General features: G+C 42.5%; 1 long non-coding RNA gene across 1 annotated transcript; it reads right to left on the minus strand.

The window, feature by feature from the left end:
* Nucleotides 1-9,688: 9,688 nt before the first annotated feature.
* LOC142364167 (uncharacterized) lies at nt 9,689-66,427 on the minus strand. The gene is made up of 5 exons (XR_012766218.1): nt 66,344-66,427; nt 64,793-64,898; nt 63,949-64,034; nt 28,387-28,447; nt 9,689-10,411 (listed from the first exon to the last, which is right to left on the minus strand). It is a non-coding gene; the product is annotated as an uncharacterized LOC142364167 (long non-coding RNA).
* Between the last annotated feature and the right edge of the window lie 77,752 nt (nt 66,428-144,179).

Below are 144,179 nucleotides of genomic sequence, written 5' to 3' on the forward strand. Positions count from 1 at the left end.
CCTGGGCTTTTGAACACAATCCTTAAAAAAAATAAAAAAAAAATTAACCTGACATCCCAGGAATAGTTTTCCCTATGGTTTTGGCTCTCCAGGCTGTCACAAAGCAGCAGCTTTATCTACAATGTAGAAGTATTTTGGTTTTACCCCCCTCCCAGGAATATTCAACTAAGCTTCCCTGCCCATATCTAGGCACTTTTTAATTGATGTGTACTTATGTGGTATTGAATTGCATACTGCTCCTCCACCACAGAATTACATGCTTTTAACCTCAGCCAAGAAGTTCGAAAGTTCCAGTAGGCCAATTTATCAGCCAGCAAAAGTATACTGAAAGTACCCAAACCAAACTGGTCATAATCTCTGAAGTTACACATTATTGAGGGGCATTCTGGCTACAACATGCACCTCAGACTGAAACTCCTGAGGAAAATACATCACTCAGCTTGTCGATACAACTTTTTTTCCTCCCTACCAGGTCAGATAATCTAACAGATGTGTTCTGTGCCTAACAGGAGAGCAAGACATGCCATGGTACTTCACAGTTAAGAGGCAATTAGAGGTTTCTTACTAAAATATAATGCCACCTTCTCTACTCATTTTTCTACTATATGATCCACATATCTTTTTCAGAGGAATTTTCACTATATAACAGTGCTACTAAAATACATCATTTCCAAGAAAGAGACATCTAGCTAGGATAACAGTCATAAGAGGTTTCTTTTGTGGCGTAAGAAACAAGTGGTACATTTCGGTTTTTATTACACAAAGGTATCTCCTACAGTAACCTTGCTGCTATTACTAATGCAACTACTAGAAGATAAGACATCACCTTTCACATCCAGAAGTGAACCATTCCTCCCCATCATTCTGCTGACCAAAAATGGCTGCACAAAACCAGGAAGGCAGTTGCAACTTCGAGCATCATCCTGACATCAGTGTACTTTCACTAAGGCTGCGTATGGATTTCAGAGTCCCAGAGGCTCCTTGTTCCTACAGATGTAAACCAGTTGGGAGAAAGCACTTTGGTTCTCTGAATGTAAAGAGAGATTTTTGCGTTCTCCAGCTGCTGTAATACAGAAGGTCTCAGTGAGACCTGTTTGATATCCCTCAATGAACGGTTTCTAAGCAGTTCCAGAGAGGCAGGCGATCGCCCAGCTAAAGCAGCACTACTATTAAGATTCAAGCTCACACTACACCTATTTGACCACAGGTAGCATTTTTATGTTCTACACATGAAGATGGAAAGCTTGGGTATCATCTGTCATTTCAACCTCTCAGAAATCCGGGCATCACAAACTAGAGCTAGATTCCCAGAGCTTACAACAGTGGAGGAGACAGGACAACTTGTAGCAGTTTCTTAAAACAAAAAGACAAAAATCACAGACAGCTTCCACCACAAGATTGCCTACGCTAGGCAGCAGACCAGCAGCAGAGTGGAAACAGACCAGTCACTTGACTTCCAGTTCCTCACCCCAGCCACAGGGCACATCCTCTTGTCTACTTGCACTAACAGTCACTCCCGAGTGTTAACAACGACTCTGCGCTGCATCACAGTTTGGCTGGCACCTACTAACCGAAGGTCAAAAACCTTCTAAGGACACTCAGAAACCAGAAGAAAGACTCCTTTACTCAAGGATCAGGGCAGTTCCCCGATAAAGCAGTTGAATACTTTCATAGCCCATGCTGCAGTTTTTCCTCTGAGAGCATCAGCATTTCTAACACCTTGCTCTCTCCTTACACCCTACTCAGGCTCTCCCTATCACAACTGCAAATACTATTATGCAACTTACATGAGCGCTACATTTCCTATAGTTTCCGGAAGAAAGAATAAACATTGGATTTCATCCTCATTCCACAGCTGCTTGTGGGGAAGGAGGCCTCCCGTCCGCTCCTTCCTCCCCTGAGGAATTTCAGCAGCGGGGCAGAGCTCTCTCCTAGCCCGGGCTCCAGCTCCGCTGCAGCAGCATGGCCACTTCAGCTGCCGCCCATCAAACCCCACCAGGCACCTCACCCGCGTATTATTTCTTACAACAAAATACCTGCCCATTTCAGGAGCTGGTGATCCCAAAGGCTGGATTTGCTATCATTAGAGGTAAGCTGGAAGCGTCAATTACTGATAATAACCTCAAATTTTTTCATTCACTAAGCACTACGTCAAGTGCAGACTTCATTTTTGAGGCTCATTAGTAACCACAGTGCAAATTGGTTACTACTAGCACGCATACTCAAAGCACAAACAGTACCCAGCAGAACACTATTACTCTCATTTACTTATTGAAAAGTCAGTGCTTTATCAAGCACCTCAAGCTTTTGAGGAGACATATTCAACTGATTTAGAAAATTACACACTGATAAGTGATCACTGGTACTTCAAGTGTAGCCATTAATGATGAGTATTTACATATTAGACCCCTCAGTAATTCATTCAGAAGCTTACCTAAGGCCACAGGTTTCAAGAGTTAAACATTTGTTGACACTACATGAGAATCTCCCCCCAGTGCAAAGGTTGTATATCTTACTAACTAGTGAATTCAGTCAGAAATATTCCAACTTGCAAGATTTGCCTGAATGCTTAATCTTCCCATGTGTTACCTAATTTAAGGAAATACCTCAAAAAAAGACCAAATTCTAAATTCTTTTAGTTTCTTTAGATTCCTCCTGAAACAATCAGGCTGGTTAAGCACTCCATCTCCTCATATTCCTGAATCTTTCACCCCTTTTTCTTTTTTGCCAATTTGCTAGCACAAAAACTTTCCCTTTGTGCTTGCAGGTGGATACTGACAAATATCTCTTGGTTTTATACAAAACCAGGAATGTTATCATATGCTCATAAGCACTTGATCATATCCCATTCAAAGCATTAAAATCCCACTGCGGAGCACACCTCTGAATGCTGAACCTCCCTTATCACAACATCACACCTTTTAACTAAGTATGAAATTTAAGGTGAGACTGCATACAAACATCATAAGATATTATATACAAACATTATAAAAGGATAAGTCTGTTTTAAATATTATCAGTGGTGTTATTCAGCATTTTGTTTAACTTCTGCCCCCCCAACACAAATTAAAGAGACAAAGCAAAACAGGCCCCTCAAAACCACAACTACTCCAAGTATTTTCAGTGAAGATAGAGACATTTGCTAATCGAAACTATTTCATGTTTATTGCCCAACCCCACACTTGTTAGGCAAGAGCAGCAAAAGCTTAGCAAAATACAAATATTTAATTATTCACAAGTCATCCAGACCTGTGACATTTTCCTTAAGGTGTGAACAGCTGGCTGCAAAATTTAGACCAGATGTTGCACTTAAAATGAGCACTGATTTATAAACACAGTTTCACCATGACCGAGACAGCTACAAAACTGCACAGCACTACACACCTAGTTGTAGTAGATATTACTGATGGTGAAGAAAAGTGAAAAATCTGCTTCATAATCATCTTGAACCAGATAAATCTCATCATGTAGTAACTACAGAGCATAACTTTTCAATAGCACAAGCCAACGGGCAAGAAGGAACCCAAAAGTCTGCAGAAAGATACTCTCACATGCATTAGTGTAGTTACTGTAAAGATGTGGTTTAGAATGACCAACAGAAGGCCACCCTAATTCTTTTCAAGCTGTTGAATTTAACTTTGCATTACGTGGAGAGTAACTCCAACCTGCAGATTCCCTGGAAGAGCTGCATCACTGTCTGGTGCTAAAACCAAACATGTATTGTTGTAACTAATAAGCATTCACACATGCATAAATAAAGGGTTTTTTTTTTTCACCCCTCCATCACCTACAAAGATCTTTGGAGACACCAAGAAATGATCAACATGGATGCAAGCACTAACAAGAGTTTGGCAAGGTGGGATGCCATGCAAAAAAAATATTTTAAGTTATGCACATATGACACTGAGGTAAAAGCACGGCTTCTAGGCATGATCAGTAAGATAACAGCAAAAACCTGCAACAGAACTACTCTGGCCTAGAACACTTTTTTATTTCTTGAGTGAACATTAGAGCACACTGTGGCTGATCTGTTCTAACAAAGAAACAGGGCACATTTTAGGAGTAGGTAGGAAGCTGCAGGGGTATACAAGAAGTAGGTGAGTATTTCCACTTCAGAAAAATACTGACTGCTCAGTGTTTCTAGGCAATGATTCTGTCAGATCATCAAGTTTCCCTGGTTCAATACCCCATTTTGTAATGTATAGTATGAGCTGTGCCAACGTAGTATCCTGTTTTAAAAGAACAGCTACAGCTTCCTCCCTAAACTTAGATGCATGTTATCCAGCTGTTGTACACTCTAGTCAAATAGGAAAATTTTCACTTTTAGAAAGAAACTAGACTCTCTAGAACCAGAATAATTTCTAGGAGACTACAGGCAGTGCTCTCCCATGAGCCATGCCCAGTCCCACCTTTCCCAAGCTCTACTTAGGCAACAAGATAATCTGATTCTTCGAGACAGTGAGGGGCATGTAACAGTGGACAAGCGTATCAGCTCAGAAAGGAGGTATAAACTGTTGTTCTTGGGCAAACAGTTGCAGTTTGGACTTATCACTAGGAGCAGTCAGGTTAGGCAGTATCTTTATTGCTCAGACGGCAAGCTTTCCTGCATGGAATTGCACAATATGCCCGTGTCGGATATCTTTCAGAACACGTCAGAAATACAGCCACCAGGATTTGCTTAAAAACAGTTAGCCTAACCTTTTGGGGGCAGGATGATGGTCCAGAGAACCTCTTACATGCCACACACATCTTTCATTTTCACACCACCTGTTTGCAGGTCATCACTCCCATCATCAGCTTCAAAGCCATGCAGCAACTCTGCAAGGTTTCTTCAGTCAATTCATTCTTAAGCTTTGCTTCATCCACCTGAGCCATAAAGGCAGATTTTCTGTCCCCTTGACTGTTGAGCTTCTAAGATACTGCTATTTGTACCAGTAAATCATTTATTTAAGTCTTTACTGCTCACCGTCTTCTACGAGCAATAGAAGATATTCACAGAAATGAGCCGATGATGATGTTTTGGCATTATGAACTGAAGCCACTATAATGACATTTATCATCTGTGCAGGGGAAAAGTATTTAGACATATACTCTACCTCAGTCCACCCATCCAGTAGCTCAGCTTTGTTTTTTGGTGGTGAGAATTTTCAGCAAGATATTTAAAGTGATATTAACAGCCTATCACAAGCCTATACACGTGCCATGTCTCTTACGCGTGTATTCTGAGAGGTGTTTCCTCTTTCTCACAAATCCCAAAGTAACATCAGTTCAACTTTTCAACTCTTGCTGTGATAATTCGTAAGAACAAATCAAGTCAGACATAATAGCCTGATCACTCCCTCAGGAAAACTACTTCAGTCATGTTGCACTGCATTTCTAACAGGTATAGGTGCAGAAAAATTATCTGCAGTACTAAAATTAGACAGGTGAACAAAATGTTTCTGCATCTATATAGAATGCCTTCCACATATCCAGTTTTCAAACCTCAGCATAGGAAGAACATAAAGGGGGAAAAAAAATGTCTTACTGCTCAAAGAACTGCAGTCAATGTAAGTAAGCTAAGAGGCAACTCCTCCTTCCCTTTATTATATGGTAAATGGCACATACCTTCAGAGATTGCAAACAAGTATCCTTGCCTGTTAAAGGCTTTCCCCCAGTTAAGGCTATCAAAAGGTAACAGCTAACCCAAAACACAGTTCCTGGGTGAGGAAAAGGGTGATGTTCTAAGGTGCAGTAAACCGTAGTACTACCAAAAGCAATCCCCCACTGCCACATTTTTGGGGGGGCAGAGGGGAATCTATTGAGACATTGAAATGACCTGGATAACCCAGGCAGCTCAAGATCCTACGGGGTGGGGGGGCACACACCATGCCTTGGAAGCTTCCATAGGTCACTGCAGGTAGCAGAATGATTTCTGATCTCCCTCACTCAAAAACCCATCTGGTTGGGAACAGCTATCTGTATCCAAGAGGTGGGCGTGGGTATGCGCAAAACGGGAGAAGCGTGACATGCACCAGCACATCATCTAAGAATATCAGAATTAATAAGGAGTCCAGATTTTGCTGTGATCTGACAATTCTGGGTAATGCTATTCAGCCCTGTTGTGTCACACAGGCAAGCATCTCCACATGTGCGTCTTGCCATCCACAATCAAAATATTTTACAGAAGCCATCCACCACTGAAGTGCCACTGAACAACCGAATAAACCAGGGACAGAAGTGAGCCAGCCACACAACCCTTTCAGCATCTCAGATGCCAGCTGACACAGACTACAACTGTCACCGTAAAAAAAAAAAAAAAAAAGCTAGTTTCATGCATTTGTCATGTCTGCCCTTCTCTACATCAGTCATCGAGCACCACCACTTGCAGTAATTAATAAAAACAGTCATGATGATACATAGCAAAATTTACTTGTGGCAGTTTTAGTTTCAGACTTTTCCCCCTCCCAGCATTTTGTAGTTCCAAGTGCTTTCTTTTTAGAACAAATATTTTCATTACATATGCTTACAAAAGTCAGACAGCAAAAACCTACTAACAGAATGAGTGTCAAATGTGGTTTTGCGTGAGATCATATACTACGAAACGTAAGGGGTTTTTTAATGAATAAACTGGAACAGTCAACAGTATGACACAAACCAAAATACAAGTAACAGACATGATCTAAACGGAATTAGACTAGAACGTGTTTGTTTAATTCCCGAAATCTCAGTTTATGCTTAAATCAGTCAGCCTGCACCTCATACAAGTATTTCAAAACAGGTGAGTGAAACCAAGTGCAAGGTGGCTGATCATTTTACTAACAGACAACAAATCGGCCGCAGTTACATTTTTTAAAGCTTTGACTATTTAAGCAGAGTATTACATGCTCTTTATTTTCGGGAGAGCAGGGGGAAGGGAGCAGGGGGACCTCTGTCAAGAATGCTAACCTTATGAATTCCTCCTCTGGAATTTTAATTGGTAAATCTATAAGTAAAAACGTACCCAGCTGCAGGGAGCTGCTCCCCAGCCCCACCGCAACCACAGAGCCTCAGAGCCCTCTGCTCAAGCCCGAAGACAGAGCCTTTTCCTAAGCCGGTGCCCAGCCACACCTGAGCTGAGGAGGAGACTCCGGCAGCAGAAGCTGGGTCACGCTCGTCCCCATTTGCAAAGGCATAGTGCTGCTAGAAGACACGCTTATCTCGCAATCTGTTCTTTTTATTGCTTCTCTTATTAGACATTTCCTAGTCGTTTTTGCCATAAATTTAGCTACACAACAACCTTGAGCTCTATTTTTATACACGGCATTGTTCAAAGAGCTTCCGAAAATTGTATTAGGAAAGAGAGAAAGGCCTTTGAACAATTAAGGCCAGCTTCACAACAGAAATGCAGTCTCAACACTAGCTCATTTCTTTTTTTCCTTTTTGGAAAAATCCTCATATGGGGAACTGAGACAGATGAAAACAAGAGACGTAAAAATAAGAAAACCGGTATTTTATGCATCAGAACCACCCGAGAAGAGCACACTCTGGATGTCACCTCTTAACCTATAACCAAAGTGCTTTCTAAACGCATCTGGAAGAAGTTATAGCTCAAAAAGAAAGTAAAAATACAGCTTACAAAGATCACAGGAGATTGAAACGTTAAGTTGCCATTTCCAGGTACCCTACCCGCTCCTCACTGACCAACACGCACGACCTACGCCACGCTACGGGCGCTGCTGTTTCCCACCCGACTCGCGGGCAGCTTTCACCGCAACAACCGGAGTACCACGCGCGAATATAACCGAAAGAAACATTTTTATACGTGCTCACAGGGTAACTCGGTTGGCTGAGAGCTTCTAGGATCGCACCGTATTCAGGAGCCCCGTAAAAACCAACGCTCTGAGCGTCGCTGTGTGTCTGCCTCGAGGAGAGAAACGTCTCTGAGCTACATCACGGGTTTTTTTTTTCCTAAATCTTTAAGTGGAAATGAAGCAGCAGGCACGCGGGAGCTGTACCCGCTGCCAGCACGCAGGCACCGCCCGGACACGGTTTAAAGCCGCCTCACGGGGAAAACCAACGGCCACGCGGGCCCCGGCCCCCCGCACGCTGCGACCCGCGCCCGCACCCCCCGGGCAAGCGGGCACGGAGGGGTTCGCGGCCGCACGGCAGCCGGCGCCGCTTTAACCCCGGCGGCGGTCCGAGAAACGCCCCAGAAACTTCCCCCGCCGCGAAGAAGGGAGGGGAGAGCGGCGAGACCCCCGGCGCTCGCCGGCCCGCCCAGGTGCGCTCGCTTCCCCGCCGCGCTACCAAGCCCGGTCCCGCCACCCTCGGCCGCCCCAGCGCGGGCCGGGCGATGCCCCCCGGAGCCGCCGCTCCTCACTCACCCGAGCCGCGCCGGGCCGATCCCCGCGGCCCCGGGATCCCGGCGGCGGCAGGCCGCGGGCCGGCGGCCGGGCCGGGAGCGGAATGGGGCTGCGCGCCCGCCGCCGCCGCGCGCCGCTCTTATAGCGACCCGCCAATTAAGGGCGGCCAATGGGCGGGCGGCAGCCACGTGACGGGGCAGTTCCAATTACCGCGGAGAAATTTTTCTGAATTAGCGGGGTTACACAAAGGACACTCATTGAGGGGGAAGGAAGGAGGGAAGAAAGGGCAGCGAGCGGGAACGCCCAGCCGGAGCCCGCCGGTGACCGAGCCGCAGGAAACTCCCTCGCCCCGCGCCGGCACCGCGGCGGGGGGAAGGCCCGGGCCCACGCCGCGACCCCCACGGCCGGCTCGGGGGGGAGAGGGGGGGGACCCATCGCCCCCCGCCCCGCCAAGCCTCGCCTGTTGAATGTATACATACATCTCTGAATATACATATACACGCATCTATACTCCAGCGTAAGCCGGAGGCGGCGTGGCGAGCATGTCCAGCTCCACACCGCAACGCCCCGCACAGCCGAGGCCGGTGGCGACCGGCGCGCTGCCACCGCTCCGAAACGACTTCTGCGGGCAGGGGGATCGCACGAGTCCACGGAGAAGGGGAACCGTCGCGCGGCGTGGAACGGTCAGCGAGTACCGGCTCTCGGTGCCAGGCGAGGCTCCCGCCAGAAAAACGCGCCCGTGCCAACTCACGCCTGGCCTTTTCGTGCCGAGGAGAGACGAACGGTCCGTAAGCAGCAGGCTCTCGCTTCCAAGCGATACTGAAAGCCCCACCTGCCCACAGACCCTCCAGGAACACAGGCCCACCGCCTCCAGGTGCCTGCCTGAGCCGCGCGCCATCTCCATCTTGCTACCCCAAGGAAACACGCGTGGCCGCGACCGTCGCGCCGGCACAGCAAACGCCGTGTGAGGCACAGCCGGCACCACGGCGAGGCCTCCTGCCGCTGACAGCTCTTGCCAGTCCCAATTTATGGGCAGGAAACGTATGCCAGGACAAACCAGTGGAGATGACTCAATTCGCCTCTCCCCCACCCTCCTGCTCCACGGAACAACAGCCCTCTTCAGCGACGGGGAGCGGGACCTCTTGGAGGAATGACTCAAAGCTGCTCTCAGGGGCGGGGGGGGGGGGGGGAAACACCCAACAGAACAGAAAACACCCGGTCCCCCCGCCCCCCCTGCTCACATTATATCAATTAAACGCACAACAACTGTCTTGAGGTAACAAACGCAGTAAGGACAGAGAGCGCTGGCTTTACCACAAGATAAGTTTACTGAGGTCAAACCCAAGGGAAAACTAATCTAACCACATTTTCAAATTGTTTGGAATATTCCATAGCCCAGTAAAACCATAAAATGACAAAAACATCCTATCCTAGAATAGCATGAGGGTAACATAAAATGTTATGTTTAATTAAAGGCAGATGACCTAATAAAAATTTCACACTCGCACCGTGCACATATAAAAGTCGGTATCAGTTTTTCATCTATTACATTTTTTTTAAAGAAAATTATCATATTTTTTAACCTTCAGGTGGTATTTTTTTATCTTTGATTAAAGTGATTTGATTAGAAAAAAGGTATCACAATACTTCAAAATTTTAGTCTTTACCCTGTCACGAGCATTAAGCTGGTAAGTGATTTTAAGTAACAGACAGTCAGATTAACTTCTGAAGAGTTACATCTTCCATCTTCTTGAGGGGCAGTGAATAAAACTCTCACAAAACGGCCATGGTTTTTCTGTCAACACAAAAAATCAGAGACGAACTGCCCACTCTTACGGCAAGTTTAATGTTAGATAATAGAATTGAAGAGGACACCTAGGACAACAGGTGTACCTGAAGAAATTAGGGATGGGAAAGCAAACCAGCCAACACCTCTCTGATGATTTTTTGAACATGACGCTATCTCCACCTTGAAAAAAGCTGCAGCTTCTCCTTAGCGCCTGCAATCGGAAGGTTGTTCCAGAAGTCGCTTCTGATGGCTTGGATCTTTTTTTCAAAATTTCCATCTTAAGCTTCTTCAGGGCCAGCTGTTGGCACATCAAATGATCAGCATTGTCTTCCCTTTGCTAACACAGTTCTTTTCCTTTTCCTGTGCTATACCACAAATGCCCCTAGTCTTCCATTCTGCAGCTTGTTGGTAGACAGCAGTCATATCTGCTTTCGACTCTGATGAGATATTTAAAGCCTACTGATTTTATCACGCTTCATCTCCGAGTTCTTCCCAAAGCATTTGTTATGAGGTTCTTCATGAAAATAATTTAGATTAAAACAATCACATTATTTTACTGTTCTTTTTGAATGGAAACCATGACTCAGATGAGCCAAACACAAAACATTCCACCAAAGTATTCTATGTATAGCATTTGTGTGAATTCGTGTGGCTGAAGCCAGCCAAATAACATAAGTACTCCATAATGGAAAAGCTGATTAACCATCTTAAGTACCTCAAAAGTACATTTTAAGGTAAATCCTCATAATATCCCCATGAAATGGCAAACTTTAGCCTCCTTTAGAAAATGAGAAAAGAGAGGCCAGGAACACTTAAAATGACTTGAGCAATATCACAGAAGTTTCCATCAGGAACTGAGTTGCATCTCAGGAGCTTTTGGCTCCCTGTCCCACACTGCATCTCCTGGAGCACGCCGTGCATCTCATTCCAACCCAGTGCCGAGCTGGATCATCTGCAGCCACCTTCTACGTGGCTAAACTGTAACATTCAAAGATGATAGCAGCTGGTGCCTCATGGGGTAAGACGTGCTTTCATTGTTGCCTCACTGTTGAGAAAGACTTTTTTGGTAAAGTCAGTGTATTTTATGGTGATAGCGTTTTAGTTTTTGTTAGAGGGATTAGGGTCAGAGGCCGAGCCTTTTGTCCTACTGCATGCAGAAAAGGAAAGCAGAAAGGTGCATCACCGAACTGCTGGCAGTGACGGCCTAATTTCAGCACCTTGGCTACGCAAACACAACTGAAGTTCAGCTGGACTCTGTCTGTCGTACTTTCTGGGAGAGGGGTAATTCTTTTTAACACAGAAACCAAATCAGAGCAGGAAGGGAGAGACCGAGGAGCACGAGAGGGAAGGCACTGTTCTCTTCCCCCTGCTCCGTGCACCCTCACAGACAAAAGCGCCCACCTATTCTCCTACGTTTTTCTCTGTTGACTATTTCCTCAGGAGACCTGTTTTTCTTTATTGTTCCTGCAGAGCCTGTTTCCTGCCGTGCTCAGCAATTCTCCTCTCCCAACCGGGACATTTCCCTGTTTTTCCCTTTTGACTTTCTCACCTTTGTGTCTTGGTCCAAAAGCGAGGAGCAAATTGCCCGATTCCTTTTAAGATTCTCGTCACTGGTGTCGGACGCAGCAGCCATCCAGCACAGGCAACTGAGCCTGATCCAGCCAAGGTTTCAGAGCCCCAGGAAGGGAGTGAGCTCCACAGTAAAATGACACCACCCTTAATGCTAATTGCAGGGAAGGCCCTCCTCTGCCGGAGGGGAAGAGCCCAGCCCACAGGGAAGCACCCAGCATCACTGGGACGTGTGAACTAGATACACCATCACAGACCACGGACATGTGTGTGTGTATACCCACAGTTACCTACACAGAGGATGTTAGGGAGAGCAGGAAGAAATGAATTTTCTCTTTTCTCCCCTACAGATGCCCTTTTCCTTCCTTGGGACGTCTCATGCCTTTACTGAGAAAGTAAAGCTTGTAAGCACAGACCTAATGAAACATGCATCATTTAACTTGAAAGTTAGTAAGTTAATCTCTTCTGGGTAAACAAGTGATCTAGGCTCTGAGAAAAGTTGTTTTTTTTTTTTTTTAAAAAAGATCCCCTTTGATTTCTACCCTTAAGGTATCACCTATTTGTCTCTAAGTAAGAGTGAAAGGGCTGCATTAGTGTGCTTGGTTAAAAATACACCTTCCCACCAACTTATGCAAGTTGTGGTACCTACTGTGACTGATTCATTCCATCAGCGTGCATGAAGTCCTCTGTGCTCAGTGTTATATACATAAACACACATGTCAGCTTTCAGAGGCACTGAGCTGCTTCTAACTTCCACTGGGACCTTGGACTGCATCACCTCTACATACCAGATCTCCGTAAACATCTCTTTTTCATGTATAAAACATCTTCTAGTGTCTGATCACAGAACTTGAGCTGTGTTCAGCCTTCAGCTCTTAGGAACCACGGTTCGTCAGACACAATGGTGAGCTGAACCGTAACATTCGTACTTCCAGACATAGGTGAGGACAGAAGATTGCCATCACCCATACAAAGAGTTATCCAACAAAAGCTGCAGCAAACAGGACATGCTGCTATACATCTGCGTAATGAAAGCAGTGCAGCTTTTACCTCTTCTTGGGGAAAAGCTTATTAAGGTCTAAAAATGAGATCATTATGACTAATGATGCAAAAGACAAAAATAATATTAAGATAAGCTTTTCTAGTACTCCATTTCAACCAGAATCCCTATATACGGTTTCCTCAGAAGTCTTTTTTTTTGGAAGGACAGACTCACAAATACGAGAACTTGAGCAATTTTAGCATCGCTTGCCGTACCTTTGCTAAACTGCTAAAAGCAAGCACGTCTCGAGACCAATGCAGTACTGATGTCTGTTAAAGTCGCATGAAAAACAGAGTGCTGCTGCTGCCTCCATGCCACTTGTGAAAAGGAAGTCTTATTAGACTCGTATCAACATAAGTAATACGGCAGCTTGAAGAAGGATTTTATTCGCTCTGTTTTTAAAGAGCTACTCAACTTTTTCAGACTACAGTGACATAAATATATAGTGGGTGAGGGTGGGGGTGGTTTGGGTGGGAGAAGAGGAGGATGGAGGAGGACAGGGTTTTATGCCAAGAGCTGAATCATAACCATGTGAGTAATTTTGCTTTTTTTTTTCTTCTTAAGGGAATGAATCAAATTAAATTTGTTTTGCTGTGGGTGAAGGAAGAGAGAATATAATAGCATGAATCAGAGCTATCATCAAATATGTGGCACAGACTAAAAATTAATTACAATTACTGCCTTCTCCAAAAAACTTTCTGCCATAAGATGCAGCAATTTTTTTAATCAATATAATCCATTTTAAAAATTCTCAGGAATTAGAACCTTTCAATTACTCTCCTCTTCCTTTTAATTTTTTCCTATTGTAATAGGAAAATATTAGCATCTTTAAACAAAACCTTTCTTAATCCATTCGATGCCCTTTTGCTCCAGTGGCAAAAGAACTGCTGCTAATAATGAAAAGCAGGTATTAGACTACATGTAATCTCATCCGTCAGGGTAAGCTTGAGGATGAAAGTCCATGGAGTACACGCTTTACCACTTTAGCACAGATGCTTTATTAGGCATTCTAACAAAGAAAATTTATTTAATGAAAAATGCAAACAGAAGAATACCCAATATCCCTTTGTCTTTTCCTGTAAGAGCGAGATAGTCACTCTTAGTTAGACAACGGATTTTCTGCACTTTGCAACAGCCATCTAAGTGGCGACAGTGGGAAAACCACACGGGGCTCAGAACACAAAACCTCTTTCCAAAGAGGTCAACACAGAAACTTGGAAACAAAACAATGCATTAATAATTATTAGCTAGATAGATAACCAAGGACGTATGTTTTTCGTACTAGGTAAGAAACCATCGATTTTGATAACTAAAAAGGTAGAGAGTCTTTGCCTCCAAGTTCCTAGTGTGAAGAAAACGGTATTTAATTCACTGTCTAAAAAACAATAAAGCTGGGGCAAGACATCATTTGGAATCAATTCCTTCCCCTAAACAACTCCAGATCTTTCCCATAGTAACTCTCTTGCACGTGCCCAGCAAAAATCTCTGTAGAAAGGACTGGTATACAGCGTGTTCGAGAAGTCAGCTGAACCACGAGCCTTAAAGATGCGATTCCCAGACAGACAGAAAACTTCTGCGGAGACCTCCACAGTGCTGTGACTTTCCAGGGGCGTACATAGAGGAAGGAAGAAAATGGAAGATCTCTTGGGTAACCTAGGCCAAGCCCTAAGAGGAACAACGCGTGCGTGCGTGGGTTTTACAATCCCCATTCAAACCGGCCTGTGAACAGGAAGCCAACACCCGCTCTGGAGCAAGGTCCTACCCTCACCCTGCTCTCACACCAGCCACAGGTCACCAGCTCCAGCAGCAGCAGTGGCTGGGGTCCCTGCCTGCTGCCAGCTGCCTCCCCCCCACTGATGCTTATGCCAACCTATGCAAGCCAGCTTCACTGCTCTTGACATCTCCTGGCGATCTTCAGGAATGATCCATCTGTCACTCAAAAACCAAAACCAAATGGGTGCTTTAAAGACCTTGCGCCCAGACGGTCTGCCCGCTGGTGGTCAAAAGGTTTCAGGAACAATGGCACGTGAGAATTCCCTTGACTCTCCCGCTGGAAGGCCCCCTTTGACCATGGCAAACACGAAGTTTGCTGGCCAGACAACTTCACTGCTACCTTGCAGAAGCTGTCCCTCCCTTTTTTTCAATATCACTCAGTACCTGGTCTCATCCAAGCCTCAGTCAGTCACCAGGCTGTAGGAAAGCCCAGCCAACTTATCAATGTTTGGTGAGAGGCAGATTCGAACACGTCTCACATGGATTATCACAGCCTTAAAAGCATCTCACAGTCGTACTTCACGAGCAGGACATATGCAAGAGGGAACAAAATAACTCAGAAGACCGCTTTGCAATAAAACACCCAGAAGTCAAGAGCATCCACCGGAATCACTCTGTAAAACACAGCAATAGAAACTCTCCAACAAACTTTCAGAGTCCCTCAAAATACAGCAATAGAAACTCTCCTGCAAAGAAATCAGTGTCACTCCGTAGCCACCAGTATTTTGAGACTGCTTACTGGTATGGTAATATAATGTGCACATACAAAAATTTTTCTTGATATTCACAATCTCAAAGAAGGTAAACTTTCCCCAACACAAAAATCACTGGTATTCCCTAACTATGGCTTTTACTTGCAATGAAGAATAAGTTCCAAGTAGCAACAAAATGCAAACTGTCAGAAATGAGCCAGAGGAGATGCTGAATATCTCTTCTTCAAAGACACAGCAGCATCTTTACATTACCTTTACGTTATCTGTGCCTCATCAGTGGTCATCATTATTTGTAACACAACAACACACATTACCACAGGTGGGTTTCTTTTGTATTTCTGGTTCATTTATTTCTCAGCTACAGTGCATAAACCAAACTCCCCAAATGCTCCCGCTCCTTATTTTGGCTTACAACGACAGAGCTTAGCAGGACTGCTAACTTTCCTCCAGAAGATACACGCCGCTTGGTAAAGTTAATTCCCAGCTTTCCATAGCAAACAGCTGCCTTTTCTTGCAGGTGTTAGACAGATAGCTTCAGAAAGAAAAAGAACACTTTTCTTTGGAAAAAAAATCGCTTTATATCAGTATAGCTCAGAGCAGTAACATTCCCAGTCACTAAGCAGAAAGCTCTCACACCTCAGTCCCAGATACTAATCATGTTTTAAAAAATATTATCATTATATATAACATTTTTTTGTATATTTTAGCTATGAAGCTTTAAACTGGTTGCTAGAAAGTATCATTGCTACCTGCTCTTCTCAACTGTCAGTCAAATTCGAAAGGTAGCCTGCTATCTAGCCACTACGGCTACAAAAACAGATTAAGAGTAGAGAGTAAATTTTTTCCAAGTACAGAAAAAAATATGCACTTGGCAAATCATTGGGGATTTATCTAAACACCACAGATTTTGGTAAAAAACTCCTGTAAACTCCATGGCTTTAAATTAGTACATACATTACTAATACTTCTTTACTTCAGTGGCTTGAGAGAGATTTCTGAAAGTACTTACGGAAAACTGACATTCTGTTTTGCTTTCAACGAAGTCACGTATCCTGTACATTTCTAGAACTGCTGAAACAGTTCAGGAAAAACTGATGCGAAATTCCATGTGAAAATGCCAATACTTGCAAACACAATCTGAGATCAAAACTGAAGCACACATATTTCTCTACGATTGTATCTTTTGTTTCTCCAGTTCTACGAAGCAAAACTATAGGCAGGCTGCGGGTGCGTGTGGATGACTGTGAGGAAATTGCAGCTGTATTCAAGAACATAATACACCACTAAACTCGTAATAAAATATGGACGTTTTTTCCTTCAAAACTCATAGGCACAGTGCAGCCTTGGGTAGGCACTATTGGTTGCCCTCCACTGCAATTTTTTTATTCCCGCCCTGTTAATTTTAAAAGGCAGTCCAGGACTACGATTTTCCGTGAGTTCAGAATGGATGCACATGTGACTACTTAAATTAGACTGCGAGTCCTGAAACCTCTTACTGAAAACTGTTTTAAGACATGTTCCAGGAGAGGTCTCAATACGGAAGGGAGGCAATTCTGATCTTGCACCTTACACACCGCTAACAGGAGGCATCTGCTTTGCATGGAGTAGTGAAGCCATTGCAGGCTAATTCATACGCGTAGAATGGCTTCTGCACCCCAGAATTACGTCCAGAGGAGGGTTATGAAGCTAATAAACACAAAATTAATTTCACACCTCCTAAATTACGAGGCAAGTCCTGCCAGCGCTAGACTGTAAGCTTCTTGGGGCTGAGATGGTCTTGTCTGGCTCTCTTGTAGAGCATTAATCATGCTGTGGGTGCTTACGGCTAATAAGCTGCATGTAGATCTATTCTGATGTGGTTTTTTGCCACTTCAGACTAGCAAAGAGTCACACACACAGGCGTACTCTCACCTCTCTACCTAACGATACACTAATGTGCCTAACTGAAAAAAACAAGTCCTGATAGGAACAGAAAAACTTTGTTTTTGTTTATGCCACCCAGACAGTCTGTGGCTATACATTGCAAATAGTTGGCAAAACCTAAACCGCAAGTATGCAGCAGCACTGTGAGTAATAAAGATAATGTTGTATTTTGTTTATGAAGAGCCCTAACCAACACACTAAAGCAAGTGTGCTGAAACCAAACAATACTCAAATCTTTAGAAAAACTTCAGAGGATCCAAATCATGTAATTTAATCACCCTGTTCTTCAACAATTTAAACATCACTTAAAATTTACAAGCAGTGATTCCATGTAAGTTCTGTAAGCTGAAAAATGGGTTGTGGCCAGTTGTCCTTGTCTATCCCAACCATTAACATTCAAACAAATCAAGCTCTATTACTGAGGGAGGGGAAAAAAAAACCCAAAAAACACCACCTTACAAAATTCCCTCGCCCGAAAGGTTGAGAAATGTTATATTGCTCGTCCAGCATGGAATTCCTCCGTATATGGGGTCATGTGAAATGTACAGGTATCTCACAGTTACTTCACTGTGACTTTGACAACACACCAGTACTTTTACATGCAGTGCATGGATAAGAAATGTATTTTATACTTCCCATGAAAACTAGAATTCAGAAAAATTTCCCACTGAAAATAAAAAAGAATAATAAGAAGGGGACAGATGGGGAGGTAAGACTTCTTCCTAAAAGATAAATTTCCAGTTTAGCTCATTATTGGATGCTATATCAAAATGTTACTATTGACAAGCATGTTGTTTTTATTTAGGACAATTTAAACAAATTTTATTTCCAGATCTACACAGTGTTCTTGCTTGCCAAAAGCTGGTGAGCAAGAGCTTCATGTCCCATCAAAAAGAACAGCAGGCTTCCTGTCTTTCTCTTCATCCATCCATCTCCTTACTGCACCCGATAATTCAGGAGCCCCTCTGAGAACAGGGGCGTAATCAAGTCTCAGGGAGCAGCGCTTTCGCCACTCAGCTGACAGGGAATTCAGAAGGGAATCCCTTTCCTGCATGCAGAATTTGCAGGATTATAGCTCCCCCGAAGTAATACACCAGTTCACTTGTCCAACAGCACATGTTGGACTGCGAGCAGATTGCATTAGAGAGTAACTGCGGGGTGGCGGAGCGTTGCTGGCTACGACCAGTTAACTAACAGCAGTCGCATCCTGCTAAGCAGGGCTGCGTTTTCACTACCCTGTTAACATGCTCCCAGCGACTCTGTCAAGGCTGAATTCCTTGACCATACACAATCGGAGCCATTTTGAGAGTGCCCCAACTGGAAGACAGATGGGAAGTCAAGGATTCAACTGGTTCCTCCCCCCAGGGCGCACCAGCGGCAGCCTGGACAGCTGTGCATCACAGACTGTCGCTGAAAAATGTGGACCAAAACTGCCAACACATACCTCACAGGGCAGTGAAGCAGAGCCTGGTCTGTAACACCGCTCTCTGCAACCCCTATGTGTCACATGAGTCTTCAAAAGAGCCAGCGTAATAATAATCCCTGCAAGAAGTTGCCCAACAAAATGTGGGGAGCCTGGCTCGGAGAGCTCCCAACCAGACTTCACCTAGAAGAGCGAGATGCGCAGCCTTAATCCAAGCTACAGCCAGCCTCCTCCAGCACAGAGCTGACGTGTTTAGCTTCCCAGTCCATGGTCCTTAGCTTCTACGAGCAGCTCCGACCCCTCTGCAGATGCTGCCAACTAAGAATTGAAACCAAGGTTGCCAAGTGAGCCAGACTTGCTCAGCAATCAGGGGCTTAAGCAGGGACAACACTGACCTACTGTTACGTGCCTGAACAGCCAGCTGTAGGTACATCTCCCCATTTTATACCTCGACTGCTGTGGCCAAAAATCTGCTCTGGTAGAATCAATTAGCTACCAAAAAATGACCAGAAATGACATCTTGAAGAGCTACTCCGCACACATGCAGAAAAGCCCAACAGAAATCTCCACTTCCAAACAACAAGTGCTTCAGCATTACTGAATCTTGTGCTCTAAGCCAGATATCTTGTCCTAAGGAAAACCTTCTGGAGATCTGGCTAGGAAGGGCTTGGAGAAAGAGCAGGGACTGCCTTATCCTCGTGCCATCTGCTCGGCAAATTCCACCGTACGGGAGGCTGGGTTGGCTGGGTCCCTGCCTACTGGTTTCTCAGAGAGAGCCTTGGCAAATATGGCACTGGAAGATAACACCCCTTGACTGATTACCACCCCCATCCCAGGCACAGCAACAACTGTGAAACACTCCTATGGAAATCCTATCAGTCTGTAGCTGGAGAGGAAGGACCAGCACAGGATGCACGTGCATAGAGAAAGCGTGAATGGCACAGAAGCAACAAAAGACAAAAAAGAAAGTTCCAGGAGCAACTAACAGATTTGCAAGGATGACTTCCCTGCTTCCATACTCCTAACTTTTCCTTTCTCTCATGCACTCACCCCCTTTTTAAAGGCAGCCATGCCACAACCGTTACTGCAATTAAATTGACAAACCTGAATAATTCCTTAAGCCACTGGGAACTTTGTACAATGTTGGAAGCGTTTGCCCGGCCGGTACTCCCAGAAGTGCCACCTTGGTAACTTCTCATCAAAGCTCTTTAAGCTCCCTGTTTACTCAACTGCCTAAAGACCTCATTCACAGACCTCCACTGGGAAAATGCGTGCAAACAGCAACTAAACCCTTCAAAAGCAGACGAAGAGCGAGCAGCATATCTCCTTTCCTCCACGTTAAGGACATCGCCAGTTCTGTTGCCAAGTGCCCCCTGCCCCCAACACCCAAATGACTTTTTCACAAGGGGAATCCTGCAGCTAAATCCCTCCCAAAGCCAGCTCCAGGCATCGCTGCACATGCAGTATCAGCACTTGCGGCTCACCCATGGCGGTGGCCACAAAGGTAATGCTGGCTACAGATTCGAAACCTGAACATAAAGTAAGGTTGCACATTTCGGGAGACCAAGAGCTCTGCTTCCACTGTCCTGCCCAGCAGCAGTCCTCCGGTGACACAGACGCAGCGAAGTTTGGCAAGAGTATATGTAACCCACGCCCAGGCATCTTCTGATTCCCTGCAAGCTCCGATTGTCCTGCATTTAAGTCCAGGACAGCTAACCACTTACACGCCCCCGCAAAGAAATGTTCTCGGAAGCAGGATAGATTAAAAATACACTGTAACAAAATAAGTCTGCTCAGTCAAGTCCAAAAGATGAGTGGTGCTGGTACGTTAAAGTATTCCTGTTCACACAATAGCTTAAAAATACCTGATGTATTGGTATTTTGCACTATTGTGTATAGAGCCAATGCCAATCACTCTTACCTCTCAGATGCTGAATGGACTGCACAATACTGTTCTCAGAGAAATACCACTTCATTTTTAGATTTTTATGGGTTTTTTTAACCTTATTCAAAGTATGAACCATCAGGCTATTTCCCATCTTAATAAATGATGTAAAACCCCCAGACATATGGTAGCATTTGTATACTTCCAGGCAAGCCCGTGATAACTTTCAAATGTTACTTCCCCTCCTCCTCCACTACATGAAACAAATATACTGGAGCCCATTTAAATCTTAGTGACAAACACATTTAACAGAGACTAATTTCAGTTAAAGTTTCCAAATGTCAGATGTACATGTTTAATAATTATACTAAAAAATAAAGAGCAGATGAATTCTCACTCTCATCATTGGTTGATAAAGTGCCTGTATTTTTCCAATCAGGACTAAACGATTTTATGAGACAACGCTCGTGCTTAAATTAGCAAAGAAGAAACAAATGTCAGCTCATACCTATAGCAACATACGACAAGTATCATTCATAGTAACTCAACAGCTACAAGATCAGAGGACTGCTGCTGCCTCACTCCGCTTGCTAAGTATCAATCCACAACTGCTTCACTTTTCTAGTTTTAAGATCCGTAGCAGTGCTCAATTCCTGAATAGGGTAATGGTTACAAAATGGTTGAAGACTAAGGGTAAGATTTTTCAGAAGCAGGAAGCCGACAAATCCCAAAATGAAGGTATGGCATCACACATGTTGAAGCACTTAATTAGGAGGCAAAGCCATCTCTTAAGACTTTGCCTGTTGTTTTCCTTGCAAAAACAAAGCTGCGCTCCCCCAGCAGCTTTTTGCATTTATCAGATTCTTTCCTATTTTTGAGAAACACGTTCTGTCCTCCCCAGCAGTACATAGCAGAGTCATACTGGAATAGCTCAGGCGTGCTCTCCGGTTGAACGTTACGCTGCCATCCATCCATTATTACTCAAGGCCGGTCACAACGTGCGTTAACATTTATAAAGTTGGAATCCAGTCAGCCTGTCCACCCAGTAGCTGACTAACTGGACATTACTACTTGAAGGATAAATCTAATAAAAAGCAAAACCAAAAATAACCTAAGTACTGCAACCCACTCTGTGCCTGCATTTTCTCAAAACCAAGCATTACTAATACTGAATAAAGTGACAAGTATTTCGTCTATAAAGCAGTAACTCCACGTAACGTTCACCTGTAACAGCATCTCGGCTTTCTGCAGAACAAAAAGAGCGAAGAGCAGGCTATTAATATTACTTTGCTCCTTCACAACTGAAAGAACTTTAAGCGGGCAAATGCTTTCTACTAGTTGGAGGCGAATTCTTGCTGTTCCCTTAAACCGAAGAAACGCCGCGTGCCTCGGGGGAAGCGGGCACCGGCAGTAACGAGCTGCTCGCCGCTTCCGAGCCAAGGGCTGGCAGACGCCGCCGAGCGCGGAGCTGCCCCTTTAACAGGCGCCGGAGGAGCAGCGGCTGCCGCGCCGCCCCCGCCGCCCGCCCCCCACCGCCGCCCCGCAGCCGCCGCCCGCGCCCCCCGCCCCGCCCGCCGCGAACCGCGGCTGCCCTCCGGCCGCGGCCCGCCCCCGCCGCCGCGCCCCCCCGGCCCGCTGCGCCCCCGGCATCCGGTGACGGGGCCGCCCCGCCCGGGCAGCGCTTCCGGCCCGCCCGGCCCCGGCCCCCGCCCCGCTGGCCGGGGCCGCCTGGAGGTCCCCTTCCCGCGGGCTGGGCGCGGGGCGAGGGTCCGCGTTCGAGCCCCCCCCCCCCAGAACCGACCAGAACCAGCCCAGCCCCGAAGCGCGCAGCAGCCGCCGCCCCCAGCCAGCCGCTTCCCGTGCTGACTCGCTGGGCTGAACTGGTTTTTTTCCAGCCAGACAGCTGGGGTTTTTCTGGGGAGGGGGGATTCCCCCCCCCCATATTCTCAGGAAACATTTACATCAGTGTCTGCAACGCATTTTTCGGAGACCGAGGAGAAGTTCTGAAAAGAGCTTTGTCTTCGAGTAAGGAGAACGCTCAGCTTGAGCACGCAACGCGCGTCGCGTACGGGGCGAGGGTCTGCCCGCCAGCGACCCGCAGCGCAGAGCGCCCGGCGGAAACGCTTTACCTCCGCGGCTCGTTTTCGTTCAAAGGAAGAGGAATGCGAGGAGAAAGGGCAGTCTGGGCTGGGCTAGGGGGAAGGCTCTGTCACTGCGCCTTCGGAGCTCCCACAACAGCACCCAGTAAAGAACTCATCCTGCAGGAGACCTCTCAAATTTAGCGAGCCACTGAAACGAACTTCTTCAATAGTCGGTGGAAAAGCAGACAGTTCTATACATTTTTCATATGGAGTGGTCAGTAAGAGATCCCACGTAGCCACTGCTCAGAGCCAACTGGACAGTTTGAATGTACAGTTGGTACGTATTTCAACTATTAAAATACAATTAAAATAAATAATTTACATTAAAACACAATTAAACCCGTAACTGCCAATTTGCAAGATTGATGGCAACACTTCGGATCTGGCCTCTCCTCATGAGCAAACTTCACGCAGGTTTAGAGAGAACAAGACCGGACACCCCGCTCCGAAGAGCGGAGATCCCTACCCAGCGGCTCTCAAGCAGCGGGCGGCTTCGCTGGGAAAGAGCAATGAATTTCGATCGCGGAGGAAATGTACAGGTTAGAGGATTAAAACTCTTCTATCACTCAGATATTTGATAATTACATAAATGAGGAGAAAGCATTTGGAAAAATGGGTCTTGAGCTTCTATTATTGTGACAGAAGATGTGCAAGAAAACCAGGCCTCTGTATTTTTAAGGGGAAAAAAAAATCCTTAGGAAAACAACATCTTGAGCAGTGGCACTGCACGGTACAGACTATATTAACTTGTCATAATATGTTGCTTCTGTTTGTATGAATTTTGATTGAATCACAAACTAAATACGAGCTTCAGAACGTACAGTAATACCAGAGAGCTTGGAACACGGCCCTTGGGAAAGCACCCCTAATGCGGATTTTCTGATTACTCTTCCTAAGATGTAAAAGCTCGCCAACCTCAGCTGCCAGTCACCATTTTGGGGCTTGCCCATATTCTCCCCTTACAAATGACAAATCATAACACTACTTTTAAAAAAGCGTGCACACAAATAAATTCCTCAGAAAAGGTGATTCACTGTAAAGCTTGCTATGATCTGAATTAATGGGGGGGGGGGGAGGAGGGGAAGCTTATCAAGATCCAGTCTGCTTCATTTAAATTGCAGCATTTTTTCTCTTCATTTCAGTCTTATTTTGCTTTCCGTGAGCAAGTACTGAGCGCTGACTTCGCTGAAGAATTCTGCACGTCATTAGCGTCACTAACTCTTTTCGTACTTCCTCCTCTTCAGTAATTGTATATCATGGGACATTCACGATGCCGGTTATGGCACCTTCTGTGTTCAGGCTCAGAAAAATCCTCCTCACCCGATTCCACGGAGCGCAACCTGCTGCTGCCGGCCAAAGCGGTGCCCGCGGTGGCAGGGCGGGACGACGGCAAACCGCCAGCGACAAGTCCCGTGCAAGCAGCTCCCTGCATCCAGCCCTCGCATTTCACAGAGTATCCACTTCATTCCTAGGAGGCTCCGACAGTACAGAGGCCTTCAACTATCAAATATGGTTTCTCGCTCATTCCTTTCCCGCGGTGAGCTGGATATTCAGTCCATCTAACGGAGGTTTTGAGCGTCTGCTGCAATGACAGCTCTCAACTCAAACATACGCGTGTTCTGGCAGGACTTTCACTCGTGAATAATCATTCATCAGAAGGAGTGATTAAGTGCCAGAGCTCGTGACTATTTTAGAAGCTTACTACCTCTATCAATGCATACAGTCGTAAGAATTTTTTTTTTATTTTCTTCTCAGCTGCTAAGAGGGAAAGCCAAATTGATTTGGGAAATAGCTCAGGTACACTGACGTTAAATACTAAGAGGAAACACTTGATTTAGGACGCTTTAGGTATTTCTAACGTTTTGTTACGGTCCAACAGATTCTGGGGGATTACGAAGAGCACTTCCCAGCTATCCAGCCGTATTAAAAACGACTCTGCTGGCACGCCTTTGCAGCAGGACTAAATGCGGTTTTCTGACAGTCATGTCACATTTCAGTAAACAGAGAGACTTCGGAGACTTCTTAGCAGTCTTCTCTCACTGTTTAGGAAAATTACCGGTTTTCACTGGGGTGGATTTTTTTTATTTTTCTCAGTTTGACCTTGCCCCCAGCCCGTCACCGCTCGCAGCGCACTGTGTCGCGCAGTCCGTGCGTACAGTGCCGGGGAAAGCGAGAACGGAGAGGAACACTGACCTTGCGTCCACCCCTTTGTTCGCTTTCGGGGGGCGGGGAGGCACGAAGCCCAGCATGTGGCTCTCCGGCTGTAAAGCCACCAGCGCAGGGAAGCTGCCTGTGGGGGACGGGGCCGGGGGCGGGGCCTGTGCAGTACTGCCGGCCGCCCGCCAGGTGGCGACAGCCCAGCCCGGCTGCAAGCCCCGGGGTGGGGCGGAGCGTGGGCGGGGCCAGCGCCGCGGGAGCCCCAGGGCCATCAGGGACCGGCGGTAATTGCACCCCTCGGGTCACGGTAATAGCGACGACTTAAAGCAGCCTGGACTATTTTACAATTAAAATGGCGCAATAAACTACCAAATAACACGTCTAAGAGGATCTTAAAGACGCAAGAGCGATTGTGCCTGGCGACAGTAAAATTTCGCGAGGCAATTGGAGTTTTAGCACGCAGCCGAAGCCTGGTGAGATTCACGTGAATAACACCGTCAAGGCCCAAGCTGCTTCATTCCCCAGAAGTGAAAAATCCTATTCCAGGCTTCTGGTGTCTGCACTTGCAAGTCTTCTCATAACGAGGGAAGAGGGGTAAGAAGGGTTTTGAACAACTACACCATCATCCCACTGAGATAAAAGTGGGACATAACACTTAAATAACGACCGGTTTGGTGTCAAATTAAGCCCTGAAATACACATATAGAGATCCTACTAAAATGAGTAACAGCATGGTCTGCCCTTTATCTGGTAATAAAAAAAAAAAAAAAAAGAGTATCTGTGGTCTTCATCCTCCACAGTTAATAAAAACAAACTATGTACAGTAAAACACTTCATTATAATAAATATCTTATTAAATTAATGTGATTCAGCTATTCTTTCTTGAGATTCTTAAACCTATTTTATTTATGAAAGTAAGTTTCTGTATTCAAAGGTGTTAAGAGCTCATGCTCTTGCAAGTTTACTCAGTACATCTGCTGAACTCTTTAATTCTTCCACTGCTCTGAGGAAAATTAAATACTGCAGATGTTATCCTTTTTAATGCCATATACACAGAATCAGTTCCTCATTTGTAGGCAAGTTAATAACTTTTTCCTACTTAGCTTCAAGGCAATCATGATCATTAGACAATGCCAGGGTTAAACAAACATGGCCTAAAGGGATCATAAGTCAGAAGTTACTTGAAAGATATTCTCACATCAGTAAGTGGAAATCTAGGAACTGCCCTTGAAATATTTCAGACAAATCCCTCTCTTCAGATGCAAACATACTAAAAACACCTATGAAAAGGCAGAAATATACCTGAAATTAAAATATTTCCTATCTTTTAGACATATTTGAACTAGACAGCCTACCTTGTCAGGAATTCAAAGACGCTACTGCTCATAGGCAAACAATAAATCAAAGAAACCCCATAGATTAAAAAACAACAACAACAACAAACCCCACTAGATGAACAAAGTGGGGAAAAGAAATCAGTACTCTCTGAAATAGTTTTATATTTACCCGTTCCAGTTTCACACGTCCGATCCCCTCTCACGCCACAGGAGCGCCCGTATGTCAGACTACGAACTGTCTCGTTCACGAGCGTGCACCGACAGCATTTCTGCAGCGCCCAGCCCGGAACAAGCCCACCTGCCAGGAATTCCCCTAAGGACAACTGCAGGAAACGTAAGAAGATTTGCATCCATTCATAAAAGATCACTTTGCTTATGATGAAGCCCATGTGGAACGGCTTACAGGAACTTGGGGTACTTTCAGACTTGATACCTAATTTCTCCAGAGCTCCAAGCCCATGCAAATCCCAATTCTCAGAGAGAAGAGTACACTGACGAGCAAGTGCTTTGTTGCTGGCTCTCGTGGCACGCAGACCAGTCTCTTCAGAGCAATCTTTGCTAACCAGAGTCATTATTGCCTGACACTGTTTCACTTCACTAATCTTTCCTCACCTCATGAAACCTCTCCTCCTCCCATCCCATAAAAAGGGAAAAAAAGTCTTGAAATCCTTCAGTAGAGAACTGTTGCCAAGGTCTATTTGAAACCTAAGAATGCTCTCTGCGCCATGATCTAGTCCAAAAGCCAACTTCACAGCTCTTATCCCTTTCTGTAAATACACTGTTACCACTATCAACCTCTTCGATGCTTCCTATGCTTCTTGCAATTATCCCTCCAATCTGTCACTCAAAGCTGGGTGTTCCCTCAGGTTTGCATGTGATAAAGGTCCACTGAAGTCAACAGAAACAGTTCACTACTCCATTCCAGGGTGTCCTTGCCCCGGATTAAATCCAAGTTCATCTAAGCATCAGCTGTGTTACAAGCCAATACCAACATCCCACAGCCAGCTTGTCACAAGTAGAGACGTTTTTAATTATGAGAAGAGGGAAACATCATGAAATGAAAAGTAATTGGAAAGTCATGCACCTTTATCCCTCCTGTGTACAGCACCAGCATCTTACGAGACACTGCAGATACTGATAAGGAAAAAGTATGTCTCAAATAGTTTTTCTTTAAATACTGCAGAATCTTAGACAGGAGTAAAGTTACCAGTAAAATACAGAAATTCACATGACAGCTTTTCAGAATAAAGTTGTCTTCAACCCTAGACCAGGAGGAGATTTTCAGAGCTGCAGGTGGGAGCTCGGAACACTTGCCTGCCTTTTTCATCTTAAAAACTCTTCAACATGTCTTTAAATACAGGTCATTCAAAATTCCAGAGAGTATCTGAGATCTTTTAGTAAAGAATAGTAATGGTAAGGAAGAACACATCACATAGTTACGTTTAAAGAGAAGGGAGTGTGGCACAATAGCCAGGCATACAACCATCTGAAAACCACTTTTATCCATCACACTCACTAGACATTTTTATTTTGTAATTTTTCACTTACAGTAAGTGCACTTATTACTGGTTTTGTGTTGTTTGCTAAGACATTACACAAAACGAATTAGGGAGTCAGAGCCCTCTGAAGCATCCTCAGCACGTGAGAAGACTCTTTCACCAGGTTCTTAGATACAAACAATGAAAGAAATGATGCAGGAAACCGAGAGTGCTCAAACAATCCTCCTCCCCAGTCACCTCTTCACCCTCTGCTATGTATGTTTTGGGTTCTGGTCAGCAGAGTTGTAAGTGCTTCGGCTTTTGCACACCTCTAGATTTTTAAAGACCTTTTTAACTACCAGCACATACAAAAGCAGCTACTTGAGGCTGAACGGAGTTTTTATCCCGAACTGTTGTACTGGTCCGTTAACTTTTTATGACTCATAGTTTAAGTATTTGGGAATTCCCCTCTAAATATGAGTTTGACACACTTGCATTATGGAAAGTTATTTTATTCAAAAAGTAACAGAATGCAACATTCATGTAATACCCAGGACTATATTTAGCAATGCACAATTGGTCTTTTTTTTTTTTTTTTCCCAATAAAGCTTCTAATTAAAGACAGATTTAAAAAAAAAAAAAAAACAAACAAAAATGCCAGAACAAGACTGAATAGCAAAAGTAGCAGCATTGAAAGAGACAATCACAGTGTTACACCACTGAGCAAGTCAGGAGTATTTTTTTTTTAAAACTATTTAAACAATGTTAGGGCTGTTTACCTCCCACCCCAGGCCCCCCAGTCGCATGTAAGAGTGTACATCTTCTCTCTTACCTGTGTGCTGAAGTCCCTTCTTGGTGGGCTGAGTAGTCATCAGCGATCACCTGACTAAAGCCTGGAAAAAAAAATAAAATAAAATCAGCTGACCACCCTTGCTTTCTGGCTTCCAGCTTAAATACTCCTCTCCACAGCACTCTGTCATGTGAGGCAGGACAGAACCAGCTGTCATTGCTTCAGAAAAAGGGAAACGGGCCCCTCCGTTTCCACCTCCTTCCTTCCTCCTCTCTCACTCTTTCCTATCTGTCCCTGCCTCCCGCCTCCTCCCTTTCTCATTCTTCCACTTTGCTCATTCACTGCCCGCCCGGCCGGGGTCTCCCAGGGGAAGCCGCATTCCACAATGTACAAGCATTTCCCCTGCACCTCGAGGTTTCTCAACAAGCTGCCTACACACTTCTACTGCAGAGAAAAAAAAAAAAAAAAAAAAGGAAAAAAAAAAATAATCGGAGAGAAACAGAGAAAAGGCATCACATTCCACAACCCTCAGTCAGCCCTGGCAGACTACGAGGCATTTTCAGTCACACAGCACAAAACGCATTAGTCAGAGCTGAAAGACCACACACTTTGTACCACTACCATGCTAACAGAGAATAGTCTGAGCAGAGCTACAGGAAAAAGGAAAGGAGGGGTTCCTATCGGTGCTTCCATTTTATGTGGGGTAGCCATCTAAATACATGAAAAATTCACAGGAAAAGGCCCGAAGTTGACATTCCCAGCAGAAACAACGTGAACGCGGGCAGCGGGGAAAGCTCTCCGCTCTCGGAGCGCGACCTTTGCCGAAAGGACTCCCCCTCCAGCAGAATGTGTTATTCCACAGACTGCAAGACATTATCTAAATCAGAACTTCTATCTCCCCGATGGTTTGTTCATAGGAAACACAAGCCTAGAAAAAGTGAAAGTAATACTGCATGATTCAGATTCCCCGAAACCACATATACTTTCAATTCAAACTTCTCTCTTCTTCAATGCTCCTTACAGTTCTGCAGCTATACCCATCTATGGAGTTTTCTCTTCTCTACTTACGCAGTCTCGACCCTCCGTGCACGCGGAGAATCTGATCAGCAAAGAACACGAAGCGAGTTCAGCGTAAAAAACCCTCCGTCCTAATCCAAATGACCTAATCGCTCATCTATCTGCTCATGGCTTCCGTCCCCCACGCGCGCTTATCTATTGCTTGAAGGCGTTTTAGGAGTACATATATGGCTGAGGAGAAAACACCCCTTTTTAAACCACCGCAGAGCGAGCGAGCGTGCACCGTGCCGGAGCACATGCTCCTGTCCACTGAGACCAGTACCACGGAGTCCCCAGCCCTGAATTCCCCGCTCTGCGCGGGGACCGTCCCTAATGCACCCCACTCGGCTCCGGGGCTGAAGTCAGCCTCGGAAAAGGGCAGGGAGGCGGGGGGGAAGCGGGGGGAGAACCCGTAACCGTCTGCACTGGAATTTCTCTTCAGGAAAGTCCATGCTTTAATGAGAGACTGATACTAGATACCACAAAGAAACTCTTATTTCTGTATGCACATGACTCAGATACATTTTCTGTGTGGGTTATGTGGTTATGTTATGTTTCATCTTAAAAAACTATGTCAAAGAGACCTTTAAACATCAGTTTTAAGAAAAACTTGCAGTGCTTATGTACAATGAGCGTTTTTAAACTGTCTTTTTTTGCACAGTGCTATACAGAGCAGAGACACTAATGTCTGTTTTCATTATAGACATAATTTGCATCTAATACTAAGCACAATAATCTGTAAAAATATTTATTTTAAATGATTTCCCTAAATAGTTCCCAGAAAAGTAAACAAACTGAACCCTTCAGCAAAACAGACCCTCTTAGTTATAATATTGTTATTCTTCCCCTTTTCTCATTTTCTTGATTGTGAAAATACATTTACTCACTATGTTACTGACTCAGACGCACTAGTTTATAAAACAAATGGTAGCTGCTGCTGTGCGGTATTTCAGCAGAGGAAGGCTATCCAGAACTGCCTCAGAGCCTGAACACTGTCGCCATTATAACAAAAGCATTAAAATGAATAATTCATGAGCAGAGGGAGTACCCTACCATTAAAAGGCACCGACTATTTCATGAATTGTCCAAAAGCTACCCCTTTTACTGCCCAGTTCCTCTAGCTACTTAATTATTCTTCATTTTTCTAAAACGCCATAGAATGGTAACTAGCAGAAACACATGGACCAGTTTTAGGAGATTTTCCTGAGGAGTAAGAAATGAAAGCTGAAAAGTGAGCCAGAGAGAGAGGAGAAAAAAAAGAAAGTGTTTATGTTTGATGACGGATATATTAAGGAAACAGGACTTCAAACTTCAACAGGCTTTTCCAAATAGCGCTTTCGAATCTTGAAAATGAAGAACATCGCAATCTGTCCTTTGCCTTTATCTGCTACCTTCCTTTTCAGGATCCCAAAGCATCGCGACAATACTCAGGAATTAAAAGGCCTCATTAGCGAGTACTCGCAGAACTTTTCTCCTGTTTATAGGTGCAGAACCTAAAGTCTCGAGAATACTAAATGATTTTCTCCAGATCACACTGGAAGGCTTGGAGATTGAGACAAGAACAGAGCTTCATCCCCAGCTTACCAGTCCCACGCCTGTCAAAAAGACCAACTTTCTCACTTTATGCTAACAAGCATCACTAGGTTCAATAGTCCTGCAAGTTTTAACCTAATAAAATGAACTGGGGTGCAGACGTATTTTCTGCAGGGACAGGGAAACAATGTGATCCGCTAACCCAACTTTATACCAGAATAATTTACAAACTTAGGTTTTGAATAACATTTTTAAAGGAATTCAGGTTAGAATAGCAAAGTACATCTGTTCCTGTTTCACTGCTGCAGGAAAAGCACACACTGTGCCTGGGAAGAGGTTTATTTATAACATACATTTTCAAACTTTTCAAGACATTAAAATTTGGTACACCAACATCAATAAAGTTCTCAGATTTCATTTGAAGCAACATCTAGTTCTTAAAACAGCAAATTCAAGAAATTGTATCCCTAAAGCCCGTTTGCCCACAGGCACAGCATTCTATAACGTTGAGCAAAAGCCATCCTAAATATCTTTACATATGTGGGTCTCTTTCAGGTGTCCTACTGTCTTGCACTATTGGGATGAACTCAAGTGCAATTCTTATCCCAAGGCTCCTGCTGCAACAAGTCCACTGACTATGTGGTAGAAAGCCCATTAATACTGAGATACAAAATTTGTCCCCAAGACAGAACATTATGTGTGGAACCGTAACATTAGGTGTGATTTTGCAAGATCAGATGCCATTACTGGACAACTTACTGATGGTCCTGGGCTTTTTATTTTTAAACTAGTCACCTTGTTTGCAGACTCTTGGTAGCCACTTTTTCGACTGTGACTTTCAAACTTCTAATCCTCAAACGGACATCTTTTTTGATTCCAATAGCATCTATCTGAGAAAGATGTTCTCCCGATCTGGCATTAGAGAGAAGACTTCTGTTCTGCCAGAAATTTGCCCCTCAGTCAATTCAGAGCTGCTCCCACAGCAAGTCCTTACAGGAATAAGGAAATGCTCTTTAGCAACTAGAACAATCTGTACAGTTAAACATATTTTTAGTTTCCAGTCCCAAAGGAACTGTGAGGAGAACTGAACTATAAAACAAATATAAAAAACACCACACTTGCCTGTTAGATATAATTAACATAGCCCAGCTTACAGCAAGCGGGTTTACTGTAACTAATACAATATTTCAGCACAAATGACCATTAATGGTTTAGTAACTTGTAGCAGGAAGAAAGAGGAGGAAAAACTACAAAAAACTTACGAAAACTCTCCCAAAGATGGCATGAGAGTTCATTTTTTAAAAAAAAATTCACCCAAAAAGGCAGTAAAAGAAAACAGAAGTGTTATGAACATTTCAAATTTATCTTCTTCAAAATAGCTGTCTTGAGTCAACATACAGGAAGAATTATCTGCTGATATAAACCAGCATGAGTACATCCACCAAACTAGCAACCTCCACCAGGGAATCCAGGCTACTGACTCACTACCGAAACAGTGGTGTTCTGGAGAACAAATAGCATCAAATAAATTGTTTCAGAGAACACAGTGCCAGGACAGAAAAATTACCATTACTTCTGCCTAGAGATAGGTAACGATATACAGGGAGCAAAAAGGTTTCATGTCCACAAGCAGGACAAAATTTCCAAGTGCAGGGAACTTAATCAGCATTTTGCTACTTAGACAAGCAAGGCAACCTGGTCTGGAAGAGAGAGAAGTAGCACTGTCCCAAAGGAGACTTTGGTACAGTAATAACTATCAGATTGGTACATCGTTCAGTATGCACGACTGTCTCGAAACTACGTTATGGCCCTAAGCAAGAATGAGTGGAACTACATATAGATACACATCAAAGTAGTGGTAAGGTAACAATCAAGTGCAATAGAAAAATGTAAACACATCAGAGGGAAAAGAACTGTCCAACTGTCCAAGAATAATCCATCTGATCACACTATGCCAAAAGTCTGGTCAGACAACATATACAAATTTATATCTAGGAGCTTAGAGATGTTTGGAGAGTTCTGACGCTTGTTTTGCCTCCCATCATAGTTGTTTTCTTAGTGTCTATAAATTGAGCAGACTTACGTTCTACAGAGCAGTGTTCTGCCATCCTAGCTGTTGTTTACTTGTATCGGCAAGCATCAGTCATGCAGACTGTGCAACACAGCACAAATACACGAACCATTCACAGACCTTTCAGTACTACAGAGGAACAGTAGAGCAATTAACTATCGCTTTTAAAAGAAACAATAACTTTTAGACATCAATATAATGTTATAAATTAAAAATAACTTGTAGAAGACAATTTGAGGGCTAAATAAACGTAGCCAGACACAACAGTAGTGAAGGGCAGCAGAATGGTAATTTCTACCTTCTTTATTATTAAAGAAATACAGCTGAGGAGGTGTCTCACCAAAACTATACGATCACAGAGTGGGTGAGGTTTGTCAGGACCTCTGGAGGTCAGCTGATCCAATCCCCCTGCTCAAGCAGGACCACCTAGATAGAGCGCACTGCCCAGGATTAGGTCCAGGCAGCTTTTGAAAACCTCCAAGGATGGAGACTCCACAACCGCTTTCAGCAACCTGTGCCAGTGCTCAGTTACCCTCACAGGGAAAAAGTGATTCCTCATGTTCTGATGGAGCCTCCTGTGTTTCAGTTTGTGTCCGATGCCTCTCGTCCTGTCACTGGGCACCACTGAAAAGAGCCTAGCTCTGTCTTTTTTTGCACTCTCCCTTCAGGTATTTGAACACATTGGTGAGAACCCCCCCTGAGCCTTCTCTTCTCTAGGCTGAACAGACCCAGCTCTCTCAGGGCTTCCTTAGATCAGAGATGCTCCAGTCCCTTCATCATCGTAGTAGACCTTCACTGGACTCTCTCCAGTAGCTCCACATCTCTCTTGTACTGAGGAGCCCAGAACTAGACGCAGCACTCCAGGTGTGGCCTCACCAGTGCCAAATAGAGGAGAAGGATCACCTTCTTCAACCTGATGGCAGCATTCCTAATGCAGCCCAGGATACTGTTAGCCTTTTTCAAGGCAAGGGCATATTGCTGACTCATGTTCAACTTGGTGTCCACCAGGACCCCAGGCCTTTTCTGCCAAGTTACTGCCAGCTGGGCAACTGAAACCCACTCTCAGCACCCAAATGACAATGCAACTCTCGCTCACGCACATAGTTGAAGAAGTTGGGTGAGACGTGTGGGTAAAGTGACACTCAGTCCTCTGGGCTGTTAATCAGTAACAAAACAGTCCAGACAAGGCAGAAGTCGAGAGCAACAGGGGAGAAGAATTAGTCGACTGAAGATTTGTGCTCCAATTTGCAACCAGCTTCCTCCTTTCTGCAATAATCCTTCCCTTCATAAAAGACAACAAAATCTCTTTATTCACACAAGAGTATACATTGTCTGTCCCAAAGCAAGAGCAATTATATTCAGCAATAAACTAGAAACTACTTATAATTCAACGAAAAATAGGGGCAAATCTAGGCCATCTTACCGCTACATAAAAAGGGAAACAAACATGGAGACCTAGTGTCTGTTCTTGCAGCACAAAGAACGCTTCAGATACTGGCAGCAGAAACAAATCATCCAAAACATACCAGGGTCCCGCACCCATGCCTCATATCACCAATGAAATTTCACTGAATGTCACACAAAAATAATTACATAGAGAGTGCTTGGATTTTCCTAGTCTCTTTTCCAGTGTCTTCCATATTTTCAATTCCTGTTTTATACTCCAAAATATTTACAGACCCATGACCTTTGCAATTTAAAAAAAAAAAAAAAGAGGGAAAAGTATCTTCAAATATTTCTTCTTTACTGTGAACACACAACTGAAAAATACAAAACTACAATACAAAAACAATGAAAAGCAGCTCCAGACCAACATGTCTAAGGAAAAGACGAACTTGATCACTTTGCTCAGAGAGGCGCAGGGATATTGCAGCTCCTCAGGGACTAGCAGCCGTGCAGGTATATTGGCGTGTATTCCGTTTCCTCAGCAAGGCCAATCGAGGGATGCTACCACTGATTCCGCTCATTTCTTCTGCAGTGTTATCACGGCATGCTGCAGTTTCAGGCTTTTGGTGTTGTGGTCTCCTGTTTGATCTACAATACTAATTTTGCGATTGTGGCATGAAGGGATATCCTTAAGGCCTCCTTTTGGGGTTTAATGGATGTTACTTGACATGCCTGTCAATAATCTCATTCTGCTGTACGTAAGCACACAAACAGGAAGACAAAAATATCTCTCTCATACCTGGACTGTTCCAATGCAAGTGAATAGTTGTTCCATGTACACAAAAACAGGAAGAATGTTTGTCTTGTATTTGTCTGTAGGAACATCTGCTCAGTATTTTTCAGCATACTAGTATCTTGGCATGAAATCTCAAGCAATGATTATACTCAAAATTAAAAGTCCTGCAGTCATCCCCAGCAGAAAAAAAGGCGGAGGATTTCAGGGGCTCCCAATCTATTGTTCTTGTTCAGTGTTATCTCACCAGGATTATTCAGGGCATCAAAAACTTAACAGCATAAACACAGACTGATGATCAGCAACCAAGCACCCTAGTTCTCTGGACTTGTCAGACCAATCGCTCTTACAGCTGTTCAACGTTATATTTAATAAGCAGCAACATTCTGCACAAGAACTACACTTGCTTTTGCTGGTGCTGTATCAAGAAATCAAAGCATGTTACATAATACCAAAAAAGTTGTCTTTAAAAGTTCTCTGGTCTTTGAGAGACTGCCATTAGTTTTTTACCCCTGAAAAGTTTGAACAGCTTATTTCAAAAACTTATCCTCTACAAATGTGAGGCATCAATTAAAATTTAAATAGCTTGTTCACAGTTTTCGTGGCTGGAAGCCTGACTTTTTCAATAGCATGTCACTAGTTAAATCAAGTCCTGTTTAATTTGAGAATCATAGGAAAGCAAAAGAAAGGGAGGGACCTAGGCAAATGGAATGAAAGCTAGCTTTCAAGCAAGGATGTAGAGGAAGAACAGAACAGGGAGAAGGAATAGGAATTTTCAGTCCTACCAAATGTAAAGTTTGCTTATGGTAGTCTTCCATTGCACCTAACAGTAGGATTGAAACCCATGATTTTCACAGATATTGTCTCAATTACTTTCTAAATCTGTCTTCCATGTTGTTAGCCAGATGGAGGTACGTGCAGACTGGCACAGTGACCAGCTTTTAAGAACTCTTTTTTAATAAGTTATACCAGGTAAACTTTATCACTGAATTAGTACTCCCAGTTACTTAATTTTTTTACAGAATCACTAACAAGGTAAAAAGGCTTACAGGTGTGTAAAATACTAGTACTTCTAAAAATGTATGATGCACAAAAAGCTATCTTGTGTGAAGCTGAGCACTCAAAAGGCAGACGGGGCCAGACTGAAGCACACCTGTGCAACCTGAAGTCAATCTCCCTTTATGTGTGTGCACACCATGATAACAGTCTTCAGTTACTGTTCAAAACCTGGGTTTATTTTCTTGTACAGGTCCATCCCATTCAGCGCACAAGATCATTAGCTGTTTGTTCAAAGAGCAAACCAATATTCTTATTTACTCTGCTATTCACCATATAGCCATAGACTTTCCTGCTGTATGCTATTTAACTTGAGCTTTGAGAGAAAGAGAGTGTGCAAATTTCTTAGTGGGCTTGTCACCACTGTACGTATCCTGTGAAAATGACTTCCATAATATAAGCACCACCTCCCTATGAAAAAAGGAACAAGAAGTATCTTCATTTCACACCTGGACAACTGAAGTGTAAGAGAGTAAGGCTTGAAGTACCACTAACTGTGGTCATCCAATTTAAGCTACCGGAACGGAAATGAGAAGTGGTGCCAGGTGACCTAACAGGCTGAGCTGCAGGCTGCCATAGTGCAGCAGCTGCTTCCAAACCACCTCAGCCATCCCCACAGCAAGGCCCTCCGATGGCTCTTGGCGAGAAGGCAATCATCTCCGACTAAGTTACTGCCAGCCAGGAGTCAGAGACCCTCAAAATGCAGCTAGCACTGACCTCGCTGAAGGAAAAGCCTGCCTAGCACAGCCAACAATCAAAACACAGCAAAAGCAGGGCATAAACAAGCAGGTAAACCAACTTTTCAACACTGGTGAGTACTCAATGGTTGATGTCTCGCAGACCGCTGTGACAGAGGCAGGAACAGAGCCCTGGGGCAGCACTCAAGTGCCCTTACCTGAAGTCATTTGTTCTTTGAAAATTTCCCCTCACTCACCACACAGCTTTCAGGGTCTGTAGCTATCAAATCTGATGCATCCCCAGGCAAATCCACCTGAAGTAGGGAGTGGAGGAGGAAGTCCTTTGGAATAAGCGTTATGCGAATGTGTAATTAGATCCTCTATCATCACTAATCAATCAGAACTACAGTGAGCCAAGATGGCATTGCCAAAATCAACTCCGACTTCAGTTAATTTTTTAGTTCCTGATTTTACTATCTTATTAGTCAACATATTTATATTCAGCACATTTTTAAAGCCCTAGGAAAAAAAATGTAGAACAAATACTTTCATGGGAAAGTAGCCTGACCGCAGTGTGATATGGTTGGATCCACAATACAGACCTCTACCATTTGTACTAACAGAGGGAGTAACCACAGCAGTAAGATGCTCTCTTCCATGTAAGCCACTACTTTGACACTGGGTCAGCTACAAATGACATACAAATAAGAAGAGACAGCAGGCCATGCTCAGAACTCTTTGGCTTTTCACAGCAGATTGCAGTGTACTTGAGTTGCACACAACTTTTACACCCATCTCCTCAGCCTTAATTGTTTTCTGCTTTTACTCTCTTCGTTTTTTCCTTACAAGAGTTGTTCTTCGTTCACTCTTAAGCTTACAAGCACTGGCCCTCATCACAATCATACTCTCCCACTGTCTCCGCTTCTCCCATTCTCTCATCCCAGTCTCTAGTCCATCACGTTTCCAAATCCCAGATCTCATTTTCCTCTTGGGACTTCTTGCTTAAATTCCCTATTTTCCTGCCCAAGTGGCCACCCCTCATCTCCCCAGTGGATTTCAGTTCCCTTACTTCTCTTCCATCTCAGGTCTTTGTCCCAGACTTCTCTTCTGAGGGTCCTTGTCTCAGTGTTGATACACAGATGAACTCCAGCTCCCGTATACTCTGTCCCCATTGGGACCACTCTTTCCCCACTTTGTACTTCATAACCCTTCTTACATGGCTACTGTATACAAGTCAGGATTTTTCTGGTAAATCTATAAGATTATCTTAAAGAGGTTCTTCGATCTTAGTTGTAATAGCCAGAGTCTGCACTACTAGGTACAGCAGGTTATTTCCATGTTTAGGTATACTTATCAAGAGCAAAGTAAACGGGTGATGCCTCACCTCCAAGTTTCACAACCCTATCTCATAGTACGGGCAAAATAGCACTAAAACTATGGAAAACAGCCACAAATAGATGAACATATTTCACCTGACAATTTAAATCCTCCCCCTTCTCACCTTCAAGAAAATGTGCCCAAGACAGTGATGTGACATGGACAATTTATGTGGCGTGGTGGAGGCCATGCTCTAAAGGAGAGCAGGTTCCTGTGAGCAGAGATACTGTCCATCTATGCCTCTTTCCATCCTTTACCCTCCAGCACGATCAATTCTGCTCCATGCCCTCCAGCATGAACAAGGAATGTAACTGGCACGTTAGCCAGGTCCAGTGTAGACCTTCAGTACAGTTATACACCTCAGGAGTTTTGTCTTGTACATCTGGTTCCATCAACCAGACTCAAGTGAACTGCAGTGACGGGCCTTGAAGTGCAGTCAAACAACGCAGCTTTCAGAGGCCTGGCTATTAGAGTGACAGATAGATCTAGTACAGTAGCCATAAAAAAAAAAAAAAAAAAAAAAGAATCCACTTATTAACAGTTTCCCTTTTCCTGGTCCTAGAGCACAGATCTGTCCTGTCTCCCCCACCAGACCACTTGGTCCCCAGCCCACTGTTCCCAGCAGAGTGTTTCTGAAGGGCTGACAGGGCAGGGCGAGCTGGGCATGGTCCAGCCCATGCAGTCTGGATGCTTCACACCATACCTCTGGATAAATATGGCAAGGGGGAGGAAAAGATCTTCCCAAATAACAAAATGGAAACTCTCAGCTGTACAGTGGTCTTCCACACCCTGATCTGCAAGATCAAACCAACAGAGGTGTTTACAACTAAATTCTAGAGAATGTCTGTAAGTGAAAAGGATGTTTCCTAGATTAATTTTACAGTTCAGATTTACAGCACCACTGAAAGCAGGCTTTTATTATTTATTACTATTTTTATTTCATAATTATTTTGTATTATGTGTATCTTTGCAAAATGCGTTTTTTTACATTTTTTAATGTACTGAAAAGCTGACTTAAAAGTTCACATGAATTAAATTATTTGGGTATAATTACACTTTTATTCTTTTTAAAAGAACTCTTAATCCACTTGACAAAAAAAAAAGAAAAAACTTTTTGTTTTAAAAAACAAAGAGACAGAGCCAAAATATGCAAGATATTGTGCTGGCATTCCACTTTTAAAAATTAAAAGCTAAGTATATTTTTCTAACAAAGCTTTCACGAATTATTTGTACTTTAATTAAATCCTTCTTTGCTGGAAACTAACAAAATGCCATTAAGAGCACAAGACAGTTATTATCTTTCACTCTTTTTGCTTTTTGTATAATACAATATTACCTAAGTTTCAGCGATTCTTGCTGCGTTATCCACCTCTCCTTTAAAGAAAATACTCTGTAACCATAGCAATACTTACCCACCCTGGTATTATTTCCCGCTGGCTTGTTCTAGGCTTTTGCACATAGCAACCACAGCAATCCTTGATCCAAACTGTCAACTACTTCTTGGCAACTCTTAGCAAAACTAGCGTATCTGCAAAACTACCAAGTATGCGGCTTTATATTTCCAAAACAAGATTAATTCATATGTGTGAATAAATTGATTATTTAAAATCATAACACTACTGTGTCTGATATTCTAATACCACAAATACTAGATGTTGATATTCTAGACTGTATCTTCCAGCTTTCATCTTCTACAGAGCAATGCATCAATCTCTCCTTAGATAAAAAGCAACAAGCAGCTTTGTAACATCTCGCTCTTATTCACTGAACTCACAACAAAACATTCAGTTCACGCTTCAAACCTACCCCATTTTTAACAGGAGTCATGTAGAAGAAAACCAGCTATACCTTCTACGCCTGACCAGTTGGACTTCAGGTTCACACAGCACCAGTTCTGGCAGGCCTGAGACATACGCTTTAATTTTGACATTTAAGCACTCGCATAGCTCACAGAAGTCAAAGTACACACCGAAGGACTCGATGGCTATGCTACAGAGGGCTGATCTTAGTCATGTGCATAACTTGTTAACGCTACACACGTAAGCAGCCCTGCCAGCGTGACTTACATGTGTAGTTATTTGTAGAAGGATGTGCATCAGAAGTACAGAGAGTCCAGGTCAAACGGCCCCAGATTCCTTATCTCTTTTCACTACTCTTCATCATATAAAGCCATTAAGTTTCCCATGTCTGAGCTGACTATCAACACTCTTCTTGATCACTACTTTAGTGTGGAATCTAAAACTGAAGAGAATCTTTTTTTTCCAAAAAGCACATAACAGAACAAGATCCTAAGAAAACACTTCAAACTAACACAGGTTGATTTTGTTTAATATCTTTTCGATAGTATTTTAACTTGTTGCATAATAATCCAACTAAAGCACTTTGAAATTTATCTGAATTTTGCTACTAATTGAATCAGTTTTCATAAGCTGAATAGTAGGGTACTGTCAGTGAATTGTGGTGAAGCAGCACAAAGTATGTTTCGGGGTAACTGATTTAATAAGCTCGTGTATCACTGTGCATCCTCTCACCACACATTCTCATCCCACTAGAGTCAATAGGGCTTTTGCAATTGACTTGTGTCAAAATTTTATCCCTGATCTTTATTTGTTCATGTGAATCACCCAGCAATATTCGCTTCGTGTGTTCTCTGTAGGGGTAGTTCCACAACAGGACAACTACATTTACAAATCATCTACTAAGAGAGACATTAGCATTGAAGAAAAAACATTTTGTTTCAGTCACAATGATAGAAACAACCAGAAGAAGTTGGATAAGTATCATTTTATATATATATATGTATGTCTACACACACCTACCCCCCATATTTTTATATATATATACACATGCATATCCCGTATATTTTATATATATACACACATACACATATATAAAACATGATGTGTGTATATATATAACAAATATTCAAATAGCCTAATACATTTGTGAGAGCTGGCAAAAAATAAAAAATAAAAATTAAATATCAGCTACTTAGGGATTTTTTGAATCTGAAATGCTACAAAAGAATGGTGAGAAATATTTTTTATAATTATTATAGAACGATTATTCCAGGTTCCAGGAAGGAGAGGGAACACTACAGATTACCCTTCCACGCCTACTGTTTTAAATGTTGTGGGGTTAAAGCATATTCTAATTTATGGACACATCACCTATCCATACACATGCAATTCCTCTATAACTATGAGCCATCTGGGGCTACACACTAGAGGAATATACACCAGGCAGATGGGCCAATATAGGAGCATAGGATTACATTCCTGACAAAAAAAAAATAAAAATCTTTACATCATTGTTACCTATTTATTTTTTTAAAAAAAAGGAATTAGGTCTTTATGTGTACAGAAAAAAAAACGAAAGTCCAGATTTGGAAGAGGAAAAGAAAGTAATATAATTACTTTTGTGGTAACATCTACAAAAAAGACAAAATTATACTTTGTTATTTTGGTACTTTGCCTAGCAGAAACATGTATTTGTGAGTAATCTTCAGAAAAATTACTTTGCCTTTCCTTTTAAAGAAAAAGGTGAAAATTTGAAATTAGCATTTCCTGTGGTTTAGCTACGATCACTAAAAGATTAGCAGGAATACAGAAAAGAAATGGTAATTTTGTCCCCAGGAAGCCCAAAAATTAGCACTGTTTTAACTAGCAGAGTAGAAAAGTGCCCTATAGCTGTACAGTGAAATACTACTTTGTACTTTGCCAGCTGTTATACTCCATTTGTGGGAGGATTTCCAAACAAAATCCTTCAGCCGAGGATCACAAATTATAAGCAAAAAAGGAGAAAATTTTATTTTCTTTTTCCATAAATGAAGGCAATACATTTATTAAATTCTAAATCAAATAATGTTTTTCAATATGTTGATCAAATGCATCACGAAAAACAAACATTACTTGCTCTGTTCAGTTTTACGAGGTTACAGTGGAAAACTCCACTCTACCCCATCAAGGATTTTCTGAATGTATCGACTTCATTGGTCTATTAACAACAAATGCAATTACATTTTATTCTAAGATAATCAAATATACTCTTCTTTGCTGTAAAAGCTATTCTGTTTGGAATGTACACGTTTTGGTTAAGTTCTCATATCCTAAAGACACCATTTTCTAGAAGCCACCATCCTCATTTAGAAAATTGGCATTTTTTGACTCTTCATTTGATTTACAGAGAGACTTACAGGGAATGGAGCCACTGATACTAATTTTAATTTTAGAAATTATAACTCAATCCACTTATTTAATATGTATTATTTCCTATACAATTATGAAAGTTTTTACAGGACTTTTAAATAACAACATTTGGCCAAGGTGCGCTTCCCCAAGCCACAAGAAATAACTTTGAAAACTTTTGCAGGAATTAAAAAAAGTCAATACTTTTCCACTGGAAAGTCATGTACCTTTTAATTTTGTTTCTATTTACGATCGTTCAAGTTTAGCAAGACTTCAAAAATTTTGTTAACATTTTAGGTACATCTTGTGCCCCTTCTACAGATAGGGCCTTAATTACACTCTTTATTCCTTGCCTGAAGCTTCCCTTTCTTGTTCTTCATTCATGTGTTTTAAAGACCTTTAATATTTATCCCCTCTTTTACAAAGATAACTTCCCAGAAGTCTATCTTTTTGAATTCATTAAAGTCTTATCTCTAATATTTTTGTGCTTTTTAAAACTGGCAAACAGTCTCTTACTTTTAATTGTAAAGGCCTCATTACAGTGACCTTTCAGACATAATTTAAATGCTTCCCCATAAATTAAGAATGAGTATTGTTTTAATGCTAGTCTACTTAAAGGATGTTTTTCCTTTTCATTTTTCTGAGGTCTCAGAACTCTTTCAGAAAATCTGCTGTAACTGGATCTCACACAGGGACAGCAAGTGATCCAATAACCACTGGGGGGAAAAAAAAAGTGCTGAAGGAATCAAAACGAGAGTGAGCTCTCTGATACATATTGGGTATTTGAGGAAATCAGAGAATATTATTTGCTCATAAATCGCTTACGTCCAAAGAAATTCCTTTGTATCCCATTCTTACTGGAAACGTGTAGACCAAAACCACAAATAAGCTGGCTTTGAGACTTACAACCCCCAGTCTCAGCAGAGGGAAGACACAGCCCTGTTTGGGACAGACACATTAACCATTGTGGATTCAGTGTTCCTATTACAATACATTATCACACTGTATCCAAGTTTATCAATCCTGGCCTCCATTCAAATATGCAGTTAGATGCCTTACTAAGTGCCTTGCTAAACTGAGCCTTTAATGCTATTTAAAACTAACTTAATATAGAAAAGAGCTATAGATTAACTGATGCATCTCTTGCCTTTTTTGTTTCAATCACTTCTATTTAAGCACATCGCTCTCTGGGGAATATAAAAATGAAGGGGAAGCGGGGGGCAGAAATCCCAGTAAGTTATGTTTGACCTGAAACTGCAAATTCAAACACCACGCATTCCAGACCTCTGGCTGTCTGATTCTTCCAGGCTCGTAATCCATTCAATAGTTAAGTCTCACTCCCTATTACTCCTTAACAGGGGTTGTGCCTTTTATTGAATTCCTCATGGCAAATCATCTAAAACTGGCTTTGAATGATCACGTGGCTCCTGGAGTTGATTTGGAAATCCAGAAAACAGGACACGCACCAGCATTTGAGAAGTTGGCCACAAAAGGACAGCTTCACACAGGAACTCTGGTACAGGCAGCAGCACCAGAACTCAGCACACTCTCACACCACCCGATGTCTTAGCCCGAGACCCTCCTCTGTCCATGTCCAACGCCCTATGTCACTCACACTTTCCCACTCCCGTGACAAGAAGAAATTTAGAGATGAGATGTTCCCAAAGTACAGTACACGCACCATTGGTGGGATGCTGGCTGCTTTCAAACAATAAACGAAGGCTGCCCACACAGCCCAGCGCCTCCTTTGAAGCACATGGGAAGCTTGTACAAAGCCAGGAACTGCTGCCACGCTGCTGGCTCACTGCAAGGGTACCAAAAAGAGAAACCCCTACCTCTAGGGATTTTCTAAGGGAAGGCACTAAACACATGTAAGTCCCAGAGGTGGTTGTTACCATGAGTGCTGGTGCCCAGAAGAGGAGAGTTGCAGATCGAGGCACCTGGCATGAACGCCTCAGAGGAGGAGGTTGCCTATGGCAGCTGAATGTCTGCCACAGCTTTGCGCAAGCAAACCCTCTCAGGTACATTTGTGATCATCTCATCTACTACATATCCCCGATTCATCCCATAAACACCATTGTTTTGTCACAGACATGTTTATTCTGGAAAAAAACCCACACTTACCATTTATTAGAAGATTTTGCACAAACACATACGTACAAGGAGGCAGAGTTAAAGTGACACATGCAACCTCGATTTCAGCGTTTCCCAGTTTTGGCAGCCTGGCTTTGCCCCCTTAACATACCTTTTAAAGTGCATTGTGTATGTGCAGAGTTTCTTCAACTTTTGAGGGAAAAAAAAAAAATATAGTCAAACCAGGCAACCAAATTCCTTTTTTATGGCAACCAATTGACAATTGCACACCTGGCAGAGTGAGAGCATTAACACTCAGCTCTGTCACTTGAGTCAATCAAGAAACTAAAACCAGTGTGTGGGTATCATCTTTTGCAGTGCCCTAGACTAGGAAAGAAAGAGGAACCCAGTAACCTTGTGTTCCTAGCAGTATACTGGAAAGCAGCAGCATCCAACAGCTAATGACCTCCCCCTGACAGTCCCTCACCTACTGCCATCTCGTCCTCATTACCAGTCTGTCTTCATCTTTCCCTTTCTTGTGTTCACAGCAAGTCTGGCCCTATTTCTTGCCTGTTTTCCTGCTTCTCTACTTGACATATGAATCAGAACGGCAGTCAGCCTTCACTCGGCCATCTTCCTCTGCTGCGTGGTGGTGCTTAGGAGCCTGCCAGTGCATGGACGAGCATGAGAGGGTCTAACTTCTCCATGCATCCCCATCCTCCAACTGAAGTCAACGGGACACGCTGGTGCGTTTAAGATTAGACATGCTAATACACAGTAGTACGCAAAACACACTCTTTCTTCAACCTCATGTTTTCTACCTTTAAAGAGGCCTAGCTCCCTTTATTTTTACCCTGTTTACTGCCCTGCTCTGCCAGTCAGAAGACACTTTTACAATCAAATAACTACGTATTCCCAAACATACAGATTGGGATTTTTTGAGGCAGAACAAAAGTAGTAACTTCTCCCAAGTGGTGCACAGTGCACTTTTGGAGTCAGGGCAATTAGGCCTACAACTGACAAAAGAAAATGACTTCGCATCCCAAGTGAAGAGAGCACACAGAACAAAATGTCATGCAAGAATGACACAGCTGAAAACAAAACAAAGACACGCCATTTTTCATAACAATGCAGATGTTCGGATATTGAAAATATTTTTAGCATGTACTAGGGAACACAAAAAAGAAAAAACCTATTGGGAATAGCAGTCCACATCTACATTGTTCCCCTATTTTTCATGATGTATACAATAGTGTGATTCCCCCTTCTATGAATTTAAACACTCAGCTCTGAAACAAACTCTCATTTTTCCAGAAAAATATCAACATTTACTATTTTTTAAATACATTCTACAGAATTCTGCCTGAATCAACCTATTTAACTCTGTAGTTGGTTTTCTCCTTTCAGAGGCCTTAATAGTCTGCAGATGGACCTCACCTTAGTCACAACCATATCTGAGCTTTGACACCCCCACTCCAATCTTAGTTTCAAGTTCTAGTACGCTGCACACTGAAGTCTCAAAAACCCAAAGCAACATATCTCAAAAGTGTGCATCTTTTATTTTGAAGTTGATTTAACACTGCAGGAGTTGATCATGTATGCTCGCTCCACTGTTTGTTATCATCCTTTTCTACTGCCCTCTCCTCTGGAAATTGAGTTTGTCTACAGCTGGACAATCCACATGTCCTTCAGTTGCTGAGAAAGGTAACTGCTCCTTTTCTTTTGCATGTGACCCAGCCTTCTGCATACAAACCAATAAACTATACAGTAAAAGAGGAAGACCCACTACATCATGACAGTTCCACTGCAGTCCCAAGCCATACCTGATTGTAAGACCTTGTGCCTTGCTTAGTGTTACTCCAGGCCACCTTGTCTGAACACACCCTGCACGATGGATCCCTGCTGTGCATTTGTCTTTCACCCTTCCCAGCTCCCAATGACAAGATCTTGCTTTGCAGCTCTGCTCCCTTTCCCCAAATGGCAAAAAACAAAGCACAAATGCAGCAGGGACGAAGGGGTGAGGGTGTCTGAATTCTCCTACCCACCCACAAAATGGTTTGTGAGGGTAAGCAACTTGATATCCCAGGGGGACAGATAAGTGAGTCCCAGTATTCCCACTATAACTTGATTCTCCAGTTTTCAATGCTTCCTCAAAAACTGGTGTTCATGGCCACCCAACAAACTGGACTAGCTGATGAGCACAGACAATGCCCCCAGCATCTTAAAGCTCCGCTCCCCATTCAACGAGATCTGAAGGCATGGCCCTGCCAAACGCCATGACGCTATGCCTCCTACATATGTCTTGTGAGACCCCAGTGGTGCAACCCTTCATTCACACACAGGGGCTCTGTACACCTTGGCAGCACACATTCACATGAGCACAACACAGTCTGCGCAAACCCTGGATGCTTCCCTGAAGCATCAGACTTCCTAAATATACGTTGCAGAACATAGTCTGTATCTTCATCTACCCTCTGGGATGGCAAGTCAACTGCCAGGAACAGGCAATTACTGCTTAGATAATTCACACCACTTACAAGCAGCCTTAGTTATCCCCAGCAACAACTCACGCATAGATAAGGAAGGGACCCACACAACGTGAATTAGGCTGGTGGTGACAACCCATACGCAGGCACAGTATTTCCCAAGGAGCAATACGCTGGATGACAACAGAGGGGCTGCAGGGAAAAAAGTGGCAGTAACAGTCAGCTACCTCCAAATCCATGGTGTGCATTGAGAAAGCCTTTGGGAAAGAGGATTACATGACGTCCTGTCAAGCCACGTATAGACTTCAGCAGCCGTAGTCTAGTTTACATCGGCTAGGAATACAGAATATGTTTTTGTATGGAAAAAGTCTTTAGGCTGAAGGTCTACAGTCGTTTTTCTGGGAGCGTAACTTGTTATGGGGAACCACCACACACCAGGAATACTTAGTGGCTGCCAAAGCCAATCATTATTGCAACATGCAAGAGGCTGAAAAAAGGATTTTAAGTGGACAGAAAGTGCACGCATGGGGGAAGCTGAACAACTCTGTGATGATCCTGACTTCTCAGTTGTCCAAAACAGATCAACAGTTCCAACCGTATTCGTGCAAAAGCAAATATTTCATATCACATCATAAGGGAAAAAGTGCTTTTTGCACCTCCTCACAGATTTGTCAGGCAGCTCTGCTAGGACTTCTAGGACACGGCACAGTTAAGAGTCTCTGGTACCTATTTACTTACCATTGCCATCCTCCATGACACAGAGTCGGGGGACATACCAGACTACCTACACAAGCGAAGGAGCTTTGAAAGGCCTACTTTACTCTGCCTGTGTTCAGTTACAAACTAACAGACATTGGTTTCAGAAAGATCTGCCAAGATCAACCAGTAGGTGAAGGACCTGTGGAAGAGATGAATGCCTGCTTTAATTTAAGATGACATTACATTTCCAAAGTCATTTTAGTAAACCAGAACTTTAGAAGAGAGTTATTTGACTTGTAAGCAGCTCTGAGCAGGTTTTGAAAGACTCCAGAAAGTGGTTCTATAAATACAGAGCATAACCTTGGTTTAGTACAAGGCACTGGACTCAAGGGAGTTACTCCACACAATCATAGAATGGTTTGGGTTGGAAAGGACCTTGTAGATCATCTAGTTCCAACCCCCCTGCCAAGCACAGGGACACCCTGCACAAGACCAAGTTGCTCAGAGCCCTGTCCAACCTGACCTTGAATGTTTCCAGGGATGGGGCATCTATCACCTCTCTGGGCAACCCGTTCCAGCATTTCACCATCCTCATCATCAAAAATTTATTCCTTACATCTGGCCTAACTCTCCCCTCTTTTAGTTTAAAATCATTACCTCTTGTCCTATTGCAACAGGCCCTGCTAAAAAGTTTGTCCCCATCCTTCTTATATGCCCCCTTCAAGTACTGAAAGGCTGCAACAAGGTGTCTCCAGAGCCTTCCCTTGTCCGGGCTGAACAGGCCCAGCTCACTCAGCCTGTCCTCACAGGAGAGGTGCTCCAGCCCTCGGATCATTTTTGTGGGCTCCTCTGGACCCACTCCAACAGGTCCATGTCATTCCTGTGCTGGGGGCTCCAGAGCTGGACACAGGACTCCAGGTGGGGTCTGACCAGAGCAGAGCAGAGGGGCAGAATCACCTCCCTCATCCTGCTGGCGATGCAGCCCAGTATATGGTTGGCCTTCTGGGCTGCGATAGCATGCTGTCGGTTCACGTCCAGCTTTCCATCCACCAGTACCAAGTCCTTCTCTGCAGGGCTACTTCATGAGACAGCATCCCAAAGCATAGCTTACGTATTAGATAGGAACAGAAGGCATGAAAACTCAAACAGGCATTTTAACTCTCCCTCTCCCACAGTTAGGAGACTGACGACTGCAAGCCACCAGGCAAAATGGGACCTGGATGCCAAGCACTGCAGCTCTCATCCCTTCACAGTCTCCAGATAAACCTGCTCTTGCAGTCACCCAGCCAGGCTAGTACAAGTACCCTCTAACAAAGGCACCCCAGATATGTGACTGCAGGTAGTCGAGTACTCCAGAAGAAAGTGACAGTAGCCTGTATGGGTGTCCTCTAGCTTAGGAGAAATATAATAATCTAACTTAACAGAAAGACGGAAACAGATCACAAAGGGGCAAGCTGGGAACAGAGGAGCTCCCAATAACTCCGAGAATTTGTGGAAAAAGAAGTAAAATTTTTCTATTTTTTCCTATGTAAAAGAGAAGTACGGTTTGACTTAATTGCAAAGTGTAATGTTAAGTGTGAGTAAACATACATGTAGACAACTCATCTTTATTTATAAAACACAAGGAGTTAGAGAAGACACAGTTTAGGACTGTTTTCTTACTCTTAAGGCTCACACAGTACAATCAGGTCTAAAGGAGTGCTACAAGACTCAGATACGCTACATAGGCAGACTTCTTTCCAATCAGGCCTGGTATTTCCCCAAATTCCCAGCTGCATACACAAATAACACACAGCAACGGCAAACTAACATAAATGCAAGGTCATACTCCTCTAAGAACACAGAAAGTTGGTGCACGTCTGAAACCTGGGACCGTAACCTGCATGGGCAGCTACTTTCATGGAAGTGTTAGATCACCGAATAAATCACTTAATATGTGCCCTGCAAGCAGTGTTACAGAAAAAAAAAAAAAAAAAAAATAATTAGGACAATCCCTAGACACCCAACAGAAATAAGCTTGCCGATTTTTCTTTTTCTATGTACGGTGAGATCAATACTGGAATACATAGATATCAGAACCATATGCAGAAGGTGATCAAAAAAGTGGAGAAGAAATAGAAAAAGCCCAAGTGATTTAAGGGATAAAAACAAAGTGTCTTCAAGTGAGACTTAGGGATTTAAGTCTGTATAAACTATCAGTGAGGATAATTTGTTTGAACAGACTACCAGGCCAAGCGACAGATTCTGTCATCCCCCTAAGTTTTTGCAAGATTCTGAACACAGCAAAACCATTGCTGAGCACACTGCTGTGTCCTTTGGCATGTAGGAGGTTTTAAAAGACAGCGTGAGGATCTTTCTGGCTTGAAAACAAGATTCTAAGGGCTGCGCTAAAGCTGAAGACTGCTAAAATCTAAAGAAAATATTTAACATTTTAAACAAATAATGTATTTCCTATTTAAATGAAACCACTTTTAAAGACTAAGCATTAAAAGTGGGAAAGCACAAGCATTTCCAAATGCCAGGTTAGCATGACAGAAACTTCAAGAAATAATTGAATTTCTATGAAATATTGTGTGCTCATTCTGTAATTGGGGAAAATTCATGTGAATGTCAGTCTCGCCTCCTACCAATTATGACCAAAATATTGCCTTTTACTTCCCATCAGTGACACATGAGTACTGGCATTTTTATTTCAAAATTTGTATGTGAGGACAAAGTGAACATATTAGTAAAAGGTTGTGGTTAGTTAGGTAAACTCCCCGTGGTAAATTTAGTTATTTCCTGATCTCACAGCTTAGTAAGACAGGAAAGTCTTCTGCCAGTCTCTACCTTCTCAACATATGGCAACTCATTTCAAACCAAGAACAGATACAAAAAGCTCCCCTTTTGCAATAAAGTAATTAATCACTGTCTGTTAAGATTCTTTACCACTTTTGTGTCACTTTTTAAAGGAAATTCCCACATTGTTCTTCCAAACTTAGATTTTAGGTATAGTATTAAGCAAATTATTAACGTCAAATAAACAATTTAATTCTATGCCTCATAACGCCATGGTTCTCCGCACATCTTCACATACTTCCACCACCCTCAATCCTCTCCCAGTATGTGTAGAAAAATTAACACAGAAAATGAAAACATAAAAAAGAAAATGAAAATACATATAGAAATGTGAAAAAAATCTGTAAAAGAACAGCAAGGTCAAGAAGTGCAAATATTAAACCCACTCAAGTTAAGAACCGAGAAAGGCAATTAAGTTATTCAATTTGTCATTTAGGTTCCAGCTATGGGTTTCTACAGGAATTGCATGAGATACAAATAAAAAGTATCACAACTGTGAGTTTGGAATTTAGCTTTAAAATACAAAAGTACATACATTTGAGGTAAACTTTCTGAATGAGATTAGATAGACTAATTACTGATATGATGGGAAAGAAAAAAATAATGAATTAAGAGAAAGCAAAAGAGCACACAGCAAAGGCTTCATCTGTTGTCTAGTGTCTTTCTTATGCTACAAAAAGCTATTTTAGAGCGGCACACTATTTTCTTCTAAAAGTCCAAAAATCTATGCATAGTGAAGCATCACGTTCATCCTCAGTGACTATTTTTTGCTACTAATTTTATAATAGCCTGGAAGCAGACCTTATGCAGCCACACATATAGGGACAAGGAGGAAGACCCCCTGAGGTCTCAAAAGTAGCCTTGTCTCCATAGAGGTCTGAGTGTTTTCCAGAACAAAGATGGGGACATACTACAGGAACTACATTTCTTGAGTAAAATTAACTCATTAGTGACAAGTTTGTAACAGCACTACATAATCTTTTAGCGACATTTCACCTTCAAAAGTCTGTTCAGTTCAGGTATGACAGAAATACAGTTTTCCACATGGCAAAACAGGATAGATTTTTTAGAACTATGATAAAAAGTAATTACTACATCATGAAGCCAATGACACCAGCCACCAAGTGTTTGCAGCCCAATTATATTCAAGGCACCCTGAAAAAATCCCAGCTATACTGGTCAGATTCTCTCATTTTCAACAGTCACTAAAAATAGAAACACAACTCAAACACTGAAATGCTTCTAGGGTATATTTTGTATCAAGTGTACGCAGTTTAAGCCAACCTAAACACCCAGGCCCTGTAACCTAACAAAAATGTGTTATTCTCAATCATTCATCTTATTTCTCCTTTCCTGACACATCCAGCTACTGTGGGCAGGGAAATCTAGCTCTTCACCAGCAGCCATCAAATCCAGCCATGCTGCAGCTCCAGGAGTCAGAAAGGAGACCCTGCCCTTGCCCTTCCCTTAGCGGGCTGCACAAACAGCAGAAGGGATGCTTCAGTTGGCACCATCTGCAAAAGCCACGGCTTTCTCTGGAGGGCAATTCAGAAAAAAAGCCTAACTTTTTTAGAGACTCAGAATTGCCCTAGAAACCCCAATCATCTTCCATTAGCCAGGGAGGAAACACAGACAGTATTCCCACCAGGCTAAAGATCGCATTTGTGAATGCCCCACCAAAGTCATCAAAGCTAATGCCCTTCAACTAATACTCCAGCAGAAAATAACGCTGCCTAGAAGAGAGAGTAAAAGTCTAGCCTGAAAAAGCAGGTCAGAGGGGGAGGAAAAGGATGACAATAATGACCATTTCAGTAAAACCAGCTTGATAGAGATTAACATTCAGTGTAACAAAAAAAAAACCAACAAAAAAAGAATCACAGTAAAGTGACCACTGTGGAAGAGAAAAAACATGCTAGATTTTCAAGCTGTCATGCAGACCAAATGTCTTTATCAGTAGAGTTGGTGGAAAACCTAGGTGACTAAATGGTAACCATGCAATCAGCCTGTAAAATAAGAGGAGAGAAGCTGCTTCATTAGGGTCTTAGTGTAATACAGGCTGGAGATGGAAAAGGCAAAGGAACATTTGAGACAACTACAGCAGGCAACAAACATCTACGAACTTTAAACAACAAGACAGCAGCATTTATTTCATCACATAATCAAAATCTGCAACTGACACTCAAGGAAAGTCCTGTGCTATTTCTGAAACATTTGGTGGAAGAGACAAAACTTTTCATCAGTTCTGACACACTTCCATATAAAATACCAAATTTGAGGGTTGAAGATCCATAGCATTTTCTGAATAAAATACTCCCCAGTTCAAATATGGACAATTAGATGGATGTATTTTGACAGAGCAAGACCGCTGAAGAATAATAGGAAAAAACCCCCTCAGCAAGCAGGTAGCAGTCAAAATTCATACAAAAAACAGGAATCGTGTAACAAGACCCCTTTGAAGAAACGACTGTAAAATGGACCTTCTTAATAATATCTGTTTAGTTTTTCAGCCATTATATCTTTTGCCTGGGCTGCTTACTCCTTTTCTTTTTTATTCCCTAAGCCTCTTGATAAATTTCTGTCACAACTTCTGATTGCATTAAAGAACCTGATGGACATGAAATCTAGGCACACGTTCTTCTTTCCCACTGAACGACTTAATCTCTACTGCTAGCTTCAAAATTCTTGCCTGAGTACCACTGCTCACCAAGTTACTCTGTGCTTTTTGATAACAGCTACATGCTTTTCTTTCCAAAACTTCATTTTTTACACCATACCACTCCCCAAAAACCTCACAGCTAAGTTAGAATTAAATCAAACTCCCTAAGAATTTTCCAGCTTCCCAGCTTTATATCATCCATAGGTTTGATTATCTCTTTACTATGTTCCAAGACATTACTTAACTAATGAGTAGTAAAACAAAAGGAAATTTCTGTTGGACAAAATTTTCTTCAAACGCAAAGTAATTATTGAACCAGTCAAAGTTTATGAACAGCTCAGCAAAGTACTTTAGCAAGTAAGTAACCCACCTGACTTCAAATTCTTCTAAGCTTTCTAAGTTTTGCTGAATCAAAGGACCTATAGCAGACTTCTTGGAATGATTGCTACTTTCTGAAGGTTTCAAAAACTCATGACGAGCACTACTATCACTCTCCCCCATGCCCCAGCCCCACAAGTGCAAAGCAATCCTTTTTTAGGTTGCAATTTTCCAGGTGTGTCTATTAAAAAAAAAAAAAAAGAGATGGTTCATTTTCATTTTTTAAAGTGTTTCTTTTCAGTGAAAGACTTTGTGAAAAAAAAAAAGATTCACAAGATCATCTTGCAAGAAATTCTTGCCATTATTTTTTGGCTCTGTAGGACAATATTGGAGCTCAAACTTGAAAGTTACTATTTTTAATAGAAGATTCTCTCTAATAATAAGAGCTGTGTACTTCATCCACAAGAAACTGGTCCTGATTTAACGATTTTAAGAGGAGGTGGGGGGGTGGGGGTGGGGAAGATACACAGAGCGAATGCCACAGAACTCTATACAGAAATCACCAAAATCACCAAGTCCTGAAGTGTCTTATTTACATACTTATCTCCATCCACCATAGTCATAATGTCCCACTTCATGTAAAAACTCATCGGCTCTATGCTGGAATGGGACAACTTCTGCATGTTGGAGTCTAAACGTACAGCTAAAAAGTGACATTTGGAAGAGCTGTGAAATACACCTCTTATTTTACCAAATCTTCTCCCCCCAGCTGCCCAGTGGTTAAAATTTTTTTAGTTAATAAAATTACACATATCCAGTCATTTTTCCTTTTGTAACATTCACATATAGACCATGTTCAAATAGAAAGGGAGGTTACAGTTCTGTTCTTAGTCTTTCCATTCCCAGTCGCCATCTACAAGCTGTAATCTGTAGTGATGAAGTAAAACAAAAAGTGACTGCTGCAATGGAGGCAGCAATGGGCAAGGATTTACACAAGATCATGTGGACAACGTTCAGCAGATCTCAAGATTTAGCTGGACGCAGCACAGAGATGTGAATTACTGGCAGTCTTTGGGGGTTAAAAGTTAAGGAACATAAGGCTGATGAAAAAGGCTGAGGTAACATAGCACCCCAGAACAGCTACTGTCTCTGGATGCTGCACCTCCTTGAAACTCCACCTTGCCGACCCTGGTCCAAATGCTCGATGAAACAAAAGGCTCTGATACAAGCCATGCACCACTGCTCCTAGCTGACAGCAGACTGGTCCCCAGAGTGAAGCCAGAGCCCTGCAGTAGGCAGATGGGCTCCTTATCTAGGCAGGGGGAAGAGCTAGGTCTCGGAGGGACAAACCAGAATGCCTGGACAAAGCTGGAAACAACCCAGGCCTAACCAAGTGTAGACACTGATCTCAAATCCCACCTTACCCTGGACCCTGTGCTGTAGGCTATGGCCTCACTCCCAGCTGCCATCCAGAACCTGGGATCATCTCCCAAGTTCAGGTACATGTGCTCATTCTGCCAGCAGATGAGCAGGACTCTTTCCACATGGTCTGAAGGGAAAGATGGGCAAGTAGCTCAGATACTTCCCTGATGGGATAGCCTTGTGACTACCACATAACCACAGTCCAGTCCCACGTCTCTAGAGATGCTAACCTAACCCGCAGGCTAGCAACTCCATGAGGTGAGCAGCCTTGCCCTTCACTCATGGTAGAAACAGTACAGCAAAGAACCAGACTACAGAAAGTAAGAACGAGTAGAGCCACGACTGGCACTAAAGTGGAGAAATCAGAAGATTCTCGAGTTCTTTTGGCCTTTGGCTTCTTCCAACAACCATGTTCCCAGGAACACTGTACATTAAACCAAGTACACAACACAGTTTGAGCTACTTGTGCTACAGTCTTGGAAATCACCAGCCATGCAACAGAATCCCCCCTGTTCAAAAGCATCTCCATACTCAGCAAAAGCTTACACCTTTACAGATTCCTAATTTAACATTCAAATGCACTTGAGACGATACGGTTTAAGAAGTTACCAGTACTGCCTTGGTCTCTGTAATTGATCATATGCACGTTTACCTGGTGAGGTAAAATGTGTTAAACTGAATAACCCTCACAAGGCATCTGCCATCAGAAAACTGATGCAGCACACTACCACCTAGGGTAGTCCAGCTTGATCTGACTGAACAAGCAAAACAAAAACTTCCTTAAACTTCATGAAATGACCAGATGTAGGTCAATGGAGATAGCACTGTTATGTCTGTACCTTTAATATGCTGTTAAATATTTATTCCAATTAGAAATTATCTGTGCATGGCATAAAGGAACAAGGGAGACAATGTTTACAAATTTCAGGAAATACCAAGACTTTTTTTTTTTTTAAATTTTGATCTGTAATATTTCTGTAATTGGGTGATGATTAAAGGTAAAACCACAGAGAAGCAAAGAAAAAACAGAGAAACAGAAACAGAAAAGAAGGCATATCTAAAAGAAGAAAAAGCAAAACAACAACATTTTCAGTCTCTGAAATTAGAGGACTTGCAATTTCTTTGCGTTCTCAGGAGCCAGCAGGATGCCAGGCTGTAGGAGGCAATGTGAGAAGTACATCTGTCCCTGGCCACCGGGCTCAGCAGAGACCCGATAAGCAGGTTTTTGTTTTGCTCTTGGCTCTAGCTTCCATTTTATCAAATGTTTCATAAGAATTTACAATTCTATTTGTGAGCAACACAGACTTCATATAACTGAAATCTGAGTCAAGGACAGCATGTGACTTTCATTTTGACTTCAGAATTATTATTATTTTTTATTATAGAGTGCACAACCACCATAATTACCAGGAACACTAAGAACCATCCAGATAAAAACCAAGTACAATCAACTATTTGTAAGGCATTAGCGAATAACTACAGAGCCAGCCACCCTCCCCAAAACAAAAAGAGAAATACAACAAGTCTAGTTGATATTACAAAGGAAAAGAAAATGGTACACATGCAGAAGTTTCATAATACTGAAATATACAATCTGTCTTCTCAAAGGATTTTGCATTAGAAAAGTGTAACTGAAATAGTTTCCAAAGAACTGATTTCATTCAATAAAAAAAAAATATATATATATACAGCAGTGTCCACTTCCTGAGATAACACTGGAATAAATACTGGTTGAGAAGTATGCTATGGCCAGTGCATTCTCTCATCTATTTAAGAACATGTATTATGATTTAAAGTATGCTTTTAAATAGATGTGAAAGTCTAACCTTCTGACTACATTACTAATGAAGTTCTGTTCCATGGTGTCTGGTACCAAATTACTTTGAGAAAAAAAAATAAAATCTAAAGGAGATTATGGTCAGCACAGGTGACAGTAATGTCAGACTGACAGTGGTTCAGCTTCATTGCCTAACTACATTAATTACAAAATAAAGATGGAAACAAGATTTTTCTTACTCTTTTTTTATTTGGTATCGTATTCCATTATAGAAAATTGAAATTAAAAAATTACTCAGAAGTATGTTTTGCTATTGATGAACAAATAAGAAAAGTCTAAAGAGCGTTCAAGGAGATCATCAAAATAACCGAGCTAACAAGAGGACTGATTCTTCTTCCTTGAGGGAGAAGTGTGTGTTGGGGGTGCTTGGTGGGGCACATAATTAACCCCTTCTTTCAAACAGCCTCCATTGCTAAAATTTTGTAGTTTCAAAAACTCCACATGATCTCTTTTTGTATGATTTATCTTTTTATTTCATATAAATCTTTGGTTTTACTTTTTTTGTAAAACAGAAAAGTATTTTAGTCTCATTTTTAACACAGCTCTTAGCTTTGTCAGGCAAATATAGAAAAATTTGTGGGACAATCTAAACTTTAAGAAGTATGAAACAGGCACTTCTTCATGAAGCCTTTAAAAATGGGTTTAGCTAGTATTGTCTTGCTAATGTATTTTTATCTTAGTACCACTGGAAAAAAAGTGACCTACTAAAACCTCCAGAAAAAAATCAGCTCTGACGCTATGGTATTTGAATGGGTACATTCAAAGGCCAGCTTTGACTTAGGGAGGCCAGCAGTCTTTGTCTTCCCTGCCAATCTGCAGCCAGTGTGGACAGAGAAAGCCCCGTCCAGAGGTTCAGAGCAGAAACCGGCTTGGGGTGCTCCATATCACCCACTGGAGAAGCTGATTAATTGTTACCAACCACAGGAACCCAAGACCACCAATTTTCCTGAGTTAGTGTTAACCTTTGTATGTACCCAACATCCATTCCTGTAACTCCTTACAGGGTGTAGCACTGCATTTGCGCTGATTCTGTGCCTCATGTCTGGTTGTATTCACACAAGCTCATAAGCCTCACCACTGCAAGACTCTCACTTCATTTGTTACTGGGTTGGATGACTACATAATTACTGTTCTACAACTTCCACATCCTTTTAATATTTAAATGCCAGTTTCATGTCTAACGGTCAAGTAATCCTTTATTCTTAATAACCCATTTTCTCCAAATCCTTATTCAGTCCAAGCCTAACACAACTTTATTCCTTGTATGTTTGGATAAGGAAAGAATCTAGGTGTAAGCTCATCATATTTATAGGAAAAGAGATTTCATCTTCCATGTTCATGACTCTGACTGTATTTTTCATTTTATTTTGTCAGTAAGCATTTCATAACACGGGTAAGCCTGTCCCCAATTTTTCCAGGTGTTTTTTGCATTTAGGTTTTTAATTAATTCCATCTGAAGATAAGCTGCAAAGAATAGCAAATGCCCAGCTTACTTTGAGCAAGCACAGAACTGAAGCTGAATACTGACACCTCAGAACTAAGTCTCCACCGCCTTGCATAGGCACTAAACTTCATGTTATCAACATGGTATAATGAGGACTTTTACAGTCTTCAATGAAAACCAACTTCCCCAATGGGGGGGGGAGGAGTTATTAGGCCCAAGAAACAGATTTGTCCTTCTCAATATATTTTCTTCACCAGTAATTGTTACACATCTGAAGTGGCATATGGTCAGCATTTTCCTCAGGGGACAGCAATTTGTCTTCATTTTACATACTAATAGCCATATTCAATCAGACCAAAGATACATCTATCCCCATATCGTATCTTTAGCAAAGACTGAGAGCAGCAGTGTGGGGAAGAGCACTAGGAGAGGGAAAGCTTGCAGGGATGCACCTCGCTCCCCCACCTGCAGGGACTGGGCTTTGTGTTCTTCTAAGCAAGAGGTGATGCTTTTGCACTGGAAGCCCACACCCAGATAAACTTCTAGTATGCACAATGGCTCACAATTAAACTATACACTACGAAAAAAATACAACCTCTAACTTGTTCTGAATCTGTCACTTGATAATTTTATTTGATCCCCTCTGGGGCTTGTACTACAAGAGACAGTTAATGAGCACTCCCTGTTCATTTTTTCCATTACACTCCTATATAGGTTTTTATCATTTTCATCTTTAGCTATTTCTTTGCCAGGCTGGAGATTCTTAATCTATTTAATTGCTCTTTATCATCACTGCCACCCATTTCTAGTTTTATTACCTCTCCTTTTTTTACCCCCCTCATCTTCTGTTTGCATAATGGGGATCAGAACTGCCCCCAGAAGTCAAGACAAAAGCACAGGAGGTCTACAGACTGGCACAGCAGACCTCTGTTCTGTTGGCCATTCTTCTCTAACAACTTTTTTTTTTTGACCCGTTTTAAACAGATAACCAATGCTTGGTTAGCTCTCTATGACATTGCTTCCTTTGGTGCTAGTAGTTTACAGTCACAGTAACAGCAGGATTGTTCTCCCCTGCATGCATTACTTCACAGTATCAGCAGAAAGCTTCATCTCCAGTTACTAAGCATCACAAGATCCCTCTTCGGCTCTTCATAATTAGCTTTCATTTTTGCCACCCTCATTAACTTTGAATCACTCTACACTCCCTCTTCCAGATCACCAATGCACTCGCTGACTAGTGTTAAACCTAGCACAGACTCACGTGCAATGCCACCAGTGACCTCTGCCCCCTCCGTGAAAACAGGTCATTTATTCCTACCCCATCTTCTAACCAACTGCCAGCCTAGGAGAGAACTTTCCTCTTATGTCAGAGCAGTTTCATTTTGCTCAGCACCTTTGATGAGTAGTTCTCAAAAGACTTTCTGAAACTCAAGCATACTGCATCAGCTAGACCACACTTACTCACAACCCCACCAGTGTCATCAAAGAACTCTACCAGGCCTGTGATGTTGTTCTGATTCTTTCCCTGATATACCAAATTTGTTCATGAATCCATCAGTTTTCTTCTTCACTATATTCACCAGCAAACTGGCTGATACGAATGCCAGTTGTACTTGTCCTGTTCTTTCCCATATGCTTTCTGGAAACCTTTGGAATCCTCAACTCCACTACCACAGCAGTACTGTGCTGTCAAACACCACCATTACCAGTTCAGCAATTTTATACTGAGAGTTCTTCTAGAGGGCTTGGATGCATCCAGAGCTAGCAAATTTTCTGTAACTCATTTTTATCTTTTTGTTCTAAAAAAGTTGATCCAGCATCACTTTGGTTTGGGACAGGTGCCTCAATACGACCGCATGCTTCTCTCGCCACACAAGAGATTTTGTTTGGGAGTCTGAGCTCCTGCTCAGTGAACATGAGTATCTCATACTCTTCCAGCTACAGGGCAATCTTCTTTGAGCTCTTTTAGATCTGAGTTATCTGTTGGCCCAAGGGCCTTCCTGTTTCTGATGTTTTTGAAAGAGTACTTAGGACAAGCTTCTCTGCCTTTTACAAATCACGTATCAGGCTTTAGCTTGTTTTACTGTACATTTTATGTTTAATCTGTTCAATTTTCACCTTTTTTTTTTTTTTACATAAGTTTTTGAAGGATATCTTTCTGTTCCTTACAGCCTGCTCAACGATGCTAATTGTTTTTTTTAAATCTTTTTAAAGGGTCAGAGAAGCAGCTGTTAGGGGATATGCATTTGTTCCGAGGCTCTTTACACTGCCTGCAAGTGGTTTGCTCTTTTGACTGTTGCCAGGCTTTCCACAGAAACACTAATGAGTGTCCTGCTAGCTACCTTCCCTATGGCAGGCCTATACTGTCAATAACTTACTTTAGAACTAGACATTCAGGCCCTCCATCTTATCCTCTAGTCTTCTGGCATTTGCATAGAAACACTTCTATTTTGGTCTGACTGCCTGTTCTTCTCTGCTCCCATCTAAATTGGGCCTAATTTATTCAGGCAGCTTTTCACTGTTTTCCACACGACTTTCATCAACTTCTGTCCTATGTGCAGCATCATTAAGAACTTACAACACCAAAGGCTGTGTCATCTTTACCTGTGTGCCCTTTCTGCTTGTCCTCATGCAGGGTATTGGGATTACAGCACAGACTGATGCTGCGGAGGTCTTTATTCTTAACCTCCTATCTAGCAACTCAGATATTGCTTCCAGCACTGTTTTTGGTAGCCTTTCTATGTCACCAGCACTTCTCCACCAGCTTCTCCAGCACTAAGAGTTAGTGTAGACTCTTTTTGCTGTAAACCATCCTGGCATGTAGTTGGAAGGTTACTATATGCTCCCTTCCAGCATTATAAATCCAGTTAGTTGCACTACACTCAGTTAAGTGGAGTGCAACTCCACCATGGTAGATGTCCTTCTATCATCTAGAATCCACACCATGCAACAGCATTCTTCAAGTAAAAGGACACTTGGCCACCACCCGAGAGCAAGGTCTCATCTACAGGATGTAATTTCAGGATCATTTCTCCTTTACAGCTTTGATGTCCTGCTACATTAGGACCTACTTCTCACAGAAGCCCAGTGGCACCCTGCCCAAAGACAGCAGTGGAACTACCTGCCTGGAGATTTACTTTACACGTTTGCTAATCAAGGCTACTTTCCTTACACGTATGCTTAGCGCATTGTGACTTTCACAGGAGTCCCCTTTAGTTACGGTAATCTACAATGGGCATCTTGCGATGCTGTAACTATCCCTTTAGTTTAACAGCTGTATTAATACTGTTGAGATTAAGGAAACACTGCTCCCTTCTAACTAGAGATCTGGTATCAATCTCTAGCCTGAAAAGCCAAAGTGTCTAAGCTAAATGGCCTCAGACACATTGGTTGTGTTTTAGGCTTACTCTTAGCGTATTTAATCTGAAGTTTTCACTTTGTGCCTCCCCCTCCAGAGACTTTGATTCAGACCATCCTCATCCTCCTGGTAGACAATCTATTGGTTTTCTAAAAATTTGCCTTTGATACTGGACTGGTTGGTGCCTGTTATTGTTTCACAAAATAAAAAAAAAAACATAAATACACAAAAAATTCTCTGTCTTCCATTTAGCATCATTATTCTATCAGTCTAGCACATCTGTCCAAGTTCCCACAAACCATTTTCAAGACAATCCTATACAGGTACTGAGGAGTGAGAAAGTTTAATTTTTCTTGTGTAAAAGCCTAGTATCATTAACAGACATTTCTGATAACTGCCAGACAATTATGCTTTATAGTCCACAGAATCACAGAATGGTAGGGGTTGGAAGGAACCTCTGTGGGTCATCTAGTCCAATCCTCCTAAACAGACAACAGACTACAGCCATCTTTATGGTTGTGTGAAATGACTGGTTGTGCAAGCCTTTAAACCCAGTTTTTTTAAGACAATGGAACACATAACCAGCCACAACTTTCAGTTCAAAGCAGAAGCACAAGACAGTTTTCTAAGATGTAGCATCTGTTGCACTGTTAATGGGAGCTGTACTTACAAATACATCATGCATCAAACCAAACAGCACTGTATATAACCAAGATTTGCTGATTCAAAATGGGACCTCACACATTTAGATTCCAAATTTAGATTTCCTACTATGAATTCTACTTTCAGTTACAGCAAGTCTGCTATATTTCATTAGTTATAAACTACACAACTTTCAACACAAAACAAGTCTTGAGAGTTTCCCCACACACACACTGTCAGTGCCGCATTTATGGGCAAGATGATTAAACATTTGTATTTTACTGTAAAGAATAAATTGTACCATATAGTAAAGGGAAATTCAATACTGATTCATAAAACAGGCTTGATTTTTCAGTTGATAGAAAATGGTTCTCCTTCCCTTTCCACCATCAAATCTAATTTAAAGTAACTCAGTGTAGTGCAAATACATTAGATACTTCATAATCTCCAGTAATGGCAGGGAAACTCATCACAAATTGCTGAGTGTTATGAATCATCTTGTGAACACAGAACTGCTATACACTGCAAAAGGCGCTTTAACAAGTAGTTTCATTCATTTATGTCAATACTTTATAATTACCACACAGAAGTGTCTGTAAATTGAACTCTTCAGCATCACACTGCATAGTTACCAGTTTTCCTTTATTTAATAGTTTGAACACATGTTGCAATGGAAGACCCTATTAAAATTTTGTACCAATGACAAATAACATGTTCATTTTCTGTTCTAAATGCGTTCGCACAAACTAACGAACTCAACAATGTTCAACAAATCCATAAGCATATGCTGACCTGTACTACATAAACAGTTCAAGTCACTTTATCAGGGCTATTAATTTAAGTTTTTAAAGTATACTTATCTGTTTTGCTCAGTAAGAGCTAATAACAAAACACTCTACAGGGCTGTACAGAAATTAGTGCTAATGCTTTTTTCTCTCCAGCTATACCTGAGTGGGTCTCCACTTCAAAGTAGCAGGTGACAAGCAGTAACATGATGGCCGGGCAAAGATGGTTAGAAGAGCTCTCCCCTGCAGAGCAGCCCTGAAGACCTAGATTTATTATTTTTTATTTTTTTAATTGAAGCTAAGAACTGTGATAGCTCTTCAAGGTACTCTTTCCAAGGTACACTGTATTTTAAAAGCATTATGATAGTACCCACAAACCTCACTCAGAGATCAGGGTCTTACTATTTGCCAGCAGAGATATAGCCTCTCTGCAGAGAGCTTACATCTTCAGGGCTTGGGTGCCCAAAGCTATACTTGAAGTATAGTTTTCCTGCATTTCTTTTTTTTTTTTTTTTCTTAGAAGTGAATAGAAAAAAATAATTTTGATTTGGATTCCAGAGTCCCAAGATGTCATGCTATTATAATTTAACAGTTCATTGACGACAGCTGGTTGGTTATACCTAATGGGATGTGCACTCTTAGCCCATCCTAACAGTGAAACAAATTATTCTGTCTGCAACTTATTTTGCAACTGGGGATAACTAACACTGTGCCCAAGGCCAGTAGCTGCAGGGTAGCTGACACAAGGTGACTTGATTGTTTGTGGACGCTTGTGGTATAACCACATTCTCTTGGAAACAATTTAAAAGTTTAGACAAAATACCTTCTTAGACTTGAATAAGAACAGCCAGATGCAAAAATATAAATATATTCATAAACACAGTGATAGTTCCACTTTGTCACTTCTTACCAGCATAGCTTCCCACTCACGAGTTCTAAAAAATCCTCAAGCTCCAGCTCTGCATTTGTCCCATCCTCCATGGCTTCCCAGGACTCCTGGAACACAGACCGACAGACTAATTTCTACAGGCTGTGCACGCTGATGTAAACATACAAGAAAAGCTTTGCCTCCCTCTAACGTTGCTAATTAATGAGAAAAATTAATTACTAAGGTAATCTAGTATTTCCCTTTGCTTTGAAATATGAGAGCTAATCATGAGCTCTTATTATGTAGTGCTTATTTTTATTTTTCTTAAATAGAAAATAATGCTGTAAATTTTTTTAATTCTTACAAGATTTAACCCTTAACACCACATACGCATCACCGCTAGACAGTTATTTGATATTACAGGTTAATTACATCTCTGTAATTCTCCTCATGCTTTCAATTCTTCAGTGCTCATAAAAATAGTACTGATAAGACATCCAAAACAACCAGACATGCAAATCTTTCTACTGTACCTAAAGTTTCTCTATTTCAAGTATATTCAGACCTATAGCTGCTGCTAGGTTTATCAATATAAGTCTATTTATTTACAGAAAAAATCCCCTGTAACTTCATGCAACTTAGTACCCTGATTCATTATAGCTAAAATAAACAATAAAAAAAGTGGGAAAACCCCACCTCTCCTTGTATACTGCCTTCAGAGTGGTTTTGCTCCTTTTAGTAATCAAGTATAGATTTTTCCATGACATTTTGATTAGGCTCTTACTGTGAATACATTAAGCGATAATAATACCTATTGAGCCAGGGGCATCAGAATGCAGTAAATACCGGGAGCACCATAGGCAGTTGTATGAATCACTTCACATACCTGTGGTTTTCCAGGTTCTTGTGCTTAGTCATGAGCACACTCTTCATTTTCTTGTATACAGAATATAATTTCTGCCAATTTTTGTTCTTGGCTTCTACACTGCCACCTGTAGTCATACAAGAGAAATTAGCCGTATTTTATACTGCAAATCCTATTACCACAACGTTTCAGCTCACTTGTTTTTCTATACAACCGTTCTATAAGCATCCCCCTTTGCAAAGGTGCATCAAGATACTCAAACTGAGCTATCGGTGATTTTCTCTTCAGTAAATTCCAGGAAGAAAGAAAAACTCCAATCCCAACTCCATTTAACCTGAGAGAACGTTTAAAACTCTCAAAGACAGATAGGGGCTCTACAGATTTTTATGTTATCCTTGCTGCTCAGTGGACACATTATAACCTTGACAGCGCAAGGCAACTTCTGAAGCGGGAATACAAAAAAACATCTAGACAGAATTACCTGGTAAATACAAATACTCATTAGATGTGCTCCTCCATCTGAGAAAATGAGCATAGTTTTACAGAAACGTAATTTCCATGCTCAGCTTAGTTACTTTATAGAGATTTTAAAGAAATGCGTACTACAAAAAAATAAGAAAAGGAAAAAAAATAACAGGCTAGCATTTGGAAGAACAACTCATACACCTGAAACTGCTCTTGAACTTTTCTATGCCGTGAAAGCCGCCCAGCCCGGCGCGGGCTGACTGCGCTTCGAGCCATTCGCCACGGATTCTGCCGAATCCGCCGCCGACATCGCAACCAGACCCAACGCACACGCAGTACCCAGAACCCTCACGCTAATCCCTCCCTGAAAGTACGAGAGGAGAGAAAAATTCAAGCCTTCCTGGAGAAAGCAAAGCTTTCCGGTGCTCGGAACGGGGCTGTCACCCGGTAACGGAGTTCCGGCGGAGAGAGCGCTCTCGGGGGGAACACCGGGGTTTGCAGCTCCCCCATCCTCCCGGTTCGGAACCGCTCGCCCCGTCCCCGGGCAGAGGCCGGTACGCGGCTGCCCGGGGCGAGGCTTCCCCGGCCGCCACCGGGCAGACCACGGACCCGCGGCACTGCGCCGCGCCCGCCCCACGGACACGGACCCGCGCCAGCCCCGTGGCAGTGGCGGCCGCGACCACGCATCTCAGACTGGGAGAGAAGCCGAAATTCAGCGCGACTCTCCCAGAACAAGCTGCTCTTAAAAAAAAAAAAAAAAAAAAAATTAAAAAAATTAATAGTAATAAATAAATGAAACCCCACGCGCGGGTGAAGCGCGCGTCCGGGTAACGCTCTCGCCCCGCCACGCCGGCGGGAAGGCGCCCACGGCCATGGGGACCCCCCCCACTCCCGGGGACCCGGCCACCCTCCCGGACCGGTTGCGGGCGCCCGCCGCGGCACCCCCGCGGCTCCACGCGCCCGCCAAGCCCCCCGGCAGGCCCCCCCCAGCCGCCCCTCACCGCAACGTGTGTGTGTGTGTCCCGTCCTCCTGCCCCCCCCGCCGCCGGGACGGTACCGGAGGCACCGTTAAACCCGGCGGGCCGGGGTCCGGCGCCGCCCACCCACCTGCGCTCGCCGGGCTCCTCGCTCCGCCGGCCGGTGCCGCAGGATGAGGCGGCGGCGGCTCCTCCTCTCCTCACCGGCGCGGCTCGCCCGCTCCCCCCTCCCTCCCTGCCCTCCCGCCCGCCGCCGCGCAGCCAGGGGGAGCCGCGCGTCCCGGGAGCCGTCGCGCTGCCCGCCCGGGATCCCCGCAGGAGGGCGGGCGGCCCGTCGCTCGGCACGGCCTCCCGCTCCGTCTCCCTCCCGGGCACGTTTCTGCCGGCGATGCCGCCGCACGGCGCCCCGGCGGACCCGCAGCGCGCACCGCCCGCCCCCCGGCCCCCCTCCCCTTTTTATCGCGGGGCCGGGGCTCCCACCGCCGCCGCCGCCGCCGCCGCCGCGCAGAGGGGGCAGCGCCGCTCGGCAGCCGCGCCGCTGCCTACCCACCGCCGGCCCGCCCCCGCCCCCGCCGCCGCCGCCGCGCTCGCACCGCCCGCCTGCCCCCCGCCAGCCCACCTGCACGCGCCCCGCCGCCGCGGCCCACGCGCCCGCCCCCGTCCCCGTCCCGGTCCCCCCCCTCACCGCAGCGGCCGCGGGCGGGGGGAGCAGCGCGGCCTCCCGGCGGCGCGGGTCTCTCTGCGGCTCCCGCCGAAACCGGGCGGCGGGTTGGGGCTCGGCGAGCCCGGGGGCCGCGCTTGAGCCGCCGGGGACGGGAGAAGCGAGGCGGCGAGGCGCCCGCTCCGCCTCGGGGCGACACCGGCGGCGCCCCCGCGGTGGCCGGCGTGGGCTGCGCTGCGCAGCCGGGGCCGTCCCCCACCCGTGTTTCCAGCCCCCGAGCGCCGGGGGTGTCCGCCTCCCCCCACCCTCCCCCGGGCAGGGCGGTGTCTGCGGGGAGCTCCGGGTGCCCCCGTGCCCTGGCACCGGGATCGCCGCGTCGTCGTGGCCCGTTAGAGAGGCTTGGCGTGCTGGGGAATGTGCTGGAAGCCCAAAGCTCGATGGCTCACCTGGCCTCGCTGGAGGGGGTCGGCTCTGAAAGGCTGGCTCCGCAACGCTCAGAAACGTTGCGACGAGCAGCAGGTGAGTGGGTAAAACTCCGTGCTGGGAAGACGCAACAACTGCCGCCAAACTTCACGTTGCTCGCGCTGCCCCGGTGCCCGCGCTCACGGGAGGACAGACAGCCCACCCCTCACGGAGAGTTCTCTCGCTTCCCGGCTTGTGCCTGTCGTGTTTGCGCTTCGCAAACAAGCGGTGTGTTTAAATGGTTGGGTTTGTGTCTTTTTTGCTCAAGCGGGTTTCACTGTGCGATTGACGTTAAAAGAATACGCCAGCACGATCCAGTGGTCCCGCCAAGCTAGGCGAGGGTTGGGAGGAGTTGAGCACATTGATGCGGAGTCATACGGACCGGTACTGTTTTCAAATCGTTACAGCAAAAATCTGTGACGTTCATTCTTTTTGCAGCGGTAGATTCCGCTTTGGATAAGACAATCTTTGCCTTTCCCAAACATTTTATTCTAATTCTTTATTTTGGGACCCAGCCTTTTCAAGGTAAGCCAGGAATCCGCGCAGTCGTGTTACAAACCGTGGTATCACGCTGTAGTCTAGTGATAGTAAGAACTAAGCGACAAAAATAAAATCCCTTACCTTGGTCTAGACTTCTGCAGAAGTAAGGCTATTTTCAGTTCCTCTTCTTACACCTCACGAGAGAGATACCAGAGTATCTGAATATTTAATGAGTAGTAAGCCAGAAGTCTGTAAGTGGTAGAAGTAGCAAGTATAACACACATTTTTTTAAGAGCAACATAGACAGGTACTTATCTGAAACAAGTTTAAACAATTTAATTTCACAAAATAAATAAACATTAATTATATATAGGCACATCTGCAAGCCATTCATAATGTAAGAAGATCAAAATCAAACAAAGCTTTCAAACTATAAATAGACCTGTAGAGATGAGGATAAAAATTGATTCAGGCATTTAATAAAAGCATTTTGACTCTGCTCCAACCAAGAAAAAGGTTCTGGTCTTCCACTCTGAAACCTAACAACCTAGTGGCACGCTGGTGCAATAATTCAGAAGACAATGGGAACACTGAAAATTTGGGTGCCATCACTCTTCTTACAAAGGCAATTGTTAAACGTATAAGCTTTTTCATCTAACAATGATTTATTATCTCTAGACTGAAGGTTTATCCTCTTTCTCTTTGAGTTTATAATACATGAGGCATATTAAAAAATATGATAGGTTTTCCAGTTCTGCCTCCTCAGCTAAATTTTGATTAAATGTAGCCAGCAGATACCAAGAGTTACTGACTAGTAAATGCCACTCTGAAATTCCGTTTTCACCTGCGATAAGGTCTGCCAGTGACTTCAAGGACTGGCTTGTCCAACTGTGTCTCTTCAAACAACACATCAGCACTGGAGACAGCACTGACATGCCTCCAGTCTAGAAGAGTTCAGTCATTCTCCACCAAATCCTCCATAAACATATTGTGTTGTCTGCAGGTGTCTTTCCTACAACTGTTCAAAATGTATTAAATTCTAGAAGGCAGTTCTTGTCTTTTTCAGTGAAGCATGTCCACTGCATGGACTCTTCTCTTTGCAGAAGTCATCACTCGTTTCAGGTCTTACACGAAGCTGCTCTTGAATCTAGCTCATCGGAGGAGAAATGCTCTCTATTCTGATTTTCAAACCAAGAAAACAACCATTTGGTCACTTCACAATGAATATTAATCAAATGCTATCATATTTGCCTCGAGTTTGTGAGATGCAGAAAATTCGATCAGTCATGCACAGACTCTCTTTCCTTGCCCCCCCTCCTCTTTCCCACCCACCTCCCAAACATCTCTGCCTTTTTTGCTTCAGCAATTCAGCTTTGGAAGAATAAATTCCATTGTTACAATGATTCAGAGAAAAACTGAAAGCCAGGTGAAATATTGTTCTCCCAAATCTGACAGGAAAACTTATAGGATGGAAACACCCAGAAGATAAAACCCACTTCTTTTATAATATGCTCCAAAAAGCATTACTTGTCACTTTCCCAGTGCTCCCAAAATATGTACAGCAACTGCTGGGTTGCTGTAGCTCTGAAAATTTCCAGTTTTCCAGATGATGAGCTGTGACTCAGTACTCCTACTGGTACACCTCAATGCACCATCCACTTATTTTACGTGGTGGTAAGTCATCTCTCACTTTCCTTCCACCAGATTTTGTTAAACACCGTCTTATGTCTGCAGGTGTGATCTACCACACCATGTTCTACCTCATCCATCTGAGACCAGGTCAGGTAAAAGCTTTTCTACTCTAGCATTTTTCTAGACCAGCTCCTTATTTCATTTACTACCCAAGTGTGCTTACGCCTCTGAGAACATGGGCTGTACAGGTCATCAACTTAAATGCTTTCTCCACTGTCCAGCCCGGACCGTACTTCTGTTTAATGGCTAAACAAGCTCTTTTTCTTTGTGTCAAGGTAGTTTCTAGAAAAACTACTTCTTGGAAAAGTGTATTTTTTTCTGTACATGCAAAATCCCATCAAATAGTGAGGTGATGAAGCAAATTTTGATCCGTTTATAATCAAAAGAATGACTTCAGTCTATGCTACGGAAACCAGAATTTGGCGTAATAAAGCCAACAGCTGGTTGAGGAAGAATAGCAGTGTGGGCTCTTTGATGTTCACAGATGAAGATGCACAATCAAAGACAAAGTTGGGATAGCACATGATGGTTCTGAGTAGTAGTAAGGAGTTAAAACGCTTTCCCAAGTACATTTACCAAGAAAATATTTTCTTACAGAAAGCCATTTTATTTATTGCCCATAGTAGCAGCAAAAAAGTCATATAAAACATTTAACATGCATGAATATTATGCTAATGAGAAACCTGTGTTAAATAGCCCTTATGAACTATTCTTTGGAAAACATTGCAAGCAGCTGGAAAGTTATTGTAATTCAGGCACTCCTCTTGCTTCAATTTGCTATGTACAGTGAAAATCAATGCAGTGCAATGAGGGTGCTCTCATAACTTGAACCCCTGTGAAAGCTCTGCGACATTCCCAAGTGGACATCAGAGACAAAAGGAAAATGGGCAGAGCTATGACAGTCAGGAGTAAAAATGGTGATCTAGTTAGAACTATTAATTTAGTATTTACATCTAGAGACGCTGGTCAGTAAGCACTGAAATTCACCCCGGAGGAATGCAGAAGTGGAGAAGAGGTGAAGTTTCTTGACATGGGATTCAGAATAGTGAAGGAAATGAGCTAGCAGTGGGAAGGAGTGATTCATGGTGGTGGTGGGAGATGTGTGGCCAGACCTCCTCAAGGGTAAGAAGATGTTGTAACCCTGCATACTACGTCTAAGCAAATGACACGAAGAAGGCTGTGTCTCCAGCCAGGGCTGGAAAACCCAGAAGACAGCAACAGATCAGCTCCCAGAGAACAAATTCTCCCTCGAAGAATCTGCTTTATCTGAAATCACCGGGAATGGAGAACAGTTGCCTATAACAACAGGCAATATTCTCACATTACATCTTTTCTCCCAGGTTAAATTATCATCCTTCTATTAATAAGACCCTCAAAAGCCTTTTTCTCCTTCTTTGGAAAAGAATATCTGAGAGTTACGTTCAGTCGTAAAATGTTAAAAAAACTTGGACAAATTTGAAGAGACCAGGCTTTAGTGAAATTGGCTGTGTCAATCTGGTGTTGTTACAATCTTCGCAAACTCATTGTTTTAGAGATACAAACTCTCCAGTTATCTGTTCAAGGAAAAGAGAGATTTTTCCTTCATATCAGTTTCTCATTACTGACTGTTTCTGATCTCTTCACAATGAGTACAATCGTGCCAGCAAGCACCCATCTCGAGCAAAGTGAGGCTACAGTGTCAGTTCCATGGAAACACAATCATTTAGTAAAACTCTTCTATTTCATCTGCTGTCCTTGAAAAAGGTTTCCTCTGCAATCTGTGTAACAGGCTCATCATCAGTGCAGCTTGTGAATTAAACACATGTGGTAGAATCAATATTATTTCCTAGAATGGTTTTCACCGTAGGTCTGCTCAAAACCCTTACCATGCTCTTCTCCCAGTGGATTTCAGTAGATTTAAAGTCACTTTTTTGCACAGAAAAGTATGCATGTTTTGCTGGAACACTGTCTAAGAAGCCAAAAGCGATACAATTTACGTGTAGATTCCAACACAGGTTGTCAAAGAACTCTATTTTCATTTAAAATAGAAGAGCTCAGTTTTGACAAACTGGGAAATCATTAAGTATTTTTATCTACTTTGCAACTGATCGTAGCTGACTATGGATTTACAAATTAGATGGCCATGACCACGTAACTTGCTTGGAAATATATCCAGTTTTGTCCACATCAACAGTTGAAGTCATATTTATCTCTGCACTTGTTAATCTGTTTCCTAATGCAACTATTTCCCTGGACCAGACCTAGTTAGAGGCACCACTGCTTTATTAAAAACAGTGGTAATAAAACTGGCATGTAATTCTAAAAACTGCTGTACAGATCAATATTATTTCTTAATTGTTTAACTAAGTAGCTACCATGCTAACGAGTCACTGCAATTCTCTATAAATATCTCTTTCTGCCTGGTTACGCTTCTTTAGCAATTCCATAGCCAGATGGAAGAGAAGTTACAGGGCCCCTCTTTCTGCTCTCTGCAGGCGTTATGGCTCTTAGCACTGCAATTCCTGGACTGCTTGTCTTTCAGCCATTTGGATGTCTTTGCAAGTCTTTAGACTGTTTTCTTAAAATTTATTTCCAATGACTCTGCCTCTAACTTTCCATGCAATATCCACATTTATGAAGTAAGTATTTTATAATAGCAATGAATGGGATAATCGTATTGTTAACTGCCTAAGGAAGAATTGTAGAACATCTTGGAGGGAAAGCACTAGAGAAATCCCAAATTTTATATAGGCAAGTGCCAAACTTAATTATGGGTCGATTTGTTATAAATAAACTCCCATCTCTTTCGGTGAGAATGCTCTGAACTCACAGGTTGTGAAACTGAGTTAACTCCAGTGCAGTGCTATCAGTTGATGTGTGAGTACCAAACACTTACCACCATTCAATAGACGTCTTCCAAGGTACAAGTATCTGATGCTCCTAAATGACACGAATAAATATCAAACACTGAGCCAAGACAATCTAATAGAACTCTTACAGCTGGGATTGCATCTCAGATGATAAAATACAGCCTCCTCGCTGGCAACTGTTTCGGATAGTGGAAACAGTTTTGTCAAAAGTATGGTGTTTTGCCAAAAAGAAAAGGCACTGAGACAGCTTTTATAGTTTCATGCTCGATAATTTGCTACTGTTTGAGGCAAGGTACTATATATCTGAGTTGTCTTTTCCTCTCTGTCAATTCAACCTCATTTTCCGGGTTTTAGATTTTAATTTTGCCCGATCAAGAGGGAAGCTTCAGCCACAAAGTTCAGATTGTGACTTGGGTCACAACTTCCCCAGCATCTGCTGAACGTCTGTGTTGGTGCTTTTGGTTTAGGATCCTCTTTAGACTTCCTCTTTCCTGTCTGCAGTCAGAATGGGGTGAAGAGAGACATAGTTTCTCCTGTTTTGCTTCTGGTTGGGTCAAGCCGGAGATGCATTCTGTTTTCTTGTTTGCTTGTGAGGGCTGCATCCATGACGAAAATCAGCAGAACTATGGAAAAACATATACTAAAGCTACCTAAATAGAAGTTGGGGTTTATATTTAAGAGTGGCTCTTTCCTAATTACGGACTTTTTTCTTTACTTCCCCATGCTGAAGGGTTGTATCTTAAATAGGTTGATATAGAGGTATTCCTCATGTGAAGCGAGTAATTTCATCACTAGATCTAATACAGGTTTGAAATTATTTTACCACCTACATTTAATCATGGACTCACATGCCCCAATTACTTCACAGGTGCACAAAAATATCAAGATGAATAAAATTCTCTACACGTGGTTCAACATCCTTTTCCAACACTTCCACATGCTGAGTTCTCATTTGTTATTAGCAATGACTGATTTTTAAACAAGCTACAGTAGGAGATGGAACATTTTATTGCCAATTATAAGATGAATGAATGACTCCAGAAAACAGGCTGGCCAAGTTACCAGGCACTAGCTGGTAACCACTTTGTCAAATAAGAAAATCAATACACGCGCACAGACATAGACACAGACACACACACAACCAACCAGGAAGAGCAACAACTTGCAATTGCTCTTGGAAATTGCAAGTCTTAAAAGTAAAATCTTCAGGCTCTGTTCCTCTCCTGAGATTAATTTTCATAAAGGTTAAATCAATACCATGAAGGGCAAAAAACGAAAACTGGACAAAGAATGCCATCACCATTCTGTTCCTTAGAGTTGCTATGGAACATCTATCTATTGTGTCAACCAGTGTAGGATAAGTAAGATTGTGAATGCCATAGGAATGTCTAGTGGTCCGTTCTGTTCCCTCGACACAATAGGATGCCATTCCTCAATCGCCCAGAGGTATTACTGCAATGAACTTTATTAATAACAACTAATAATGCACAAAGATGACCTGTCAAGCTGTATATATGGGAACATAATATCATACGTCAGAACAGAGGATCACAACTGTTCTTTTTTGGTTTTAAACTCAATGGGATAGCTTAGGGTCTGATTCCATGAGTCTGTTGTCATGCAGGTCCTTTGTCTGACTAGAATACATTGGAAATTGGGCATTTATTCATAAGGATTTACTGAGGAGCCCAGAGAAGTAAATTTTTCTGTGGTCAAGCCTCTCGATTTTCTCAGTCACATAATGGGTGAGTTTCAAAGGGACCTCGGGAGGGCATTTTGTCCATCCCCTCTGCTCAAGCAGGGCCAGCTACAGCCCATTGCCCAGGACCATCTCCAGGTAGCTTTTGGATATCTCCAAGGATGGAGACTCCACCACCTCTCTGGGCAACCCATGCCAGTGCTCAGTCACCCTCACTTTGAAGAAGTGTTTCCTGGTGCTTTGATGGAGCCTGCTGTGTTTCAGTTTGTGCCTGTTGCCTCTGGTCCTGTCCCTGGGCAACCACCAAAAAGAGCCTGGCTCTGTCCTCTGCCCTTCAGCTGTTTATATACATTTATGGGATCCCCCTGAGCCTTCTCATCTCCTGCCTGAGCAGTCCAAGCTCTCTCAGACTTTGCTCATAGGAGAGATGGTCCAGTCCCTTAAACGTCTTTCTGGCCCTTTGATGGACCCTTCTCCAGTATATCCGTGTCTCTGTTGTGCTGGGGAGCCCAGAACTGGACCCAGCACTCCAGATGTGGCCTCACCAATGCTGAATAGAAGGGAAGAATCACCTCCCTCCACCTGCTGGTGATTGGCAAATGGTGAGTTTGCAACATTTTCTGTTCCAGGTGTTAAAATTAATTTAGATGGGTCTTGGTATCTTCTGTTGCTGGGGAAATGTGCCAAAGTGAGATATCAGCAATGAACAGGGCTGAGCAGAGTCGGGTCAGGGGACATCAGAGAGCTGACTTTGTGAAACCTCTGGAAGAAATGAGGAGGCATATTGCTGCCGGCAGCTCCATCATAGCCATCCACGCACTGTTGATTGCAGAAGCTGATGGTCTGCCTCACTCCCTATGCATGATCATACTAGAGTTCTCAAACAATCCTTCCAGTGTTCATTTAGGGCATTCATGTTTTGCTTCTAAAATGGTTTGGGTCTCTTTCTTTTTTAGTTTTGCCATTCTTTTTTCGTTTATCAGGAAAGTCAAGGGAAACAGCATAACTGCCTAAATGTCTCCTTCCTAGGGTATCATTTTAAAAATTACTTGGACAGGAGGGAATGTGTTTATATATATACACTTGATACATAAGAAGATTATAAAAAGCACTAACAACTTCAGCACAGGGAATTTTCAAGGAAATTAATGGCTAGCTGAGGTTAATGGCCCTCAGCTTCACATTGGCCCATCAACTCTCCCAGTCAGTCATTAATTCCCAGGAAATGCCTTGTGCCTTGATTGTTATTGCTTTAATACATTAAATTCAAGTTAAAGGCTTGACTTAATATTTAGCCAATATAAAGTAAAACACAAGGAAGTGTTCCCACTGGACATATCCACTGTCAAATATGTTTTTATTTACCTGTTTTCTATAGGTATTTAAACAGAGGTGTTGAAAACTCATTTACCAATTTGCTTTGGTTTTACTGCTCATAACAGTACACAAAAAAATCCTTCAGACGTCTTTGTCATTTATTTGATATTTCATTAAAGATATCTGAATTTAGCTATGACTGAATGTGCAAAATATAGACATGACTATATTTAATGATAAGAAGAAAAAATTAAAAATTGATCAGAACTACCTTTGTTGTATCTAATTAGTATCATACTAGTTTTATTATTGCAGAAAAATGACATTATGATTATCTACAAGCTCCAGCAGAAAGAGAAAAATCAATGACTGTTTTGGCCCCAGTCCAGCTGAAAGGTGGAAATCTGATGATGCCAATTGTTCTTGTGAAATTTCTGCCATCCTGAACTCCCTTGCAGAGAAAAATGCCATCAACAGGATTTTTTTTCTGCCATGTTCTGATAAATCTGAGTCAGGTTTGAAAAAAAAAATCCACCTGGATTTAGAGTGTATTCTTGTCTGAAAGCATGGTTTCATCTTTCTACTTTTCTCCACAGGTGAGAAATTAAGGAAAAAAAAAAGGGGGGGAAGTTCAAATATGAGTTTGAAATATTTAATACATATTTTTAGTATCTCCAGCAATGATGAAAATGTCCTCATTTTTTTTTTTCTTGAGATATATTATATGTTGCTTAATTACTCTTTGGATGTGCTTGGCCACATTTTTAAACACATCCAGTTCACTTTTCTTCAAGACATGAAGAGAACAGGTGAAGAAAAACCTGACTTTCTTCAACATTACGCTCAAATTTTTGGTGTTTATGTCTCATTCAGTGGCCAAATAATGTATATTCTCCACTGTGGAGAATAGTTGCACATGGACTGAAAAATGTGTTTCTGAAACTTACTTTACCATTTCACAGACAAATCTAGTTTTTGGTGCTGCTTCATTAAAGCAAACAGAGTTATGACAGGGATAAATCTGACTCACTGTAATGTGACTGTATACTAAAGCGAGGTCTGATTTGATGTGTGCATAAAAGCACATCAGAGTCACTACTAAGTTTCTGCATTAAGTTTTCAGGGGTCTGGCAAATGTCACGCAGCTACTGTCATGCATTGTTCAAGACAGCATACACTCAAAAGTCTTTGGAATGCAAGACAATGCTAAGTTAGGACAAAATATGAGACAAAAACTGCTTACAAAGGGATTCAGACAACTTTTCCTATATTTTGACTGATACTCGATTGATGGGTGACTTTGTATGTCACCTGACCTATCACTGCATCAGTTTTCCAGATTGTAAAATGAGAAAAATTTTCAGAAGGTAAAGAGAGAGAGAGGGAAAAAAAAAATGTTGTTATCACTTTGAATGGGATACTCCACGCTGGCAGTCCTGCCAGTGCAACGCTAATGGTGTAATTCCGCGCTACAATCAATTCCTCATTCTGCAGGATCAGGGGCTGGGACAAGTTGTGCACTGGAGCTGTGCAGGTGTTAGAAGCACAGTACAGAGACACACACACTGTTCATCCATAGCTGGCTTCGAGATGGAGCCAAGGAGGCTAGCTAGAACCCAAATGGCTCGTGTGGAGCCGCTGGCCTTCTCTTCACCCGTCAATAGTCAATATCTGGACCACTCCCCTCACGTAATGGCTAGCTGGCTGCAATGGTAATGTGGCAAAAACTTCCATATGGCCCAGTTCATGTTAAAATGTACATAAAATGTAGTCAACCTATGTTCATCCCATCTCCGTAGGAGGGGAACTAGGAAAAAAAAGCCACAGAGAAAGAAGAGGAAAAGTGTCAGGCATCCTGAATGAGGGTGGTTTGCAGCCACACTGAGCCCCCTTTCACAGGTTTGCCTGCAGCCTTAGGCAGATTTCAGTGTGTTGGTCCACCATCTGGCTTTTGTATGGACTTCATAGCTGGGAAGAGCACTTGGACTGCATGTCAGCGAAGTGGTAGCTTCAAATATGATGCATAAATGCGAGGTACCTTACAAAAAACTGCAATTTTGCCTCTACTTTTCTGACAGCATAATTTCACCGTACAGGACAAAACTGCTTTAAGGTCTCCATTTTTGAAACCGGTGTTTCTTACCTTTTCCTGATGATCAAACCTTTGAGATGTACTGGGTAATCCATCTGGATGGTTGCATTACTGGTGTCAGCTGTGCCTCTTTACAAAGCTGCCAGCTTCACTTTGGATGTGCCACCTTCCCCTGTGTATCAGTTGGCTGTTCTTCCCCTGCCTTCAGTACCATCCTTACCACCACACCTTTGCTCGGCTAGGGGACGTGATCGTGAGCATGCATCACATCATGGCAGGGAGCAGAGGCCAGGCGGTGGCTTTGTGCCACATGATGAGCCACAGGCTGTCCTGCAGGACCCAGGTAAACAACCCACAAAGGACACACTCTGGGGCAGGACAGGTCACTGGTGCTGCAGATGTGCAACCAGACGTGGAAGCAAGGAAGGTTTGGGAATAGGCGGTACAGGCACAGAGCAGAAAGTTTCTGGTGAGACTGGGGAGAGGGTGATAACAGGGGGATGTGGGTCCTGTCTGAAGAAGTGCAGTGAATGCCACTGGTCACCACGTCTCTCAGCACCTACAATTTTTTCAATTGTTTGCAGTGGGAAAAAGTGGAACTGTACCGGGAACTAAAAGGTCATTTGCATCCCATTTCAGCTTTTGCCTTTTGTGGTGATGGAAGCAATCTTCCAGACATTAGCTGAACAGGACTCTGGCATGGGGAACTATGCCCGACTCTTCAGACAGCCTGAAGCGAGGGCTCTCTGCATGGTTGTAAGATGATCCTACTTGTCTCAGTAGGGCGTTCAGGCTGAAGCCTAATGATGGTAATTGGAATGCCGACATTAGCTATTTAATTGCACAGCAAACAAATAGCATTCATCTTTATAGCTTTTTTACATTTATAAAAACAAAGTGTTTCATTCATTGCGATAGGTAGGTGCGTTGTCAACCAGTTGTTAGAAATGCTACAGACTTTTGCCTCAAAACTGTGTCTGAATCAAGGTATTGCTTAGCTTTCATGTAAAAAAAAATCCTCTCTTTTCCTATAGATACCACAAATGTAAACATTTCATAGCTGCTAACATTGCTTGCCATCCCCCCGACCAGCTGCAAAAGTATTCACATTTAATATTTTTCAACAATTGGTTATTATTTATTAAAATATTATATAAAAACTTTTAATAATTTATCGTAAAATGATTTACTTTATAATAATTTCTACAATATATTGAACTTTTCCTCAGTACAAATAATGGCGTCAAACCAGAAACTGAAAAACAGGGGGCACTCTAAGGTAAGTTGCACTGAATCTAATAAAAGCTAATAACAATAATAAACAAGCAGCACAGCTACTCTCTGAAGGCACTGGGTTGCAGAGGGAGCAATGAAAAAATGCCTCATGTGAAAGCCTGTCTCGTAATTCTCTTGTTTCTCTTAACATCAGCCACAGCCAATGTGTTCAGGGTTTTTCAAACAATACTACTGTGTCTAATTAAAGCATAGTCCTGCGAGATCCAAAATGCGGAGATTATTTCTCAGGAGCCCCAGGGCACCATGGCCATCTGATCTCTCCGCTTTGGGAGATCAAACCCTGGGCCAGAGGGGTGAAGTGATGGCAGGGCTCGAAGGCCATGCACCTGCGGCACATCCCTGCTGTCGCCCGGGGAGGCCATTTCAGCTCGAGGAGGTCCATGCTCTTTAGAAGGCGCCTGTTGTGAGCACGGCTCTAGCACAGCAATATACTGCATCTCACCAGCTATTCTGAAGCCAAGCTGCTGTGATGCCTCCAAGAGTCTCACCTTCAGCGCTTCACCTGGGACTGCAACCCTGTATCCCACTGACCTCAGCAGCTGCGATGGGAGCTGACAGGATGGCTGGTGGGAATGGCTTTCCTGCTTCCTCTTAGCTCAGGAAGGAGATAGCTGCCACGTGCATCATGCTTGCAACCATTTTAACACAATTTAAAAACAATGACTACGACAACCTCCCTTACCCCCCTATTCAGTAACACACCATCAGACACATTTCACACCCTCCCGCTCATTTCATCCATTCTAAGTTTTTCCAAAAGATCAAAAGCTGATAACACTGATGGCTCACTCACATTTTCCTCTTGTCAGCTAGTACTATTTACTTACTTGTTTCAAATGAGACTTTGCTAAATACAGCCTGAAATTGCAAATAACTTGCTGTGAAGCTATAGTAAGCAGTTCAAAAGAGTATTCTGGCAGTAAAATTATTTTTAGCCAATTACTTTCTCTTATCTCTGTCTCTGTTATCATTGCCACTGCTCTCTAAGCAAGCTGCTTGTTAACATTTTAGAAGTAGCTCACAGAGGCCTTGATGTGGTTTAATGTGCTCTTTGCCTTCTAAGGACTCTGCAAATTTTGTTTGCACACATCCCTCATTAAGCTAGGTCATGCAACACCAGGATACTATACAGCTTGCCCAATAGCTTAATATACGTTGTTACATAGTTTTGAATTGTGTTTTTTAGCCTATGTCCTGCAGCCGATTACTGGGTGCCTACCTTTTTTTAATATTAACAATCAACCAACATCTAGACAAAAAATTTCTGAGGATGCCAGCATGGCATGGTTGAAGTCTACTTTGACGGATTGTCTTCAACATAAAGTTTGTCTTCTAGGATGCATTAAATGAAAAAATTATAATGTATGTTCCTTTTAAGTGTCTAATACTCTCTTAGTTAATTTGGCCTCCTGAGTTTCTTCTCTGTACCACAGCTCTGCCTGAGACTTCCTCATGCTGTGCTGCACTTTGGCAAAATCCAAGTCTGATAGCAAAGCTTAGCCCACTGTACCTGTGCACAGGGAGGCCACTACCCTGGTGAAATTCAGTGCAATCCACTATCATGTGTTCATGTTCACCGTCATGTTCAACTTCTCCCCAGCCAACACCCCCAATTCCTTCACCTCAGGGCTGCTCTCAAGCCATTCTCCACCCAGCCTGTATTTGTGCTCGAGGTTGCCCCAACCCATGTGCAGGACCTTGCACTTGGCCTTGTTGAACTTCATGAGGTTTGCACAGGCCCACCTCTCAAGCCTGTCAAGGTCCCTCTGGATGGCAGGTGAGGGAGGTGATTCTGCCCCTCTACTCCGCTCTGGTGAGACCTCACCTGGAGTCCTGCGTCCAGCTCTGGAGCCCTCAGCACAGGAAAGACACGGATCTGTTGGAGCAGGTCCAGAGGAGGGCCACAAGAAGGATCCGAGGGCTGGAGCACCTCTCTTGTGACGACAGGCTGAAGGAGTTGGGGCTGTTCAGCCTGGAGAAGAGAAGGCTCCAGGGTGACTTTAGAGCAGCCTTCCAGTACCTGAAAGGGGCCTACAGGAAGGACGGAGAGGGGCTTTTCACAAAGGTGTGTGGTGATAGGACAAGGGGCGATGGCTTTAAACTGAAAGAGGACAGATTTATATTTGGCATAAGAAAGATTCTTTATGAGGAGGGTGGTGAGGCACTGGCACAGGTTTCCAGTGCCTCCACAGAGAAGCTGTGGATGTCCCCTCCCTGGCAGTGTCCAAGACCAGGTTGGATGGGGCTTTGAGCAAGCTGGTCTAGTGGAAGGTGTCCCTGCCCTTGCCTGGGGGTTGGAACTAGATGATCTTTAAGGTCCCTTCCAACCCAAACCATTCTGTGGTTCTATGATGTTTACAGAAAGGCAGCATTCGTGCTCCCAACTCTGATATTCCATGTTGTCCCTTCACACAGCATAGCTCCTTTTTATTCAAATCCTCCCTAGATTCACTTCCATTGTGCATTGTAGATGCAGTCCCTTGACAGAATGAACTCTCTCACAGCTGTAGAAATTATTATTGAATTGTTGTTTCTGTTTAAAATGTCAGGATTATCTGTTACCCCGCTGGTCATCTGGGCAGGAAGAACGACATAATGGGCTCATTTGCTGCTGCTTGGCACATGGGGGACGTGAGAGATTTCTGCAGGGCAGCTGGGCAGCACCATGGTTTGATAGGTTGAGAATGGAAAACTCTGGTCATTTCCTTTCCTGATTCAATGCCACCTCTGTCCTACAAATATATAAATGAGAAAATATAAATTTGTGACTAATTATAATTTTCCATTAATAAGTCAAGCCCTTGTTTTGTACAGAAAAAAAAGTTAGCTCTTCATTGCTAGAAATAATTTGTTAAGCAAAAAAGTAGCTGAGACTTTCCAGCTTTCCTTTTCAAAACAAATATTCCAATTTCACAATACTTGCAGCACAGCCTGATCAATGCTAGCAAGCAGCTTCACATATGGATCGTTGGTGCTGAAACTACTCTCGCTGAAATTTTTGATGCAGTTCTACCCAAAGCCCATAAAACGCATAGAGAACCAGAATTTTGAAACCAGACATTTCTGAAACTTGGGAAGCACAGATTTCTGATTTGGATCTATACTCAGTCTGGAAAGGACATACTAGTTTGAAATGGATTGACTAATGCTGTTAAAGATATTAGGAGCTTTTGGTATAAATAAGTTTTACAAATCTTACAAAGTTTCATCCACTGCCAGTCTTACTACAGTGTTTCCTTTCCTAGAAAAGAGGTCATGGTTTTGAGACATTTGTCTCAATAAGTTTGCTTGCCAGTTTAAACACTTTACCCAGTTGAAGATAATTATGTATAATTTAAAAATAAATTTACAGAAATAATTCCTATAAAATTGTTTGCAATCAATTTAAATAATTAGCTGTAGCTATTTTGACATGTTAGACTCCTAGTATCTGCAGATATTATCAATTTATCATTTGTTGATCATGGTTCAAAACATAGGTAAAGTCCCAAGAAATTACAATCCAACATTGAGAGTGTAAAATTGTATTATTACAACTGAACTGGAGGGGAGTGCTGGGATTCGACTGCCTGAATTTATTCCTGGGAAAAACGTCAGCCAGAAATCATAGTTGGGAGACCCAGAAGATGTTGCTTGATGTCACATATTTTAGGTAACAGAAGGACATAGCATAGAGATTAGCCTGATATAAATGTGGGAGAGTATTAAGGTTGAGAAGCCTCCTGTACTTCTCAGAGGAAACATTATTTATGATCCACTGGGAAGAGCTAAACTATGTTACATTGAGCAAACTGTCTGGTGAGGAATGACGGGCTCAGACACCTTTGCAATTTAGTAGAGCCAGTGTAGGGCCAGGGCAGCTTTTGCTGATACATTGTCTCTATCCAGGAATATAAATATTAGACTAAAAAAAAACACTAAAGGCTGAAATGGAAGTTTGTACCATCCATTATTATTACTAAATTGGAAATATAATTTCTGTCTCTATGCATCCCTAAATAGGTGTCTTCTGTCTAATTGGTCTGAGAAGTGAAACAGAGTTGCTTACTAGAAGATCTATTTTCATAATTAATGGGAATTCCATTTAACCTTTCACTATTTGTAAGACTTCACAGACTGAATATAAATTGTAACTTTTAAGTAAATGCTCCTTTTAGTGCCATGCCAGTGTCCTGTTCTCCTAACTGTGAACTAAGATGCTTCATGATGGTGCTGAGGGTGCAGCAATTTCCATCGTTGTATGCAGTATTGGAAGAGCGCCAAAGAGTTTGTCTTCTAAAAGTTCTTTTCGAAATGTTTGTTGCTTTTAAAACTTCTTGCTTTCAAAATGTAGCTTTCCAAGTTTGCTTTTGTATGTGCTTTGCTTTGCTTTGCTTTGTGTTAATGAGAGCAAAAGTTCTCAAATACATTCTCTCAGTCTCGGGTGTAGGAAAGCTCTGGTAAATTTTGCTAGCAAGGTAGGTATACATTACCACTGATCCTAATTTCCTACCTGTCTGTCATACCAGGAAATCAGTGAAATAGCCACTGATTCTTGTTCCATCATTTCCTTTCCTGGTTCATCCTGTGATTTTCCAGGCCAAAAGCAGGTCCCTGATATTAAAAAGTATGAAACTCCTGCAGTTCTGTACCTGGGTATTAATTCTGCTTCCTAGCTTCTCTTCTGGAGCAAGAAGGTTAAATTCTGGCTCCACTGCAGCCAGTCACAAAACACCCGCCAAGCCCAACAGTGCCAGAACTTCACCCAGAAATTTCACTCCACACTACCTGTGAAGCTTCTGCCCTGGGGTGCGCAGCATGTCCCCAGCCGGACCTCCGACTGCTGTGCTGCCAGAGCTCTCTGGGACCCCGGCCAGAGGACTCGCTCAGTAAGAAGGGCAGGGCATGCCCTGCAGTAATTTTAGTTTCTAACCAAGTAAATGGATGTAACTTAGGAGATTGCTACAGCAATGCATCTTGCAACTTCTCTCTTCTTGCCTTTTCTTTAACAAGCTAGACCTCAGTATGGATTTTTACCTATTTTTTTTTCATTAAAAGTGTGTCTTCTATCTACTTTTCCAAGTACAAAAATAAGGCACAAATACTTGCACATTCCCCAAGATTTAATCTTATATGTGATAAGCTTAGATCTTTTACTGCTCTTCAGTGAATAAAAGGAGAGGGACTTGCTTGTCCGTTTTGTTTTTTTTTACTGTAAGAAAATGGAACTCAAGTATAGTTGTACTGAATAATACAATATTGTTATGTATATATATCTGTGTGTATGCATATATATATGTATAAATACATACAAATACACACACATGTGATTTGAGTTTGCATGGCCAAGCATTAAATTACAGGCTATCTCTCTGGAGATAAAGCTATTTTTTGAGCTTTTTTAGCTCAGGAAGATACAGCCTTCACATGGCTGCTGAGCTGAAGGAATGTAGCAGCAGTGTCAAGTCCATGTCACGCATACATCATGGGACTTGGAGTGTCATTCAATCCACAAGAATAGTTCACTATATGCTCTACACAGAAGAAAAAATAAAATCTAAATGTGACTGTACTGAAGCAGTGATTTTAAAAATCTTTGTGTGTCCAAAATTCACTTCTTTTGATGTCAGTCCAGCCAACTATAGTCTCATGGTCATATGCCTCGCACAGTTAACTTCCTCTTTGATAGAGTCATGAAACCCAGCTGGAAATGAGATATTCTGTGGTTTAAGAGCTTGTTCAAAATTTAGGCTGCCTTGTTTTAAATAAAGGATTTTTGAATTCTGAGGAAGTGTCAGTTCCCACGTGCGTCCACTCATGCTTGCTCTAGGGACAGCAAAGTCCTCTTCAGGAGCATCGCTGAAGTCCAGAGAGAGCTGGGCAGAGGTGTGAGAGCAGCACTCAGTTGCAGAGGTGCTGAGCCAGACCAGCCGTGCCCTGTGCCACGATCCTGCTTTCACTCTCCCTCTGGCAACCAAGGCTGCAAGTGAAACATATTTACAAATAACAGAATTAGCTGTACCATGAGATTAGTTAAACCCTTTTCTAAAAACATGTGGGCTGGCCCCCTCTCCACCACAAGCGTTATAAATAACTTGCTTCCTGGCTGTCATGTTGACAAACTGAACTCCTTCCACCACCTCCGCCACCCCCACCTTCTGCCTTCACAAACACATGCTACTTCTCCTAGGACTTAAAAGTTTATTTCTCAAACACTTTGGGGGGAGAGATGGGGGGAGGGGGCAGGAGGGAGGAAAGAGGAATAAGTGTGTTCACATAGGTCAAAAATGTCAATTAAAACCGAATCCTTTCTTGTTGTATGCTGGGACATGCAGGAACTGAGCCCCAACCTGTTTTGAAAGTAACACAAAAAATTAGCACGGAGATGCTCTGCAAAGATTAGAAACCTTGAACTTCAGAAATCCTGCAGTACTTTTTAGGTGACACTGAAGTGGACCAAAATCCACCCCGGTGTGGCACAGAGGTAGACACTTGCAGCCTGCGTCTTTCTTAGCTGTCTCAGTGATGCTCATTTAAATTCCCGTTCCAAGGCTTTATGGTCTTACTTAAAGGCCATCTAATGACTGACCTTGTGAAAATCCCTCTTCAGTGTCAAGGATTCCATCAGCAGCATATTGGAAAGCAAAATATTCCCCAATTTAAATGCAAAAGCCTTACTTTATAGTGCATACAGAAACATAAAATACTTTCTAGCAAGTGCTTCACTTCCAGTGCTTTATGCACAGAGCTGCGGGGTTGTCTTTCTGCGTCAGGGTCATTAAGATCCAGAAATCACTAACGAGAAGTTTTGAGTGACCCATAGTAAGCATGTAGCAATTTAAGTGAACGAACTTTATGATGCGGAGGTATCTCTGGTTCGGGAGTCTCCCAAATGCTGACTTTTTTTTTACCTATATGAAGCATCTGATGTCACTTTTCTGTGTGGGTGGAAAATGCTGTACAAAGGTTAAACAAGTTCTTTCATCCTTGTTCGTGAAAGTAAGCTCATATTGCATTTCCAGTAACTAAGTGCATGACTACAACAGGTTGGGGATTTACTTTATGCATATATATGTAACTTTGGTGACTAACTGGCCTTGTGTTCTCTCCCTTCGTCTTAATCTTGCTCAAATTATTGCTCAGTCTGAACGCTCTTTTGGCCTGAGTTTATAAAGACAGTACAGCTAACATTTCCAACTCTCAGAAAGTAGGCTTGGTAACACAGGACCGCAGAACCTGTACTTGCCCTACGTGCTACAGAAAGGAGATTTTTTAGAAACTGAAGTGTAAAGATTGCATCCCATAAAATAGCCTATTTCTTCAGCCAAGTACTTAAACAGAGAGCCTTCTCTGACTACAGTGTAGGAGCATGCATTTGCATTTCAGCATGGGAAAAATCCCACTGGCAGCAGCTTAATACTAAGCAACTGAGTACGAGTTTTGTGAGATGGAGACCTACATAAAGCTGGAATGGGCGAAGTTACATCAGTGGATATAATACACTAGAACTGTCAAAAAGTCTTTGATTAAGTTTTTTTTCCAGAAAGGCTGTTTAACACGTGGCAGTCTGAGACAGCCGAAAAACCCTCCTCATGGCAGAGATATGAAGGCCATGAAGAAGCTGCATTCAGAGGTGCGACTGAAGGTTGAGGAGCTTTATGCAAGCCATTTTTTACTAGCGTAGTTCCCGTACAGCATGAGGGTAGGTGTATCAGCTCAGAGATCATCACAGCCACCTCATGGAGGTAGTGCAAACCAGGAGGGCTCGCAGCCTCCCACACTACCTCTGCTGCCAGCTTCACCTGAGCTAGCAAGTTCAAAGGCAGCTCAGATGTGCCTGCACGAGCTCCAGTGTAGCTCTGCACCAACGAGTGGAGCACAGTATGGAGGCATGAAATGAAGAGTAAGAATAAAAAGCCTAGATGACCTGGCAGAAACTGAGGCAGGGTCTCTCTCCTAGTAGGGCTGTTGATGGGAATGAACCCAAGCAAGGGCTACGTGCATATGTGGGAGCGTCTGCAGCACACACACGCACACGCACGCACGCAAGCGCACACACACACACACACACAGAGTATTGGCTAAAATTGAGGAAGAACATGGTGAGGGCCCTAATAAGGCCAGGTGAATGGCAAACCAGTACATACTGATAAATAAAAAGCAACTACTACTAACAGAAGCGATCAGAAAGCCGCAGACACTTTATTGACTCATAAACTGTGACAGTCTTGCAAAGTGTTGGATCACTCCTGACGACAGCTCTGCAGGAAAGCTTCCACAGAGTATGTCATCTGTGCAAAAAAAGAAAAGGTGAATGATGTATTATGAGGTGTAAGACACAGGGTGGAAAATACATTATAAACAGCATAATGTGATAGGTAAATGAATAATACACTGCCAACTGGGATGCTGGGTTCAGTTTTGGTCAGTGCTTTTATAGGAGATAATACAGTAACAGAGGGGATTCAGATAAAAAATAATTAAAATAAGTAGAGGAATGAAGAATTTGCTATATGAAAGGATTAAAAGGATTAGGTCCATTTAATTTAAAGACAAAATAAGACAGAATACATTAGAGGTTGCAATATGATGACTCTAATACAGAAGAAATATCCAGTGCTCCTATTCAACATTTCTCTCACTCAACAAGCGGAAACATTACATGACAAAAATCCATAAGGAGTGATAAAAGACTGCATTTTTTTCACACAACACAAATACATTATTGTTCTCTGGAACTCTTTGTTCTAGCAGGATTAAAATGGACTGAACACTTATAAAGAAAATTAGAATATGCAAATTCATTAAGTTCAAGAAATATTTTTCAAGAAGTTATATACACCATCTTCAGATTAAATGGATCCTCGTTTGATATCGTATGCCAATTCCAGCATACATTCAGGAGACAAAAAAGGGAAATATGGGAAGGAGAGTGCCATGAAAATAGTTTTTCTATAACTAATGGCATTACTAATTCACGTATGACATCTCATGCCCTGTTGATATTAGATGTGAGAATCACAAGTTGTTCATGAAGGTAAGATTCACCCTTTTCCAACGGCAAAGCTTCTGGGCCTGTCTTTGCACTGCTGTAAGCCCATGAACTTTAAACTCTGCATGTTTGCATGCAGAGACCCCACTGCCGACGCAGACCCGAGCCATGCCTGCTCTGTGCCTCAGGATGGTATAACAGAGAGAAAAGCATCCACTTCTTGGGTGAAGAGGAAAAAAATTTTCCTGACAAACGATTTAAAAGAAAATAATAATACTGAGAGCTATTTGTAACTGTTCGGCACGAAATGAACAAATCCCGGGAGAGACAGACTGGCAGGCAGAGAGTGGAGGGAATACAGCAGAGCTAATTAATTTATTACATAAATCCACGGCTTATCAAGTGATTATCACTCCACATAAATGCTGTGAGCAAAAAAAGGAACATTAGAGCTTTCAGGAGCATCAACCAGCATCCTTCTGGGATGGCAGGACTGGTGTAGTATCAAACCTCCAGGACCAAGTGACTCATGACATGCTGCATGCATTGGTCAGATTTTTCCCAAACCAGAGCTCTTCCTTCCCCCAACCATAAAAAGAGAACAAAACAAAACAAACTCCCCAAAATCCCCAAGCCCACAAACAGCACAAAGAGAGAGAGGAAAAAAAAATTTTAAAACCCCTGGTCTTCATAACCCAGTTCCTCCTACATGCATTTCCCACAAACTGTCAACATCCCACAGGAATCTACCCACGTTACACATCACAGCACAATGCTCCCGACAAAGGCATCTCAACCCATGATGTTTCAGGCAGCTTTTCAAACCGCCTTCTGTGTATCTAGGTTCACCAGCTCTGTAATTAGGTGTTAAGTTTAAGCAACCCAGGAATTTATGCAGGGAGATACTTCCTTGGCTGTTCTGCGTGATTTATGCCTGCATGGTCTAGCTGGAATGAATAAAGGTTTGTCCCATGAAGAAAATGAGGCTTTCCATATCTTTAGTAGGCTTCAGTTCAGTGAAGCACTTAAATGTATGTTCGGGTTCATCCCTATTTAGAATACCATTTAAACAAGAATGGGTAGCTTAGCAATCCTTCCAGTTCCATGGGACTAAAGCATGCATAAAACTGCTCTCCTAAACAGGCTTTAATTTATAAACAACATAATAATAATGTTAATCATCATCATCATAACAACATCTGCTCTGTTTGGCTTTACATGACAACAACAGACTTCAGAAGTGAATATTATAAATTGTAAGCATAGGTTCTTGCCATAAGCAAAGCAGGAAATAGTACATTGTGAATAACACTGATCCTTGCCAATACAGTTTACTTTGGTACATGCCAGAGTGTTGCAGGGTTAAAATGACCATTCAAAATGCCTCGTTGATGTGCAATTAACTCTCAGCAAATATAATGCTACTGACCCAGAGAACTGAAGGCTCTATAATATATTTCATTTTAGTCTCCAACATCAAGAGTTAGAACAAAAAAGGTGGAAAAATATCATTTGAGGACACCAGGAGGCAAAAGACAAAAAATGACAAAATGTAAGACAAGATTATTGGGTCACGTCAGCAGCCAGACTACAGAGGGCTGCATAGCATGTTTTCAGATGTTTTGCTAATCATTACACTGGTACGTGTTGAGAGAAGGGATGTTAATGACTCTTCTCATATTCCCAAACATTTGCCCTGAATGTGAATAACAACAAATTTGGCAATCGATTCTTGAAGTTTCAGCACCTATCATACATAGTGTAACTCACTAATCTAAACATGCATCTGCCTCTGTTTTCACCACACATACCTTAATTGCCACAAAGCCTGCTTTACATTGTTATCTCTCAGGTGTACTAGCTGACTTCCTGCGGTCCCTTCCAACTTTCAGATGAACTTCAGATACCCTATAAGCCAGACAACGCATTGTAGCTCTGTGACTTCCAATGCACGGGAAGGACTGGTACTCTGATACTCCCTTTATTTTATTTAATTTACCTTTCTATATATTTCAGTTAACAATTTTGAGAAAAGTATAGAGCTGCTAGCATGACGACCTCAGTAGTGTTCAAGGACACCTGCCGCACTGCCCTAGCTGTAGGTGACTATCCAGCCGCGCTGGGATAAAGAGCTATAGTTAGTGCTTACTGTCGTGGCATGTTTTCCCAGGTGAATTTTTGTTTTCCTGAATCTAATCTTTATTCATGCTTTCTTGTCTTTCAAAGAAGAATGACAACATTTTATTACTGGTTAATTTTCTGAAGAAATTTCACTTTTGCAGTTGCATGTGAAACAACCAAAGTCTTTGCACTTACTATATATATGGGTATGTGTATAAATACAGATATATGTAGAATAAAATATGTAGAGGTATCTTGATTATGTTATTTTGCCAGGAAATATCCAAAATTACAAAAGAGCAAATTTAGTGATCGAAAGACGCACATATCACAACTGATGCATGGTGCAATTTTTCCATCTGATCTTTGGTGTGATCTTACGCAAACCACAACATTTCATGAAATGTGCTGATCTTTCTAGTCAGTGATTGCAAAGCAACCTTTTAAAAGAGGATTTTCAGGCATATTACCAGTTTCTTATTCCATGGAAATGCAGGGGAGGAGAAAAAACACTCTTACCTTAGTCATTCAACACTGATATTAATGAGACATTCATATATCTAATAACTTTCTGGTTTTTATCTGTATGTTAATGTTAATATTAATGTAAAACAAATTGAAAGACGAATCATAAAAGTGAGAATTTTTTAATGTCTGAGTCACCACTGAAAGGGCAGAGTGACAACATATGGATGGTCTACCAGATGGTCCCAGGCCACTAAGCCTTAGGATCTGCCCGAGTGCAGCACCAGACCTCAAGGTTCAGGGTAAGGGATTCAAATGTGAAACATCTGGGGTTTCATACAATTACCTCTAAAAAAGAAAGTTTGCAACTGCCCTAAATATAAACTCTAATTTTTGAAAAAACTGCCATAATTTTTGAATTGCTTAAAATACCTTTATGGTTTCTTGAAATGAGAGAGGTTGCAGTGGACCCTTGCCCAGTGGACATGCTTCGGAGGAGGATTTGGGGCCAAACATCTCTGTGCTGGCTTCTTGTAGATCTGCAACACACTTAGCATTGTGTGTTCCCATCCCCTGGGTCCTCTGACTTGGCCAGCTCAGTTATTACACCCTTGCGAGCTGCTGAGCGGGAGCACAGGGCTCCTCTCCCCCTTGAGCTGGGGGTCTGCAGGCAGCCAGGCTGGCTGTGCCTGGTGAGATGTAGCAGTAGGCATGCCCGCTTTTGCAGGACAGGAGAAGGCAGAAGGAGAACATGGCCAGAGCTCACTTCCCTTTCTCTTCTGTAGAAGCCAGCCCAGCTTGTTTGCACCTTTCAGTCTTGATTTAAAACATTTCTTATAGAAGCTGCATTCATTTGCTTTGCAGGTTTCTCACCTTCTATGAGGCAAAGAGGAATACAAGCAAAGAGCTCACCCCACTTGAAGGAGAGGCACCACTTCATTTCCACATACGTGCATTTTTCTTCTCGTGTCAGGACACTGCTTGAGGATGTGGCACAGAGAGAGGAGGGTGTAAAGTGGACGAGCTCCAGTGTAGTTCATGCCTGTGTTATGCTCTGGAGAGACGCAGCAACACCTGATAGGCAGATGTGCTCAGCCCACAGTTTTCCCATAGTGTGGCCACAGCTCACAGAAACCAGGAGGTGAGGGGACAGGTTTGGCAAAAAGGAAGTATGAGGTTGTTGACCTGTTTTTATTTGCTTGCTTTTTGCAAAACTCACGGCAACACAAAAAGTCAACATAAATTACAATTACTCATCATGTCCGCAATTATTAGGAAGAGCTGTTCCTAGTTTTAGTCCTAATTATGATGCTAGTAATTTCAGATTTGTTTTTAACATGGTATGAGGGACTGCACAAAATCTGCCCATGAAAACAAGCAATGACCATAAAGATGTAAAATGAGATAATTACAGTCTGAAACAAAAGTAAACATGTTAGTACTCAGTTCCCCCAATTATAATTAAACTTTACATCTGATGGCCATAACTCAAGCATCTACTTAAGAACAGAAGCCATCTTGTTCCTTGTTAGTCCTAATTTACGTCCCTACAACAGTGCTGGAATAAAAAGACAGACCAGTGACCAAATGGAAAAGTCTGCCCAGTCTTGAAGCAAAACATGCTTAGGGTTTAAATTCCCTTTGCTCCAATACCAGTTTCATTATGACTGATCAGCTCTTTGCTTTCATTCAAAACAGGCACAGAAGCAACAAAGATCAGGTTCAAGAGTCTCTTGAAAAGGCTCTTCAAGCCCACATGCCTTTCTCTGTCTCTGTGGTGTGAACGCAGTGGACTCTTCAAGCTCTCCTGCGCTACTGTGGCACACCTGCTATTGAAAAACTCCGGTGGGAAAGAAGAGTAGCAAAGCTGCTTCCATTTTTCAGATGGAGAAAAGTCTGTTGTCAACAAAGTCCTCCAGAGAAAGCAAAGGAAGGAAGATCATCACCAGGGCAGCACCGCAGGGTGACTAAGCCCTCGCCCGCAGCAAGTACATCATCTCTCTTTTATTAACACTGACAATGAAACCCTGAGCCTCCATTTTTTTCTTACCTCCTGAGGAGGTGTGTTTGGAGGGTTCTCCAGGAAGGCGGGAGCCCCTTGAGCACATCAGGGTGGGACCAGTCTGTCCCGACTGTGGGTGAGCCAGCAGCCAGCCTCCAGATCTCCACACTGCTCCCCAGCCCACCCCAGTTTTGCAAAAGGATGATAGTCAGGGCTGTGCAACAGAGGAGAATAAGACAAAAGGAGGGGAAGGAGCAATTATGAGAAGCAATCTCCAAATTATCACAACTTGATGTATTTGTTTACACTTCATAAATTCCACCAACTACGTTCCTAATCCCAAAGATTCTGAAATATGCAGCAGAACAGTTATTTTCCCTGGACTGGGATACGTTCACCAGCCACCAGTCATTACTTGGAAACCCCTTCACAATTAAGCCTTTATTAAAACTTTTCAGGATAAATAGTAGATAAATTTAGACCAGGTTCCCTCCAGTTTTCGCCAGTAGAAACACAAGTACTGTGTGTCCCGAGGGACAGGTGATTTGTTGTCAATAATTTCACAGAGACCTCCTCACAAAAATATTCTCACTTAATCCATAATAAACCCCATGTGCCAGGTGTCTGTGTTTGTGCACGCTCCTGAAGTGGACAGATGAGAGAATGGGCAGTCTGTTTGTTTGGGGCTTTTTCCCCTTTTAAATAAGAATACTTTAAAAATGAATTCATCTTAAAAAGAAGGCAATACCTTCTCCTTTAATACCATTAGCTCTGCAGGAAAACAAATGGCTCCATAGAACATTAGCAGCAATCAAAGGGCAAACAATCTATAGTCGATCAAAGTAAACGTAACAGGTGATACAAATCTGCTTTCACTTACAGTAAATGAGTGTATACAGATATCTACGTGAGTAAATAGGCTTCTCAGAAGTTTCTTCTGGAGAAAACTCATAAAACTTGGAAATGCCAAATAGATATCATTATGTCCCGCTGTGCAGATGCTCTTAAACTTCATGTACGTTTACTGTAAAAGTAACATTGCCACTGATTATTATGGACTGAACGCAAGCCAAATATTTCTTTGAAACAATCACATAAGGAATACATTTGCAATATTTTAGAAAGCTAAAAGTAACGGATCATAGATGTAATTAAAAGAAGCCATTTGTTACTGCATTATTCAAATGTCCTGCTACCACGCAAGGTGTACTTTTCTCACAATATGCTAATCGCAGCCACGCTGGCCCCCTTTTTGCAAGTTCTTTTCCTGCATTGTTCTAGCCTAGCAATCGCTCTGCGTATTGATGTTTCTCTTCAAATAAACATGCTTAGAAATGCGGTTCCTTGGCATTTCCAGAACTTCAGAGTGTTTTGAAGTGCACTTCCTGATGCCTTTCGCACTTCAGAAAGCCTTGTGTGTAATTCTACAGAAGAAATATGAATTCTCATGACGTGAAACGTAAGCCTTGGGAAGAATACAAATTTTGCAACCTGTGGCATAATATCCACTCAGAATGTGCTGCTGTTATAGGAGGAGGTGTCACATGCTTGGTTCTCTTGAATGGAGTATTACTCTGTAAGTCACTGTGAATCGAAGGGTCTCCTAAACCAATAAAGAACTGTACAACAAGCTCAATAATAACACAACAGGGTTTCAAGAGTTGCAAGCGTTAAATAGCATGGTAAGATGGAGGCGATGTATATTTAATGCTAGAGTATTTAAGAAAATTTCAGCCTGATTTAATTACTTATCAAAGACATTTTAATGCTGATTTGCAAGAGTCCTTTATCTTACCAAAAATTAGCTTTTCAATAAATATTTCTTGTCCCTCAGGCTGGATCATTGCAGTAAAACTGCATTGATCAAGGAGTATAATGATTGTCTTTCCCTGCATCTGATGTATCTACCATTTCATTTTTAGTAGGTGTTTTCTTTGATTTGCTCAACTATTCGCCGTTTTTATGTCTGTGAGAGAATATGACAGAACTGAAGGGATGCATACTGAGTGATATTCAGCATGGCTCTATCATCCTATTTTTACACTAGCAGGAAATTGGTATAGTACAGTGATAAATCAGGCCTGTAACAGCTAATCCTTTGTGTCTCAAGAAGGCATAGTTATTCTCCATTTTTTTAGATGCTCTTAGTTACTGTCATAGTTGCTCTCATAGTTGCTTTGTGTTTTTCAGTTAAACATACTGTTCTGTTTTTCCAGTGCCTTGCATCTTACGAAAGCCTGTGTGATAGCCAGTATGCAGAAGCCTGAATTCGTTTAGTTTTGAGAATATTCATCAGGCTAGGGGGTTTGTTGTTGCCGATGCGCTGTCAAAGGTACCTCACAGCTGTGGCTTACTAAACCCAAATGCTCGCATTTGTTCATCATACAGAGGAAAAAATAACTGAATTGGTACAAGTAGCATAAGAAGTACGTTTTTACAAGCCAGATGAAGAAAGACAGTTCTGGCTTCCGGGATGCCTGTGTGTACGTACAGAAAGGATACCTCCCATCATGTCAGGGTTTGATGACTGCCGCCACAGTGCATCTGACTTTTTTGGTGCAGTTTCGACAACTAGGCTGCCATCACTGTTAAAGCTGCAGTTTTGTGATAGCTGTCACATATGTTTTGTTTTCAGCTGACTTCATGTGTTTTAAAATCAACCCAGAGCTCTTGCTGTAAGAGGACTTTTGTTTCTTAAGAGGAGAGTGATGTGCAGAATGCTGCGGAAAGAGAGATACTGTGAACACTTCCAGGGAGTCTCTCAAGAATGCTATTGCACAGCTAGAGCTCAAGATTTCTTCTGGGTATCTCAGAGGCTCTTCCAGAGTAGCTCAAACCAATCTGCATCCTATCTGCTGTGCTCCCATGCTCCTGCCCTGCTTGCTCCCTTCCACGAGAGTGGGTGGGCTCTTGCCTGCATACGCAGCAAGCAGGGAAATACATTTCTGCTAATGCAGCTGAAAACAAGGACTGCAAGGAAGCATTGGGCTTTCTGCAAAGTCAGCTCCTGCAGCCAGTCCACGCAGCTGAGCCCCAGCGCTGTTGTGAGCACAGAACAGGAGTGAGTGACGGGAGCGAGGGAGCAGGCAGGGCTGCAGCAGCGCCAGCTCAGGTTGGCTTAACCTGTCACCAAGCTTCATCTTCTGGTCATGACTTCACATCTCACTGCATCCTGCCAAGGAAGCGAGAGGAAATCCTGCTTCTCACCTTCTCTCCTCCCCCTGCCGCAGCTCCAACCCCATTCCCCTTGGGATGGCTGTAGCAATCAGATAGCCCTAGGGGCAAATCAATTCAGAGAATTGACCCAGTGGAAATCTAACACTGCACACAAATAAATATGCAAATGAAGAGTTTACTGCCAGATATGTCAACCTGTCGACTGAGCTGACTTGCCCTAAGGCCACACAATTGCCAAAGCCAGTATGAGGGAGGAGGGTACCTGCAGCTGAGGAAAGCGGGACAGAGGAGAGGGAGCTGGACCATCTTTTTCAGTAGAAGGTGGGCCCTGGCTTGGCAGGGCTGCTTTTAATGTGTAGACATCCCCTCCGGTTCTATGACACCTGTGGTTTGGATGGAGGAGCTTAACAGGGGACAAAATTCACAGAGGCAAATTTTTAGCTCCTGGAAGTTCATCCATCAGGGTTGATCCTCTAACCAGTGGAGAGAGATGGACTTCTCTGGGTGAGTGACTGAGGATGCCCTGATCTCAGCTGTGATCACAGAGGAAGCCCAAAGACATTACTCCCTTTAGGGACAAGGTGGCCTTTGTGATACTCTGTAATAGCAATGATTTTCAGCTTGTTTTATCACAGATGCCTACAGTGTTGCAGCGGAGGGCTGAAGGCCGGCAGGATGAGATTTACCCCACTGACAAGGGCCTTTCCTGGCTGACTTATCTTCTGGCAACCCCTGAAGAAATCATCTGGGAGCTCAGGAGTCTGCAGACCACAAGCAGAAACCTGCAACTCCACAAAAACACACACTCAATTCCTTCTGCACAGTCAGGGCAGCAGAAATTAAGAGGGAGCAACAATGGTTCTGCGCTATTGCTGCCACTGAATTAAAGACAAATAGTTAGAAAAATTATTCTCTTTATTTTAATATGTCTGTTTAAAAATAAAGAATATCTGTATTGGTTGACGAGAAGCTCAACATGACCCAACAGTGTGTACTCGCAGCCCAGAAGGCCAACTGTATCCTGGGCTGCATCAAAAGCAGGGTGGCCAGCAGGGTGAGGGAGGGGATTCTGCCCCTCCACTCTGCTCTGGTGAGACCCCACCTGGAGTCCTGTGTCCTGCTCTGGAGCCTCCAGCACAGGACAGACATGGAACTGTTGGAACGAGTCCAGAGGAGGGAGACAAAAATGATCATAAGGATGGAGCACCTTTCCTGTGAGGACAGGCTGAGAGAGTTGGGGCTGTTCAGCCTGGAGAAGAGAAGGCTGCAGGGAGACCTTACAGCAGCTTTTCGGTACTTAAAGGGGGCTTATAAGAAAGCAGGAGAGGGACTTTTTACAAGGGCAGGTAGTGATAGGACAAGGGCTGATGGCTTTAAACTGAAAGAGGATAGATTTAGACTAGATGTAAGGAAGAAATTCTTCCCTATAAGGGTGGTGAGGCACTGGCACAGGTTGCTCAGAGAAGCTGTGGATGCCCCCTCCCTGGCAGTGTCCAAGGCCAGGTTGGACGGGGCTTTGAGCAACTTGGTCTAGTGGAAGGTGTCCCTGCCCATGGCCAGGAGGGTGGAACGTGGTGATCTGTAAGGTCCCTTCCAACCCAAACCATTCTATGATTCTATGATTTAAATAAAATTGTCCGTGTTTTTTTTACTATACATTCATGATGCTTGCCTTGCACTTTCCCCAAGACAATTTATATGATTTATTATGACAAACCACTAGCCCTAGTAATGGCAGCCACAGATCTTTGGCAGGAAAATATGCTATGTATTTTAAGGCTTTTTTATACTAAATATGCGTATTTTCAGTCCATTGTAAGGTAGAGAGAAAGCCCCCAATGTTTTTCTAGGTGGATAGGGTCTTGTTAAGAAAACCAAAATCAAGTTTCTGGGCCTCTCATACTAAAAAGAAATTGTTATGTTTTGCTAGCACAGAATTTCACCACGACTCACCGAGTTCTGTTCAATTCCAGTTTTTCATGTAAACAGTCTTTTGGCCTCTAGTTTGCACTGGGCTGTATTTGTAGGTTCAGCTGCCACCTTCTTCTGTTACTGAAATCAGAAAGATTCCTCATTAAGGAATCTTGCCTGGTATAAACATATTCTGAAATCGTTTAACTGCCTATTGATTAAACTAAAGATTTCAGCGTTGCTTTTCATGTGCATGTGTCAATAGGTTCAATTTTCTATACTTAATAGCATGCTGAAAATTTTGTGTGTGTGCATTGGAGCAAATGAACAGTTGCTGCTAAACTGGTAACACCTGGAAAGTAAAAAATGTAGTATGTTTGTTTCTGCTTTATGAAATTCTTAGGTTTCAACAGTCATATCTCAGATGCGTATGGTCTGTCAGTCCAGTTTACCTCAGTTGACTCACCATTTTAATAGGTGAAATGCTTATCACTTGTGCCACATGTTAAAGTATTGATAAATAATATATGTGGAAATTAGTTACTACCAATGTTTAAAAAATTACTAGATTAATACATTCCCATTATGCAGAAGGAATTCCTTTAATTAAGATCCTTTATCTGTAAAAAGAAAGAGTGTTTGAAGTTGCCCATGATATGTATCACACAACATCATAACAAACGATAAACAAAATCCACACTAAACTGCTCTACCTCCCAAAAAAGAGGAAAGGATACATTTCCCTACACAGGCAAGGTAATGGAACTTTGGAGCTTTTGAAAATTCTTAGGTGCTAGACACTCAAACGAAATGTTCTACTTATTCAAGATTTATTACCCAACATTATTATGAAGACAGACCGAGAATGTTATGTGAGCAAATCAGTAAAACTTGCAGGACGCAGCATCATCTCATTTACTTTGTTTTAAATGTCTGCTCAATGCCATGAACACACAAGACCTGTGCTTTATTTCAAGCTCTGCTGGATAATTCAGGGCAAGTCATTTAATCTCCTTGTATTCTCGTTTTCTCCTGGTGATAATACACTGATCTCAGTGTTAAAGGATACTGGGATGCAGTTTTGAAACTATTATGATTATCCCTTATGATTATCACTGCTCTTGCCTCAGGACAGCACAGAGGAGACATGACAAATACACACTGCTGTTCAGCTTTCTGTGGCCCTGCTTAGGAAAAAATACTTTGTTGGTTAAAAGGTGTTGCTCACTGGCACACCAAACACCAGGAGTGAAATTCTAGTTTAATTAAACATGATGTGGTTTTGTGCCATCATGCTTGCTGGAGTTGGGTTTCATTTGTCTTTGGTAGGATTCTGCACACTGCCTCTTTTCTAACTACACCTATTATGTATTTCACTAAAATACTACACCTATTATGTATTTCAATAAAAACTTATAAGAAAAATCAAAATCCCCTCTGGATGAATATCACACATGAAGAAGGCTATGAGGAGCAGCCCTTTTATCCAGAAAGCTGAAGGATAACAGTCTGGCTTAAAATTTACAATGGAAGTAAAATAACAACCTAAATTGTGGACATTATTATGACTCCAAAATATGTGTCTTTGTTCTGTGTCTGTGTTTCCACTGAGGTATCAGATTTTTAAAATGTTGCCCAAGAACAGGCAGTTTATTGCTGTTCCCTGCTTCTGTTTTTCCCAAGCGGCAGCAATCAAATGAACAAGAGAAGTCATCTGTACAAGGTGGAGTAGATATCTGTTAACATGCATGCTGATTTTATAGTGGAGTAGAAGGAACATAGCTTTAACCACTCGCTGAAGAACACTCTTAAACTTGCATTTATTTACGTAGCATCTATGGCATTTAGCTGACTGAAGAGAATTGATTAGCAAGAAGGCTGTTAAACAGCAGTCCTATAGCAGGCACTGCACTGAGGATTAGAGGTTTATTTCACTAATTGGTGCCCTCCTGTAGTCTTTATGAGTCAATTCTAAAAAATAAAGGAGCACTCCGAACTGTGTTTAGAATAAAAGCAGAGTGATGCTTTTCACTGCATAGAAATACCATAGCTGAACTCTTTTAGAAGTAAGTTTAGGATTTTCCAGGCAAATTATTCTTCTCCTGTGAACTCTTGCTTGCAGCGCTGTATCCTTACTGCGCTGCTTCGGCAGAACCCAGATAGCATGGCGTGCTGTGAACCAGATGTGTAGCTGTGATGGTAGGCATGATGTTGCATGTATGTCCACCATGGCTGCCTCGGATGTAGAAGCCACATGCCTTGGTGAGAGCAGAGCCCTCGCATGGCCCTGGCTCATGAGCCAGCCGGCAGCAGCACCGCACACAGGGCAGGCAAGTAGGACTTCTACCCCACAGCAGCAAGAGGCTCATTGTAATGTCGTCTCTGCGGAAGTGCAGTGTGTGCACTGGCAGGTCTGAATGATGCCGTGGGAGTGTGGTGGTGGCTGTGAGGTGGGAGCTGGCAAGATCCAGGACACCCACTGAGGAGCAGGCATCTCTTGCAGATGAACTAAACTTCTACAGGGAGGACTAAAGGGGGAAAGAGGTTTCAGCGAGTTCCTTCTTACCTCCTGAAGGGTGTTTTACCATGGGTAGGCAGAAATAACGTTCTCATCTCTGTAGTTTTAATAGTAATCTGAAACAAGCAGATGTGCACGCTGAGCCCTGAAGAGCAGACTTGGTGCTAGTGCATGACGGGCAAAAGGGCTACGGGGCTCCAGCCAGCTCCCAGAGATTTCCAGGGCATGGGGAGAACCACTGGAGGGCTCACAGAGTATTTAAAGGGTTGTCACATCTGGGACACAAAAAATAGTCTCATCTTACCTTCCATTCCTCCATTTGTACAGGCAATGTATTTCAAACTCAACCTGTTAAAGCATGCCTTTACTTCAAAGTCAGCTTCATGGACTCTCTCAGTCTCATCTCCGTACGGGGACACCACCACCCTCTGACCTCTCCTGTGTAAACAGGCCTTCCACGCAAAACAGCTTTGGGCTGGTCATGCTGTTCATTACCCAGCAGTCACTAACCAGAGGCAGCCATTCAGCAGAACGACGGCTGCGGTTACCAGTGCTTCCAGAGGACTCAACAAATTCGGTGCATCAGGTAGAGCAATACCAGTGTACCACATACATCAGTGCTTCAGAAGGCACAGCCTTCTTTCCCTTCCTCTTTCTCCATAGAAACCAACCAAAAAAAGCTCTAGTAAAGCTAAATGGAAAGCAGACAGACACGACCTTCTTATTTGTAGCTTCCCCAGTTACGGGCTTCATTTAAGTTCTGGGACAGGAGGCTGTCAGGCATATGAAGATTTCGGTATGTTGCTTGTGGGGTCAGGGAGGCTGGCCATTCCTACAATAAGATGTGAAAGTTATTTGTGGCAACCGATAAATAGTGCTAACTACCTCTAAAACATGCTTCCTCTTCAGGATCAAGATTTGTCTTTGTCGATGGGGGAGAACAGAAAACTAGTATAACGGGTTTTCTTTTCCCCCTCTTACTACTCATTAGCCCTGAGGACCTTGTTACAACATTTGGTGTTGAGAGTAGAAATGTTCTAATATATAGCCTCAAATTAAAAGACAGTAATCAAGGGAGTATTTCAATGCTAACTAAAATGAATTTCCTTCTTTTTTCTACTCTTTCTTTTCCCTTTCCTCTCTCAAACAGGCTGCCAAGGGAATTATTACGGTTACTCTGCATGCTTTGCAGATTGTTGACTACTGCACAGGGTTCTTGAGAAACGTCAAGATCCTATAGCATCCAGCTTGGACGCTGCCCTCCAGACCAGCTGAGCTATGGAAATCCTTAGTCAGCTGACATGCCCAATTGAAGTCTCTGGGACAAGTCACCTCCACAAAGCTCAGATTGAAGCACTTTCCTGAACTGGGACTTGATACTACTCTCCTATTAAATCTGACAGAAATATTCCACTTTCCAGAAATGGAAGTTGAAGGGGACTTCTAAATTTTTAAAGTACACGGACATACACATACAGGCACACATATACATATAAGAGCCGTAGCTCTGATGTGTTCAGAAGCCATGTTCAAGGATGTTCTCAGGAGTTCCAGCTAAACCGCAAAAGTTTTCTTCTCAGGGATACTAGAGACACATACATTGGTTCTATTGTGCCCACAGTGTGAGGACAGGGAGCTTTCCTGCCTTTTGCCTTTGTTATATGGCATGCAGACAAGCAGTTCAGAGAGCCCATAGTCTCAGCCTGGTGGGAGCAAGGAGCCTGTGTGTTTATTTAATCTGTAGCCTTTTGGTAAATAATTGACAAATCCACCTTTCTGGTACCATTCCACAGTGAAGTGGGGGAGAAAAAGGGGAAGAGTGACATAATGCTACAATATGCACCTGTAGGGTCCCCTGCTTTCCATATCTATGTCAGAAATATGGAGAGACTGTATTTAGCCCTTCTTCAGGACTGGACTGATTAAGGATGAAAACAGGAATAGCAACGGCCCCAAAGGCTCTGTTTGGTTAGGATACTCACCTCTGCTCCTCCTTTTAAAGAATTAAGATGACAACAACAAGTACAGACTTTCAGCCCCAAAATAGGGTAGAGGATCAGTTGCTGTGGGTTGTCTTGGAGCCAACCAGCACGCGTGGCTGATAGGAATACTGTGGACCTGGGTCAGGAACAAACATTGCTGCTTTTACTAAGACTTTGCTCCTGCCCAGGCAGATGTGCTGGGATGGCATCAACTCCAGCTGCCCAGAGCCTGAGGAAGGGCTCCAGGGCTTTTGCCCTAGGGGAAGACAGAGACAAACAGTGCTCTGTCATTCGAGGTCAACAGAAGACCAGAGCATCACTCTTTTCTCCCCTAGATAGATCCTGAAAGGAAACTCCTGAAAATCTGTCTTCATTACAGCAGTATCACCCTTCAGGACAGCAACACGTTTCCCTGATGCATCTGTTTCACAGACATGGAGGTGAATACATTGAATAAACAAGCTGAGATTTGCAAAGCCACCTTGAGTGAAGACTGGATTTTCACATCCTCTAGGTGCTTAGGGTCTGTGTCCTCACTATCTGAACTGCACCCACACAGGCAGTCACTGAAAATGTAGCATTTTACAGGTTTGGGTTTCAGATTTATTGTTTAAAATTATTTGGAAACCAGTGACTTATAACACAGATATATCTGCGTGTCTGTCTCAACAAGTCGTAGTTCTTATAATCTGGGGTTGTAATAATCTTCAATTTCTAAAATGTAAATTACGTATTTAAGCTAGAAATTGAAGGATCCATGACAGTTTATTTCAAGGTGGGCTTTTTAATTTTAAATGTTTTTCACAAAGATGCATACCAGTATTTAAATATGAGGAGGTTAGCATAAACCAACAAAAGCAAGGAAATTGTAAGGTAAGATTGATGATACATTCCTAACTCTTGCTGTTATGCCTAATTATTGCAGGACTGCCAACCAGCTCATGATAATTGCATACTGCAAACAGAGCTGTGGGGGGAAAAAAATCATTGTTTTGGGTTCATGTTACTTTCACTGAACTTTACTGGCATGTTTGATTCATATCTCCTTTTCATATTTTGAGCTCTATGAGCCTGCAAACTCGAATGCAAACCTCCTGATGGATCAGGAAGAACATGTCTCGTTTTCCCTCCAGACTCTTGTCTGAAGCATGACAACAGTCTTGTTCCATTTGTTACCATGAAAACATGTTGTTCGTGCTTCTTTTCGTGAATTACTCTTGGCCAGTCTCATTGTTTCCAGAAGAGACACCAGTCAGTCTTGTTTCTTCTTGTAGATGGCAGATGAGAAAAGGAGGGGGCTTTGAAGAGCATGGGGAAAGAGCTATGTTATGCACAGTGACCGCAGGTTTCTCTTGGTCTCTTTTTTGCTGTTTCCTAGAGTTCAAAAGCAGACATTTTTTTCCATTCTCTTACTGGATATGAGTATAGTTTCAATCCCATAGCGGCGGTATCTAGAGAGCAGTTTAATCATTTTTACTCTTTCATTCTACACACATATGTCCTTAACCCAATTTAGATGGTCAAAGCACTCTGGAACACTGATTTTCGTTCATTCAATATGTACACAGTCCCTAGCACTACAGGATTGCACCCCAATGAAAAACTTTAAGTGCTTCTCTGATATAAATGTTAAATAATTGATCACAAGTCCCTAAATCATACAATGTAATATAATTTCTGCTCCCTGATTTTGTTATGCTATAATTTATATCAGCATATGATATTGATATAAGAAGTTTGTAATGAAGTCCCAGAGACACTTTGATTTAATGTGGTTACAGGGACTATCATTGCAAGTGGCAACAAATAGCTCTAATGGATTTTCTAGTACTTTGTTTTCATCATCCATAATAGACTCTCATCTGCACTGGTCGGAACTGTAGGACGCCCATGTCTTCTGCACCCAGACTTTAACAGATCTATATTTTATGGCCCTACAGTAAAAGTAATTGCAGGTTTTATAATGTCTGTATACTGCTCCAACTGAAAGCAATCCATCTAGAGACTTCCGGAAAATCGATGAGTTTTAGTTACAAATGCATAAGCTGAGGCAGGTTCTGGTCACACAGCCGGCCAGTTACAAGCCTCCTTTTAATAAGGGCACACCCCAGAGATCTAACTTTCTTTTCCTTTCCCTATACCAAAATCAAAGAAATTATGGAACATGAGGGGTTTAAGCTGAAAGGATCCTGCCTGTAAGTTTTATCAGTTCAGAGGAACTGCAGAAACCTGGACGCTGGTCCAGAAGATGCTGACAGCTGGAACTGCCAGTGCGGGCAGCACGCCAGCGTGGTCGCTCACCCTCTTCCCGAATCAGACCCTTCGGCTGCAGCTCACAGTTGACAAAAATCAAGAATCGATTTTTACTCACTGTCTGACCTCAAATTAGCTTTCACAAGCTGTGCAACAGTTCTTGACAATCTCACTGTAGGAAAGGAGGAACTAAGGCAAGCGGAGAAAAACAAAATTACTAATTTTTGGTTATTGTTGAATGATAGAGTAATTATACCGTCTACCTAAAATTCAAGGGCTCTGCCAAATATTCATACCTACACAATCCTCCACAGGGCTGCCTCCTGCCCCCATGTAACAGCCAGCCCTGCAGCTAGAATTTGGCCCAAGGAGCACAAAAAGGTAACAGGAGAATGGGTTTTTTTTAAAGGCACAAATGCCCTCTAAATGCCAGGTCTGCCATTTGCACCTCTCAAGACCAAGACTAACTCGGTCCAAATGTTAACAGTGCCTTTTTACTGTATATGGTGAATGGATTAATCCTGCTATTATCAGAATAATTAATCATGCTTGACACTCCAGGCAAAAAATCCAATACGCTGGATTCCATAGACATAGCAGTGCTCGCAATATTTTGTTATCTTTTCAACATATAATTAAAAAGGACAGTAGGGAATCCAGGAGAATCAACCAGCATTAAAATAAGCAGAAAATAGAAAGCTAGGGTATTTGGAGTTGAGTCTCAGCTATTTCAACGACAGTATCAATTGAAAGGAAAGTCCCCAACTGGGAGACAGACAAGATCCAGTTGCAGCTGGCAACAACGCAGATGCTACTTGCTAAATTATCTGAAACCATTTTTTGTCATAACATGAATTATATGCTCTTAGTGATGATTCTAATTTTAAAATGTTATTCTTTTCACAGTATAGTCCTTGACTGGACTGCTCCAGATGTGTGAACTAGAGAGAAAAGGATAGCCAGCCTACACTCTTGGTGTCATCAGGCTCCCAAAAGAAGTCATTCAACATGAAAACCTATGCATGGCTAATTAGGAAAAAAAAACAGGTGTAAGTCTCACAGGTAGGCAGTTAGAGAATCCCTGTACTAATCATATACATTTTTATTTTCAGAATAACACCCCAAAATTACAGACTTTCCTTGACCTAAACAATGAGCGTTCTTGCTCTAACTCTAGAAAATCATGTGAATCAAAGAGTTATTTCCAAACACTGTACTTGGTGTAAAAATAATTACCTCCCCTCCCAACACACATTATCTTCTTGCATGCTTTTTTTCCCTTGGTTAAATACTCATTCTGAGGCTGCGCAGCTGACCATACAAAATATGTTGCATGCTTGATTCAGCTTGCTGCTTGGAAAACAATCAGTAATGTTCTGCTAGGAGCTCCTACATGGACAAGTGGGGGCTGCCTCTCTGCTGCAGCCTCTGCTTGGCCTGGAAACCACTGATCTGCTGTGGACCAGAAGCTGTGCTCAGCAGAGCAGGCACGAGTTCATACTTTGTTGAGTGATAGCAAAACCATTATTCCTATTTCCAAAAAAGAACTGTGGCACTTTAGGAAGAGCAGCAAATTACATCTTCATTTCGCAACATCCCCAGCTGAACATGCCAACAGTTCTGTGTCACTTCAAATTGCTCATGAGGAACTGGTGTGCTGGTACATAGACCTGATATGGGACTTTAGGGGATTAACTCCTACATATCACTGAATAAATTCCCAAACAAACACATGAACTTATTCTTTTGAGGAGGAATATTCTATTTCTACAGCCTTTGCAGCTGAAACACAGAGGGAACAAACCAAAATACAGCTCCAGAAAGTAAGCAGACAGTATGTGTACTTGTGAGCACCAGGTCAAACTCGGTCTTCTGAAGCGTACAGTCAAGACTGGGAAAAGTGTGTTGCCTTGGCTGATCAGGCCTCCCTCATTAGGTCATGCCATAAATAGCAAATGAAGAGTCACAGCAGTGGCACAAACCAGTGTGGGGGCTGGAGATGGGGAGGGGGACCACAGGGCCGTGGGGCCATACGTCCCTGAGCAGCTCTGTGCCCAGATTGAGCTGCAGGGCTGCAGGCACGTGGCAGCAAATCTTCCCCATCCACATCTAGCCTTGCTCTCAGGCTGTGCAGACCCATCCCAACAGCAGAGGAGCAAGAAATGTGTTTGGCATTTTACATGGGGGTGGGAGAGGTGCAAAAAAAGAACTTAATGCTTTTCTAAAGGACTTGCAAGGTTGATTTGTCACATTACAATGCTCCGTTTTTATTACAAAGTATCGTGACTTGTTTCCAGTGGAGCCTACCACTGTGGTAGCTGTCTACCAGGCATGGGAGTAGGGCAGTCCTGGCCAAGTTTCTGTTTGCCTGGCTTGCACACACAGGCAGGTGTCTTAGCTTCCCAGGAACTAGGTAAGGGACTATGGGAAGAAGAGTTTGGCCAGTTTGTTAATCAGAGAAAAAATAATCCATGGGGCGGATACTCAGTTGTGGTCACTTGGCATGGCCTCACAGACTTCAGCTGAACAGCTTTTTGCAGCAACAACAGGGTCTGGTCCCTAGAACACCAGAAGGGGTGTGGGAGGAGGACTGTAAAGCAGAAAGCCATGATCACATGGAAAAATTTGTTTACTGGGAAGCTCTATGTGTTCTCAGATCAATGTGAAAAGGTGTTATATTGTACAGAGATGTAAAAATGACATACTCTAGCACCTCCTTTTGCCTACTAACCAAAACTCACATTATTTCTGTTTCTCATGAATGGGTGATGGTAGTATGCCACACTTTCCCTAGTTTCAGGTGCCACTGGCATTAGCAGCTTCTACAGCTGTGTCTCAGACAGAATCCCCAACCTAGATATTACCGGTAAGAAATGTGCCCAATTCACTTCTACAGAAAGCAGACTTTGTTCGGCTTTCATGAGCTCGTGGATGTTCTTGGGTGCTCAAAACACATCGTGCAACCAATCAGGCCATTTCCCTGTGCTCTTTGTTTCTTCTATTCACTCCACCCCACTTATTTTTGTAATGTCCATTTCACATCCCCTTCTCTTTCTGAGTTCTATTCAGATTGTATGGTTTGGATTAAATACATTCAAAGTCCAAGCTGTTGCCCAGCAGCTGTTTCATGATGAATGAGCCTTACAGCTTGAAAAAGGCACTCCCACTTCTGCCTCCTAGCCGTGATAGCTGCAGCTTTTCTTGCCTTGGCTCTTGAGCCTTGTGTGACCTCTGAGAAAGGTAGCTCAGCTCAACGACCTGTCAGGAAAGTGAACCAGCAGAAGCAAGCAGGTGGAGAAGAGGCTGCTGGTCAAGGTGACCACTGGTGATCAGAGAGAGGCCCAGGTGCCTGGAGTAGCTGTGGGCTTTGGCCTGTTACCCTGCTGCCATGCCCCAGTCCCTCATCCCACACCTGGCAAAACCCCCCTTGCCTATGCCCCACAAGACTAACTTAAACTGGAAAAGGACTAGTAGAAAGAGTTAATTTAGTGTTTCATGCCTTCTCATGGACCCTGCTATGCTTCTCACCATGGCTCAACTCCACCTGCTAGCAGCAAACTGTTTCACTCAGAGATTTTCCATATGTAGATTACTGCAGTGGCCATGCCATTCCCCGTGGGTTTTTAGACCACCTTTTATTTGTTAGTTCTAACTTGATTTCTTAATTTCTTATTGTGAACTGTTATATCTAAATGCCGTTTCAATGCCTGCTTTGCCTGATCTCACCTTTCCTGTTCACACCCAACTTTTTCAACGAGGGTTTGGGGAAAGGGGACATTCGGGAGAGGGGGGCAGCTGCTATTTTACTTTGCTTTTTCCACTATCTCCATTCCTTTTCTTTTCCTTGGCTCTAAGAAAGGATACAAAATTTCTTGGTCCCAGTGAAATATCATCTTCTACCTACATATTTTCTGTACTATGTGATACTTATTTGTGAAATAGGTTTCCTATATATCTCAATCTGAAAATTCAAAAATCATTATGCTTTCCTTTCCAAATTCTGCATCTCCTTGATTTCCAGTGATCTCACAATGTGAATAACAATAGCTACAAAAAATAAAATTAGAGCAAGTCAGTACACTTACATCAGGTATAGCTTTCTACAGCATGGCAGAAATGGATTTTTTTTTTAATGATTTTTTCCTTGGTTGTGACTTGGACATTAAAACATTTTACCTTGCTGGAGTTTGGCAAAGGAAACCAGCGACAAGAGGGACACCACAATCACTCCTGGACATCTACCACCTCCTTGCAGGGAAATAATCAAACATTTTAAATATGAGTGGACTCAAAGACCATGGTAGTTGATGGAAACCTCACAGCTGACATTAATACTCACACCCTTAATTATTTCCTTCCAAGTTAAGACGAAAAGAACAAATTCCACAATCTATATAGCATGTCACAGATTGTTGGATGGTTGGCAGGATCTTGAAAAGGGTTCTCATGATCTCTGTCACAGCCAGCTACTGATGCTCACATCAACCCATCTGCTTGACCCAACAATGTAATTTTTTCCTCAGCTACTATGTCTCTCTCGTCAAAGATGGCCCTTAAGTCTTAATGGAGATCTCACAAAAATATACAAAGCAGGATCACTGTTGCCCTTTCAAAGCTTCGCAAAAATCAAATGCATTTTGCAGCCACAAAGTCTATCAGACACCTGGCAGGGGTTAGACACTTACAGGTTATGATTTGAGATCATCAGAGTTTTCTTCGAAGAAAACTTTATTAACCATGAGAAACGAACGCTATATTCAGTGAACACTGGGAGAGTGAAGACATGGTTCACGTGGACTCTTCCTGGACCTTTGGCACACCTCCACGACTCCTGTGCTCACAGGATCCGAGGTATATTTCTAGTGCTTTCAAGATGTGCTGCTTGGAGGTAGTCATCCACGGAGCCAAACCAAAGTTCCTGGAGCTCTTAAAATAACAGAGCTCCAGCACTGCAGCAGAGAGCTCAGAAATTTCTGAAACCTTTGTTTTAATGAGGTCTCTTTGGGTGGCCATGCGCTTCCCCCTGGTATCAGGGCAGGATTCTGGGAGTACTCTACAGAGCAGCGGACATGTTGGCTGAGCCAGCTGGTCTGAGACTCAGCACACTCTCAGTCCCGCCATGAGGTAGCCTGCAGAAGTATGCTGTCAGGGAGGGACAGGACTGGGAGCAAAGCCACCAGCCACAGAATTCGACCTGTTCTTCAGCAGCAAGTATCATGAGATGCAAGTCCACGTTTGCTAGTACCCTATTTCAATCATTCTGCAATTATTTTTTCAACTGGTTCACAACTTCAGAACTTCTGTTTCTGATTGACTCATAAATATGGTGTAAAGTTTATGATTTTTTTTTTTTAAAGAGTGTTTTGCAAATGAGAAACCCAGTGTTTTCAGCTGTGGCAGCTGAAGACTAACCCAACCACTGATGGCTACAATATCATCTTGGTTTTCTGCACTCATTTTGTTGTGTCTAGCAGGTATTTCTCATTGTACTGTCGAATTTGTAAGAGGACTACCCTTCAGCTTATTTGTGTACAGGGCTGTCCACAATAGGGCCCTGCTTCATAATTGTGTTGAGGTAATGCCCAAGGCTCTCAGCAAGAAATAATAAGAAATGACATGACGCAATTGTGCTGAGTCACACCTTTTTAAAGCCCAGCTCCTTTTGAAGGACACAAGAGCATAGATAAAAACAGCTACAGGCATCAAAGAGCCCCTTCTGAAAACAGCTCCTGGTAACTCATTCAAGTCAATGGTCATAAAGAACAATAGCACAGCTGTTAGATAAATGGGATGCTTACAACTGCACACAGAAAACCTAAAAATTTAAGCAACAAACTCATTAGCTTTACTACATGAGCGGTACAGGACCTGCTGTTTCAGTACGCTCTGCTGGGTCACATAAAACCTGTAGAGAAAACGCAGAGAGGTCTGGCATCCATCCATTCCTCCATCTGTCTAAAGGCAGCTGGGAAACTGCCCCAATCAGTCTTCAGACTCAGGGATGCTCTAATGCTGCAGTCAGTGCCAGTGTATGAGAACTGTTACGACCAGCGTGTTCACAAGCCTCAGTTTGCAATGAATGCCTTATATCATCTCTCATTAACAATTAAAATAAAAGCTCTATTTTTTACAGCTGTTTCGATCAGCCCTGCTCCTAGGATATGCCTTCTTGAAACAGCAAAATCACAGATCATCAGCATCACTTCCAGATCGTCTCATCAGCCTGTGGCCATATCCAGCATAATACTTTTTAACCAAAATTTTAGAATTTTTTTCTACCACGTTCCAGTGGCAACAGTAACCCATGATGCCATGCAAGACAGTGGAGAGTATAATCTGAAAAAATCACATCAGTAGGGACACATCAGAACATAAAGCAAATATATCACGAACCTGGAACTACTATTTTATTTCCTAGGGTCTTGTTTTGGGTAAGGTTTTTTTTCCCACACTAGATAGTCCTCCTAGTTTGTTATGACTTCAAAATGAACAACCCAGGAATGAAGGAATTAGATTAAGTCCTTCCACTCAGTTAATTTCCATGATCTAATATTACTCTTATGTTCCAACACAGCTCTGTTCTTTGCTAATGACGTCAGGGCTGAGGAAGTCTCTTAGAAGGTCGTTTCAATTCAAGGGCAAGGCTGACCAGAGACCACTTAGTTTCCCAAACAAAGTAGAGTTGGTTTAGTGTACCTGTAGGCAAGCCAGAAAATGTAACAAAAACACTCAGGAAACCAAATCCCCTTGGATATACATGATCAATAATCATCTCAGACAAGTTGAAAACAGTTCAGAACATGGTGTCTCACCAACTTGTACTGTAATGTTTTAGTGCAGTTACTCTGGATCTCACTTCTAGCAATATCTTGAAACAGCAATCGATACTTGCCGGGGGTATGCTTTCCCTGCCATTTATTCTTTCATCCAGCCAGTGGCAACAACAATCATTTAAGATCAACTAAGCACTGATATGTTGCTAATAATGAGTATCTACTGTATAGGTAACAAGGATCAAGACCTTTCCACGCCACATACTACAGAAAAAAAGATGCCCAGATACTCATTGCTATAGTGTCTGAAGAAATTTTGCATAAAATGCGTAGCAATAGGGAAGTCACCAGTGGAATTCCTTCCCTCTCATCCTGCAAATAAAGATGTTACCACAAAGAGAGTAGACACTAAAAAGAAATGGACTATCTATCAAGTGGGCTGAGCTTGTTTGGAGGAAAGAAGAGAGGCAAATATTTTAACAACATGAGGATCAGGGTTTTGTGGCAGCAAGGTAAAAAGAGGGTTGGTTTTGTGGGAATGATTCCTGGTATGTGCTACTGTTGTTTTTCTGTTGATCTGTATTTTATGTTTGTCAAAAATGTCAAAGTGTGAGATGTAGGATTTTGGTTTGTGTCCACATATTATGAAGGAAGGAAAGCAAAGCAATCCATCAATCCAGTGGTTGGTGTTTAACCTCCTTTATTCCTTAGACTTGCGTATGTCTGCTTCTCCTGCACTTCTGAGAAACTGTGAACTGTCTCATCCCCAGGAAATACAACAAACCTTAAACTGCAGAAACAAAAAGTCTTATTGAGCATTTGGGAAATGTTCTGAACAACACTGCTCTTCTCCTGCGGCAAAACATTGCAGCACAGACGCAGTACTGGTGGAAATGACTGGCAGAGGGATATTGCAAAATACATGCGACTGCAGAACCCAGTGTGATGGTTTCTCTGGCTGGGGGAGCTGAACACAGGAACACACTGAGAAAAGCACTGCAATGTGGTGGACGTGCTGGCGTTACTGAGTACTGAGTAGCAGCAAGAACGGGGCATATGCAGAAAGAGGAAACAAACACTTCATCTGAAATGATGAAGCTAAGTTACATGTTCAGTGCTTTTGGGTAACTGCTAGACATGAGTAAAAAGCAATACTATCCTTGTGCCCAAAACCAGCCAAAGTTTTTAGTTTTCAGATCCTTCCTCATGGAGTTCTCAAAAGAACTTAAAAAGAAAAACAACATCTACATGGTGAATGGACTGAACAGAGCAGCTTCGTCCAGTGGCTGAGGACAAGGAAAGGGCTCAGACAGACAGACTGTCATCACCTAAATTGAATTAGCCAAGACACAGCAATAAGGCTCAGCTGGTGCCCGGATTTGTACACCCATTCAAGAGGGCAACTTATTACACTATGATTCATCTAGGTAGCAAACTCATTTATAAACAAACTCTAGACATTGCCTAAACTTGATTTCTTGGCCCCAGGTTTCCTACCTCAGTGGTTTGGCTCCACCACTGTCAGCAGCACTGGAGGAATGAACACGGACAAGACCCCTAGGGTGGTGACACCTCCACCAACCTACATCTTCCACCCACCAGGAACAGGACAAGGCACCTCCACTGCCACGGCTGCTCAGACCCCCGCAGCAGTCGCACCCTGCGAGCCGGGTGGTGCTGCACCGGGTGCTGCAGATGCATTCGGAAGCAGCTCTGAGAAACATCCCATCCACCCCACCTTCTCCCCGGCTCCACTCCCACAGGCACCCTGCCCGAGGGAACAGTCTGCAAAGCCTGTGCACAAGCTCCACACATCCTCTCAGTCTCTGAAGTGGAGCCATGTCAGAGTTGCCCATGAAAAAGGGTGCAAACTCTCTTGCCCAGGTGCCTCTGGGGCAAGTGCAGCCCAGGTCCCCAGCAGAAGACAAACCTGAGCGCTGCCATTGCAGCAGCACTGAGGCATGTGAATTTTGTCTGTGTGATTTCCTCCAGCTTATCGTCTGATCTCTAGCCCACAGTCAGACTGAACCGTAAGGGTTACAGGTGAAGGAATGAAAAGTGCTTTTGTTCTCCCTTTGCATCCCTCCTCCTTCCCACCTCCCAACCTCCTCCCTCACCTGAATCAATCCAAAGTTACAGAAGTAGAATCACAAGTTAAAGAGCAAAAAAATAGGGAATATGGAAAAAGCTTATCATAAAATGAGGTTACTCATACCATCATGAGGAAGCAGGGTGATTATACACACTTTACACAGAATGACAGAAACAATAGGATTACTCACACAATCTCAAACTCTAATGAGGCGCATCAGTTACACTCCCACAGCAACCAGGAGAAAGAAGGAGAGTAAAATCTGCTGGCTTAGCCTAAAAAGGTCTTTGTGAGTAAGTCACAGTTAACATCTACTTACCCATGGTATGCCACAAGCCTGCTAGGGACTGCAGTCCAGGGTTTCTATATGTGCTCACCAGGCCAATGGAGAGGGGAAGGGAGCATAGATGTGGCTGTTCTGCCACCCATCTCCAGCTCCAGTGTCATCCTTAACATAATTGGTTGAGGACAAGAAGGTAGGTAAAAGTCAAAAGAGGAAGCTCACCAGTAGTTATGTTGAAACTTTGAAGAATACTCTTTACATTTCATTTTAAATAATCGGTGACACACTAAAAATCCATTAACATAAAAACAGAGGAACTCCTTAAATGTAGTTCTACAATTAGACCCCTTGAGAAGAGCAGGTGCTAGATTGACTTTACGTGCTTGCGACTGCGAAGGCAGTGTCTGTAAGTGGTACCAATGAAAGGAAACGTGTCAACTTAAATCATATGTCTGTAAAATTTTGTAAGACCTATTTTTGTAAATAGATTATGTACTGCCAAGCAGATTTCCCTCCTGGATGGGCTTTTTTGTGTAAAATTTAGAAAACAGCTGGGAACATTCTGGGCACAATTCATCTCACTCTATCATGGAGGTTTCAGCTAGGTGAATCATCCTCTGCTCACCCAGCAGGCGCACAGGGACCCAGGCAGCTGCACTGCAGGTGCCCACAGCAGCTTGAGATGGATCTGTGCCGCTTCGCTCAGGAGCTGAGGTTCCTTCACAACTCCTTTTACACACCTGTTTAAGCCGGCAGATAACCCCAGCACTTACGTACATGCTCCAACTCTCCCTCTCCTGCACAAGGAATTAAGCATGTGTTTAAAAGCTTTCCAGTACAGAGATGATTTCCCAGTTTAGACCCACCTCACGGGAAAGTCCAAGGCTGCAAAATCTGTAATGCTTGAATTTGTGTAAGATGGAAATAAATTCAAATCAAAGGTTCACTTCAGACTTACAAAAATGCTTCACTGAAACTTCATATCATTTTGACATTTCTATCCTAATGTTAAAAAAAGCGCTAAATCTAAAATGTAAGCATAAAAATAAAACATAAAGTGATCATCATGGATCTTAATGTGTTGAAATAAAAGTAAGTTTTTCATAATGATCTTGGTGAAATCATTGTGTTCTGTCAAATTTAGCAATTTGTGTTGAATCAGCACTTTTTAAGTGTTCACCCAGCTTAAGACTTCATGTGCTCTTTACACTTGTTCCTTTTCAGCAGAAAAGCTTTCCTAATGCTTTCGATGGCACCATAATAACTTCTTTATGGCATTTCTATTTGAAATTCTCTTTACTTACATCGAAAAAATAATCACATAGCTTATTTTTTTTTGCTCCTTGACATAAGAGTACCATCATCTTCATAAGAAAGCTACTTTTCATCTTCTTGGAGTTCTTCGGTGTGAATAATCTCTGTCAAAATTATGCAGAAGACTCCTCAGTTTGCGTTTCCCCTCCCTTGAGTGCTTGAGCTCTCCAAACGCAGAACTGGAACAACGGAGATCAACCCAAAGTTTTTGCAACAACCCATTGGTGTTTCTGGTTATTATCATGCCTGACATTACAATACACCCCCTTTTAGGAAAAGCAGTGTTTAATTTACCAAACAAGAAAAACAAATGCTTCCCCAAGGCAAAAATTCCATGAACTGTTTGGATATTTTCTATGAAGTTAACAAGCACTTCTGTCAGCATTTGGAAGTCTTAGACACTGTTTTTTGAATGGACTGAAGTAAAGAAGAGAGAGCTTGAACAGGATTTTACAATTTCACAGTGCGTAATGACATTCCAAGCTAAAAGATTACTTGTTTTATAACATTACTGATAAATAAATGAAGTTTTAAAGGTAGACTTTATTATACTCAAATTAAAATAAATCTGAAGTTGTATCAATACAGCTAGAGTAACAGAAGAAGAATATGTTTATCTTCTAAACTTACAGGGAAGAGTGATATGTCACGCTCGTGAAGCCTACTTTTTAATGTATTTACGTTTAATGTGACCCTGCAGTCAGACTACATGTGGAAACACTAAACGCAGTTTTATGGACTTTTGGGCCTCGGTGCAGCTGCAGGGATATAATCCACAAATGATCCAAATACAAGAAAGGAAAAGGATTCAGTTTTTTAATACTAACATAATTTACTGACTTCATGCTAACATAGTGTATGTGAACATAAGACTATTGAAAGGAGAACTAATTCTTGTTCTTCCCAACCAAATGAAAAACATCAAGCCAGCATTTCCACTGCCAGAAAATAAAAATAATAATACCCCCCCCCCCCCCCCCCCCCACCCGCAACACCAAACCTCTTCAACTTTCCATTTTTCGGGGATAGCAAAACCACTGGCAAACTGGACACTCAGATTCCAAAGCCGTTGAATTCTAGAGGATGTCTCAGCACTGTCCTTAGGCTCAATGAATCAAAGACTTAGCAGCGTCTCATAGGCAAGTTCCCTGGGTTTTTTTCCTTACTGTTCTCCCTAAGGGGGAGCATTCCAGGAAGGATGTTCTTTATGTAGAAACATGATACAGTGAGCCTGGAAGGAAGAGATACTTGACTGGGACAGGTTTCTGTTACCCAAGAGCTGATGTTTTCCCCATCAGATCTGAGGTGATCTATAAGTGCTCTGATGTGCATGGTTGTCTGAAAACTAAATGCTTAATACGCTCAGTCAAAATGTCAGGCATATATGTGAGATTTTAATTTGATCAACACCAGAGAATATCCTTCCTAACTCCAGAGTTTACAGTGGAAATTCAGACTGCATTCAGACCATATTCAGAAAATAAATATGTAATAGCAGTCCATCTTGCTCAATCTGTACAGTCCCAGGCACAATTAATCCTAAAGAACTGAGTTATTTTTAATCCTGATTTACCTAACATGTTTTAATTATTTCATTTTATTTATTACACTTCAGGTCCAAGATTTTAAAATGCCAAATTTAAAATGCCAATCTGCTCTGCTCTGGTGAGACCTCACCTGGAGTCCTATGTCCAGCTCTGGAGCCCTCAGCACAAGAAGGACATGGACCTGTTGGAGTGGGTCAAGAGGAGAGCCATAAAAATGATCCGAGGGCTGGAGCACCTCTCCTACAATGAAAGGCTGAAAGAGTTGGGGCTGTTCAGCCTGGAGAAGGTTCCAAGGAGACCTTATTGCAGCCTTTCAGTACCTGAAGGGGGCCTATAGGAAAGACAGGGATAATCTTTTTAGCAGGTTCTGTTGTGACAGGACGAGGAATAATGGCTTTAAACTGAAGGAGGCTAGATTTAGACTAGATATAAAGAAGAAATTTTTTACGATAAGGGTGGTGAAACACTGGAACAGGTTGCCCAGAGAGTTAGTGGATGTCCCGACCCTGGAAACATTCAAGGTCAGGTTGGACGGGGCTCTGAGTAACCTGGTATGGTTGAAGATGTCCCTGCTCACTGCAGGGGGGTTGGGCTAGATGACCCCTAAGGGTCCCTTCCAACCCAAAGCATTCTACAATTCTACGATTCTATGATTCTGTGATTCTAAATTCTACCAAGAAGTAGTTACGACACTAGATTTAGTGGCATAAACTCGTTGATACTTTGGACATCTGCAATGTAACCAGCTGTGATTATAGTTTCTAATAACATGGGAATTGTTGTGATCCAGGCCTGCTGTGAACCACCTCAAGGTGACCATCTGCAGTTCAACCAAAGCACAAGCCTTTCAAGCCTTCCCTACTGCCAATATGTCCTATTTGCCTACATTGTGGGCTGAGAAAATTGTCTTACTTCTTCGTATGTAGACAGATATCTACTGAAAAATCTGGTAAGCCAGCTGAATCTTCATTGTGGAGAAGCTCCTGAGCATATTTCCTTAGAAGATGATGGGTTTGATCAACATTCCTTTAAATTGCCTGACTTTAAACCTACAGACCTGAAAGCTACATTATCTTCCTTGACTGCATTGTGAACTTCCCAAATGTACCTGAGTCAGAGTTCTCAATACTGCTCATTTTTGACAGAGAGCTAGAAAATCTAGTGTTCTCATTTCGGCTTTGGTTTTGAACAAAATCAAAATTTGAGGGCAAATTTTGCCTTCAACATTCTTCACATGCAATCGAGTCCATGCTTTTGCATGGATTCACCTTGGAGGAGCAAATGGTCTTCAGAAATCCAAACAGAATTCAGGGGGTGAAAGACTACTCACATAAAATCCAAGAAAATATTCATGCACAACTCTTGAGCAGAGAATAATAATAATTCATAATAACACCCTGAATATAGAAATATTCATAATAAACATAATAATAACCCTGAATATAGAAATAATACAATAAACACCCTGAATATAGAAAAAAGCAACCTTGAATAATTAGAGTTTCCAATTATTGGTCACTAGTTAGAAACTAGCAACACTATCAAAATACCATTGGGTTTTCCGTGAAGGATTGGTATATTTGGAAAAAATATTTCTGTTTAATTTGGATTAGGGCTAATAACAGGATTGAGTTATTTACTACCCCAACTATTCAAAAGTGCAAAGCATTTTTGAAGTATTCATAGAACCCCTGAAGTACTACAAATTTTAGTTCAAAGGATTGTGTATCAGCAAATTCAAAGCCAAAAGTGTTTTCTCATAATTTTCCTGTGCATCAGGCAATCCTAACGTAGAAGCATAATCCTATGCAATCCCTATGACCGCTTGTATAACCCGAGCTGGCACCGATATGCAAACACCTGAAGAACAGAAATCAAATGCTAATAATTTGAACAAAAAGTAATGAATTATTGAATAATTAACCCTGATACCAACAATATGGAGAGACTCTTCTGCTCTCTTTGTAATAGATTGTAAATTCTACGTTTTGATTAGTGACGGGTTTGTCCCACATAATTTGGAGTGTTCTTAAGGTGAGCATGTTTGGCTTCAGAGTTTTAGGATATGAAAACAAGAAACCTTTGCAAAATTCACAGTCTGATCCAATGTTGAATTCAGATCACATCGTCTAGAGGCTGTATGTGTTCAGACCTACAGATCAAGATTTCCACTGTGATTTTTATGCAATTAGAAAATAAGTAAGTGAAAAAATGTTCTGTGAACTAGCTGCATGAGGTTTGCCAACACAGTCTGCAGGCTTTTGAGAGCAAATCCACTTCACTGATACAGCAAATCTTTTAAAAAGCGTTGTCAAAGGATAAGAAAAAAGAGAGTGTTGCTGTGTCATGGACAGGATGTTGAACAAAGATGTTTTAGTGGTGATAGTGTTATACATCTCTCACCATATCTGCTTAGTAGTTATGCTTAGGTAGCAATAAAAATGAAGGATGTATTATTATCGATTATGGGATGAAGCCCAGACTGGTGTCTGAACGGTAAGTAATCTGAACTATGCAGACTGTCGGACGCTCATCTGTGGTACAGAGTACAAGCTACAAGTTTAATGGAAGGAGTTGTTATAAATAACATCTCTTCTGCTTTATCTCAAGCTGCATACGTGCAGCCACCACAGTAAACCAGTATTACATGCCAACTGAATATGCTGCTAAGTTTACACCTAGGTAAATACAGAATCATAGAATCATAGAATCATAGAAAGTTTGGGGTTGGAAGGGACCCCTAGAGGTCATCTAGTCCAACCCCCCCGCAGCGAGCAGGGACACTGCTAACTAGATCAGATTGCTCAGAGCCCTGTCCAACCTGGTCTTGAATGTTTCCAGGGATGGGGCCTCCACTACCTCTCTGGGCAACCCTTTCCAGTGTTTCACAACCCTCACTGTAAAGAATTTCTTCCTTATATCTAGCCTAAACCTACCCTGTTTTAGTTTAAAACCATTACCCCTCGTCCTGTCGCTGCTGTCTCTACTAGAAAGATTATCCCTCTCTTTCCTATAGGCTCCCTTTAAGCACTGAAAGGCTGCAATCAGGTCTCCCCGCAGCCTTCTCTTCTCCAGGCTGAACAAGCCCAACTCTCTCAGCCTGTCCTCATAGGAGAGGTGCTCCAGCCCTCAGATCATTTTTGTAGCCCTCCTTTGGACCTGCTCCAACAGTTCCACGTCCTTCTTGTGCTGAGGGCTCCAGAGCTGAATGCAGTACTCCAATTGAGGTCTCACCAGAGCAGAGTAGAGGGGCAGAATCACCTCTCTCGACCTGCTGGCCATGCTTCTCTTGATGCAGCCCAGGACATGGTTGGCCCTCTGGGCTGCCAGTGCACATTGCCGGCTCATGTCCAGCCTTTCGTCTATCAGTACCCCCAAGTCCCTCTCAGCAGAGCTGCTCTCGATCCTTTCATCCCCCAGCCTGTATTGATGGCGGGGATTACCCCGACCCAGGTGTAGGACCTTGCACTTGGCCGTGTTGTGAGTTACTTGAGGTACCTTTTTAAAGAATTCTTAGTTCATGCAGTTCCATCTTCTTTGGTATTGACAATAAAATTTGACACAAAAAATGTTATTGTTCACTCTCGTATTTTATTTTAACAGAAAATAATTGTCATTGAATCTGCATTCCATTCTTTCCCAAATGCTCTCTGTATCTCTTTCCACTGTGTCAGGAATATTTTACTTTTGCTGCCATCACATTCAAAGATACTCACTACTACACAAATAATTTCCAAGGCATTTCTTCTTTACTTAATTAAAATGAGTATGTATCACTATCAAAGGAGTTCTTCGGCCTACGAGCAATTTCTAACTGGGGCATCTCCACATTTCTGCATTTCCACCAATACCACGAGAGATACATGATGGAAAAATAGATACTTCTCCAAAATAGTACCTGGGGTTTTTTAGCACAATTTAAACTATATGTTGGTCAGTGTAGCCTACAAAAAGTCATCATGAATTTAAAAAACAAAAAATAGTGATGTCATTTCTGCACCCTGAGACTTCTGTGACAATCTCTTCATGTCTCCCTTTTTTACCTGAGCATCGAGTATATAGAGGAATTTTCAAACGCTCAACAAAGGACTTGTTTATTAATAATACAGACTTCTTAGGCTTATGGAGAAAGTTACAGGCATTTAGTTAACTACAGCACTATGAATAAGCACTCAGAAGATGAAAGTGTAAGTGCAGCCTTCATGTAATAGTGCTACCAGCTTAAGTCTGGATATCATCCAAGGCATTTAACTTGCCAAGGGCCAAAATCATGCCTAAAGACATTTCAATCTCATCCAACAGCAACACACAAATAAATAATGTGTCTCTGAGTCATTTAAAGTGAAGCTGAATACCATAACAGGCTGCATGTTCCTTCCCACACTCATGCTTTAATTGTGCAATCAATAATAAAATGTTTAAATCAATAAGTTTGAAGTTGTGAGCTCAAAGCCAACACCAGAGGAGGAGGTTCTCCAGGCTGTGTAGTGCCAGAGCTGTATTTGAGTAATAGTTATGTCTTGTCCCGAGCACATCAATCTATAGATCAGCACATCTAAAGAGAAAATTCACATGATTTTCCCATGAAACTGTATCCCTTTCCTACTCCTTTGGACTCAATCTACCTTTCTCTCTTTAATTTCTGTGCAGTGGATGAACTTCCTCAAGGAAAAAAATTCTCCAAACCTCACAAAGGTGCTTCAATCTAGAAATAATTGAGACAGAGCAGGGCTCCTGGGGCTTTTCCAGCGCAGTGCTCTTGCTCTTCGCTATCCTAAAACTGTTTCCAAACATGAAACATTGAAATGGCTTGTCAATAAATGCCATTGCGAGAGAAAGAAGCAGAGCCTGTATAAACTGAGATAGGTGAGGAGGGGGTGAAGCAAAGGATCGAGAGGTCAGTCCCTGCCTCAGCAGCATCACCATTCTGGCTGCGGACCCAGCCTGTGCTCTGGGGTCTGTGCAAAGGGAGAGGCTGCAGCCCCCACGCAGCCTTCTCACAAGCCCTGATTGGAGAGAGCAGCTCTTTTGTCGAGTACGACGTGAGTCAGACTGCTGCTGAAGGAAATCGTGTTGTTTACGGCAATGGGAAGGGAATTGCTAGAGCAATTAAAATAATTTCTTGTTTCATAATACAAGACATACCAAGAATGGTTGTTAGCTGCATTTCAGTCTCAGGTACTTAAAAAAAAACAAACAAACAATCAATAAGAAAAATTAGGTTTTAATTTCACAGAGGATTGTCAGTAAAAAGCAATCTTTATTTAATGCCCTCAAACCTTAGATGTTGCTGTGCCTGGCAGGCACCCAGTCGCCATTCTTGTCAGTGAGGCGCAGCCCCTTCCCGGCTAGCCGGAGGCAGTGTGTGCCCCGGGGTGTTGCAGAGGGGTTGCTATCCTGTGCCACCGGCCTGAGGTACTACCAGCCATGGAAGGCTGTGAAGCCACAGGGTGTGCATGTACACATGGAGGATAAGAGGAGAGGCAAAACACAAACTTGAAACCCATCTCTGCTTATAAAGGTGGTTGTTGGCAGGGTACTTTCAGACCTATGGTGGGACATGTGGGGACATGCTGCAGGTGCCCATGGCTTCAGGTAGGTGCATCCATTTCATGGATTTGGGGTTGTCCTTGGGTTTCACCAGTAAACGCCAGTAATAATGATGTCTCAGATAAGGCCTGACTGGTCCAGGAATAGAGATTTGTTTTGTTTTGTTTCATTTTTTTGAATTTTCTAACCGTGTGTCTTCATGGCAGAGCTGAATTCCAAGCACATTCCACCTGCTGATAGTACCTGTCAAGTCCAGAAATAATACCAAGATACTGATACGATCCATCACAGTTAATATTTCTCAAGACCCAAATGTTTACAGGGAGTTTTCCAAGCAATTGGTTGGGAAGGAATAGTAATCTCCCTCTTTGTAGTGCACACACACAAATGTACAGTTCCATGGATTAATTCTGAAGAGCCACATTAAATAATGTATGAGCTGTTCATGGACATTTTGCAGCAGGAAAAAGTGAAATCCACAGTGTCACATATTTCACTGTCAGTTATTTGTTCAGTCCTATTATTTGCAATCTGTTTAGAGAAGTAAAGTAATCTCCCCAAGGACCCTTCAAAGCCCCTGAAGTTAAGTAAGGAGAAATACGATATCCTTTGGGATGGAGAGGCATAGCACAAAAATACCTTCATCCTTGCAGATTACTAAACTGAACAGATCTTTTTCACCGGCTACAGGTGGCTTTTTTTGTGGTTGTTTTAAAGTAACAGATAACAGTTGATAGAAGTGCTAATAATTAACATTTATCAGTTGCAGAGGATAGTGATGGATTCTCCATCACTGGAAATACTTAAATCACAATTGGATACTTTTTTTCCCAAAAGTTTCATTGTAATTCAAACAAGAATCAGCTCAAAGAAGTCTTGAGACTGGTGTTACTACAGGAAACCTAAACAGATGATCACAGTAGCCTTTGCTATGATTATTTGTGCCATCAAAGCTTCATGGGGCAAGACTACGCTACCATAGGCACAATGTCAGAAACAAAAGTTGGTCTGTGCCTGAAGGGTTTTTCAGTGTAAGACTGAGGCCAGAAGCAAAAGAGGGATACGGGAAAATAGAGCAACCTGAACTGTGCAGCAATACCAGGACATAATTCTGAATCTGTAAATGCATTTCAGACACCACGCTTCTCTGAAGCTCTGCAAAAAACCAAATATTCTGTAGATATAATATCAATATCAGTTTCCTAATGTTTTGTTTCTGAGGAAAAAAAAATTAGTTAACTGCGACAATGCAAAACTATTAAAGGGTAACTTTCCAATTAATACATACAGGACGGTAAATCCAGTAAATCCAGTGAAGGCTTCCTTTCAGTTTAGACTGGCTGTATCTACTGAACATTTCATACATCAGCAGAAGAAAAAGATCTGCTATTTTCTTTTGAACCAATGCAGCCTGACACCAGAATTGTACTAGATCTCACAGCCTAGGTAGGATTGGGTCTGGACAACACTTGCAACAAATATCCATGGCCTTCAGAAAATAGTGTACATCAATGTCAGCAGTGGCATTGCACCGGCTAGAGCAGTGAGAGGCCCTACAAGATGTAATACTGAAGAGGCGTCGATTTGGTCTTCTTAATGAATACACACCATTCCTGATCTCTATCCAAGAAGACTTTAGCTGTGGTGGAGGATTACTAATGACTATCGTACCTGCATTTCTTATACCCTGTCAGGTAAATTATAGCAAATCCCACAAATACAATGTTCCTATGAATATGCAGAATATAGTTTATATCTATCCTAAAGAAGATGAAATTAAATTAGATGTTATCTTATGTTCTCAGATGTAAATTATGTAACAGGATTTCAATTTAACTACCAAAATATTAGATGTAGCTGAATTTTTTTAAAAATAAAATAGTTTAAATGAAACATATCCTCCAGCATTATTTTTTATTTATAAATCATTATGCAACCATGAATATCTGAAACTATTTTTAATTGATAAATATTGTATAAGAGCTGTATTAAAACTCTTTTCTAGAGATGATCTGGGTTTTAAACTGGACTAGAACTCTGTAACGCAGGCTTATTTATAATAAATATTTAAGCAGACATATATCTTCAGGAATTAAGTGTCATTAATGGTAATGGAAAGGACACAGCTTGTGAAATGTATTTGGAAATCTCTTTTTCCTATGGTAAAAACATCAGACAGAGGAAAGATGTCGATGATACACAGCCTAGAACATTGCAGTCTGAATTCCCAGGGTTTTAGGAAGAAGATTAATAGCATTATTGTATTTAGTTAGTGTTTTAGAGACCAGCAGGTTGCACCTGTTGCCCTGCAACTGGGGCAAATCCAGGAATTACACAGAGTTTCCCCAGAACTAGCATCCAGCTCCCTACCTGTTAAAAGAGAACTGGAGGTGTTTGTTGCTGCACCTCTGACACGTGCATTGCTAACGCGCAAGATCCTGGATTTCCTCAGCTCTAGGTGCAGTCTGAGGTTTACCTGTTTGACAGCATGGATGTGTTTAGGGAGACCTTAACTTGTTAAAAGACATGTCCACACCTGGTGTTCCAGGCTCTGAAAGCATTTGGGGATTATTTTATTCATCTCTTTATTTCCTGTTGCAGATCTGATTGTGTCTCTAAGTACTGTTGGAAACTTATGTCCTTTTGTAGCTCTCTCAGTAAAAATTCTCCTCATAATAAAAAAAGCATTTAGCAAATTGCAAAAAAAATATTCCATCATGGGAAATATAATTCTACATGTACATTACAGACAAAAGGAACAGAAATCTGATCTTGACTGTGGTCACTGAAGTTAATAACACTATTTCCACACAGAGCATTAATTACTTGCTTCATATAGTTGCTGGATTAGTGCCTACAACCAAAGGAAAGATTTAAATTGGAAGAAGTGGTGGGAAGAAAGAATAATAAAGAGAAGAAGAAGCGTTGCGTATTCTTTCCTCAACCATTTGTTGCTTTCCTTCCTTTCTTCTTCTATTTTTGTTTCCTTCCTTTCATATTTAGGTTTTCCTCCCTGTATCTAGTCAACTATTTTAGTAACTCCTGCCTTTAAAATATGGAACTTTCCTTCTACTTACACCCACCAACTGCAACAAGAGAGAAAAAAAAAGTTTCTTTTGCCTCAAAGGGCCACATTGCTGTGAAAAAATGACTGTGTATAAGTGAAATCCTCTCACTGAACAAAACTGCCCATTTTGCATGACGGGACATTTGATTATGGTTTTTTTTTAGTATTTGCAGAGGAGAGCTAGCACAGCTGAAGGAATGAGCTCAGACCTGTGGTCTGTCCTGTGACTCAGTAACAGGTCCATCTGCCTGGCTTTATGGGGTGATGTTCTCTGATGACCCAATGAAGGTTATTGATGGTGCCGCCATCACATAGGGTTGCTGAGGGCGTAGCACGACCCAGAGAAGATGCCAGGGTGGGCACAGCTTCTGCTGGTGGGAGGCAAGGAGGGACCCGGTGAGGGGGACTTAGCAGCCTCCGAGTCACGCCGCAGGACACAAGGCAGTGCGATCTCACCAGGCATGTGATCATTTTCCTCATAGGCGTGAGGGATGTACGCCTTGGATCTCAACACCAGTCTTCAAGACCTACTCTGATTTTATCTGCATTTACTGCTTGTGATGACAGACAGGATGCAAAAATCTCAACTTCCCTTAGAGACTATGATAAAAGTGAAAGGTCTGGCAGCCAATCACACTGCATTTTAACTGGTAAACCAAAACTCTTCATAGAGAAACCATTAAAGCCATAAACATCAAACTCTGCAGTATTGTTTTTACAGTCACTTTTCAGAGGGAGCAACAATCTAAAGTTAAAGTTTTTGTTAGGGGACATGTTATGACTCCTGGACATCATTCTGTTTAGTTTATCCCCACAAAGTTAAAAAGTGATCTAAACATGGTCTGTAAACACCTCTGACAGCAGAGGGCTTTTTAAACTGGTGGGAAAGGGTAGAGCAAGATCCAACACCTGGCAACTATGCTAACTACATTCGGGAGCAAAGGCGTGCATTCATGACAGTCAGGATCTCCAACCAAACTACTTGCTCAAGGGTACACTCAACTCTTCCTCACGTGAAGCCTTGAAATTGAACCTGTGTACTCTATTAACAGTTATAGGCTCAATGATGAAACCAGTTGATAAAAATCTATGGCTTTTGTCAGAGGAGATAATAAAAAATAGTCCTTTCTGGCACTGAACTTATATGCCAAGCATTCAATTCCAGTGGCATAAAGGGAGGAATATTGAATTTGGAAATTCTTCACTTAAGTGTCTCTCACTCTCTCTGTCTCAAAACATGCCTGTTCACGAAGAAACGTGATATGGCCACAGTGTTCATACAAAGGTTTAGCATTTGCTAGTTGCAAATTCCTTTTCTTCTGTTCTCCAGCACAGTTAGACGTTGTGGAGGCTCCACGCTTTTACCAGAACATTCAAGTCAGAGCAAAAAAATTAAAAAGACTAATTAGACAAGATTTGTGAAAACGTCTGATGTTGGGCAAAAATAGCTCAGGTGAATAGTGAACTATTCATTTTATCTGTCCTCTCACAAGTAAACTCGCTGACTTTTGAGGTCATGTGAAAATAGCTGTGGTCTGAACCTCAGATTCTCATAAATGAGTTCCACAATTTGTGTGGAAATGTCATTCCTGAGATATTTCAAACTCCTGGTGGCACTCTGAAAAGTCCTGGAATTTAGACTGTTTTGATAGCATGCCATTAGAAATAGCCATGTTCTCTTAATGTCAGAGATGCGGTGCAGAATATGGTTTAATTTTTCTCCAGGTTGCTATGACTGCTTGTACCTCCATAACCAATGACTGTTCTGGTTTGGCCTGGATAAATTCCAGGTGCCCAGCAAAACTGCTCTATCACTCCCCTTCCTCAACTGGACAGGGAAGAGGAAATGTAATAAAAGGCTTGAGGTAAGGCTGTCGAGATAAGGACAGGGAGAGATCACTCACCAATTACTGTCACGGACAAAACAGACTGAACTTGGGGAGAAAAGGAAGTTTAATCTATCACAAATCAAATCAGAGTAGGATAGTGAGAAATAAAACCAGATCTTAAAACACCTTTCACCCACCCATCCCTTTTTCCCAGGCTCAACTTCACTCCCGTTTCTGGGGACGGGGAACGGGGGTTGTGGTCAGTTCATCACACGTTGTCTCTGCTGCTGCATTCGCCTCAGGGGGAAGACTCCTCACACTCTTCCCCTGCTCCAGCATGAGATGCCTCTCACAGGACACAGTTCTCCACAAATTTCTCCAACGTGAGTCCTTCCCACGGGGTGCAGCTCTTCACGAACTGCCCCAGTGTGGGTCCTTCCCATGGGGTGCAGACCTTCAGGAGCAGGCTGCTCCAGCGTGTGTCCCCACAGGGTCACAAGCCCTGCCAGTAAACCTGCTCCGGCGTGGGTTCCTCTCTCCATGGGTCCGCAGGTTAATTCAGATTAATTCAGAAAAAAAATGTAATGAAATGTTAGTCAGGATAACAAGAAGCTGCTGTGAGAGTGACCAGAAATTATCTCATATGTGGGTTGGCAGCCTGGGGTTGACAACCTGGAAAGTATGGCATATAAACAAAATCTTCCTTGCCCTGCTCTTCTCCAGAAGCCTTTTGCCATTTTAGGATCTGACCTCTTTGGGAACAGATAAAAATTGCAGTGGCACTCCTACCGGCAAGCAGACTTTGGGCGAGCGCCTGCAGCCTAGTTGCATTAGAGGCTGTAACCCTCCACACGGCAAGGAATTACACGCCATCCATTTTCACTTTTGCAAGCTGCTCTTCCTGCAGATAGATGTACCTGGTGTGAGGGAGGACAGACAGTCATGCATGCAAAAAGGCTTCCACAGGCTTTCCTCCAAGGAGCGCTCGTTCAGCAAGCAGCCCATGTACCTGGGCACATCGTTTCAGCCAGCCCAAGCCCATAGTTTATTCCACTTTGGACTGCAAATTATGAAAACCACAGTCAGCATTCCCAGCAGCAGCTCAGCACTAAGCCTCACATTCATCGCTCTGCAGGATGGAGTGCTAATTATGCATATGGATTAATAGCTTTCATCTGAAGTAATACATTGACTCTCCTCCAAAATCTAGCTTGGAATTTAGAAGATTACAAACAGTGCCAAGCAAACTACTCCAGGGCAAAACAACCCTGAATCTTCAAGTTTAGACAAGAGCCTTACTATAAACAAACAAAAGTGTGATATTGTTTAAATTGGTCTTTGAAATTGTAGGTGGGAGATCCATCATTTTTCACTAAACCCTCCAAACAGAAGGGCAACTTTTACCTTCATATTGCTAATTTAACTTCCAAATATTACCCAGGGAGCATTTCATAGAACATGTTGTGATATATACTTTCTATTGCACAAGTATTGAAACAATCGCTGCAAGCTCTTTTCTGTAATTACCCCTTAAGGATGTCCTTGAGACCCAAGAGACTTCACCACAGGGAGCTCAGGTTTTCATCCTTATCTTTCACTGGATTGCCTTTAAACAAACCATTCCTTTGGCCATTGAAGGCAAGTTCTCACTTTGTGAGGACAATATTTTTGTCGTAGAGAGCATTCTTCCCTCATGCTCTCTGTCTTCATAGCAAGAATTTAAAGAAAAGTTACTTCATAGCAGAAACTGATGAAAACTCCCCATGCACAAGGAATGAAACTCCTGATGCTCGCAGCTGAGATTCTCAAGCACATGGTACTACAGCCACCAAAACAAAGTGCAGTATATATATCTATATATAAGATACAGAGACTGGTGAATTTCCTGGTTGTGTGTAGCTAGAAATTAGACTGAGAAACTGGTAAACTGAGTTGACTTTGAATTGATGGCATAGTGCCATTCCCTCTAAATGCGTGTGTCAAGTGAGATCGTAACTGGTTTCCAGTTCAGACCTTCCTGTGATCTCTCGTTTCGTACTGATAAAGGTGTGAGAAGAAGTTCAGAGATACTTGCACAATGATTTCCAAGCACTGTTCAGTTCCTTTGAAAAGGCAAACTTTTCAGTGACGCTCCCATGTCTCACTGACTCAGACTGCCTCAGCTATGGCATCTGCAAATAACAAGCAAGTGAAATGATGCTGCAGTCTAGAAAATATCACCTTCTTGTCACAGAAGGATTCTCCAAGGTGCCGTCATCTCCAGCTTCGGATGGTTTTCTGGTGAAATTGCAGCAATTTGTAAGTTCTAAGATGCTGAACTTGACAATTATGATTCATAGTTCGGCTACAACATTTGGTTGCTTTAAGATAATGTGTGCTTTAACTGTTTTACCTTGTCCTGAGATTACTCAGACATTTCTCCAGTATGAACAGTAACTCCAACAAGATTTTTTTGACCTCATCTCTTGCAAGAACCAAAGGCAATATTCTCAAGTCTCATTGGTTTTAAGTTAAGATCAAAACATGCAAATCACAAAATAACTGTTGCAATCTTGCAAAGATTTATAAATTTCATTGTATGCATGAAGGCTGCCCCACTGACATCAAGAAGACTGCTCATGCATCAAGCACGTGTACACGTTTTTGTAGGATAGACAGGTATGAGTAATTTGGTGTCCAAAGATGTTCAATGCATGTAACTCTCACTGACTCTGATGTCTCTGTCTCCTAATGTCCCTAGCCATTGGGCTACTTGTGTAGGTGCCAGTCTGAAAATTCAGAAGTCTTCACCCAAAAGGTTAAATTAGTTTTAAGTTAAAGTTGGGATTTTGCCTGAAAGCTACACCCTAATATAGTGCTACACTGACCTGGAAGGGCAGCATTCTGCACTGTGGAAGCTAATATGTCCCCTCGCTCTACCTCTCGTTGTTTAGTATAAATTAGAAATTAGTGACGAGGAATTATCTCCCACCTCATCATAATCTCACTTGGGAGCTGCCTCCTGCCGTGTGTGAACTCAAGAGTTCAGTAACAACTGACTGCTCGCTTTTCCAAAGAGGAAAAGTAGGCATTCTCTATATTATCCCCTTCAATCAGATGCACTATATCCTTCGAGATACAGTGGTTTAACAGGAAGCATTTATTACTATACATTTACATTTACCACTGATGTGATATAGTCAGAGACAATGATTTTCTTTCTGTGTCTCCCTTGGTTAGAACCACTGGGAAAGGGAGTAATTTCTACTTATATGTATCATAACTCACTTTGAATGTGAATACGATCACATGCCTCTGTGTGTGTGTGCACACGCACAAGCACACACATGGGTATAAACTACATAACCATCAGTACAAGGATGTTTTGATTCAGGCCCTCATATGATATAAAACCTGAGTGGTTTATTGGACACAGTTAAACTGCAGCCTTGCAGAAAAGGTCTGGAGAGTTTTTCTGATTCTAAAAAATTAATGGTAATAATAATACTTGCCAAAAGGTCTCTCTCAACAATTGGACAAATCCTTCCAAATAAGGTGCAGTTTACATACAGAAGCACACAAGTCAGCTGGTGCCTGTTCCTGTAAGGTGTGTTACCAGGGAAGAGACAAAGCCTGATTCCAGCTGCAGTATACAGAAGAATGCCAGAAGTTGACCAAAACCCATGGTTTCCCCAGCATTCAGAGCATGTGGCTAAATCTGATGTGAGATACCTTACCAGGAGAAACATGTCATTACTGTAGCTCAGAAAAAAGAAAAGGAAAAATATGAAGCTACAATCTGATTGTTGGAATGGAGCACTTCCACATTACATTATTCTTTGGAAAGAATATTAACAAGCGATTCAGTTCACTAGTTTTCTTTAACCATGAGTTTTTCTAAGGGAAAAAATCTTTCTGTCCATGCTTACTCAGAAAGTATGTAAGTAAAAACATCTTGTCTCAGGGAAGCAGGACCTACATGTTGTATGTATGAAAGCCCGAACTTGTCTGGCTTTCCTAGGTACTCTGTTTGAAGTGAATATCAGTTTATCAGTTTCACTGCATGTTTTAAAATGTATCATGAAACAACCTTATATCATGTCAACTTATTTGTAAAGTAGCTTATGGATAAGCCTTTTAGATTTAACATGTCATTCCCAGATATCCATGTCCAAGATTCCTCTACTTCTCAGTGATTACAAGTGCAATTTTTTGCTGTACGGATGTCCACCCTTTTCAATTTTCTACATCTATTCATGTGTATAGGTCACTCTAGAGAATATATGAACTTTTTTTACTTATTCACCTTTTTCTGAACCCTAGAAATACTTTCTGGACCATGAAGCCTTCCTAGACAAAGAGCTAGAGGAAAAAGTCATAGTTTAGGAGATCGTCAATAAAAAAGTGATAAAACCAGAGAGATTTTTTTCACGAATGGAAGTGGAGATTTTCCATATCCAAGTTTTGTGGTTTAAGAAAATTGCCTCCTTTATTATTATTTACGTTAGATTAGCACCCACATGCCAACTGATATTGGCAGAGTCAAAGTGATGATGAATTTTTCCCCTTATTTAATATAGGACTACATACAACCACTGGCCCAAACATTTCACCAGCTGAAAACTGGTCTGACCTCACCCTTATCTTACATTCCGACCACCAGAATCCAATTCATGAAGAAAATCCTCCCTCAGGAGAGCAACACAGATAAACACAGAGTGACATCTAAAACCTACAACTATGTGTTTTTAAAGACCCACTGGCTCATTAAGGAATATTTAGTGAGGAAAAGCAGTCTGTAACAGACAGTTACTATGTCCTATTTACACTGTTGAATAAGCACTGTGTTGTATATTTCTCCTTCCTTCCTTCCTTCCTTCCTTCCTTCCTTCCTTCCTTCCTTCCTTCCTTCCTTCCTTCCTTCCTTCCTTCCTTCCTTCCTTCCTTCCTTCCTTCCTTCCTTCCTTCCTCCCTCTCGCTTCCTTGTTTGTTATTTGCAAGATCAGAGGTGGTGGCTGTGGAAAACGACCATGAGATAGCTAGCAAATTATTAGGACATCCTAAATGGAATATTCCCTGTAACCAGTTCTTCGCCTTTGCCTCACGCTAGAGAATTTGTATACAAACAAAATGAGCAGGACATTCAAAACACATTAACTAAAGTTGTCTCAACAATTCTTCTGTTTCAAACTTTCCCATAGACAGGCATTTTTAGACGTTGCCTTTAAAACACAGCAGTGCTTGTAGAAGGGGCTCCGTTAACAGCATAGGATGTCTATGCAAAAGGTTGCATACAGCCAAAAATCAGACTGAGAAAGGAATCACCAAAATAACTTCTCCCATAAGACTGCCCCAATCCTGGCCTTTCTATGTCACTTTAGCAGTGACACGAGCCCACTGCTGCACCAGGTGAGGCAGATGCTCCGCTGAGGCTGTTCGAATCCTCTGTTCTGGAAGGGGTTTTTGAGTTTTGATGGAAATTACCAACACATTTTATGCTGACTGCTTCATTGGAGGTTTGACCTGTTCTACCAGGGAGCTTCAACAGACATATTTTCCTGTGGAAAAAAAAATCAAAATAGAACCTTTCATCATAATTTCACTTTGGGAGAATGAACAAAATGGCATATTTTGATAAGATATTTCCTGACCATAACCATGAAATACATTTTCAAAATACATTTATTCAGGAAAACTGTTATTTTTTACAATTTTATTGTTACATCATTTTACTTTTTGCCATATTTTTAATCTTGGCTCTTAATGAATGTTTTACAAACTAGACAAAATTTAAAAATGAGCATTGAATATTTAAAAAATGGACCAGTTTTTCAAAAATGCTGTTTTGGAAGAAAGTGTATAGCGTGAAAAATTTGCAATTTCTGAATTTTCTGTAGAATTGCAATTCCAAGTTTGGACAAGCATACCTGCTTCATCTGGGAAGGACAGGCTGATGCTATCAGGGAACCCTGGTAAACTGAGTTGACTTTGAACTGATGACATAGTAATGGAGGTTTCAGATTCCTGAGCCATCCAACTGTCTATTAACAGCTCTTTAAACTTGCTCTATACACACTGATACTGATCTGCTTACTACTGCAGAAATTCTAAACATAAACATTATTATTAAATCTTGTTTTAGCCACCAAGAAGGGTGAGAGACTGAAACACTAGACAGGTCTTCTTTGTCTTGTATTCCACGTGTGAGATTGAAGTTAGACATAACAGCCCTGTAACCTGCTCTGGGAGGAAAATAAGCCCTTACAGGACAAAATGACCAGCAATTATTCAAACAATTCAGACTGAAAGGGCTTCGGAAAAAGTAGCTGAGAAAGAGGGAGGGAGAAGCATCACAGCTGAGGAAAACAAAGTACATAAAGGTATGGTAAGGACACAGATGTGTGCTTTTGTTGAGGAATGGTTTCTTTCTCAGAAGGTTAATTAACAGGACAATATTTTTATAATACCTTATAGTGCCATTTTCTGGCATTATCAGCCAGAAAAGAGTTGCCAAAACGGACAACCCCTTCATATTATGGGAAAGAAGACAAACCCCTCTGACTATAAGCAATTTTGTGGCATTAGGTGTTCCTATCACGCTCTTTTTCCTACTTCGTCTGAAGCAAAGAACAATTACGCTGCCTATGTGGAATATATGCCTACTTTCCCTGGTTTGTTTAAATCACTAAATGAGACTGTCTTCCCTTTTTCAGTTTTTGTTTCTGGACTGATTGTGCTCTGCAGTCTGATTTCCACTTGAGCCCACTCAGGAATGGGATGCTGAAACACGATTGTTTCCACTATTGCAGGCTGCCGTTTTTTAATGCCACACACCGCCTTAATGAGCTTCACCCTGAGCGCACGTCTCAGCTGGCAGTGAAAAACAGGAAGCATTTTGGCACACTTTGTCCCTTTGTGGGGTGAGGGAGGAAGCAGATGCGAGCCCTGGCTCAACAGTGACACAATTAAAATGGAAACAGAGAGCTGCCTTGCCCTTGGTGCTCTGTGAGATCAAACCTGGGGCACCCCTGCAGGCTGCCGAGACCCCCAGTTTGGATGGAAGACATACGAGAAATGTCCACGTTAAAACTCACATGTATGTGGTCTCCAGGGGCCTGAGCCAGCAAAGTCAAGGGAAGTCTGTCTGCCGATTTCCACAAAGTCTAGATCGAGTCCTATCTCTTCCCTGCTAGTGGGCAAGGATCCTTCCAACTATGTGGGTAGAAAAATTTGTCACGTGAAGATTGCTGTTGTGTTTGGTGCTACAAGAGTCTTCAACTGCCTGTAGCACTAAAAAAAAGTGGCATCTGTATTTACACTGAGCCACCTGTACCATGTAATTGACAAGTGCAGATATTCTGGACTTGAAAAAGCAAGGTACCTCTTGGTGGTAATTCCGGTAAGTGAGCCCACTTGAGCTGTTGGCAAACATAGGATTTAATTCTCCCAGCTGTCTATGTACTTTCCCAGTCCTCTTCACAGTTGTGCCTGAAAGCCTCAATTGTTAATTCATCTCCATCATTCCCCTCTGATAGGCAATCAGGCTAAGCTGTACCTAGTGATGGTTTGGTACATAAAACTGAACCATTTAAGTGGACCACTGGATTCAAAAAGGTTGTATTCCACTAGAGACCACCATAAATAAAAAGTATGTCCCACTGGGTTGCACATTGCTTTCTCCAACCGTCCTCATCTACACATTGTCACATACAGCCTGTTGGAAAACCATGCCCCTTTTCCCAAATGGGGCAGCTCAGGTATGTGAACATTTACAAAAGCCTCTCCAGCATTGCCTGAGTACATGGATGAAAGAACAATCTTCCTCTGTGACCTACTATATTAATTCATCACAAAATATCACTGTCCTCTATCACAGATACCACACCCTTTGGCCTGCTTGCCTCTCCAAAGAAGGAAAAGTTGATGCTCAGTGTTTGGAACTGCTGTGCACCAGGAATGGAAGATTTTGCACGTGACTGTTTCTGCTCATGCTGCTCCTCGCTGCCTGCTGCAGGCACCATAGGAACGGCTGCCTTTTCCTCTTCTTAGCTTGTGACAGGCTAACACTTTTCCCTTTGTAGCTACGAAGTGCCTAGATGGCTGTTGAGAACTTTTGGATGTTAGATTTCTTCATTTCAGATATTTTGTAATAGTAGCAAACACGGGTGGGGGGGGACCAACCTTTCTTTCTTTCTTGGTAAACAACGTTAAAAGCAATTTGGAAGCTATGCAGTTGTAAGAACAAGATATGATCCTGTTCTACACCTTGGGATTTTTTTTTTAATACAGAGTGAGAAAAGGTGCATAAGAGAGAATTTTAGCATGACAGTATTAATCTATGTTTCGTTATGTCTGTCAGAACAGTATTCATGAGGATGAAACCTGTACTGAGCAGGAGCATTCTCCTGAAACCACAAAAATGACATTTCTGAAAGACAGAATGGTGAAATTTTTATCATCTCCATTAAAAGCCAAATCCTACAGTCTTTCCCAGTGGCCAAACAGAATTTCTGAGCTAGTGGTACAGGAACACTTCAGAAAGATACCAAAATGCAAACTGATATTGGTGTTAAGCACAGCCAGGAAGTCATCTCTCTAACAAAGGGATACCGTTTCTGTCATAATGTCACGGACAGTGTCTGTCTAAGGCAATGTCATTCCAACAGCCACTTATTCCCTCTTACTGAGCAGAAACTGTGTAATGAGATATGATGGAGTTTCCTGAGACAGAGGAAGAAGTAATTAAAAAACCCCACTGGGTAATGCTCATCATCTTCTGCACATTGTTCAGATAAACTGCTAAATCTAACAGAAAACTCTTCACCTCTCTTACCACAGTGGTCAGTCTTCATCTGCTCTACATGCAAGGACTGGACACTCAGCAAGCACTGTTTGGTGCTTCCTCAGTGTAAATAAAAGAAGAAAGCATTTTTACTGTAAAGGCCTTTGTCCTCTGTAGATCTCCACGTAATTTACAAAGAAGTCATTATCTCCATCTTGAAGATGGGAACAGAGAAGACCAAAGATGAACTGATCCACCTGTGGTCACCTAGCAGCAAAGCCTGGAGAGCCCTAAAATCAAGACCCCTAACAGAGGGCTCCATTCACAAACCCAGATGCAGAAAGAACATTTCAGGGAAAAAAATCCAGCTCTGCTTTCCATATCATAACAACTATCCGCTTAAAAAGAAAAGTACTGATCAATACAAAATAAGACAAGTGGATGAATGGTGGAAAGATGACATTTGATCACCTTAAATGGAAAATACAAGCAATGTAGACAGTCGGCTCATATGTCATTCACAGGTATGAGTCTATACAAGCCAGATTTGCAAGAGTTTGTAGATCTTTTTTATGATTGTATTTCAGTTTCAAATCTTACTGGCTTCTGCCCACAGAGTTGTCATCTCTGGAAACCCCAGCTTATGCTAACTGTAGGCCCTTTGAGGTCTCTGAAAGCACATGGAATACAAGAAAAGACAGAAAAGAATTGGGAAGGATAAGGAAGCAGAAGACAAGGCAGGCAAAGTAGAGAAAGAAAAACAAATCTGAGAGAAAGGAAACAGGAGAATGAAGAAGGTTAAGAGAAGGGAAGAATCACAAGAACAAAAATAGGAGGAGAGATAGGGAAATTTGATTTTAATTATGTTTATTGTAGTTTTTCATGCACAAAATTACAAAGTGAAAACAACATAAACAGTTCTGCTGCAGGCATGCTAGGAAACAATCCATAAAGCAAGAAAATGTTATACAGGAGCTTGTAGTGACTTCCTGCATTATTCACTATGTAATAATTGCCCAAAAGAAATAAATGAATCTTTTTTCAGTTAGTTGGGCAAATAACTGGAAAGACTTATAGGCTTCTTTGCTGTAGATTCTTTACCTAAATAACAGATAAAAGACAACCAAGACCTTTAGAAGCTGGTTGTAAAAAGTTAGATATGATCTGTACAAGAGAGACACCCCTGCCCCATAGCAGGATCCATCATAGCAGGGAGGATATATTAATATAGCAGGAGACAATCCCCGCTCAGAGGAAGGAAGAAGAAACAAGCTGTGTTTAAAAACATGACAATAAAAGATTTTAAACTTTCATTCCCTGAACCCCAACAAATTCACAAATCCACCTATAAAGCTTGCCCACCTTTCGGCTCCTCAGATAGTACAAGGGACAAACATAGCAGGAATAGTCAAGCAATTTAGGTATGACAAGTTTTGACAGGCTAAAGTCACGCTGCCCAGAAGACTGCATTCTCTTCCCTGCAGATTAAGGCCAACAAGGACCCAAATACCACAACCTTTCCAAATCTTCCCTTTTCCATTCCACATTTAGGGCTTTCACCCGTATTCCTAAACCCATGCTCATTTTATTTTCTCTCTTGACAGAAAGAAATTTCAGAAAAGCCTTTGACCTGAAGGGCTAAATGGAGAGTACCTCCTATGCACAGCAGATTTCTTTATTTCCCCCTAGAGTCTGGATGATGATCACAAAGATTTTTCTTTTAATTTCCTTATTACCTGTTTCTACCTTTGAACTTTTCTAATTTAGAAATCCATCATCTTCATCTCAGATCTCTAGCTGCTGGATCTTCCCTGATAGCAGCTAACAAGGCTAGCATCATTAACCAAACAACCAAGGAGAAAATCTAGATACATGTTAATAGGAGGATATTCTTTCTCCTTATAGCACTGACAACGTATCTTTAAGTTTCCTGTCAAAATGTCCTTGAAACCTGCTGAGTGTTATCCTTGCCAAACACATTGTCACAAAACTTCTGCTTGTTTCTAACAAAAGTCTCTGAAGTGGTTGGTACAATTTCTGGAGATAAAAAAAATCAGGAAGCTATCAATACCCAGCAACAATGTAGAATTATAATAAAGCATCTCCCAAAGGATTTATGTGTGTATAGGTCTATCTGTGTGTGCCCATGTCCTGCACAGCGTGACTTGGCACCTGAGCTCAGAGCAGCTGGTACACCTGCAATGTCAGGAGTGCAGTGCATGTCGCGGGAGAAGTTTTACGAGTCATCACACCGGTAGCGATTAACTGGCACAGCATGCTGGCAAAGCTCGGACCAGCCCAGGACTGTAGCGAATGGCATGCTGCGCATCTTTTGCACTGCCAGCTGCCTCTGACACCCATTAAACACCCCTGTCTCACTGACCAGTCGAACACAGTCAATGCATGCTACTTTCTGGAACAGTCTGTCTTCTCTTCTGTCCTTAACCCGCTACACTAACACTGTATTTCTCTCCTAAAACCACCTATCAGAGCAAAAGGGTGTCCATGGAAACCTTTCTTGCTTTATAGTAGCTATGCAGTCTGTTGCTACACTTTCACATCAGATTTGTTACTGGTGCTTATTCACTTGGAATGAAACAGTAAACTTGTCTGGAGACGTCCTGAATTATTCATAGACAACACGTACAAAGATAAGTCAGGGCATGAGATGTACCTCGGTGTTGAAGCCAACATGGTATGTAAGAGTGAATGATGCTTGCGTGGCTTTGTGGGAGAGCTGCATCTCGACCACTGTGAATGACTAGGAATTGGGTAAAGACCATTAAGACTTGCAAGCCAATTTGCCTTTGACAATGGAAATCAGGGAAAGTTTTGACACGGCTGCTGTCTTGGCCTCGCTTCGATTGTGAACACAGCGTTAAGGCCTGAAGTCACCTCCAGGTTTGCATTCAGACTTTCAAACGAGCAGTTCTGTGGGCACACAGAGGCAAGCGTGTCTGATAGCGCTTAGACAGACAATTACTTTGTTATGCCTATCAAGGAAGTAGTTAGATGACTAAATATTATTGACTATGGCTCTGGAGCTGCAGCCGGAAAACTATACATGGAAGTTGGATAAATCAGTCAATTCCAGATTTGTTATCCAGCATCAGCTTTGAGCTCATTTTTCCTACAGCGAAGGTATATCCACCATACAAATATTTGTGCCTTACGATTTCTGCATGCCTCTGAAGTCCAGTACTGCACGAGCCAGAAGTTAGTGTTTGGGAACCATTTGTGGGCCTGCTTTGAAAACAGTGGGTGCAGTTCAAGTTGCACATCACTCCAATATACATCATGTGACTTTAATTTCTAGTCTGAGCCTGCAGGATTAGAAATGGGCCCATTTATAAAGCCATCACTTAATCAAGTAGTCATGCTTTTCTAAGAAAACCTGTTCATCTATTACTCTCAGAAAAATTCAGTGAATTTTCTCTTGGCAATCTCCATCTGGAGGTATGTGGACTGGATGGCACAGAAAGCTAACGCCAGCCTTTACAAGCCTCCAAGAGCTTGTCCATCAGTGTCTCACCAGTACTGCAATGACAGGCACTCCATGTCTAAACAGTGGAAAGACATTACATTTTCATGGTAGCTAAAAAAGGGGGATGAAGTGATTCCATACTGAGAACACTTCTGTGAGTATTAGATGGAATAGTCAGTTAATCTCTCATGTTCACCTTTGTCAAAAATCTGCAAAAGAAGAGAAACTTAGTTCTGACACAGCTATAACCATCAGCAGACTTTGGGAAGCATCCTAATTTGAAGATGTTAGTCATAAAAGCAAAGTCCCATGTGCCACAGCACACGATAATGAACTTAAAAATAAGACCTACCTTCCTAAACCACTGTTGGTTGACCAGTTCGAGCACTGGGAAGAGACTTCTGTTTATGAATGACACGTTCCTATTTAAATCAACTTCAAACTTTCCTCTGTGCTATATTTATATTAAAATCAGATTTATACCAGTTAGCAATTTATCCCTGAAGCAGCTTACAGATCTATGCCATCACAGTTGGTGTCTGACTTTAAGCTGTCAGTAATGTAGGACTTCAGGATGTTTTTAACTTGAATTATATATATATCTTATACTGAAATGACTTTAGAATTGTGTATAGAGCCTTGTTTTTAAACACTTGTTCTCTTTCTGGAGATTGTGTACACGTGCAAAGTTTGTTAGAAATCCAAGAATATTATGATTTTAATACTCCTACGGAACATGACTAAATATTCAGCAATGCTTCAAATTAACTTGGTGCCCCACCCCAGCAGATCAGCTCTTCAAACAGCCTACATTCCTTCACCTGGGAGTGGAAGGAAATCACAAAAAAAAGTAAATAAAGGAGTGAGATGGAAAGCATTTTTGCTGTGCAATTATCCTGATTCTCAACCCACGCTCCCTGAGAAACAAGAAGGAAGAGCAATACTCGAAATGTCCCTTGGTCATGCTAGGAAAAAATTGCTTATGGATCAGTACTACTGTCGGTACTCACCTTGACCAGTATCTTACTCTGGCAGGCCACTAAATCCAGTGAGAGATCCCAATACCTTATGTTTTAAAAGCAGAACAGATACAAATGGGATGCCCTTCACAGCACCACTTCTGCCAAGCTCTCACTGTGGGCTGTGGCAGAGGGCAGGAAGAGTTTTCAGGGCATCTTCTCTCCCATTTTGCAGAAGAGCATTCTTCTCACTCAGCTGGTTTCCCCCAGACTACTCAATAAGGTAGCACTAAGCTTGAGTTCCTGGCTCCCAGTGTAATTTTTGCACATAACCCACCTCTTTGGGGTGAGGGTTGTGGGGGACATATTTACACACATATGGATATTTGAGAGGACACTTACCCACCTGAAATGACCATTTCATATTTATTAGGCAAATATCAGGATGACACCAGACCTTCCTTCCAAGCTATGTGGAGGGAATAAGTCAGAAACTCTGCAAGACTTTTCCTTTCTTCCCACTGTAATAATTTCATTACCATAAACTGCCTGCTATCAGACAAATTGGTGAATTTTGCCCCATGCTGGGCAAGGCCTTGGTGCAGGGTCCATATTTTTGAATATAGCTGAAGACAAAACTCACGTGTTTACCAGTCATACTTGGGAGCATTACTGCTCTTCAGCAGAGATTTTTGCTTTCTGAGGAGGCGGTTTGTGTTCCATACACCCTCTGAATCACATTCTGCTTTTTAGATTTTGGTATGCAATGATGACACAGCAAATTACACCCTTGTAATACAAAAGGATAATATTTTTCTAGCGAGAGTTCTTAAGGCTGTGACCAGCTCGTCTGAAATAGTTAGCAACGCTACATTCTCAAAGGGCTGCTGATAATGCCGCTCCCCAGTCTCTAATTCCCAGGTTTTAGGCTTGAAAAGAATGGAGCATCCTGCATGAAGGCATTCCACTCTGGATCATACAGTAGTGGGAGTTTCAGAAGAGTATAAGTTTTCTTAGCTGTAGGCAGCTCATCTTGTATCTTGTGTCATGTTCTCATGATGAGACATCTTTGACAACGTCTATGTATGTATGTTGATGATACAAGGAGATAGGGCCACCCCTAAATTCCCTGCACCTCCAAAAAAGAGACAAATGTGAGCAAGGGAAACTCTATTGCACAGCATATGCTGCTACTTACTTACTTTGACTTGACATTGATGGATGCATTCAAGTATTTACAAGCTGCCTGATGAGATGACTCAGAGAAAGTTTGAAAGAAACAGCACGGCTGACACCCCTGCTTGAAGGGGGAGGAAGTGGGAGGGAAAGATTGCCTTGAGATCAGAGTTTGTGGTTTTTTAAAATGCTGCTGCTTCACAAGCCCACTCTTTGTGCTGGAGTAATTATGTGGGTGTACTAGGAAAAAAAGCTAAGCAGCTTGAGAAAAGTCTGGCTGTGGGGAAACCCAAATTTAAAAAGATCGAAGAAGTAGAGCAGCCCAGTAGTCCTGGAGGAGCACATGCAAACCATCTTTGCAAGAGCCTAGAGAAATTACTGTGACAGTCCTGGGACAGTTTGTGGTGCAGGTCAGTCGTCCATGGGCAGTGAGCTCAACTTTCCATCATCCTGCCCATACAACTCCTCCGTGCTGGGGATGTCCCCCATCCTGTGGCACTGCACGAGACATAGATCAGCACAATTCTCCCATAACTCGAAGACTGCTTTTGTTGAGGGCTTCTGTGACCACGTGAGGATGTGAACAGGAGCAGGGACTGGAGGGTCAAAAAGCCATCCAGGCCTCTGCCTCTCTCCCTTGCAATATGTGTGGCTGGGCCCCACAGGTGTGCCCTGGTACTCACCAGCACCAAGCCCTCTCACTTGAAGGAAGGCTAGGCACAGAGCAGCTGCCCTGGAAATCGTGTCTGTCATCACTGACTTTTTAACGAGCAGAAAGCAGAAAGAAAAGTGCATCCTGTTCTACGAATTACCATTTTTGAGCTGTTGGGCAGGAAGTATCTGCATCAAGCTGGGAAGGCACTCACATAAGTCATTGCATTTAACTCTTTCCCTCCATTTTCCTGACAGCTCATGCAGGTACAGGGCAACAGTGTAGAAAAAAAGTCGGAGAAGTTGGCTTTCTCCACAGATCCACATGGGAGTGGTGCAACTCCACCTGTCCTTATACCACCTCGCCATGTCAAAGTGCAGGGAAGGGAGGTGCCCTTGTGAAGCCAGTGGTGCAAACGAAGAGTGTGGTTAAAAAATGGACTTCATCCCCATCCTCAAGACGGCAATTGGCCTTCTGTAACAAGCATGGAAAGGAGAACAAGGCCCCTGGGTAAACATTTGACACAGTTCCCCAGCATGGAGGCAGGAGGAAAAGACCATTTCAGTTGCAGAGCGTAGACTACCCCTTACTGATTCCTAATGGGAATTTTGTAATGTACCTCTGCACAATGACAATACAAGGATATAGGCTATTTCTTGTATGCATTCCTGTTTTAATGCATGAGATAACCTCCCTTCAGTGTCCATTTGAGGCAGCTTCAGAAGCAATCTGTGAACGTCTAGAGCATCCTCTCTCTGCAGCTCACACCAGCGTGCCCAGGCGAGCTCCATGCCAGCTGTGGGGGCCTGGGCAGAGGTGTTGCTGTGGAAGTGGGAGCTTGGCGTGGATTAACCACCCCAGGACCTACCCAGGCGCTGTAGCAGGGGCATACCCTAACTTGCAAGAGGAATGTGATGTATAAGACTTACTCTCCACCCAAGGAAATATCACATGCTACTATTTATATTCTTTTGTATCCTCTAGGGGATTGAATACTTCTGGATGCTTCCTGCTCCTTCGGAATAAAAAAGAAAGAAAAAAGGGGAAGAGGCTGGGAAACTACTGGAAAATCCTAAAATGGCTGTCTTGTTCTGAAGAAATGAGAGTATTTACCTCTCTCAAAAGTTTTTTGTAAAAATCTTTAATTGCATTACAAGATATTTCATTTCATTGGAATTTCATTATTCTGTCAGACTTCACTTTGAAAGGGATATTTTTCTTGTCAAATCTTGTGTAACTACAAAAAAGGCACATTTTCCTGAAACACCGTGGTGGTGAAATTTCATTTGGAATGAAAGACATTACAGAAATGTAGGTGTGTTGTTGTTGTTGAAAATAATTTTATCTGACAGAAAGTTGATGGACTTGTAGGTCTTTTTTGGACGTGAGATGTAGTTATTACCCATTTCCTAATGCTCACAGAACTAGCTGCCCTTGCTAACACCAATGGGATAACTTTGGTGGACTTCATGGAGAACTGGCTTGGGCCACTGGTACCTCAACGTAATTCCTCCTTTCTTTTAGGAATACAAAAGAGCAACACTCTGACTGGCAGAGTGCAGTGAGGAAATTAGCTTAATTGCTAAAGCAATAATGCTTATAACAAAGCATGACACATGAATAAAAACCAGGAGAAAGGAGCCTCTAGCTGCAAAAAAAGCTATACAAGGTTTTAAAATGTTCCTTGCATGCATATATGCAGTGTTTTGTACAGTAACCATAAAATTGACAAGGTTGTTTTATACCTTTCAAGCACAAGCAACCTGTTTTGACTTTGTAACACTCGGTGAGTCATTAGAGAAACTGATCTTACTAAAAGCTTTGCCATTTCTCTTGTTCTTACTGAGATCACTAAAAAAAGGGCTTGGATAAGATATGTGCTGCAAAAAAACGAAGTAATGTGCCTGTTCACTGTCTCCCGATCCCTGCCATGTGCCAGCTTGGGTAGCTGACTTGCTCTTTCTTTGCCATCAGCAGGCTAGGCACTGGCTCCAGAGTCACTCATCCAAGACAGAGCCCCACTGGATGGACTCCCTTCCTGCAAGTACACGGGCAGGGGGAACGAAGATACCTTTTTGCTCATAAACATGCTTAGACACTGCGCGATCTTGTGCAGCTGGTGGCTGTGATGGCGCCTGGCTGAGCTCTGTCCACCTGACCATCCACCATGTCCCAGCCACAGCACGCCTGGGTACGCTCAGCCTCTCGAGTTGAGCTGCAGATCCAGGCTCTGCGCCCATCACAGGTCCCTGGGCTCATCCCCTGCCTGGGATCTGCCTGCTGAGCCCTGCTGCCTTGCAGAGCCCCTGCTCTGAGCCATCCTGAGCCCGGTTCTCCACCCCAGCTGGTGCAGAGCTTCCCTTTGCAGCCAAGTTCTGAATGGGGAACAGCACAAATTAAAGCAAGCTGACAGAGACACCAGAAATACGTTGCCCAGAGTCCGTGATCACACCACTGCTCTCCTTAACAGTCAACCACCAGAAGTGAAAGCCCTTTGCAGGAGGAAAAGCAACAACTAATGTAGAAATAAA

The sequence above is a fragment of the Opisthocomus hoazin genome, chromosome 1 (assembly GCF_030867145.1).
Source record: "Opisthocomus hoazin isolate bOpiHoa1 chromosome 1, bOpiHoa1.hap1, whole genome shotgun sequence".
Classification (NCBI taxonomy): domain Eukaryota; kingdom Metazoa; phylum Chordata; class Aves; order Opisthocomiformes; family Opisthocomidae; genus Opisthocomus; species Opisthocomus hoazin.